We start from the raw sequence: 115,759 nt of genomic DNA on the forward strand, positions 1-115,759 counted from the left end.
AATGAACTTTCCTCTTGCTCTGCTATGCCTGTTTTCCACTGACCCACAGCACTAACTGCAACAACAGCAGTGTCATTACTGGTGTTACTGGGATTATCCCTCTCTGCTCTTGTGAGGCCCCATCTGGAGTTCTGTGTCCAGACCTGGGGCTCCCAGTACAGAATGGACATGGAGCTGTTGGAAGGGATCCAGAGGAGGATCACAAAGATGATTAGAGAGCTGAAGTGAAGAGAGGTGGAGGGAGCTGGGCTTGTTCAGTCTGGAGAAGAGAAGGCTCCAGGGAGATCTCATTGTGGCCTTCCAGTACTAAAAGGGAGCTTATAAACAGGGAAAGAACCAATTTTTTACATAGTCCAACAATGATAGGACAAGGAGCAATGGCTTTAAACTAAAAGAGAGCAGATTTAGGTTAGATGTTAGGAAGAAATTCTTTACTCAGAAGGTGGTGAGGTGCTGGCACAGCTGCCCAGAGAAGCTGTGGTGCCCCATCCCTGGAGGCACTCAAGGCCAGGTTGGATGGGGCCCTGGGCAGCTGAGCTGCTGGGGGGCAGCCCTGCCCATGGCAGGGATTGGGGCTGAGTGGGCTTTAACATCCCCTCCAACCTAAACTATTCTATGATTCTATGACACTGCACAACCACTTCAGACTGGAGAAGGATATGGCAACTTTTCAAGGACAGTCAACAAGTTCCAAAATTATGCCAAAATACGGTTGCAGTAGTTATTTCAGGGAGGATTTCCCTTGACTTTAACTTACTTGACATGCCACTCATTCCATTTCAACTACCTCAAAGAGGAAGATGACATCCCAGACCACTTCATTAAGCTAGTGATTCACTCTCTGCTGTCCTTCTTCCCAGAAGATCTGTCATCTGGAAGCAGCTTATAAAGTTGATGACTTGCTTTGGCAGCTTGCAGGCTATTCATAGCCCCTTCATTCCCAGGAAAGATGCACAGGAAGGCATGCCACAGGCACATGTGTTTGGGTCGAGTCCAGCTGAGGTACAGAGAGCTATCAGGCCTTGCCAGTGAGGCCCCTGGCCTACCTATCCAGAAAGGGCAGGCATAACTGTTATGAAGCGTCTTGAGGTTTAAGAAGAGTATTGCACTTGAAACTTGGCAGAGTTTGTAACAGTTCACAGGCAGGTCTTTTCCCTAGAATGCAGAGATTTGTTCTGTTAGGGTCCAAGGTCATGCTTTCCAGGTAGTTGAGACCATGTTAAAGCAATGTTGGCATTACATAAATGACTTTATGTACCTCTTCGTGATGAATCATATTTAGAATAAAATTATTAGAAGGCAGTGAAAGAGGTGGTATATTTTTGTAATATGATCTTGGAAATTAATTTATTCCAATTTATGTTACAATTATCATAATAAGAATCAGATCTCGAGTACAGGAAGCAGACAGAGTTCTTTCATCCATGTGCTGTTAAATTAGCATAGGTTCCGTAGTTCAAACCATGCCATTGCTTCCATTTTATAAACCCAGTGTCTTAGAAATATGTCTGAGAAAGATCAACGCCGTTTCTTGCAACATTTTCTTAATATAGTAATTCAACAGGTAACTTCAGTGATGTTCAAGCACGAAGAGAATTTACCGATGTCACTTATCTAACACTCATGAACTATCACACCTAAAAGGTCTTAAATAGTTGTGATTGAAGTTTTATCATTAAAAGAAGAAAATGTAGTTCTGCATAGCTGTCAATGGAAAAAGAAAAAACAAAACACATTTTTTACAATGTAGAGTATGACTGCCTTTTAATAGTCACTAGGATGCACAGCCCCATGACTTGCAGATTTGTCTGCAAAATACGTGCAGCCAATGATTTAATAAGTAAATCATGAGACATAGGTGCATTTCAAATGACAGACTAATTGCATAGTGTGCTAGGGCCAGATAACAGTACACTGACACACAGTATGTAAACTTATTGTCCTATGTCCAAAGATCCAAAAAGACATAGTAATGTAATTATTTGAAGTAGGAAAATCCCAATACAGATCAAAATATACTTTTGTTGCATTTCTAGAAGCTTGTCTAATTAACATGCTGGAACAGCTTATTAGTTTTGAAAACAAAGTTGATGGTTAACAGAAATGTGTACGTATCTTTCGTCTTGACTGGGATGTTTCACTGCGTAATGTCAGAATTGTTTCTTTAGTCTGTCACTACTTAATATGCTTATTTAAATGTTTTGCCCTTTGAGAAATCTCATGAGCACGGATATAACTTCCCTGAGGCTCCTGAAAGAAAAATATTTCTCTCCTATAGTTCAAAATACTGTAGTGTGATACAAGCAATGTAATACAAATAAAAATGCAAGTAAACAAAGGAGTAGCCACACTCTCAGTTCACATGAAATAAAACTTCTTTACAGCAAGAAGTTAACAAATATATCCCTAGAGCTTTCCTTCAGTTTACTGGATAGTAGCAATTGGCACCTTAGTATGTTTGGCATATTGTAATATATTTGACCATATAAAGCTTTGCTTGATTATTTTATTTGTAACTCTTTTACAATTTCTTGCTAGGCAAAAAATGGTGGAACGAGATTATGAAGTATTTGGTTAATTAATTATATTTATTTGAATTTTTTGGCAAAGAGTATTAAAATTTAGGAGTGCAAGTTTTCTTTGCAGTGCAAGATAAACTGTTCTCCTCCTTCAATACACATAGGTTTGGAAGCTACTGATATTAAAAAAAAAAATCACAATAATGACTAAGGTTTAAAAATAAGGAATCTGTTGTCAGTCCAATTTCTCAGAGGACTAACCTAGAGGATCCTGGAGAAAAAAAAGAACTCTCTATTTTCTAACCCACACAAATTTTATTTGACTATTTGGGCCCTTCCCCCTACTAAAGAGTTTTGTACTCCAGTTAACAACTATTTGGCACAGAAGCTTGATGAAAGACAGAGAATTTTAGCAGTGGTATCATATGAAGCTAGACAGAACAAGAACTATATATATATATATATATATACACCAGAGCTAGCAATAACTTGGCATTCTCACAGCCAATTCTTACTCTTGTCTTAAACTAAAAATACCTGTAAATCCAATATTTCAGACTCACAAATCTCAACTGCTGTGTCAAAAGAAATATTATTTGAGGTACAGTTTATTCCTCCCAGTTTCCCCTAATCTGCATGTTTCTTAGTACTCAGGGAAATTCATCACTTTGAGTTTCTACTTGTACAGCTCTGCCAATAACAAGATTGTTATTTCAATAATGTTTTGGCATAATACCTGTTTCAATAATGAATGGCATAAAAAAAGCGTGCAAATACGTTTTCTATTATCTAATGGACAGAAAATAAAAAAACATATCTAAATTATCTGGTTTTGTTTCTGTGACGTTTCTGAGCTGCTGAATATCAATTCAGCTCATGCACACTCTCTTTCTTTTCCGCATAGAAGCATGGTGATTATTATCACAGACTATTCCATCAAGAAATAATTAGCCTTGTATTAGAAGATGGTCTCACTAGAGGCTGCCAGTGACCTTGTTCTAAATTTCTGAGTTCCAGCATCTTTTAATAGCTTTGTTAGCATCATCTAAGAAAGTGTATTAAGTTCTAAAAACTGCATTACGAATATAACCCTCACAAATGTTAGAACATTACATCTTCGACCACCGAATTACCCCAAAAGCTATATTCTCCGTTGCTTTTTGTTCTGTAAAATTCGTACATGCTTTGAGTAACTGAAATGTGATGATGACATAAAAATAGCGGATTTGTTTCCATTTTCCTCCTGGGAAATTTCAGCCAGTAAAAGCTGATATCATAATAAAGAGCAGAAGTACTGGCAGATTTTGAGGGCAATATGAATTTTAAGCGACATGCTGATTGTGTAAACATCCTGTTACAGTGACTCAGCATAATTTGGAAATGATACAAAAAGCGTGACATTGAACCATCAGGTTTTGTTCTGGGCATACAATTTGGAATATTAAAGAAAAAAAAAAAGGAAATAAGTGAATCATTAATGAAATTATGGGCAGAGAGCCATCCATCATTTTCACAAATGAGGATAATTCAAATGTGCCTGTAGTATCTAAGAGACTTCTTTGATGAAGTTGATTAAATCATCAGTTGATTACATATGCTCAACAATATTACCTCTCATCTTCAGTGGTCAAATTAAGAAGTCTTACCAGACATACAGAAAGGAATTTTGCCATTCTGTCCAGTTAGTCCAAAGATGAACAAGAGCTAGATACAGATGTATCAAAGGAACTAGGGACTGAGTACCATATAAAGCAATGTACTTGTTTCTAAAGCATGTAATTAAATTTCAGTTTTGAAGGTGTTCAGCTCACATGCAAAGTCCCTGCTCCTGGAGCAAATGACTTGAGTAGGGCACTCAGCAAAGGACTAACAAAGAAAACAAAAACAAAAACAAAAAAGATTCCTCATCTGCATGGCAGCAAAAAAAGGCATGGCTGAGATGTGAAAAATCTCCCTGGCTAGGTAGATGGATCTAGAATGAGGGAGACAAGGCAATGCACTGGAAGCAGAATATCAAGGACATTAAAAAGAAATTAATGCTGTCAGATAAAAAATAACCAAATTCAAGGACAACTTCATCAAGTTGCTGAATCACACATGATTGATCAGTTGCTATATTTGGTTTGTACCTGCTGAACAGAAAATAAAAGCAGAAGATTGATAAACTGTAGGTGTGAAGATTTTTCAAGTTTGAATCAATATAAAAACACTTATCTTAGTTACTATGACTCATAAGAAAAACAAAAAAATCCTGAGCTTCTCATATCTCCAAAGTTTTAAAAAATAAGAATGAATGCTTTCTGTGGTGAAGATATGAATAAATCTACTAGTCATACCTATCTATCCAGCAGTCAAACATGATCTATATCAAACCTTATTTTTATTGAATCAGACTTGATGCAGTAACATTTCCAGTCATTTGCAATCTCCTGCCACACAAACTTTGCAATCATTCAGAGAAAAACTGTCAACAGAAATCAGTGTTGGCACAGGAAGATCACTAAAGTTCTCCAGCTGATAACTTCTAAATGATGCTTTTCAGCACAGTATCAAATCTCAGGTGTTAAAAATAGTATAAACAGTTTCTGTTAGGAAATCGCCCAAAGTATTTTCTATAATGTTCATGTATTACTTTATACCTATATGAAGCAGGGTTGCGGACTGGTATTATCTTCTGTCCAAGGATAGCAAAGACCCTCAAAAAAGAAGCTATAGATATTAAGCTGCTTGATTCACTCACATCAGGCTGCGCAACACAGGGGGTTGCCCTTCAAAGCACAGTTCAATTCTCAAGGGCTGGAGCTAACAGTGGTACTTGAAAATCATTTGTCCTGAATATGACTTTTGAGAACTGCCGGTTGCTCTGTATTTCCTGTGCCCACCAACTGTCAGTGAGGTGCTAGAATATAATATTTGCATTCTGAGTGCTACAGGAAGATGCTCACAGCTTACTTAGAACCAGCTTTCAAACTGATGATTTATCAAGGAAGAGGAAATGTCCTTAGCTCAGGTTCCTAACATAGAATAACTTATGTAAGGCAAAACAGTGGTTTTGTCACAAGCAGTCCCTGTGCACATAGAATGACAAGAGGCAGGGGGATTTGTAGTACTGGGAAATTGCAAAACTCAGTTTATCTGCTGCCTGGGGGCTAAGTGGACATGAAACTAGCTGCTGCTTGCAGCATGATCCTTGAGACAAAACAAAACCAGTGAGTGCTGTGTTGTGCTGAAGTGACTCAGGAGCTACTTCAGCCTTCTGTGCAGGCAAGGCAGACAGTGAAAACCTCATACGTTCCTCCTGTGCAAGACCTTCCTTTAGAACAGCTAAATGCCTTATACGCAGAGGTTAATACAAGCGATTCAAGCAGTATATATGCTCAACAGTGAATCAAAAACAGCTTTGTCTTCTTCAAAGTGTTATCTCACTTTGACTTACACAAGATAGTGCAGTATTTTCCCTAGGGTTCAGGGCTGCCCTGCAGCTTTTGGGATTCAGACTAGATAGGACTAATGCTATCATGTGCGTTTATTTCAGGTTACAGTGAGCATGAAACGATACCCATTAAAAGGAAACTATTTATTCATTGCGCTGCAGTAGAACAGGGATTTGTGTACCTAGGGATTTCACAAGTAATTTAAAGCACAGAAAAGCACAACAGCTGTTTGGCGTTATCTTCCCATGTGTGCTTTCCTCCTTCACTGTCTGAACCCTTTGTTTTCTGCCGTTTAGATAAATCTATTTTCAAGGATGGATGCATAAAATCACAGAAGTATCCCAGCACAAAAGCTAATGCTAAACAGCTACTCTGCAGTAGAAATTCTATGCTTTTCCTCATATGTAAAGTCTTAACAACTGCAGAGAATGTAAAGCCAAACAGTTTAGCAAACAAGACTACCATCTAAAATGAGCAGTGGAAGCCCAAAACTATTATTAATACAGAATTTAATTCTAGATTAACATTCGAGCTACAGATCTCAAGACTCTGTATTTCCTTCAGGGTTTTGATGTTATTTTTTAGTCTTATGCCCATTTCTCCTTGAAGCAACTGCTTTGGAGGACCTTTTTCAATCAATTTCAGTTGTGATGTGCCTGGAAGAATTATGACAGATCAATAAATGCTGAGAACTGATAGCAATTAAGAAAGATCTGTAACTTTTGTTATAGATCAAGAACTAGTAATCAACAATTGATGAAAAAGCATATACAACTACTTTTTTGTAACAGACAAACATAGTAAAGGCATTTTTCTATGAATGTTTGTACTTTTCCTTTATTTAAACTGTCTATATAAACAGTAACCTAAGAACCAATTTCATTTGTTTTAAACATGAAAGTCCCACACTTCCAGGATGTAATTTTGGTACACAGGTTAACAAATGCAAACAAATGGTGCAACTAACAGAATGCTTTGACCTCATTTGTATTTGAATAAAGTAAGATTGTTTTCTATTTTAATTGGAACATAAAATATTAAAAAAAAAAAAAAAGTAAGATATTCTGCTCATTAAGCACAGCATGGGTCAAAAGTTTTTCTTTCCTTGTTTGGGTTCCAGTTTAAAATACCGTGCATTTTACATGACTACAGAACTCTCATTACTGAATTTTTTCCACATTCTGAGATTTTTCGATAACAATTCTAGTAAAGCAACTGAAGAGATGAGTGTTTGTTGTTCAAACACTTATAAGCAACACTCTATATATTTCTCTAGGGTGCCAGTCTCTTTATCTCTTATGCATCAGATTTCTTCTTTTCCCTGATCTTTACATTTCTTCCAGCTGCAACAGCCAATCCTGCATTCATGCTTAATGGATCACCCATTTCATTTTTACCCATTTATTTCTTCTTGTACGCGTCCTTCTCTGTGCTTGAAATTCTGCAAGCATTCATACATTCCATGAAAGCAGTCCAGTCCTTCATTTCAAGTCAAAACAGGAACTTAATGCAGAATCAAGGCCACATTTTGTTCCAGCCTTCCTTTCCTCTGTTTAGCTCATCTCAAAACCCAGCAACTTAGTAACAAATACACCTCAAAACATATCTAAAAGCCCATTTGTAGTCGTCAAGGCTCAAACACATTTCCAACCAGGTCACATTCTGATTGTATTGACCTCAAACCGGCAAAATACACATTTAGCCGATTTTAGGTCTGAGCCAATAATGAACTGTGAGAAGGCACAATTTCCTTGAGGCCCAGCAAGCCTCTGATACATTAGAGCTTGTGAAAGCACTACTAGGACTGTAATTTTATTTTTAGCCTGCAATGTGTCATGTATCCAGCGTGACAAAATCTGAATAATTCTTTATCCACTTCAGTAATATAAATGAAAGTCGAAGAGATTAATTATTAGATATGTTCATAATTATTTTTAGAATAAGATATTTGTTATGTCTATAAAAAGATGTGCATGATATTAATTCACTAACTGCTTTTGATAATATCTTAATTCATGTACTATTAACAAATTTTGTTTGGTATTTACTTGCCTAATTACATTTAATCACTATTGCTATACTATTAATTTTTCCTTTTAAGTTTTTGCATGGACTTAAGATAACATTGCATGATGACTGATGTATACCGTTTTTTAATGTTCTTATATATTCACCCTTTAGAAGTCTACTCATGCCCTCCCATCAGTGCACACCTCAGCTGTAACTTCTAAAACTATGAGAGTTAGTCAGCATTTTGATGACCTACAGACACTACACACTGATCTAACTACTGTATTTTGTTTTTGTCACTACTTTAGTGTAGTATGTGAATGTGAAGAAAAACAAGTGGTAGCAAAAAGCATGTATCAATATTTCTGCTACCTCCTAAATAACTTTAAATTAGAAATCTTTAATCTTGAAAACCTTCATTTTAAAAACACAATATGCAGTTTCTCCTGTAACACTTTACAGTCTACAATGGTTTCATTCTAAGAGAACGAGGGTTAATTTTGCCTGCTAGCCACCAGTAAACTACCACTAAAGTTATGTGAGTAAAAGCAGTGGGGCTAAGAGTGCTCTAGTTCACTCAGTACTTATACATTCCAGAAAATTCTCATTTTTCTTTGATTTATTGTGCTGAACTTTCTATCTATAAAGCACAGACTGTGTATTTTAGTCACATTCCTTTTTAATTGCACTGCCAATTTCAGTGCAAACTCAATAAAACTCAATTCTGTATTCTGTATGGTATACTAAGTGAACATTGAAGAAAAATGTATAATGCAGAAGCTGTTTATTGACTGGATCTTTTAGGGCACTGAGCCCATTTTTGTATGCTTGATTTCATACAGAGACTATATCAACACTCTAAGTACTAATATTCATAACTGTATAAGTGTGAGCGTCCATTATTGCTTCCAAAGACCACAGATAGAATAAATGTTGTATATTTATATTTAATACATGTTGGTCATTTTCATTGCATGTAGGGCTGAGTCCATTCCCCATAATTCTTCTGTTTTTACATTGGAGTGAAAGCCCTTCCACAGTTTTTGAGGCATCAGTCAAAAGATCCTATATAAGCTTAATGGTTTAAGGACAACAGAAAATCTGAAGTGTGTGGGAAAAGCACCTCCAGCTTGAGAGGGAAGACAAATTCAGCAGAACACAAGAGAGGCCAAAAGTCTATTACCAGCTCGCCTTTGACCCTGCAATGGCCAGTCCCTTGTGACTGGTCAGAGCTGGACTCTACCTTACAATAAAATTTGCAAGGTCAGGCTGGATGTGGCTTTGGGCAGTCTGGTGTAGTGGTTGGCGACACACCAAGGGGGTTGAAACTAGATGATCATTGTGGTCCTTTTCAACCCAGGCTGTTCTATGATTCTATGATTCTAAAATCTAGATTTAGTGTTCCCTCGAATGCTTGGCCTACCCATCTCCTGTGTATCAGCTCCCTGACAATGTCACGTTATCAGTAAAAAGAAAGGGAGCAGGAAAGAGCCCAGGGTCTCGGAGCTGAGGTGCTCTTCCTGATGATGGGAGCAAGGAAAACTCTCAGCAGATCGCTTTGGGAAGGACAGAATGAAGCAATACGTGTGCAGAACACAGAAGGAGCTGGAAATTACTGATAAACTGACTGAAAAACAGCATTAAAACGTTTAAACTCTAGCAAAGGGAAGGCTTAGCTTATTGTTGGATTCAAAGCACAGACACTGGTACAGCTCTTGAAAACACAACTGCTGCAAAGCTTTCTGTGTGGAAAATACAGATTGTGATTGACATTATGAACTCCCAGCTGTTCCACAGCTCAGCCTGTGAACCCACAGACCAACACATCAGAGCTGAAGAGCCAAGCGAGTGTTTTTTTTAGTAGATGTGTCCTGAGTGCTGACAGAGGCCAAATATATCTGCTGCACACAGGGAAAGGTGAACTGGAAACCACAAACTGCAAAGGGCTCCCCCAGCACTGGTGTCCTCATTGCTAAAAAGAACTTTTTAGAAATAACGGGATAATTGAGAGCATAACAGTGGTTTTCGTTTATTCAGTTTGGGGGAGGGAGGGAAAGAGGTCAAATGTCACCATTTGTACAGGCTAATAAGCATCACTTTTCCTTACTCTTTGCTTTGTACTTGTTTGCCTTTAGCGCTCAAGGTTTCAATTAAAGACGTGAGTTCTGAAGGCATGACCTCATGGCACACCACGCTCCTGACCATTGCGAAAGAGACACAGACGGAACGCCAGCCCTAAGGCAAGGCATGGCATGCCGGGGTCTCCTTCGGTATTGCCCCTCCCACCCCATCCCGAGCCAATCGCGCAGGTGCGGTCATGCCCGGGTTCAGCAAGCGCGGGACGGACGGACGGCCTCTCGGCGCCTGCGCATCGCTGGGCGGAACAACGTATCCCCGCACTCCCCCAGTGCCGTGACGTCACGGCGTCGCCTGCCCAATCTCGATACGGATCCCGGAAGTGTCCGTGCGGACAATGCAACCGATGGAGAAAGGTTCCGGGGCAGGTTTAGTTCCGAGAGGTTCCTCCTCGTGAGCCGCCGCAACCGCCGGCTGGACTGCCACAATGATCCCGATCCCGGTGGTGGTTTGCGTGTTGGGGGGCTGGTGCGCCATCTACCTGGCGGATACTCTGCTCAAGGTGAGGGCTGTGGGCGCAAAGCCCACCGGGAGCCCTTAGGCGGGTCAGCAGCGCCGCTCCTCTCCTCTCCCCTCCCCCCGCCACCCCTTCTGGGCCGGCGGAATCCGGCACCGCCGCCAGGCAGCGGCCTCCCCGCCTCCCCTCCCTCCTCGGGGGCCGGCCACGGTCCGCGCCTCGCCCGCGAGGGGCCGCCGCTCCCCTGCGCGGGCCCTGCAGACCTGAAGCTACCCGCGCTGTCCCGCCAATCAAAGTTAAGGGCTGCCTCAGGCCGCCGGGCCCACAGCGCTGCCCCGCTGTTCCTACTATGAGGTGCGGTGGCACAAGAAATACGAGGAAAATATAAAACGAAAGGTTCCAATTAGAATTCTCATGCTTTTTGAAATTGATGCTACAGTCCAGGAACTGCTCTGTTTCTACCAAGTACGGATAGGGCCTAGCAGTATCAAAGTAACAGATGTTCGTTTTGTCACTGGTGTGAAACACGGGGAAAAATGTTATAAGGAAAGCTATTTTAGCTGGTGAGGACCCTTGGAAAATTAAGTAGCTCCCCCTGCTGCTAATTGTCGTAAAGCAAACGCAGCAAAGGCTGGATCTTACAAACGCAATCGACGGTGAGAGCCATTAGTTGTCAAACATTAATCTGTACGTTTTAATCTTCAGATTTTAATGCATCGAGGCTATATTATGTCTATGTTAAATATATCAAGGCTATATTTGGTAACAAGCACAACATTGCTTGGAAACACATTAGAGAATTGGCTGAACACAAGAAGAACGTGCTCCTGAGTGAGTGAGACACTTTAAAAACCATCAGGAAGATCAGTCAGCAAGCTGATGTTCTTCTGGTGGCAGCTTTGTGTTTGATGAAAAATCTCGGGCTGCAAAGCAATCACTGAATTCACATAGCAGACTCTTACAGCATGGTGCTGAGACTCATTTGTATATCTGAGATTTGGAAGATTTTCTTTCAGAATTAGAGCTTAAAATTATTCCTTTTTGTAAGTAAAAAAGGGCTAGTTCTTCTCTGAGAAATAGACGCAGCAAAGGAGAAAAAAAAATCTACATTGTTTGGGGGCAACTTAGTATCTACTTCATATTGAGAAAGAAAGGGGAATGCCAGGAATGCTCTTGCAAGCAGGAATGTCCAGGAGTTAAATTGTAACTTTGATGCTTTAGCTACAATTTATCAATCGTCTGGAAGTATGTGGGAGCTGCTGGGTTTCAGTAGATCTTTCTGGTAGATCTGTTAAGTTTCAAGTACCACAGCCAAAATAAATTATGGATTAAATAACCAGATTTATGTAATTAGGAAACTCATGTTTGTTTTATTGCTAGTACTCTAAATCTCCCAACACACTCTTAACTCTGAACTGCTGGCAACTGTAGCCTAGACCTCCAGTCTCTTTCAGTGTAAGTGCATGAAAAGGACATACAGAACATGAGTGAAAAGTACTTCTGGAGTACTTTTCTGTTCATTATGCTGATAGTGTTTTGGGCAAGAGGATATGTGCTGTAACTTGATGTTTATTCTGTAAACATTTTAGATGTGCAATGTCTCTTGCTTAATTTGATCTCTTATTATTTTTGTTCAGATTTCAAGTGTTTCTGTTAGACAGTCTCACTCTTTGGGATTCTGTAATATGAAAGGCAGAGCGATGTGTATAAATGACATTTTGCACAAATAAACTCACCTAATATTGCTTGAACTACAAGGTACATTTGTGTTAGCAAATCAACAATGACTCAAGCTGGGTTCTGGAAAATTCCTCTTGCTGCTCTTCATTTGAACCACTGATAAATAAGAAAGCTTCCTGGTGAAGGCTGAATCTTACAAAAAGGTGTCACTTAGGCAAACCCCTGAATTGCTGCTCCCCAGCATGCTAAGTCATCCCATTTGCCTGAAGGACCAGTGATGTGAAAAGGGTAGAAGGTTGTCCCTCCTTCTGATATCAGAAATAAAAGATGCTTTAGGCCCATTCAGTCGAGGTGAGCCTTCAGCTTTTAAGGTCAGGAAGCTGAAATGGTCTAGGGCTCTTGAACAGCCTTTGTCAGCACAAAAGAATGTTAAGGGCTCCTGCTTGCTGGCAGATATTTATGGAGCTCCTGGAGTATTTAGTAGGCGGTCATTAATTTGAAAGGTTGCATAAATAAAAAGGGTATCGCTTTTATAGTAAAATTAATGTAGCAGAGATCACTTAGAGTTCAAGTTAGAGAAGCTGAACCCAGGTCTGTGGAGGAGGATTGAGATGAAACAAAGGGTAATAACATACCTCATACCAGGGCAAGATGGTGCGTGTCGTAATGTGATCATTGGACTCAGAACAGAAGGAGCAAAGTTTGCGTAGAGCTTTTTAATACGCTTTGAAAAGAATGTAGTAACTTGTTTCAAGGGATGCTGTCATTTAGTGATTATGAATACCATTTACAAGCCAAAGTTGTTTTTTGTGTCTCTTTGCAAATGTATTATTCAAGAATCCTGCATTTCTCATTAAGAGCTGCTAATTTGTTTATGCCTTGCTAGTAGAGAAGGGCTGTGGTTTGGTTAGAATGAATTTGAAGGGATGCATTAGTGGAAATTCTAGGGGAAATGTGGTTGATGTTTTTGTATGTGGTTAAGAGAACAGATATTTTTGAAGTGCCAGATCTCTATTTTTGATTATAATGCTTGTTTATTTGTTTCTTTTTTGGTTGGGTGGTTTTTGTTTGCTTAGGTTTCAGAGTGTTTGGGATTGGGTTTTTTTGTTTGTTTGTTTTTGTTTTATTGTTGTTTTGTTTTGTTTTTTATCCTATGTGAACTGAATGGGTTGCATATGTTTACTGAATTTGCAAAAGATGATTTCTCATGTCAGATGTATTTAATGTCATGCAGATTTTTGTTCTTAATTACCAGATACATTATATGAGAAGGCATTTTTCTTTGTTTCTCTGGCCTAAGTGTTATTTGTAAAAGTGTGATATTCTTTGTCGTCTCTTCTATTAAAAGTAGGCTAGCAAATGCTGATGTGGTTGTGGATAGTAAACTTAGCAGTGTTGTAGGGAATGACTGACCAGTATTGACTAGGGGATACATTACAACAAAAATTTCTGTGGTTGTCCTCAGCTGACTGAACAAAAATATGACTAAAATCAATCAAGTTGTAGATGGAAGTTACACAGAAACATACGAGTAGAAAGAATAACATGGAAGGCTGTTACTTGAACTATTTTTTTAGTTTAGTAAATTTTAGTGTACGTTGTTATTAATTCAACAAAATGAGAAAAGCTGTGAGTATGGTTGTAGAAGATACCCTGCTTGTTTCCTGCCACCACCACAGAAGGCCAGAAGTAGTGCAAGGAACTTGGCAAGTTCTAAATTTGTTTCAAGAACCATGGAAGGCAGCCAGGAACCTGTGAAGATCCATCTAGGGGCGCAGGGGAGTCTCTTGTGAACTGCACATTCCTGACATCTTCAGTAGGTTCTACTTCTCATAGGGAAACTCAGGAGCAATGCTATCGTTCAGACAGCTCTGAAGACTTGTCTGGGTTATGTTAGACACACTTCTGCTCTGATACACTTTTCCTCAGCTACAAATTTCTCTTTTAACCTCTAGGGAAAGCTGTCCTTTGGCTTTCTGATACTATCTTCCAGAAAGCAGGCTGAGGAAGGACTATTGAGAAAACCAGCACCGTATATTATAAAATAGCAGTTGCAAAACTTCTACTGTTCATTCATAATACTGGGTACTAATGCAATAAAGTATTAATTATACAGTCCATAGGTTGCATTCATGACAAAGACAAATATAAGGAGAAGTCTTTGGAACTATTAGGAAGGTGTACCAACAGTATCTTGAAAAGCTTAAAATTATCAGTGAAATTGCAATTGCAGAACAGGTTGGTAATTTTAAAGTCCTTCTGCCTTTTTGGTAGTATGACCATGTATTTCAAGTCTCTTCAGTAGTAGTCTGTGATTGAAAAGTAGACCTCATTTTTACCTTTGCTAAGGATAATCCCACTACTGATCCGCATCTTACCGGTATTAGAAACAAGTTGATGCCAACAGAATGTGTTTTTCTTTACTACAATTTTAAAAGCATTTACTAAAATATACAGAAAAGAAATACCATAAAAGTTCATTTTTGTAGCCTTCTATCCAGACAGTTAAAAAATCACTCAAAGTGATGTAACAGTAATAAAGATAATAAGGATCTTATTTGATAAATACTACTGAATACCCAATCTCTCTCATAATCCTAGAACTGCAGTAATTTACTCAAAGCAGTAGCATACCTTTTTGTACTATATGTCACACCTATGAGTCAAAGAGGGTTTTGACACACTGGAACAGGTTGCCCAAGGAGGCTGTGGATGCCCCATCCCTGGAGGCATTCAAGGCCAGGCTGGATGTGGCTCTGGGCAGCCTGGTCTGGTGGTTGGCAACCCTGCACATAGCAGGGTGTTGAAACTAGGTGATCACTGTGGTCCTTTTCAACCCAGGCCATTCTATGATTCTATGATTTGATTACATGTACCTGAAGTTATATGTTTGTCTTTACATACGAATGGATCTGTTTTACTACTTCGTCAAGTAGCACAAATCTTCCTTACATTTTTAAGTTAACCTAACTTTCCATTGTTTTGCAGTCATCCAGCTCTTTGAAGGCATCTTATGAAGACTGGTTGGTGAATTATGGCTTGAGTGTCTCTCCTTTTCACATGCGATGGCAAACAACGCTCTTCAACCGGCAATTCTACAACTGGGGGAGGTGGAAACCCAGATTTCTGTATTTATGGTATACATTCAGGATATTTTTTTCTGTCGAATGAGTACAGAGGCAGCAACTATCACCATATGTATGTCTTTTATCCATAGCAGTGGAATGGGTAAATCTGGTTATTACTGTAGACTAACAGTAAAATTGAACAAACATGGTAGCCATAAATGTACTGTGTCAGCATAAGTCTATCTCTTCTGCTAAAAATAACATAGCTAAGTTACACATGGATATACTATAAAACTAGAAATCCGTAAACTGTATTTCTACCTGTGAGCCATTCATAGTTCTTAAATACAGAGCTGTTACATATGTTACTGTGTGAAGACGCAGATGTGAAAGCAGCTTCTCATATCCCAGATCTGTCCATTACTGTACATTGAATTTTCCTCTGATCATGCCCCTGTTGCCAATCATTTCCCAGGCATTCAGCAACTATACCTAATCAGAAGCACATTGCTCTCATTCTCTCTTTTGCTTACCTACTATTTTCCCTGCTAAGATTGCACAGATTGCTAGTAATGGGTAAATTAGCAGAGTGGTTAGTATGGATGCTTCTGGACTGGTTTAGGAAATTATTGCTGAACTGCTTTCCTACTGTAAGTCTTTATCCTATCTGAAAAAAAAAGGAGTAGGGCTTGAATTTATTTTCATTTCCTGTATTGCTATCTCCAAAGAGATAGTTGTGAAAGAGAATTCTGCTTCATGTTGGTTTCTCTAGCATGGAGTGATTTTACTTTGATTTTAAATAGTTCAATGTCAATCACAATTTTTACTGTGTATAATTTATTACAGCATAATGTTTATACCACTCTATTTAATTAACGTTATAGGTACATATTGATTAAAATAAATTTGTTAATTTCCAGTGAGCTCTTTTAAGGATGGTAAAAGAACAATTATGCTGTTGTGAAAAGAACAGCTAATGAATTGAAATGCTTTAGCTAGAAAATAAATTTTATCACATCCTTCAAGTATATGATAAAGTATAATAATGATGAATAACAATCAGCCATTAGATGGGCTGATCTAAATTGAAATGTTTTTCAACAGAATGGTTTTAATAAATTAAATGGATGAGAGGAAAAATGTCTTTAAAGTAATTGATTTTAACCTAGCGTTGCATTTGTATCTCCTAATTTTTCTTCTTTAAGGAAGTTTGAATCTCATGTAAATGTTGTTTATTTTTTTTATTGCTGGTGAAGAAGATGCAAGTATGTATGTGTACTACCTCATCACTTGATCCACAGCACTAAATATGTGGTGGTGTGATACAGCATGTTAAATTATACATTGTAAAGTTATGTTTCTGTTCATGGTTAATGACAAGTTACTCATATTGGGTAACTGCATAAAGATTAGAATATATAAGAACAGCATAAAAATATTTGAAAATGAATCGAGATGTGATTTGGATGTCAAACATTTATTAAACAAGGACAGTGTTACACAAGTTTATGTTATTGATATATGCTATTAGCACTGTTAGTTTCCTTTAGCTAATGTTTTTATACTGTATTGTTGATGTGTGAAAAGTAGTAGCACTTGGTAAGTTTTGTCTTACTTGTTTTGTCTGCTAAGTTGTACTAATGTGGTTAAGTGTATTCTAGCACCTATGAATTTCTTAACCATTTGTCTGTTTTGTAGGTTTAGCATGGGAATGGTGTTTGGTATAGCTGCTATGTTTGGCTCTGTGATTCTTCTTGGAAAGACACTGATGCAAACACTGACACAGATGCTGACTGAGGCACCAACAGCCCAGAATGATCGCATGCTGCAAGTTGTGGTAAGTGTTTTCTCCTCAGGTCTTCATTTGAGGGTCGTGAGCTGATACTAACCATCTTCTTAATGAGATATGCAATACTCAAATTCTCCCATGTAAGAATAACCCAGCTGCTGATACTTATTTAAATAAAAAATTTGCTGGTTTATTATCAGCCTTAAAAGTGAGATGGAGGTGGTAAAAAATGAGAGGACAAATAAAGGCAAATATGTGGAAGATCTCATATTAAATACTCTCAGAAGTGAGAAATGGCTAGTGATTTTGAAAAGCTTTAAATTATTATACTAGAATAGAAAACAGCAATTACAGTACTAAGAATACAAAACAGCAGTAAGAGTTTACCTTCTCTGAGCAGTAGAGGCAATAGTGGCCTTGAAGTTTGCAAAACTAATCCATAACTGACAAGAAGAGAGGTAATTTCTTTCATTTGTTACTATAAAAGTATTAGTGGGAAGGGAAAGAATTTTAAAGAGCTTTGTGTTATTGTAGAAGCAAAGATTAGTGAGGAGATGGCGTATTTTTGGATCGTTCAAGGACTTCTGCCTAATTTACAGTATGAAATTGAGGGTCCTGTTTCTGGCAATATCTAGCCAAAGACATGGTAACAATTTATTTTATTGTTTCATGGATTTCTGATGAAGGACAATATAGAATGTTATTTTAGAAAGGAATGTATTTTATAGAATGGGAGAGATTGCAAATATTGTCTTTTTTATGTCTTGCATCAAAATACATAAGGTGGTAATAGAAGAAATGGCATTGAACTTAGAACAGTTTTAACCTTAGTTTTAACCTTATTTCTCCAAGAATTCTCTCTGACTACAATGTGTAGGCAGAGGTTGCTCTACCTTCTATTATATGGCAGTGATACCCAACCATTTTGCTCTATTTTAATATTCGGTCAAGTGAACAGAAATTGGGGATTGCGTGCTCACAGGATAGACCTTCACATTAGCATGTGCTACAAATTCAGTGCAATTGGTATGGTTTGGATTTGTTTCACACGTACAGGGTGAATATAGCAAATGCAGTATGTGCTGGAAAAGGAGACAACCTGGGAAAGAAGTACTGGTACGGCCAATGTGGTCATATGGTCCACAACCTGCACCTGAATTATCTCTAGAGGCAGGCAGGAGCAAGTGGGAAGTCTTGGTGGTTTGCTGTGTGTCCAAGAGAGCACAAATTGAACACGAGACTGAAGATTTCTCATTTACTTGCAAATAGGGTCAATCCTAAGAATGTATATTTATTACATTCCACAATAAGAAAAACATCCTTTACATTTTCTTTTCCCTTCCCTCCCCTCCCCTCCAAGATCATTTCCTGATCTAGTGGGTGGCTACTGAACCTGTGGTAGGGTGGTTGAAACTAGATGATCTTTAAGGTCCCTTCCAACCCAAGCCATTCTGTGATTCAGTGGATCTATCCACTTTTTTGATACCAGAGTAAACTGATCATTTGCAATACTCAGCTTTTCTATGTAAGTGACATAAATAAATAAAAGGAAAGCAAAGTATAAAGATGAGCCCTTGGAAGTAATCTGGCGTGAACTGTAACTATGGAAGCTGAAGTATAGCATAATATTAACAATTTCAGCGTGGAATGGATTCCTCAGTAACTGCATATCAGCAGTATCACTGCGCTCAAACCAAGGACAGATCAGTACTGAAATAGATGGATATTATAGGGATAGTGTTATGCCATATGTATGGGGATGAGATTACTTCTCCTAAGCTGACTTGTGGTTGACTTTCTTTCCTACCTTATTCTTTCATTTCTGAAATGAATTATACTCAGTTGTATAATTCTGCTTTTAAAGAATTCCAGTATTCTGTTTGAGGGGAATGTGGTAGCATAAGTTAATTCTAAAAAGTGACCCAAATGAGGTTGCAAATAATGAAGGAAAAGTGAAGAAAGTCTTCTCCTCATTTAAATTAGTTATCTGTATGTTTCATAATTCATTAATTGCCTTGGAAGAGACAAAGTTAGGTGCTTTCTTTAAAAAATAAATAAATTTGTTAACTATGTTTCAGAGTTTGGCATGGATCTGCTTAGCCTTTAGCCTTCAGTTTTGGGGGAGGGGAAATACAGTTCTGCTTGCATTCCATTGATTAAGTTTTTTTTGCACCTTTTCTCTTATTTTTTTTCAGTCCTGTACTTTATTCAAACTATCCACCAGTAGGTAACTCAGTAGCTGCCCCTTCTTGTGTTGGCTGCCTGTTAACAAAAGCAGCTAAGAAGATCAGCTATTAGGAAAGGATCTTTCAATAAAGGCATTACTGGAAGACCATGAAATATAAGATGGCAATGCCTATTCACACATTACTGCATGAATCCTTCATTATATTTAGCTTACCTTTTAGGTGTATCTTAAACTTGCTTTGACATGTGCACTGAAAAGCATTTCTCATGTGCTACACTCAGGGTGGCACTAAGATGGTGGCTTTTGCTGTTGCTGTCTGTCCTTCTGTATATATAGAGCAGACAGCCACTGAGAACACCACTTTAGTGATCTGTTAGTGCCACCAGCTGATGCTTCAATAGCAGCAATGGATGCTTAACAAGTGAATAGTAGCTATTTTCATACTGTGAGGTAGGACTGTTGTGCCAGTATTCCTTGGTCATGATCACAGTCTGACCAGAATTTGTGAAATGGTCCAGTATAATACTAGTGAATATGGTCCTCTGAAGGATTTATTTTTTTTTTTAAGCAAGTTAGTCTCATCAAGCTGTTGCAGAGTTTTGCATAGGTAGTAAAATGCATATAGTTGAAAAATGAGCTGGACTGAATGGTAGAGTTGACTGGGGTCTGTTCAGTTGAATCTGCTGCTGGAACAGCAGCCAGGAGCTGCAGCTTTTTGTGTAAAACGAGGTCATTTGAAGAGTCTTAGAGGCAGGTGAGGAATTTTTGCCTATAGCATCTCTTTTCTCCCACTGAAGCACAATTCATTTCCCTTCCCTTCCCTTCCCTTCCCTTCCCTTCCCTTCCCTTCCCTTCCCTTCCCTTCCCTTCCCTTCCCTTCCCTTCCCTTTCCTTTCCTTTCCTTATTTGGAGAGTGGATCTCAATAGCTGACTGTCTGCAGCACAATTTAAACCACTTCTCACAGTGCCAAGCCTCTCTCATTATAGCTGAAGGCTGCATATGTGTTTATAAAGTTTTGGAGCTTAATATAAAGTAGGACACACTCTGTCTTGGTTGTGGGGACCGAATAGGAAGAGTGAAGGCTTTTTCTCCTAGAGAGCTTTTCAATCTTTAACATACAAATATATATTCCATGTATTTTAAAATATACTGAGTAAACTGAGGGGAGTTACAAACCAGCAGCACTGTGTGAGTGGCTCTTACTGTGTTGGTGGGCTGAGAAAGCTGAGTGAGAACAGCAAGGCTAGAGACAGAATAATTTGTCTTTGTACCTCTTGGTTTCCTAGTGTGTTTTGTTTTGTTGTCATGCCCACATGAACAGGTGCCTGGTGTAAATTTGCCTGTCAGCCAGCTGACCTATTTCTTCTCTGCAATCCTCATCAGTGGTGTGATACATGAAGTCGGCCATGGGGTGGCAGCTATTCGGTAATACAAACTACTTTTCTCTTACTATGTGCCAACAAAGCCTAATATTCCAGAGTATTTAATTACAAGGGAAATGTTGTTATCATTTTTTCAGCTTTTCTTGACAATCTGTTTATTCTTTATTTCATAGCTTTCTTAGATTTTAAGTTTCTAAAGTACAATAAAGAACAAAGTTTTCATAAAAAGTGTATTCTACTGATTGTGAGAAAGGAATTCTGCTTTGTAAATATACCACACCACATCAGGTTTAAAATAATTCTGCTTTTGAGTGATCCTGTTTTTCACACAGCAGTTGTATTTCTGGAGCTGTGGCATTTGAAGAGGACTTGCATGCTTTTGCATGATGGTACTTTAAAATACTTTCTTTTTTGGTTGTTAAACACAGCTTGCGAAGTAGCATCTAAAAGGACTAAAGCAGCAGTTCAGTCAAATGTGATTTGTCCCTGTTAATCTCAATGATGTGTGAAGTTTTGATCACAGATGAGATTTTTATTATTACTTAACTGTGATGATTACTTCACAAAAAAAGTTATTTGACCTGGTTAATCATTACACTTAAATGGCACTCAGCATAGGATGGTTAAGGGTGCTTCCTGGAACTGATTTTCCAGTGTCCTCCATGTTTCTCCTAATCATCAGAGGCATTAGCTGTCCCATGGGCATGAAATCCTAAATTGTTTCACTGATTTTTCTTGAGCGTAGGAAGACGTGACACATCTAAACCTGTTACTACCTGTTCTATGGTCCTGAATGTTCTCAGTCAAAGGAATGATGTGGGTCCCCATGTATCATATAATCCATTTGTCTGCAAGCTTGGTTTCTCTTGTGTTCAATATTTTTATCGGTGGAAGCAGAAGCTCTTACACTTGTGCATCCCACAACAGGAAGAGATAAGAAAATTTCCTTCAGGTGCTGTTGGTTAACTGCAGAGAATTCAGGAGTAACTGTAGAGCTTTTTCTGACGTTTGTAACCTGGTATGGTATAAGAGCAGTATGATACTTTCACTCAAGATCTGGGGTGATGGCTTTGAATATTCAGCTTCAGTTTATCTTTTTGTTAAAATTTGATTCTCATCTATTTTTAGGAGAAAAAAATGGTATTGTCCAACGTAAAGTTGCTGTTGGTTAAAATCTGGAAGGCTTAAGTTTTTTACTTCTGCTGCTGCTGTTTTTTCCGTTTTCGTTTTGATTTGTTATTTTTCCTCTAGTACAGGTTGGGTGTGTAGTGCTGTTGCAGTCAATCCTCAGGTTTTACTAAATAGTTGTATGTGGAAAAATTCTGTTTATTACTATCATCATCTATGATAATACTGTTTTCAGACAAATCACTTTGACTCTCTGAAATCTATTACACGCTTTTGCCAATTTCAGTTCAAGATAGTATTGGCTGTGAACTACAAAAGCTTAAAGTATTTGAGTCTTAGCTTAGTCAAAGCTTATGCCAAAGAAGTCTTTTCTCTGTCCATCTTCTATCTAAGTAATGAAGTATGGAATGCCTATGAGAGTGCAGATTTCTTATTTGTAGTAAGGGTAGGTATTAAGAGCTGAATGCAGGGAATTCATGTGTTCACTCTGGGTCATTTTGCATAAATTCTATTCATAATTTTCTGTCTTCTCATTCTCAGAGCTGGTGTTGTTTAAAAAAGATTTAAATATAATGCTACATCCACAAAAATAAACAAACAAAAAGAATTAGCTGATTTGTGCCCGGTTTGCAACAACTGTCTTTGAATGTGATTGCCACACCTCTACAAGTCCCTAATAAAATATGTAACTTCAAAGAGCACCAAAAAAGTGCCTTTAATGGTGTACCTGGTAAAGGGAAGACATAGCTTTTCCAAGTAATTTTTCATAGATTACTTTGAAATTGAGTCATAAACGTTATCACTTTTTACTTAAAAGATGTCCCTAATATGAACTTATATGTTAAAGTATCTATTACTTCAAAAAACAAAACAAAACAAAAATGTATTTAATGCATTACTGTTGTGTAGGAGGCAGAAAAGACATTGAATTTGGTGTTTATTTTTTACCAGGCTCATAACTGCTTGTTGCATAAAAGTGGCAGATAGTGCAGAAGGTATCCTCTAGTTTGATTATCTTTCTGTCCTTCATGTTATGAAAAATAAGTTAGCTTTATAATTATAATTTTTGTTCTTCTCATAGGCAAAAATACATATGCCAGGAAGAATCTCACAGTTCTTTGTTTCCTAGTATACAATAACTCCTCATTTTTCTTTCTTTCTTTTTTTTTTTCTTTTTAAGAGAACAAGTACGATTTAATGGATTTGGGATTTTTATCTTCATTGTCTATCCTGGCGCGTTTGTTGATCTCTTCACAACTCACTTGCAACTAATATCACCAGTCCAGCAGCTAAGAATATTTTGTGCAGGTAATATTTTCTGCTCTTTTAGTAAGTCTTTGCTTAGCACAGTTACTTTATAGGCATCATATGTAAATCTTTGGTAGAAAACCAAACATTTAAAATGGAGAAGCATAAAAACTTCTCTTTACCTAAAGATGATCATTCTGTTCTGAACCTAAACTGTGATGTCATTATTTTGTTTTTAATTGCTACTCTCCTTATTATGTTTATTTTCTGAGGCAGAATAGTTCTGTTTCTAGGAATTTAATGAGTACTGTTTTCCTGCCTTGAAAAATATTAAGTTTTATATCTGATTCAGATTGCTCATAGATGTGGCTGGGAATGTAGTTTCTGATCATCCTCTCACACTAGCATAAGCTCTTAGACCAGCTCAGGTACAGAAGCTCCTTTAACTCTTTTTGCATATTGAATGGCCTAAATAGTGAAATGGTGGGGCATGCAAGCTGGAAAATGCTCAAACCAAAGATTGGTGGTATTAAATGTTGTTTGCTGTCACAAGTGAACATTCTTGTGTGACCACAATTGCAATAGGAGCAATGTGATTTTCAACAGTATCTTGAGTGATTTTCAATAAAGTGTGAGTTACATTATTAAATAGTTGACTGGGTTTTGATGCTGCTATCAGAAGGAAATAAAGGCTAAACCACAAACATCTCCAAAGAGAATAGCAGCTAATGGCTCCAAATAAGCTTCCAAATGGTTTTTATTTGATGTCTTTTGTTCTAAAGAGAAATCCCTGGATACTGGGAATTAGAGCACCATTGTTGTGGGAAGTTATACTGAGATGGTGTTATGCTTCAATTGCTTGTATTACTGACTTCTAGAGACAAAGAAGGTTCCCAACATACTGAAGGAAAGGTAGAGAAATTAATGTTATGCTTCAGTTCATCATAAATATAATTTTCTGTTGCAGGGAGCAATAGAAAACAGCCAGCCTGTTGTACTATGAACATACAAACACTGTTTTTTGAATATTGTAACTGTAAATCTTTATAAAGAGGATTTTAGACTAGCACAGGAATACTTAGCAAAGCATACTTGCAAGTTTTTCTGATATTAATCAATTTCCATTTTCAGCTGGTGTAAACAGAACCAAAAGAAGAAGAAATAATTCTTAAAATGAGTTGCTTGCATTTATTTCTGGAAAACCATCTAAAAAAAATTAGTTTATAAACTGCAGTAGAAAAGAATTGCTTGCATAGCTTGAAGAGTGAACGCTTGTAATCATTTTGAGAAAACCTGAAATAGGGTTATACAAGGTAGGAACAAACACCTTGCAAGTCTGCTTAGCATCAGTGGCTTGTTCTCACTTTGTTGTAACAAATATATGCAGGTTTTTTTACAATTAGTTATATGTATATTTCAGCACTAGGATGTTTTATGATGCTAAAATATGATATTCAGTAAATTTGACTCTGTTTTTCTTAATTTTAAAAGCAGTTGAATGAATCTAATATCAAATCTTCAGTATACTGAAGATCTGCATTTACAGATACAACATTTTGGATTTTATATGGCTGCTAAATGTGAGAACTAGTAGAGAATATACTGAATATTCCTTTAGTAGTTCACTTCTACTCTGAGTTCAAGGAATATATTTTTGTACAGCAGATGGCATCATGAGTTCAACAATAACGAACAGGCATTTTTGTGAGACATATTTTTAGCTTTCATTCCCCACTTAGTAATTAAAAAGTACTGCTGTACATCACTTGCTTGTAGTTAGTACAAATCAATGCTTTTGTTTTTGTTTTTTTTTAATTTTGTCTTGTCTTTAACAGAAAAAGAGAGTTAAAAATTTTTTGAAGTATGATTTAAGGTATGTTAAAGGTTGTGTCCAGTGTGCCTCTACAGCTATTCTCATTTTTAGGCTGTTTGTTTTTTCTAAGGATCACTTGGGATGAACTTGTAGCCTTTCTATTTTAGGCTTTTCTGCTGTATTCCACACAGCAAACTGTGTAGATTTTTCTATTAAGGACTATGTTTTGTTGGCTGTTGGAAAGTATTTCTTGTCACCCTCCAACACGTCCATCAACTCTTTTTTTCCCTCCAATTTATGCTCCAATGACCACACTGTTACAAAACAATTTTGTATCTGTCTTAGATGTTTAGAGTTCATTAAGCTGGAAAAAAAATAAAGGTTTTGTTTTGTTTAAAGATAAAAGATCAATTAAAATATTTTCTTAGTACTTCTTTCATTGCATTTGTTTGTGCACATAAGCCTATGTGTGTTTGATAAAAATAACTGAATGCTGAAACACTTCATCTGATTATCCACCAGTGAGATATGATCAAAAACTCTCAGAAGTAGAAATTACTTTAGGAAATAACTACTCCTGAAAATGGGAACAAACTCAGCTGAAGTACTGAAGTACTTTCAATGTTTCCCATTTGTGTAGCATCAGAAACACTGTACAGTAAATATAGAATTTTATCAAACCCTCTTACCAAGTTGAAGAAGAAAGATATACAGAGTCTTCAGCACTGAAAAGTTTTCCTGCATTGATCTGCAAAATGTTTTCCAACAGCGTAAATGAAATGAACAAATTTTCATAGTGCTTAATGCTGAAGGAAGGCAAATGTGACTTACAGAGGTTTGTTTCATCCTATGGAGCACAGCGTTCTGTCAAGAGTGCTGTTACAAATACGTTGCTAAAATAATGTTTGAAAATGCTGGTTAGAATGCTTAATTTCATGGAGTGGTTTTAGGCCCAGATTGTCTTGTAAAAGAAGCCTTTTTTCAAATAAATTTCTAACCTTGTTTGGCACACACAGATGTCATTATTTTTCTTCTTACAGTGGAAATAACCATGAAAAATACTGAACTGCAACTAAATGTTGTACTTTTTGCTGACTAGGACAATGAGTATTTATTCATGTATAAACCTATTTATTAAGAATCTTCATGGGCTTATTGCAGAAAAAGGTGACAAGTAATAGATTTCTTTCCACTATTTTTTAAAATATTTATGATATATGGGTATCTCTGTAGATAGAAACTGTAGTTTAAAAATTGATTCAGAAGCCAGTATTTTTCTTCTGAATGTTCTGCCATGAATTAATTTTTCATCTATTCTTACATTAATAATTTCAGGAAAGCTAATTAAAAGTTTACATTAAAATCTTGCACCTTTTTGTTGTTAGTGTTTACTTAGAAGCAATTTTTTCCTTTCTTTTCAGGAGTGTGGCATAATTTTGTTCTCGGTGTTGTGAGTTTCGTGGTTTTATTTCTGCTGCCAGCCTTTCTTTTCCCTTTCTATTACACGGGTGTTGGGGCACTTGTCACTGAAGTAACAGAGGTAAGAAAAGTTCTTTACTGGTTTCATATTATATGTTTTGTGATCTGAGGTGTACCTGCGTCCCTTATTATTACAATTAAATATGACCAGTGCAATGCTCTTCAGAATCCAATATGTTGTCCTTCTTGTCTGTTTGAAGTTTATTTCTCCATCTCATTTTTTATGTATTAGTAAGTGAACAAAGATGACATGAATAAAGACTACTAAGCATACTCTAAGACTGTTTAGATGAGTTTGCAGCTTATTTCTGTGTGGTTTTGTTTTTGTTTTTGTTTTTTTTATATTGTTATCAGGTTAATCTACTCAGATATCTATTATTACTGTCCTTATTGCTGTCTGGTTTTAATGTTGGACATTAGTTTGATTTTCATGCTTGCATGGTTCAGCTGGAAGCAAAGTGGAGTTTCTGCTGATTTTCTGGAAACAAATTATTTTTTTCTGACTTAATCAAATACAGCACGGTTGAAGAAAAGCAGAGCTGAAAGAATTCAGTCTTTTTTAGATCTAAAAATGAGCAGATATAACTCATGGAGAATGATGTTTATTGTGCTTTATACTTTTAACAGCATAAGAATAACTTGCATTGCTGGAATATTTAGGGTATTAACTGAAGCTTCTTCAACTTAAAATGACAGAAAAAACACAGCATATTAAGTTGGATGAAAATGGCTCCGATTTTAAGGAATCCCTTGAAACACTTGGAGACCTGCCTATTTTCTTTATGCACTAAATATTTTTTTCTTTGTGGAATATATTACTTTTGTATTGCTCTATTACCAGTGAAAATGATGAATTCCAGTGATACCTTAGATTTTCTGTTAGTCTGAAAGTGACACCCTTCCTCAGTGTTCAATGGATATTCAGCATCCATTCAACTGTAAATGGATCCTAGTTGTTTTAACTATAATAAGAAGACTGACTTCAGTGTTTCTTCTCAGGATTCTCCTGCCAATGGACCAAGAGGTCTTTTTGTGGGAGATATCGTCACTAGTCTACAAGACTGCCCAATCTATGGTGTAGAAGACTGGAATTCCTGTCTGCGAGACTTTTCACAGAAATCACAGATTGGCTACTGTATAAATGCAGCCACTCTACAACAACTAAGCTTTCCAGCTAGAGGTATGGTTTTAGATACTCTCTTCAATATTTTATATTGTAGTTTTATCATGTCTTAAAAACTACTTTGTATTTAGGGTTTCTTAGTGGAGACAGGTGTCTCATAAATTGAGCCTGATAAAGATATGTCTTAAGCAGTGACCAATATGACTTTTCTTTTTGTGAAATACAAAAGCAGGGAGGGGATAGATAAAATAATTTTTCTTGTCTTTCAGTCTCTCTGTACAAATGTCCTGTATGATCTGAATAATGAGAGTTGCCTTTTCAGGATATTGTATGACTTGGTTATTAGCAATTTACAATTATCTCCTCCATTTTTGGTTCAGTTATATGATAAACTCAGTGATCTTTTGCATCTGTAAATTCCATACATCACCTTATTGCTTTGATCAGCATGACATTACAAAATGTGTGGCTTAACCCAATGATGTGCTTTATTATGGCCATTTCGTCTGGTGTTTCTCACTAAAGAGGTTTTATGTTTCATTTGCTTCTTCAGCCTCACAGTATCTTTTCCCATGAACTCATATTTGTCTGGACTGCATATATTGCTTTTAGAAGTCAGTCTCTTTTCTTCTGTTTTCATTTATACATTAACAACAAAGAAGAAAAATGTGAACTAAACTAAGTTAAAACAATAAACAAAAATTAAGTAGAACAAAAATGAGCAGTTGAGCTAAATTGGCTGAGTGTCTCAAGACATGCCCTACAGCTCTCCAGTGTTTGATTTATGGATGCATCCACGGAGACTGAATTCTGGAGGTAAGGGGATGCAGCTGGGCAAAACCTGTATGATGATACTCAGAGCTAGAAAATTGTCACTGCCTTTTTTTCATCATAATGGAAGTAAACAGGAGGTTGGACAAGCCAAGTATCCATGCTTTTTGATGCAGTATAATTCTGACGTGAGATTGAAAAAGTATGAATTTTTTAACACGTAAGGAAAGTAATCTTACAGATGAAACAAAGATAAATATTTAATATGGAAACTAGTGGAGTACAGGTAAGATCATGCTTTTTGATATGTAACAGTTTGGATCATCCCTGTGAAAGTGAGGGTATTTCTGGCAAATGTTTTCAGCTGGGCTGGGATGGCAAGTAAGAACCTATCCTCAGATGCCGTAGCTATATATTCTGAGATTCTACTGAATCTCAGAAATGTAATTGCAGAGTCATGGATAAAAAAACTGACTATTTTGCACCAGAATCGGTGCTATTTAGATTAAAATAGTAAGGACTTAATACTAGAGACTTAACATTGCATCCAGCTCGGTTGCTGTGTTGTGTTAGCAGTTCGTCCCATTGCTGCATTCTAATCAGACCAGTCTGTCTGCATTTTCAGAGCCATAAGCCTCCAGCAGTAAGAAATATTCCTCTGAAATTAAATGAACTCCTTTCATTCTGTAGTAGCTGTCATTTGTCAAAACCTTGACAGTTCACAACTAACATAAATACAGAGTATCAATAAAAATGTATATAGCAAATGGACCCTATCTATTTGACAATAAAACAAATGAAGGATAAACTATTTGAGTATGAAGCTACACAAAAAAAACAGTACCTGAGGGACATTCTTGAAATTAAAAAAAAAAAGCAGTGTTTTCAATTTAGTTTATATGGGAACTAATTTCATGGTCATTCACTATTCAAAAATATCTCTGATTGCTTTAGGGTACTTGAAGAAATAATTGTATGGTACAGTGCTCACACCTGTAAGCCCCAGGCAATATGGTCCACGTTAATGGGCTGCTGTTTATGCAGCATTAAATCAGCAACCAACATCTCAGGCATGATCTACCTAAGGAAAGATCTGCAGTGTTGCTGTGACACAGGTTCTTACAGTGACTATTCAATTTTTTTCTTTTTTTTAACTGTTAGATTGAATTACAATTTAAATGGCATAGAATGGAATAGAAAGATCCTGTACCAGGTTTTAAAGCATCATCTTTTCACTGCTGCAGTTTTCAGGGCTCAGAACGCTTTCAGAACCTGAATCTTGTAAAGGGCTTTTACGTTTAAAATAAGACACTTTGAGCTTTGGTTATTTCAGTAGTCTGCCAGTGAAATTGTTAGAATAACTGACATAAATTTCTATGCCAGCCCTTAATACAAGTTGGAGGCAATAGCTAAAATATTTTTTTTTTCATAGAGCTCAGAAGTAATAGATCCCCTAGATCTACTACTAGATCTCAAGAAGATTATTAAGATGAAAAATTCAGCACGTGGGATTATTGAAATCAGACAATATTGTTAAGGTGGTATTTTTAGTTGCAATGAACCATGGCTAGGCTCTGTGGTTTACTTTAGTTCTTGAGGGCTACAAAATGGTTATTTTATTTAGAAACTTTGATTTCTTTTTCGGAATTGTCTATACTATAATACTGATCTTTTTCTCTTATGCTTCTGTTCTTTAGTTTATAGAAGACTTGATGGCACAGTTGAATGTTGTAGTAACAGTAGCCTCACAGACATTTGCTTTTCGTACAACAATAACTTGGACAGCCATCGGGTAAGTTATTTAAAGTGCTTATTCTGCTAGGTAAATTTGAAATTTAAATGAAGTTAGAAATATTCACTAACTTGTATGTAGCATGCTCAAGTGCTTAAGAATACTTCTAGTTTGCATTAAAGGTATATGTGTACATTACTTTCCCCCTGTATGTCTTACGAGTCAAAATACTGTAATTTTTCCCATGATCAGTCAAGCAGCATCTCGAAGAAGCAAAAAAGATCTTTTACCCCTCATTCATTTAGGCAGAAAGACAATTCCCCTATCTTCACCATTTGATGTACAATATTGGTGAGAAAAACAACTTCTGAGAAGAGGGCTACATTTTGTATTTTGGAGCTTCAGTCTTTAAAGGTAGTGAACACTACAGGCAAACCAAAACACCAGACTATCTGTTCTGTTATTTTCTGTGAAGTTGGCAGTGCTGTTTACCATTTAAAATTAAAACCATGTAAGTCAAGATTATGGAGATTAATTTTTTCAACATTGAGGCCTTCATTTGATTCCTTTTTTATCACATTGATTTTCTTTATCTTATGGAAACATCATAAGTTTCCCAGTAGGATTTTGCCTTAGTGTCTTCAAAGTATGGAAATGTTTCTTAAAAAGCATGATCCATATTGACAGTGAAGGAATATTTTTAACAGTTCTGTTTACAATAAGGAAGAGCATGAGTTGCAACTGTGTAAACATTTCTACAGGTGTAAATTTGTTATTGTTGCAACCTGTAGGGATAAATATATCTGCTATATTTTCAGATTCTCTGATTGTAAACTTCCCACTCCAGTGTCCTCTTGTTGTATTTAGGTTCCAAGAGTTGAGCATGGACCAGCAGTTTGCTTGAAATGTGGTAGTGGCTGGGAACATCCTCGAGTTCAGCAGTGTTTGATAAATCATTGTTCTACTGAGCTTTGATGCTCTTATCTGGTACTTAGGAACAGTGACGAAATAAAAGCATCCAAAATCCTGTCTTACATATGTCCTTAGAATGGCTGTGAGTTTTTTACAAAATAAATAGTATTTTCAATGCTACAGAGCAGTGTTTGAAAATGTGCTCCTTCCTCCTAAACAGAAAAGAAAGAGCTTGTATTGAGGTTAATGCAGAGTGTCTGTCTGACATACATGTATCTACAAAGCAATGTAATTGTCAGGCTAAGAAGCAAGAAAATCCTCTTTTTTTCTTTCCCAAGGCAAACAATAGATGAAGAACTTTCCTTGCTTGTGTTTAAGAACAAAAGGAAAATTACCACGGAGCTGTTAGGAGAGACATGTGGGGAAAAACAATTTCCTGTTCCTTTCTACTGTTCTCTGTTTGGCCGGTGGCATGCAAGAAAGATCTGGTCTTTCAGCCTGTGGATGAATGAGTATTACATAGGTAGGACCAGAAACATAGCACTGCATCAGGTGCTGTGTTCATCCAGTAAAAAAGGCCACTTAGCAACGACATGGCTTGGGCGAGGAGGTTTGCTGCTTTCCTGAACATAAGATTTTGTTCAGCCAAATAAGCTTTTAGATCAATGAAGGCTGAAACCTCCTAACTAGGTAAGTCTGTAGTTCATTGATGCAGGCTTTGTTTATTAGGAATCCCTGACTTATGTTCAGATGCCTTGATTTTTGTTGTGCATGTCAGCTTTTATTTGGATGCATGTAGATCCTCTCCACCAGAAGCGGAATGAGAGGTTGAATATGTAACAGGTAAATGTTCTGCGGGATCTGGAAAAAAAAAGCCTAAACAATAATCCCTCAGATTCTAGCTCTTTGTGAGCTGGTAACATATCAATGAGACCTTTGCGTTGATTGAAGAAGGAATATATGTACATATATTACCTTTTTTTTTTTTCTTTTTCTGTTGTGTTGGAAAATACCTTAAATTGTTATATCTGCCCTTTGCAGTATGCCTGTCTGCCAGCACGAAAAGTTATCGAGGCCAGCAAAGTTTGTCGAACCAATGCAGACTGTCAGAAGGACATTGTTTCAAGCTTTTGTGTGACTCCTTCTTTAGAGAATCAAACAAGACTAATCAGGGTAAAACATCCACCCCATATGGACATGCTGTTTGTAGGACACCCCATGCACCTTCAGTACACAGGTTTGTATAACTTACTAAAGCAATCTAACAAGAAAGAGTTCTTGTATGGTTTACTTTTCCTGGCTGCTTGAACAAGGTCTTAGAGCACTTGTCAGTCAACGTGTTTAATGCAGAATCCATTTCTTGTTACAGCCAGTGGAGAGACATGGACTTCTCAGGCCTAAAATGAAATGTGCACAGTGCAATGAGTTACAAAGGTAATAGAAAACATGTGATATGAGATAGCTGTTTATTCAGAAAAGTATGCAAGAGCTATTACTGTTGAAGATCTCATTGAGTTTAGTCATGGGAACTAGGCACCAGCATTTTGCTAACACGTACAATTCTCAAGATGAAGTATTGTGAAATCTCCAGGGCATCTTGCTCCAACACCTTGCTTGGAACGTTAGCATGATTGCCTAAATCACACCCAGTATCCAAGTATCTGTGTCAGATTCCCATGACTACTAAGCCACAAGTGAAATCAGAACATGGCTTTTTCCTGGTTTTTTTTTTTTTTTTTTTTTTTTTTTTTTTAAGTGCCCTAAATTAAGTAGCTATTGCAGTTCTCTATTTTGAAATGGACTGTGGCTCTCCCTTGGACAAGCTTGTATCCTTCTGCCAGGTATACAAAGAAAAGTGAGTTCTGCCACTGGAGCAAGAATGGGAAGAATAAACAGACTGATATACATGCTCAGTAGCTTGAGTGGCAGTTTGAATATAAGCTTCATATACTTAAATACTTTAAAAAGTATTAAGTATTTAAAGTACTGTTCTTTCCTTTAAAGAACTTGTCTGTTCCTCACAAACAGGCTCACAGGGAGAGGTTTTGCTTCAGGCATCTTGAAGTACCTCCTTAGAGAGGCATTATGCTTTTCTGAATAAGCATTAGAATGTGATACAAAAGAGCTTTAGAAACAGTGATGAAATCTGGTTGTGTAAACATATTAGTGTTCTTGCATAAACATATCTTTAGTTAATCTGCTAGTTTTTATCTTTCTGTGCTGGTATTATTTTGATACTCGGTGAAAAATTAATTGACTTCTATTTGTATGCACTGTACCCTCATGTAAGCACAAAATGCGATCTCTCAATTTGTTATTTCTGCCCTCTTGTCACTTAGGAAGAAAAGCATTGTTCAGCTGTGTGACATCAACACACAGTTCTGTATTTGACATCTATTCCACATGCAATCATAATTTGTAAGAATAGTGTTTGATAATTAAGTTCCCTTTCTCAACTCTGGCTTAACAATACGTACTCTAACAATCGATATTGTTCTCTTCGAACATGTTGGAGCAATGGAATTTTAGTCAGTGTTTCCTATTAAGTGATAGTTCTGCTAAACAGTCAAATCTGTTAGTTTTTCAGAAAGGAGAACAGTGTCATTGAATTCATGTAGAGAGGCAGTTCTACTTTAAGTTACAGTGTATTTACAGAAATAGAACGTTAAAATATTTTCTATATCTTGGAATTGCATATCAAATGTGTTAATTTGAAAACTAAACAGTGACTTTAAAACAAACTTTTAAAAACACCAGAGCTAAAGGATCCTGGGCTGGGCTGGGCATCAGGTTGATTAGTGTACCATCACAGGTTTACATGCATTCCAGTGAAACAACATCTAAATATTTCAGGCTTACTTTGCACAGTATTGGATTAGGGCCTGCAATTTTTTGTTTTCTTTTTCTTTGATTTTCTAGAGTTGATGATTGCAATATGGTATGTTCGTTTGATTTTGGGTTTTGTTTTTGTTTTATGGTTACGGAGAACAAATAATTTCTTTCTTTACTGTGCCAACTTTGAAAATAGAAAGAAATTTTAATCATATTCCTCATTTTTTAGTATAATCTTTTTGCTTGCCAAAAATTGTAGATTTTAGAATAATGCTACATTTAACATACAACCAAATATCAAAGTAGCAGAAATGTGTACTTCACTTTTACTTTTTCTAGTAATGCCTCAAAAGTTATGTTTGAAAAATATTAAGATAGTGTGTGTATTGTTTTTTGTTTAGGCTTGCATTGCTGTCATGATAGTCCTGATTTATTGAGGAGCTGTAATTATCTCATACTTTCATTCGAAGCCAGCTTCAGGATCCAATATTTAGAAAAATTTATGTCCTTATTAGCTACTTACAAGAAATAAGCTATCCAGTTAAACCTTCCACTTTCTGTGAAGTAAAATATTATTTAAAAGATATTTTTTGTTAATGCGGATTAACATCTTTATTTAGCTCTTGTTTCTAATATAAAATAACTGTTAACAATCACTTCTAAATTAACTTGTAGTGCAGGAAGTCTGGCTGAAACTGGGGAAAAAAAAAGGAATTATTAGTGTGGACATATTGATTAATCTTTTGAATTGGCATTCTCTCTGTAAAGAGCATCTAATGTTATCTAATTTAAATTTATATGTGGGTTTAATTTGTGTGGTATAACTCAAGACTTTCAGTCTTTGCTTACTGCAGGCATATTATACTCTAGAGGTTCTCCTTCTGTTGGACAGATGATGATATGCAAGGTTGAAATGGAGATCCCCTGTCATTACTGCCATTCAGCTTTGCAATATTTCTTCTTTATTTTGAATGTGTGGGGTTCTTTTATTCCTTCATGTCATTTCTAGTATTTCAAAATCTTGGCTTCCTTCTCTGGTTCTTGTTGTTTGGGCAAAATCTGAAGGCTAACATTCCTGTTTGGAATTCACACTGCTTGAGGGAATGTTACTGTATCTGCATTGCTCATCAGAAGAGGGATCAACAAACTGCAAGGTTTCCTTCATGAAAAGAATGTGGAACTAACCTTCAAGATAGCTTCTCCAAAATGGGACCACTCACCTACTGCTTCATCCAAGCCTTCCCACAAAAGCCACTTTCTAGCTTTTGGAGGCAACAACTGCCATAATCTCTGTCTGGAAGAGTTTGGTTTCACTTGTTTTAACCTTTAACATTTGTTTCCTTATCATTAAGGATGATTATTCTTTGCTTTCTACCCTAATGTGAAGGGCTACATGCATTGTTTTTGTGGACACCATGCAGAAATACCTTATGCTGTAGCGTGTGTTATTTTTCTCCATAAAGAGATTTTTAAAAAATCTTTGATCCACCATTGTTAATACCTTCAATCAGTTTCCCAACCCTTCTAATTAAAAGTATGTCCTCTGTACAGTCTTCTCAGTACTTGCAACACCATCCAGCATTAGCCAACAAAAGGCATTTTAATTCCAGGTCAAAGAGTCGTTCAAACCAAGTGGGGAAAGCAATGACTGTTCTTGCTCACCCAGCTTTGCTACTGTTTTCCTCTTTCCAGCAGTGCCTTTTGAAGACAAGCCTAGGAAATTTCCATAATTTCTATAACTTTTCTTGTCTCCCTTAAAGGAAAGACTTGTCTCCTGCTGTTAGATTTGGTCTACTACATCCCTTACTTCATCTTACAGTGTCTAGAGCTCACTCCAGCAACTTACTGAAGAGTTTCTTACTGTTTTGGAGAGCGAGCTTCAGCAGCAAATTTTGGAGGTTTGATCCATGTTGTCTCAGAGACAACAAGCAGTTTGATGTATCAGTTTGTTGGATCAGTGAACCGTTCTGATGATGATACCATTAGGTGTTTGTCAAGAGGCAGTCAGGTTTTGCAAATACGGTATATTGCAGTGTGTCTCTTTTGAAACTTTTGAATATACTGTATTTTGGCTCATGAACAAGAAATCTGATCAGATGTTCTGATACCAGCCTTCAACTTAATGAACTGTTTGCCTTGGATATCACTCGACTTGGATGCCTCTGGTTTTCTGAGCTGGATGATGTCCAGGATTTTTGTCTGTATGTTCTTCACAAAGTAGTCCAACAGACCTTACCTGCTCTCAGATCCCCTAAATCAAAGGTCTTTCTTCAGCTAAGGTAAGACTGAACGTGATTTTCAAACCATCTTGGTCCAGATGAGACAGTTTTTGTATTGGGAAGTTCTCTGATTGTTGCCACACCAAAATCACTCTATTTTGGGCATCCCATGCTATGAAGGTCTCCCCATCCCACAGTGTGCTTCCCTGTGGTACTCGTTAGCCCTTCTGGCTCATCGGAAGAGCGCTATTAAGAGAAAAAAGCATGCTTATCTGACTGAGCAGACTAATTCTCTGCCTGGTGTTCCTTCGGAACTATACTCTTCCCTTTGTTCTGGTCTCCTGGATTTATTCATTGAACCTGAAGAAATTTGATTTCCCTCTTAGTGAAGATACACTTAGCAGCAGTAATGCTATATTATGTTCTAGCACTGCGATTTCCATTGTTCTCTTAGTCTGTGGTTTTAAAATGTCTAAAAGGATGGGTTCAACTGTTCCTTTCCCAAGGGATGTTTGTTTTAGAGTAGGACTTGAATTTTTCTTCTCGGAACTCTCATTAATCTGTGCTTTGAGCACTTGCTTATTTCTGTGGAGACAGTATTTCTTATGGTGATAATTTTTGCCCACATTGGTAGGGGGAATTCAGGCCACTGGTTTGCCTCAACTCTGTGCAAAATTATTCTTCAGGGACAGAGCAACACTTGCATTTACTGTGGTAAATTCTTAAGACAATTTTCTAATTCTATCTTAATTTATCTGAACTTTTTTGCTCTAGGGATAACTTCACTGTGCTAGGAGTGGAGTTTTATGGTAGGAAGGGAGTCTCTCTTTTAGCTGTCAAAGAACTAAGGCTTTAATACAGTCCCTGAGGCTGAAAGACACAGACAATTGTTTAATTTGAAAGATTCTGTCAAGATTACTTTTGAGAAAACCCAGATGGAGCATCCTGGTACAAGCCGGGTGCACTCTGGGGGACTTCAAGCTACCTTTCTTTGAGGAGAAAGTCTCTCATATGCATTTGACCTGCAGTCAACTGAAACTTCATTTACATCTTTAAAGAAGTTACAGTGCCAAAAGAGTGCTTCAAGGTCATGTGGATCTTGGCACTGCAGTCTTCTGTACTTTATATGAAGGATGCTGAGTATCACACCTGGGTTTTTATGTTGTATTTAGTTACATCTTGGAATCATTTTAAGGTATCATTTGAAGAAGAAGAAGCTGTTTATGCACTGGCTAACTGGTGTTAAGAAGCGCAATGCACTGTGCATCATTTCCCAGCCTTTCCTTTCTCAGAATGACGCTGGATCTGTGCTCCCTGTTTGTTCCCCTTCCATGCAATATGAGCTGAGCTGCAGAACATGAGAATTTTCTGAAAGAAAAATATTTGGGGGGCCTTGAAAGAAAGAGCACATGTGCACCCAACAGTATGAATGTATGTTTATATATATATATGGACTGCATATGTTAAAATTCCTGGTAACTTTAATCTCCTTTTACATGTTTCGTTGTTTTTGAAAAGAGCTTAAATTACACCATATGGTCTTCATGAGTACAGATGTCCTCTTGTCTCTGAAAATACATGTCTTAGATCTACTTTTACTATAATAATGCTGAATGTATTTTGTGGAGTGACTTTACTATGTTAGTATGTTTAAGAGAGAATTAATGGCTGCACTGCCTCTTCTAAAAGCAAAATAGAACAAGCAAAACCATATTTAGATTGGTTCTTTACCCTGGAAGAAATGTCATTTCAAATTGATTGTTCAGCAAAATTATAATCTAGAATTCACAATGTTAAATTTCTGGAATGGCTTTGATTTATTTATTTATTTATTTTTGTCTATCTTCATATTTTCATTTCAGTAAGTCTCAGCAGTTTTGTACCGCGACATAACTTTCTAAGCATTGATCTGCCAGTGGTGATAGAGACATTTTGCAAGTATCCTTTGAAGTATGTTTGTTCTTTAAAGACAAGAAGGAAGCTGTATAGAATTCAGTGACCCTGCAAAATTTCAGTTGGCTATCATTTTAGACAGGATGCTCTGAAACATTTCTGTAGAGTTTTGACATATTTATCCCATCTCTGCATTGATTATTGTCTATGTGCCAAGCCCCAAATGCAATCTCCCACTTCCTTGTGCTTAGCAGGATATTTTTGGTCAGCTTTTTTTTTTTTCTTTATTATTCCTTGACAGTGATTTTTAGCAGTTTTGACAAGAAAGTCAAAGTAATCCTGAATTTATGGCAAGACAAATGTTATTACTAGCTTTGCTATGTGAGAGTTTTATTAAAACCTTTCGTGAGCCATCATGGTCAACTAAGTGATAGAGTATATTTGTTCATTTTTGCTCTTGTTGATAGTGGTGTGTTTTTTTTATCTTCAATAGAAAATTCTTCTGTTTAAAAAGCAGAGTAATAGTGCATTTAAACGTGCTTATTAATGAATGAGATTGTATATATGCACAAATAAAGGCTAATGGGCTTGAATATGACTAATCTAAGAATGCTTAGCCTTAGCAAGGCTTTACCAACCATAGAAATTATCTACCCTTACTCATTTCACATGCACTTGCATGCAGAGAAATTCACTTAACTTTTCTGGCTAACAGTTAAATAGGAGGGAGGCCAGATTTTCAATCATATTTTAGCCGTTTACTTACTCCAGTAAGGGAGTGCTTTGGAAAATATTCCTAATCATTATTTCATACTTAGATCATAGCTCTGTAATACCTTCTTACCTCAGGCATAATGTCAGATCTATAACCTTGCTCCAAAACCACACAAAGCAAGGGAGGAAGATGGGCATATAAAGCATGGTTTTGCTGTCTCCTGCTCCTATCTGAGTTGTGAAAAGGACAGTATTGTTAAAGCATCCAAAGCTAACGCTTGTTTTTCACTTAAAAACATGAACTGATAAGGGCAGTATTCTGAGCCATTGTGTTATGGTGTAAAACTCATTGTGCTTATATAATTTCCGTGAAATAGAATGGCAACTTAGTGTTTCTCCCTGTACACTAGATATAAAAAATGTATTTTTTGTTGATTTTGGTTTTACATTTTCTTGGATTTTATTAATGGACCTTAACTACTGTCAATCAGATACCTAATTTCACTGTCAGGAGCACTGGCAGTTATCAATGCTGTACCCTGCTTCGCTTTGGATGGTCAGTGGATATTAAATTCTTTCCTGGAAGCCACTCTGAGCTCCTTGATTGTAGAAAAACAAAACAGAGAGCTTGTTGGCTTTTTAATTTTGCTTGCTGGGAGTACACTTTTGGCTGCCAATGTTGCACTGGGACTTTGGATGGTTACAGCACGATAAGACACCGGATATTCATCAATCCTTGTATTACATGGACATAATGAATCTAATGCCTTTTAAAACTTGTTCAGTACTCAGATTGAAATAATTCCCTTAAAATGATACTGAAAGAACAATCATTAGAGGCTCCTGATGTAACTTAAATCTGTGCAGTGTTGTGTCTGTGGTCTTGGGAAGAAAAAGAGAAAGAAGAGGAAGAACCTTTTAATGTACCACTTAAGCACTGTATTAATTTCAGAGAAGTTCCATTGTAAAACTTCACTGGAAAAACCTGATTTATTAACTTAAATCTCAGAATAAGGGAATTATTTGGCCTCAGACATTTGTAAAGTGGAAAGAGAAAACACTTCAATCTTATAATTTGAATAATGTAAAAAAAAATGTGGGCTCTGATTGTTTCTCAGTCAGTGTTATCTTGAGTGCCTGTTCTGCTTTTTAATCTGGTGTTCTACCAAATGGGACTCTTAGACACCTTGAAGTCTTCATCTCAAAATGGTGTAAAACTAAGTAAATGGTTGCCATATATTAATGAGAGAGAGGCCATATGGGTTAGTATCTTTCCTTTACAGCTGGCCAAAATGACTGGAAGCATATTGTCCTCAGGATGTAGAGGGGAAATGCCAGTGTCTGTTGAGAATGAGATATGTGGGAGGATAACAAAACCCAGGTGTCTGTGTTACTTAGGCATTTGGTTGCATATTACTCTGCACAGCTGAAGATTTCATAAAGGCAATATTTGTCAACAATAGCTAGACCAGTAACTGAAATTTAATTTTTCAGTGCTATAGAATGCTGTGCGAAATTATTGCTGAGTGATAATATTTGTGTCCTTTTACTCAGAAAATAATACTGCATACAGTTAAAAGTGAAATCTGTTGTTTTTATAGTGTCTGTCTTCTGATGCTATGCATGCTGTATGCCTGGTAACTCACTGACATTTCTCTGTCTTTCAACGGGTTGCTTTTCTGTGCTGTAATTGAAGTGTTGTTGAAGCTGCTCTGGGATCAGGATTGTTTAGAGGAAGAACATGATTCTGAATCTAAGTTTTCTAACACTTGGTTTTGCTTTCTGAAGTTATTGTGGACCATATATTTGTTTTTAAATGAGCAATGGAAGAGGAAACTGTTTTGCTGACTCAAGTATGTCTGACGTATTCTGAAGCCCTTTAAACCTGTAATGTTTGGTATCTCAGTAGGATTGTACACTGACCATTGTGTCCTCCTTTTTTGTATAAATCAGATTTATTGAGACACTTGTCTCAATACAGGCTCATATTTCCAGTAATGCTGCTCTGGTTTGGAAGCCTACATATTTGAAATATGGAAATTTTGGAAAATTATCCGCAGCTTGTATCTCACCCAGTGCTCCCAACAGGAGCTTCTGCAGCTCAGAGTTCCTTTAAGGAGATGGCCTTTCCATTCATGAACTTAAGTGGAAGATAAGTTAATGGGTAACCTGCAGGGGTTGTGAGGCATTCATCATCAGCTAAAATACATTATCTTGGTGCTAGAGCCATAAGGGTAATTTTAACAGCAAGGTTGAGCCCAATTCCTGGTGCTGCTGCATGGATACATAACTCTGTTATTAACATTTGCTTACCGATGTGTTATGGTATTTTTGCGTAGTAGCCTTTGCATAAGCTGGGCCTCCTGAATTCAGCTTTGTGGGATGGCAGGCCTGTACCTCTGATTTTCAGTTGTTTAAGCCTAGGCATCTGAATAAATCCTTCAGCCAATTCAGTGTGAGTTGGTCCTCCTGGGGACTTCAGAAGTCATCAAGTGCAGGAAAGGAAAACAGAACTATTACAAACTGCCAACTGGCTTCTTAGGAGCCACCAGGAAAAGCCTAGATCATTGTCACTTTCAGTAGCTTGCAGAAGATTCAAAGTAGCAGTTTGTGATGTGCCTTTCTTCCCTCTCTCCATAAGCAGCAGTGACATGAGCAGCCTGGTTCTTACAGAGGCTGGAGCTAAAGTTACGTTCTAGAAGGCTGTTCATTCACCTAAGTAGCTGCTTACTAATCTGAGCTCTTCTTTTCAAGCACCATGCCAGTTTCCAAGCACCATGCCAGTTTCCACCGTCTCTGTTTCTTGTCTAATCGATAGTGCACAAAATGAATTTGCTCTCTCATGCAATTTAATAAGACCAGATATATTAGCTTTTCAAAAAAGATACTGTTTATGTATCAGAGTTGTAGAGCTATCTTAATTTCTAGAGGAATAACAAATGCATCTATAGTGATTTCAAAAATATCCAATGAAAAGCATTTCAAGTTTGATTTATATATTCATGCTGACTCTAGCTGCTTGGGATGATCCATTTTGCATAATAACTTCTCCTGGAGATCAAAGAGAAGTTGTTTTTAAATAATACATACATTGCATCTACTATATGGATGCTAGCAGGTTGTTCCTCGTCATCTAATGTGCTACAAAACATGATTTAACAATTGAAAAATCCTATTGATTTCACTTTGTGATCTCTGAAAATCAAACTTGGACTAAGTTGAATTTCAATCTGAAAGTTTTACCTCATAATCAAAATGAGGGTAGAGAAGACTTGTTGATCATGGCTTTACCAAAAGAGACAAGCTAGTACACTGTTAAGGCCATGGATAATTTCTGTGGTAGAGGTCAGTGATGTAAGGGTTTTAAAATAATTCATGGGTCTATTTCTCTGTTCTACTGCATGGGGTTTGATTTAGGTAGGCGTAGGTACTTTGAATCAAGGGTTTAAGCAAACTGAGATCACTTTGGTGACCCAGCATGCACCTTAGATTAACTGTGGAAAAAGGTAATGGCTAAGGTGGACCATCCTGTGAAGAAAAAGTTGTTTAGTGGATCCATTTTATTATCCTATAATCTTAATGTATGGATTGCATTATGTAAAGCAAGTGCCATTTTTTTACCTACATACAGTTATTGGAATGGTTGGTTTTGTTTTATTTTGTTGCTACTCTTTTTTTTGTTTGTTTAGCAAGGGAGAACGCAGAAGGGCACATCATGTTCTGCGTGATGCCTTTTTATTCTGGGTTATTTGCAATGTTTCTTCTATTTATATTTTTATGAAGACTAAAAGGCAATCTTTCTTTAAAATGAAATCTTTTTCATTTCTCATAATTAGCCTCCCAGAATAGAGCTTATTCTGTAATAAAGAATATATAGATATCGTTATAGGGGTTATTTTCTGAAGTGTAAAACAGAACGCTCTTAATGATTGGATGAATGCTAGTATTTATATATATACAATTTTTAAAAATCTGTATCAGATGGAAGAAGTAATGTCAACATTGGGAAGTGTTGTACATAGTTTTTACTTGAAAATTGTCAGAATTCTATAATTGTAATCAATTATTGTTCTGATTTGTTGTTTTTATTTTCAGCAGACGTTTTTTTTTTTTTAATATCAGCAAGGACTTCCATAGCATGGTCTCATAATGCATGGTGTGACAGTGATGACGGGTAACTTCTTAGAACATAGGATGTTCCACGCTCATTGCTAGCTTTGAAGTTAAAACCAGCCTGCTTCCTTGTAAGTTAAATCGAAAAACTTTGCTAGGGAAATTGCAGACAAACCTGCAGATTTTTCAGTCCAAAGTTATGAGCTGGATGAGCTGGAGTGGAAAATGTGTTAACTCGCTCTTTTATTACAATGAAACAACCAACTGTATTAACAATTACATTTTTAAGTGGTCATTCTAATTTTTTGTCTATGTGTGTATATACAGAAATACATATAGTAGATACGTATAGAACCACAGTTTGTATTGCTGCTTTTTCAGAGATAACAGAGCTATCCTCCATATTCCGCAATGCAGGTATTTTTCTTTCCCTTTATGAATTCCCTGACTCTTTCTGGATTTTGAAACTGGAGCTGTGCTCTCCTCCCTTAACTGATCTGTAGGGATTTCTTACTGAAAGACATGTGATGGACATAATGTAACCACAGCTGCTTAAGTTTGATTCAGCTGATGTTCAAAATGCATTTCCTGCTTTATGAGAAGCCTCAGCTATAGGCACAGTAAATAAAGATTTCCAAACTGGTTAAAAGAGGTCAAATTTAGAATCTATCACTCTCTCACTGCTGCTGTTTGTGCTATTCAGAATGATAACTGGTATGAATGAGGCTGTGCAGAATATACAGAAGAAATTTTAGAAGGGCAGACCTTCCTACGGCATCAGACTGTCCCAGGTTTCTTGATTACCTTGCTAAAGGATGTATTTTTGTTCAGTTCAGAGTATCACCAATCCAAATTTGCCATTTCCTACATGTTTTACAGAATGATGCCATACAGCAAGTAGTTGTTTCTAGGTGGTGGTTTGTTCTTTTTTCTTTTTTCTTTTTTTTAATGATTTATCTTTTATCTGAAAGGTATGAATTTGTATCTGGATATCATTTGTGACAGATGAAGAAGAGCTATGAAGGTTTATGTAGCCTAAGCTGCATTCGTTTTAAGAAGTTGTGATTTTAACTCTAGAAATGCATTTTTATTTGGAAAAAAAGCATTCCACACATTTGCATTCACATTAATTCCCACAGGTAGTCCTGTCTCACTTTTTGAGCAAGGAAGCTAAATGTAACTCAGGTAAGATTTGTTATTTTATACCCTTTTATCCTGAAATGTGTGTAACACTACATCCAGTTTTGTTACCTATTGTGGCTGAGTTACCTGTGGTGCATTTGCTGTATTAGTGAAGCATCTGGAAAGCATTGTTGTAGGGTCTGCCACCTACAGTGAACCCAGTGTGAAAGGATAGGAAGAAGAAGCAAGATAAAACACTGCAATTCTGTTCATTGCATTTGCAATGGCATGAAACATGGGAAAAAAAAAAACAAAAACACCCTGAACCTTGTAATTAACATTTCAGAGCATGAAGATACATCTACTAGCCTTTTGTTAAATCATTCAATGAGCGGTGCTCCAACTTCCTTTTTTTATACTTTGTTGATAAGTGTGCACTGAATGAATGGATGAGGTATTTGCAGCTTACTGAGTAGAAATGGTCTTTGATATTTCTCACCTGTAGATGTTCATCTAGGGTTTGTTTTGCAGCGTCATGCTGCAATTGACCTTCACTGACAGTTAGTTCCAAAGTTCAAAGGCTATTTCCAAGTCATCACAAGAGAAATGTAGTTTCTTCCTTTTCCAGTTGTGTGTTAATGTTTTTAATTCCTCTTTTCTGTCCAAAACTCTGGTTTTAGTTTTCATATGCTCTTATCTGAAGTCTGCCAATGGAATAGGTATTGTTCTGAAACCCACTGATGTTTTTTCCTCTGCATAGCCTTATTTCTCATGCTGACTCACAGCTGTGGAATGTTAGATTTCTAGACCCTTTGTTCCCACTATGCATTGTTCATGATCACTTTTACAAAGAAAAAAAAAAAGCTTCATTCTGAAAATGTCAGTTAACAAATACTATGTAGAACTTTGAATAATGTATTGTGTTTTTTTGTTGTGTTTTTTTTCTCTGTTTAATCAACCAAACAATAAGTATTGTTTTCTGTGTGTGATAAATGTATCCTGCAAAGAAATTCATTGTTTGATTGTGAATGTGCTTAAATCTGTTTTTAAAAGTAAGGTAAAGTGACATAATTCTGTATTTATGGCAGTTACTATGTTCTTTCTCCTACATTCTTATGCTCTTCTCATACATAATCTGTATTCTCTATCTGGGTACCAAAAAAGCTTCCCCACTACTCTTCTTAGTACTTGACCCCCTCCTAAAATTAATAATACTGCCAATTTGCTTTTTCTTACTTACCAGTTTATCACAGTAATAGTTAGGTTTATACTAGAAGTGCATCCAGAGGGACATCTGCACACTGTTCCTGAGCAAAGCTAACTTTACTGTAACGTGCCCAAGGTACACAATGACCATCTTCTAGAAGCACAACTCTCAGTCTTGGCTACCTCCTACGTAATTCTTCTCTTCTTGCATTGTGGACTTCTGTTGGCTTGTTTTATACTGAAATATTTGACATGGGATGCCGTCATTGAGGTAAGTGGAACCCCTTCTCTGGGTGTTAAGGCCAGTCTTATGCAAGGAATTTAAATCTCAGCTCTTTGAATGACATTAGGATGATGCTATGTGTCACAACCTTTAAGCTGTATGTACAAACTAGTGCAGAGCAGGGCATATATCCATACATAGCCAGTTCTCGCTGAGTTCCCCTAGGTATCCAGATGCTGTCAGGGGCTGTGCTAGCATGGTGTCCCCAGAGTGTTCAGCCTTATTTGGAGATGAAGCTTTTTCATTCTTTGTCTTGAGCAAACTCATCTAGAGATAGATAGCCAGATTATTTGTACTGACAACTAAATTGTCCTTTGTTGCTTATTGGACAAGCAGTTACTTTATGCAAGCAAAGCTGTTTCAGCAAGCACAGCTTTGTTCCCAGATAACAGATTACTCTGGGAAATAGGCACAAAGCACAAATCACAGACCCATTGGGAGGATTTCCTAGATAGGCTTGTGTGCAGTTTTCTCAATTCTTGCACAAGGAGATGACTTTTTTTTTTTTTTTTCCTTACTGATGTTTAAGTTTCGGGTCAACAGTTCATTTTTTTTCTTCAACATTTAAGCGTCTATGGTCCTGTAATTTTTCAGTTGATTTTGATAATGTTATCTGATTATGTTATTATGTGTGTTCTGTAGTCTTGAATAAAGTCAGTGGTGTATTCATGGCATCACAAGGAATAATGCCTTAATCACTAATATAATTTGAGGATAATATTTAGAAAGGAGTACTCTATCAATGTGTCTCATTTCTAGCTTAATACAGTTCTTTTTAGTGAGCAGAAGCATTCCTAAACATGTTAAATGTGGGGTGTTGAAACTAGATTGTCTTTAAGGTCCCTTCCAGCCTATGACACCAAGTTGTGTGGAAGTGTGGATCTGCCTGGGGGTAGCAAAGCCCTACAGAGGGATCTGGACAGGCTGGAGAGCTGGGCTGAAGCCAATGGGATGAGGTTCAACAAGGCCAAATGCTGGTTCTGCACTTTGGCCATAACAACCCCAGGCAACGCTACAGGCTTGGGGCGGTGTGGCTGGAGGAGTGCATAGAGGAAATGGGCCTGGGGGTATTGATTGATGCTCGGCTGAACATGAGCCGACAGTGTGCCCAGGTGGCCAAGAAGGCCAATGGCAGCCTGGCTTGCATAGAAACAGTGATGCCAGCGGGAACAGGGCAGTGATTGTCCCCCTGTACTCAGCTCTGGTGAGGCCGCACCTCGAGTTCTGTGTCCAGTTTTGGGCCCCTCACTGCAAGAAAGACATTGAGGTCCTGGAGCGGGTTCAAAGAAGGGCGACAAAGAAAATGATATTCACAAAGTATAAGCAGCAGAGCAACTCAGGCTTCTGCTAACTCTTACCCTTTCTCTCTCTCTTTAGCCTCAAACAGATGTGGGTCCGTTGTTTACTCTAGCACTCAGGGCTGCAGTGTTGTTGAGATTGTATTCAATGCTCTTACTAATTCCGCATCTCATTCTCCGTATCTCTAATTATTTTTTGGCATCTACCTTTTTTTAGTCTCTTTTAAATGTAGCAGTGGCTCGATACTGTCTAACCGCCACTTCTGACAGTCTTGGAAACACATGGTTGCACATCTTGTTTCATTTCCCCCAAAAGGAATCATTTAAATGAAAACAAGAAACTCTTCCCCTCCCCCCCCACTCCCCATTTATTATCCTTTTTACTTGTTATTGCACTGGGAAAGTACCTATATCTTTGTCCCTTCGCAGCTCTATGAGGATTTCTATTAAAATATTACCTGATATTTTTTTTAAGTGTATATTCCTCTGAGCCTTTTGCATTTGATGCAGTTACCCACACAGACATCTGGTGTGGTCTGAGATATCCTAAGGTGTTCTTAGGTTAGTAATTTGACTTGGAACAAGGTTCAAGTTTTGATACCCATCCCCTGCTTGTCTCCATTTGTCTTCTGTTGGTTTGGGTTGGGTTCTGTTAGTTTCTTGGTTGGTTTAGGTTAGGTTCTGTTGGTTTCTTCTAAGACCTATGCATGGGGCTGGCAAATGGGGCCCTATAGGAGATCAAAGACATCCTGGACCAGCAGCTGGATACTAGGAGGGCTACCTGAGGGCATTTTGTATCATGCCAGATGGTTACGTGTGGGCAAGGAAAAAAGCCTGACTGATCATTTCCTTGGATTTCTTTCCTTTTTGACTCATTAATTAAATTGGAAAATGGGGCTTGAGTGACTTTTATTTGACATAAAAATATGTCCAAGGTTTTCTAATTTTGCACAGTAATGCTATTCATGGGAGTTAAAAAAAGACATGTATTCTCTTGCTCTGGACCTTAACCCTGGAAGCAGCAAAAAATGAGTACAGCAAGAAAAAGGATACTTTATTTTATAAAGAAAATACTATTTATCTCCAGCTATGCACTAGCAGACATGCACAGACCTACAGAGGGTGAAAGAGACCAGATGGAGACAAGGCTGCCCTGGGAGAATGCTACAGCACTGTGCATGGCTTCTTTTTTCCTTGAAGGATCAAAGAAGTGGAGATTCAGTTAGGAATGGGATAAAATCGGGAAAGGAGTGTTGCAGGGAGAAGTGGTTTGTTCATTTACAGTATTTTTACATCAGAAAAACATGCATATCTCACAAAGCATAATATCAAGCATTTCTAGAGCCAACTTGCAGATAGCACTGATGGATTTCCATTGCTGGCAGCTACATGCCATGCACTAAGGCCAGGGAGATGATGAAAGCCTGTACTTCCCTGGTGGTTTAGGATATCTATCTAGCTCTGAGGGCTGGCGCCCTGCTCGCTGTGTGTGGATTGCACCTGGTCACTCTTTCAGTAGCCTGACTGTAAGATTGGAACTCTTCTCCTCATTCCTTCTCCTGTACAAGTTGACCTCACAGGTGCAATTACTCAGAAAAATTAATCCACTTTTACAATGTTTAGCCCCATGGCTTTATTTTCACTCCTGCAGCTATTTGAATAACTAGCATAAATGAAGCTGAACCACCTGTATCTCTATCATCGCTGCACGATCAGCAGTTAGATTATAAGCACACATTGCAAACCACACATTCCTCAGTACTTACCACTGTTTTTACCAACAAACTTCTTTTTTTTTTTTCTTTTTTTTTTTCTTTTTTTTTTAATAACTATTTGCTATTCTTCATTTTCTTCATTACTTATCTGGATATGAAAATACCAAAAGCAGTTCTGAAGAAAGCAGAGTAACTTAAAAAGGGATTGCTTTTAGCATGTGTAAATGGACTGGATTAAAAAAAAAAACAATCTATATCATTTCAAAATGTGATATTAAGTGTGATCCTAAACGTGATAAATTACTCTGTTTGCCTATAAGTGATTCTTCTGGTTCCTCCCCTGTACTCTACCGATTCAAATGCAAATTACATCTTTTATAGCTGTAGCTGAAGACATTACGGATGCAGCCAGACTGAGTCCAGATTTGGTGAACTGAGCTCATCATAGGAACAGGGAGAAAAACTTGATAGGGAACGTAGCTGACTGAGAAGGGGATCAGGAAACCAAACGTATGGTGCGGTGAAACAATGGAAAGAATCCAGGAAATGAGTGGCCATGAGGATTAAAAAAAAAAACAACAAAAACAACCAACAAAAAAAACCCACCAACTTTTATTATTAATTACAAATGCATAAGAAAGTAGCTTGAAAATCTGCCTTCTTCTAGATCAAAAGCGTGCTTTGAAATGCAAAACATATCTTTTTTCTTCTGCCACAGATCTGTGTGTACACACGGATGCTAATTTGATAAGCATTTGGTTAGCTTCTGCTAGTCTTAATTATTATCAGCTTAGATAAAAAATGATTGCTAGTGGCCTGAGAAGGCTGTGAAATACATGGGCTGTAGCTGCAGGGAAGGAAATGGTTTTGTTAGGTCCATAAATAAGAGCTTGCAATGAAAAGAAGTGCTTGAGCAGCTATGTAGGGCCATCTAGCTGGGCAAGCCACTATGCTACGTGTTCCCTGTGTGACCATCAAATAGGAAGGGCTGAAATCCTAACAGTGAAACTTGCCAGGCCTTATGCAAGGAATCCCAGGTTGGGATTGTACTTGCCCTGAGGCTAATGGGTCTCCAGAACTCTTCAGCCCTGCCTCTACACGTGTCCGGCCTGCTGCAAAGTCTGGGGATGAAGCAGAAAGCATGTCTTTAGTGTGAGGGTGATGGATAGCTTGTGGGGTCATCTTCTAGGAGATACCTGAAAGCCACATGATCATGGTCCTGGGCACCTGCTCTGGGTGTCCCTGCCAGAGGAAACAGCCTATGGAGATCCTTTGCACACTTTGGTCCTAAAGGCTTGCTGAATCTTTTGCTCTAGAGGCTTAACTGACCTGTTCAGTGCAAAAGCATTCCACAAAATGCAGAGTGGTTACATCTGCTGCCTGCACAGGTGAGAATGGGATACAGCAGGTGGAAAACATTCTGGATGTGATCCAAAACCTACTCAGTGACCCACTGTTCAGACTGTTCATATAATGACATTGTCAAAACAACAGGCGCGGCCTAGCTATAATTCATAGGACAGAGCTGTCTTCAGGAATGTTGTAAATTCTGTGTGATTCTTGGTTGCTTGCTTTCTAACCGTGCTATTCACGACCATTACTGCTAATATCATGCAGCAGTGTGAGTGGGATGCTTCCCCTGCAGTAAGGTAGAGACCGCGTGAGAACAAACTTGTTGGAGAGGAAGAACTGACTGATATTGTCAGTTTTGAAAGTTTGGGGAAATGGTTACTATTATTTTAAAGAGCAAAAATGTTTTAATATTTGAGTAACCATTCTGCTTTTCTCCAATATTTATGAAATACCTTTTCTCTATCTAAAAAACTGTAATTCCCTTACCAGCTTAGACCTTGATGTGAGGAGAAACTGTAGCAAACTCAGTCCTGATAAAAGTTTGCTGTTCTCCAGTTGAAAAGAAAGTCATCTCTCTTAAGAGCAGCCTAAATAACCAGGCAGTCAGACATACAAAGCTAGAAATTTCTGCTCGTGCATCCCAGATTTTGGAATGTCATGCTGTGAAGTCTGACACTGCAATCAGACTGATATACCTGGCTCACAGGTCTGAATTAAACCAAACCTGTGTAATAATAAGCCCTTACTATGATGCTCACATGAATATACAGCCAAATCACGCATGAGTAGTAAGGCTGTTATCAAATGCAAAATAAAAAAGACTCCATCTATCCATGCTCACTACATACGCAATCCGGCTACACTGAGGTCAGTGGGAAAGATCTAGTTCCTGCGTGGAGAACAATATTGAGTTTTAAAGTGAAAAGGGAATAATATGACCCGCCAACTGAAGAATGGGATCTGCCACAGAAGAAAAATAGTTTGCTTCCCAATTTCTTTAATTTACAGATTGAAGCAATGATTTTCTCTTGCTTCTCTTGCTACGGTTAATTAGTTTTATAATGACCCTCATCCGTGTGCTGTAAGACAGTGGCCTGTTCTTCAAAGCACATCTTGTAAAAGTTACAAGGTCATGAAGCATGAGGACATGGCAGTCAAATTGAATCACAGTTTTCCCTGCTTTGGACTTTAACAAGTTTTCAGGGCTCTAGGTCTTCTGGACGTGGTGCTCAGAGAAGAGGAATTCAGGGACTTACTCACACCTGGCCAGAGTCACTCACTTTAGTCATCTGGATAACCATCTCCTCCCTCTATAGCCAGTAAAGAGATGTCATCTGATGAGTACTCACATGTAAGTGCTTCTCTCCCAGTGTACTATTAGACACAGCCCAAGTACTGTAGTCTAGTAATAAAATTGCACTTCCTACATATGCATGTATCATTAAAACCACTGAAAAATGGAACCATAGAATTGTTCAAGTTAGAAGAGACCCTTAAAACTGGACCGCCTGGTCCAACTCCCCTGCAATGAACAGGGACTCCTCCAGCTGCATCAAAGTGCTCAGAGCACCACTCAGCTTGACCTTGAGAGTCTCCAGGGATAGGGCATCCATTGCCTCTCTGGACAACCAGTGCCAATGCCTCACCACAACCATTCTAAAAAACCTCTTTCTTACATCCAGTCTAAATCTCCCCTCTTTTAGCTTGAAACCGTTTCCCCTTGTCCTGCCACAAAAGACCCTTTTCTCCATCTTTCTATGAAAATCATAGCTGAGGGTTGGAAAGCCAACATCCCTGCTAGAGCAGGTTACTACTGCCACATTCACTGCAAGCGTAACACTGAATTTACAACTTCCTGCCTTCTGCCTTTGCCAGCAATGTCTCCATCTTGATTTCATCATCTCACTAACAAATCCTGAACCACTTCACAGAGTTACTTGTATCTGCCTTCTTTAGTCAGTAAAAATTCATTTTTTAGATGAAAAAGTAAGAATTTCTCAACAACCTATTTCTACACAGTCTGGGAGGAAAGAAAGAAAAAGAAAAGCATCTGTGTGTTTTATTCCTGATTTTAGGAATAATATTTGTCTACCTTTCTGTTCTTTATATCTTTTTAAAAAATGTGACAGTGAGGGGATGACTAAGAAGGACTGTTCATAGAACTACAAGTCAAGGCCTAATTGCATTCAGTTGGCCAGCTGTGGCATCTATTTGAACAGCTGCACTTCTGGCTCGAGTTTATAAGCTGCTTATATATACCAGTATTTATGCCTTCATACAATACCTTGCTTAATGCTTTATCTCCCTCAAGGGCATTAGGGAAGTTAGGGCAAAACACGGATCCTTGGTGAAAAGCAGTTTGCTTTAAAAGGAAAGAGGTTGGTTTTTTTTTTTTTGCAGTGAATATGCACCATATAAAGATTTTTTAATATTTTGCCAAAGCCTCTTATTGCCTTTATTTGAACTGTAAATTCTCTAGGAGGAAATTCTCTCTTCCACTGTGAGGCTGTAACTCAGTTTGGAGAATATGGCCTCCAGGTAGTGAAATGAGGATGGTTCCAGAGTGGTGTGCACTGGAAAGATTGGCTTCCGGAATAGAGACATTCGCCCTTAAGCATGATCTCTGTCACACAGCCCAAAGCCACATAGCAGTAAGCATTTCAAAAACTGATTCTGACAAGAAGTCAGCAAGAGAACAGGCAAGCAAGAAAAGGAGGTTGCAAACAGCAGAGAAATCAGAAATCATTGGAGTGAAAAAGGACTAGCAGCAGGAGAGGATGTAAATGGCTGGCATCAAACTGCATGAATTATGGCTTGGGAAAAGAAGATGGAAAGCAGAAAGATCTGAAGACAAACAGAAAAGTCTAGCAAATGACTGCAGAGTTTGAATGATAGACCAAGAAAGTTCCATTGATTTCTAAATAGCAGTTCAAGATGTTAAGACGAATGAAAATATTAGGGTGAACTAGGTATCAGAGATATAGACAGAAGGATGGCAAATGAAAAGACAGCCTGGCAGAGGGGAAATAACTGTCAGAGCATTAAAGAGGGAGATCTCCAGTGAGCGAAGATATTAAATGATGATCATGCAAAAGAAAGAAGTGAGAATGGACCTGAGAACACAAAATGTTCAGAGCAGAAATGGGAAAGATTACTGAGGCTTGATAAGGGTTAAAGAAAGGTCAGACAGATTTCCATTGCTTTTCCTCCATGCAGTGGCACCTCATCTTGTTTTGTCTTTTTACCTCCCTGTCTTCCTAGCTTCGATTTGCACCACAGCTGTGTGACTTGTTTCTAGCAGATGCTATTTCAAGCAGTTTGAAATGCGACCTCAGGTTTTATGGCAAACTTTTCCCTACCCACCACCTCTTCTCAAGCCATTTCCAGTTCATTCCTGCCACGACTGAAATGCTGCATGATAGCATCTTTGCAAACCCCACAAGAGCAGCAAGGGGCCAAAACAGAATCTCTGCATCTTATTGCTTCTCAGTTTACATTTTTTAAAGTCAGTTTAATCCCACATACTTAGTCCTGTAAGCAAGCAATTTTAGAAAATTAAATAGGAATTTCCCTGTGTGTTTATGGCATGCTCATGATGATAGATTTGTGTTTGCAGTTAAATATTTCCCTGCAGTGTTTACTGATTAAACATTCAAGGCACACAGGGAACGTGACTGTGGGCTTGACTGCAGGCTTGACTGCAAGCCAGCTGAAGAGAGAAGATTTCATTGAATCAGCTGGTTTTTAGGACAGATAAAACAGTCCAGACACTGGTTTGCAAATAAATGTGTACATCTCTATATTACCTTTTGAAGAGAGAACTCTTTCTTTTATGGACAGGAGCATTTACAAGCCATTTAACTCCTAAATAACTTGTAAACGGAGTATGGAGCAGTTTCACTCTACAGAAGTAAATGGTGTCGGGGTCACCATTAAAACAAGCTGCATGTAATCCAAGCAATGAAATATGCCATATTTGAAGTATTTTGTATGAATAGAAAGAGTCTGCAAACAATGCAAACAATAACATTTATTTCCAGAAACCAGTCCTGTAAAGTCAGGCTCCATTAAGTATTACAAAGGCAGAAAGGAGGTTCACTACTAGAAGTATGCCTAAAGCTAATGCTACTGACAAGGTATAAATTGGCTAGAAATATTGCCTACAAGGAGAAAATGAGGGTCCCTTTGTCATCAAAAAGTACCACTTTTGTTTTGATGAAAACACATATAAACTTTTTTAAATGTAATGTTAGTGTGGCATTATCCATGAATGAGAAAGAAGGATAAAACTCATTCTGTAGTAAAGCCACTTTGTTGCCAAGAGGTCAGTAGTTTAAACAGTCCGATATGCTTACTAATAGAGTTGTCAAGAAACTTTGTTTAACAAGTGAAGATAGTCCCATAAGTTAACCCTGCAAAACTGTAATCGTGTGGTCTCATAACTGGCAGGAGGAACCCTGGAGTAGGAGGGTTCACCACACTGCATTTTTGGAGGTGCAAGACACTTAAAATCAGTCTTAAGGAGTAAGCTTCCTGCCAGTATTTCCTCCTGCCACCTTGGTTCCTGCTGCAACCCTACTGCATCTCCTCCCAGTGTGCTTCTACAGGCTTGTTTCAACACCACTGCCACATGCTGCTGCAGAGAATGCTTCTGCAGATCATAGAGGCACAAGGTGTTCTGACCCAATCATTCCCAGTTTCTTTATGATAAGAAAAGCTCTTCCCACTTAGGCCCAGGTTTTTTTAATGCAGCCAATGCTGGGCAAAATGCAGGAAGGCATTGCACTGATCTGCTGCTGCCGTCCAGCACGGCTGGGCCAGGGGAGGTCTGGCGACACTCAGCTGCCCACAGCACATCAACAATTGGGAACATTAGCCAGGAAAGCCCCAGGCTCCTCCTGTCAGCAGCTCTCAGTGACATGGCATAATGATGTCAGAGAGTGCTGAAATCTGTGGAAAAGATTTCTGAAAGAATGGAGTCAGGCAACTGCACAATTTTGTTACAATGAGCCTGTATAATATATTGGCCAGAGTTATGGCTTTGCTTGACATAGTCAAGCATGGCTATTACAAAGAGAATGCATCTTGTCTTTTCCTAAACTAGTTTTATTGCAAAATCTGTTATTCATCGTACATTTGGTCAAAAAATGAAATAATGCTTTTTCAGATTTGCTCTCAAACACTTCCTAAGCAAATAGTAAAAGTTAAAGGCTGGCAATTCAAGACTGTTTATTGTTGCATGGGGCTATGTTAATCTGAGTATGTGATGAAGAGAAACACAAAAGCATACGCTTTAAAAAAGGCATTGAGAAGGAAATATAATTCAGAAGTTTCATTTCAGCCTTCTTGGATGTCTTTTTGAATCAGTGTCTTCTGGCACAGTGTGGACTTGGCGAGACACCAATCTGAGCACAGTGGGACTCAGTATTGTAGACCATGACAGACACAGTTTCTGAAAACTGGGAAAAACAGAAAACAAAGTAAGGAAAAAGTGAGCATGCAGAACAGAGCAGCTTGCTGCTTGAATTCATCTGAGTGCAAACAATGCCGCCGTATTGCTGCTTCCATCAGAAGACAAAAGGAACCACAGTTTCTAATACCCCACAGGTGTGAACCAAGAACATTCTTTTTGTCTTACAACTGAAACCCGGCACAGTAACAATTCCAACAAAACAGGGAAAGCACAGGAGCCACACCACTCACTTATTTCTGGTACCCACCATATGCTTTAGGGCATAAAGGCAACTCATTGTCAAATTAAGATGTTTCCACACCAGAAATTCTAAGGAGATCATCTGGTCATGGAGAAAAAAAAATAGATGAAATATGTTGCATGCAAACTCTGCATATGGTAAGTATTCCAATCTGGTTAATTTTCTGATCTTCTTGTTTTCCATCATTGGCACGGTATTTGTTACATAAGTGTTGCAGTAAAAACCTCAAAGCAAACTTGTTAATCCTTAACAACAGCTACACATACCATTCTGTATTCATCAGAAGCTCTGTCAGTTCAAAATCAACCATCAGAGTAATGAAGAAGAGCTAAAAAAAAAAAAAAAAAAAAAAAGGGGGGTTTAAGATAGTGGCTGACAGGAGAATATAACAAAGAAAGTCTGAGGAAGGAATGGTTCAGATAATGTAAAGCAAGTAATAAAGAAGCATTAAGGAAAATTCAGGGGGACTATCAAATACAATCATCCCAAGTGAAACTTATAGTTAGCTGTTGAATTAGTATTTTTAAAAATTCACAGCTGAAACAGTTTGTGTCCTCACGGGTTTACAAACTGTTAAAGGAAGAAAGTAGTTTCTGCCACATTTCAGACAGACTCTAACTTATCCAAGGTAGAATAATCTGTAGCAGTTTAAAAATTAAGCATTCATCTCCTGACTCAGCCTACTTCTCTAATCAGAAGACAGAATCATTCTTTGAAATTGTCAACTGAGACATTTTATTAGATGTCTGAGCTAGCAACAATGGGGTCCAAACTCCACAATCAAATACATGTTATTTGGCAGCTTTCAGGTTGCAAGGCCATGTAAGCTTTCTGCTGTTGAAGGCAACAGGCTGCTTTAGGTTGAATATTTTTATGTTAATTCCAAAAGTCATTTTCCTGTGGTTAGTGGAAAATATTGTTCTATGGGGTTCTGATGAAGTTTTGATATCAGACTAAAAAAGACCTTCTACATTAATCTTTTAGTGTCATTAGGTTTAGTATCGTGTAATGTACATTTTGGAAGATTAAGTACATTTCTGTTTCTCCAAGCCTGGTCTATTCATTGTAACTCCGATTGTGAAACTATTTAGGTGAGATACAGATCATTCACTTTCGATCATATTGCTGACTCTATCTTTTGATTTAATTACATTGCATTTAAAAACCCATTTATAATTAGATGCTACCTGGCAACATCTTAGAGGACCTGCCTGTGAATAACCACGAAGTCCTTCCAACTTCTTTCTGTGTTGCCTTTCATAAACTCAAATGTGGTCTAGCAGCCAACAGACAGATCACAGCCTGCTGAGTGGATCAGTATTATCTTGCCGTATTGTTTTTCCCTTGGAAAAGTCATCTCTTTTTCCTAAGCATAAGCTGTTTCTTATAAAATGAATGAAGAAGTTTGTGCAAAACTTTCTGCTAAGGAGAAAAGTCATTGCTGTAGCCTCTCACACGGCAATGCTGACTTCATGTTAAGAGCAGCTCTGAGTAGAAGAAATCAATCTGTGCAGAGCACTGTCAGGATGTGGAATGCCAGACAGGCATTCACCTGAACTGTTCAGAGTCAATGGAGAGAAACAAAGAACAATTTGATCTGTTTTAGGCATCTTCAGTAGGGTGAGATGAATTGCATCTTAAAAATGGCTCTGTTGAATGGTAAGGCCACTGAGACAACCAGGTCCAATATAGGTATCTGCACTGTAGACATCCGAAAATCTCTGCAATGATGAGCTAATTGACTGGGCTCACAGGAGAGCCCAATGCAAAACAGCCTTTCTACACCACCACTTCAGCCTTTTAGACTGGCAGCTTTATTTATTCTGGAGATCCTTTTAAGGAAGAGACCATCTTTTTACTTGGAATTAGCTTTGCACTTGCAGCCAGAAATGTAAGAGGCAAGATGGTAAAGCATCTGCTAACAACGGAGACTTCATCAAGTGAACATACACTAACATCCCTCACAGAGCTACAGCATGTGTGTGATGTAAGTGCAGTCAGTATGATTTATCAACATGTACTTGAGCATTTTGGATTTTTTTTTTTGTTTTAAATGGAGTTACATATACTTCTGCCTAGAGTGTCAGATGGCCAAGTAACAGAACTAAATCTATCCCTGCCTGTAGGACAGCAGGCAAAGACTAAAATTCTGTCTCCTTTAAAGTCAGCAGTAAATCTGTCTTCGGCCTTGATGGCAACAGCCTTTAAAACAAGGAGTCCAGAACATAACACACATAAGATAAAAAAAAAAAAAAAAAAAAAAAAGCCATCATGTTATTATTTACCAGGACTTCTCACACTGTATGTTGAGGCATCATCACTCAGAAAAGAGAACATCTTTATAAGAAACGGTATTTCACAACACATATATAAAGTAAACTAAGTGTTACTGGTCTCTGCTGCAGGTGAAACATCTTTTCCACTTTCTGTTTTTTTACACTATTTATTTCATGCATTCTACCACCTTTTTATGCTAACTGTCAATGAACTAATAATTTCTATTTTCACCAATTTGTCATCCATTCTTCTCCATGCAGGACTTCCTTCCTTGTAAACATTTTGATCATAAAGAATAGTATTTCCTTCATATTATGCAAAGCTTGGGTTACAAATTACCAACCTGTGCATGTTTGCCCCTTATTTACATAGTTTTCAATGGAATAAAAGCTGTCAAAAAACTTGCTCTCTCTGACCTTTATTTTCCTTCTTTTTTTTTCTTCTTATTTTTTTAAGATTTCATTGATCTGATTTCACTTTTACTGTATTTCAGCTGTAACTGTTAATCTAAATCAAAATAATGGAGGCTGCTGTCTACTGGATACTGTGTCAGTGATGAAAGATAGCAAATCTGCCTACTCAGAGGGGTTCTTTGCTGTCCAGGGGCTAGTCTGTCACTGAAATCACCTGCATAACATGGGAAATGATAAAATCATAGATGGTAGACAAGATGTGACTTGGCTGGGTTGGGAAAACAGCATTACTCGTTTTGTAATTATTAGGAAATACAAACTGGAACAGAAGAACAGAACAGAAAGAACTGTAGAAAAACTATTTATCATCGATAAAAACTTTGAGAGGGCTGTCCTGAAGCTGCAGCCACAGAACCCTGAGCCACCCGTAGCACTGGTTATCTGAGCTCCTGTGGGCTTACCAGGGCTATGCTTTACATACAAGGAATACATATATATTTTCTGTTATGTTCTTTTTGCCTGTGGACCACAGGTCCTGTCCTGTAGCTGTGTATGCAAGTCACCAACTGGGAGAGGTTAAGATATTTTAACTAGCTGGTGCAGCTATTAAATGTTATGATTTATGTCATAAAGGAAGATTAGCACTGGCAAGCCCTCCTGATATCTGAAGAGCTGTGTCTGAACTATGTGGCAGGCAGGAGAAAGAAAGTAGACAAGCCAAGAAAGCCCTTTTTTTGCTGTTGCAGATAACGATCAAATGATGTGGGATTGAGATCACTTGATGATGATGAGCAGACCATGGGATCAGATGATGACTGTGGACTCAGAAGGAGTGGTGGATATCATCTGATGGAAGTTATAAAAAGGTTTCTCTCAGAGGCTATTTTCAAATAACAAAAAGCACTGCTTACAGCATATAGTAGTTTAAGAGATGATCAAGATGTTAAGGAAAACCTTAGCCCCATTTTTGCTTGCCACGTGATGGGTTCAGGGACAAAATTGTGCTGGGATTCACAAATCAATGTTTATCTAATCTTTTTCTGCATTTGGTTTGGGGAGGGAGGAGATACTAGTTGGGATTTGAGGGAATTTTGTTCCATGGTCAAATATCTGTAGAAAAACATGGAAAGGAGCAGTGTCAGGACTTCACATTTTGGAAGTTAAGAAAAAAAACCACCAAAACCACAAAACCAGGATGTGTGGGTCAGAGGCAGGACCCTGGGCTAAGGTAGGACACATCAGCAAGGATATTGGTGAAGAGGTGAAGGTAAGGAATGGTCTCTCAGTGGTTTCCATGGGTGTTTCTTGGTATTATCAAAAGAATCTATGAGTATGTCAGGCTTGAAACTCAACCAAAAGCAGTGTGTTCCACAAGGAGGAGGTGTACAGGACAATCAAGATTTTTGGGCCATTGGGCATCAGGTCTCCCTTTCACAGTAAACAGGGGAACAGTTTCTCTAGAAGACTGCTTACCTGTTTGGATCAAAGGAAATCCCATCATAAGGGTTCAAATACAGCACTCTGGCCTTTATCCAGGAGAAGGCTTTCAAAAAGCAGAGTATAATAGCTGCTATAATTTATAGTAGCATTTACTTAAGCAATTATCTCTTATCTGAGTTTCCTAAAACTTCCTGAAATTGTTCTCCTGTTCTGTGAGGTGCCTTACATCCTGTGATATAATTTGACTCTCTAGGGTCCTTGTTTGCAGACCTTAAAAAAAAGAAAAAAATTAAATCTTCACTCATCCCTGTAATCGGTTTGAATCTGTTGCCTTGCTTAACTCAACACACTTGTTTTTCAAGTTAGATTTTTTTTACGGTTTCCAATAAGATGTAGACTCTGCAGTAGCTAGCATTTAATTTGAGACAGCTTCCTGCCTCTTTTTTCCTTTAAAGATTAGAGCAGTGCCCAAGGAAGTCTATGTATTTGATTGTGAGCATCCAAGAAAAGGGAGATAAAGTTTGTTTTAGTAAACAATAACGTGCTCAGACACAGAAGCAGAAGTAGGAATTAAAGAAGTGAATTCATTAGACTACTACGTTCTAGTTTTCTTAGTCATCAATGTGTCTTTTATAAGATACGCTATTTTGCTAAGATGTGAACTTCATCATTGGTCAAAATTATAGTACCACATCCTTATCTCAGGTTATTTTCTTCTAAGTCAGAAGCTTACAATGTTCTTTTTTCCTTATTACAGCTTTCTGAAAGGATGTATCTGTCTAGATACTACCTTCCCTCTCCTACAAATATACTACAACCTCTATCAATTACAACCTCTATCGATTACAAGCAAATAGTAAAGTAGATCTTTGGGGGTAGGGTTTTTTGTTGGTTTGTTTCTCAGTGTGTTTTTGTCGTTAACATTCTAGGGTAAAAACTGACCCAATATGATACATAAACACTGAAGTTGATGAAACAATTTCTAGGTATTTGCATCAAACTCTAAGCCTCTTTTGTTTCTAGCACCTGCTTTTCCCATTTTGTTACTATCTTCTAACTTCAGCATAGGCTGTTACCACGTTGTGCTGTTTACTTAATTGTACTGTACAAATGCCTCTGTTTAGGAGAAATTATTAATTAATTATATAAAGAATCAGATGTGAAAGATTTTGTGTGTATGCACACCTGTTAAACATGCATGTTTGACTTCAAGGCTTCATTTAGTATTACAAGATGACCACCTTATTCAAAGGTGACAAAGCTGTGAGGTATACGGGTGGTCCTAAAAGACTGCTAACGAATCTTCTGTGAACTATCTAAAATAACCCAAGGATAAAGGTATTCCTGTAAGATATTTCTTTGCTGTCTGTGAGGAACATGTTGTTTTCAACTTTAATTCCTGAGGCGAATTTCACGCTGTGACACCTGTAGGTGAAATATTTACAGATCAGTTAACATAGATGGATGCAGTCAGAGAAGATGAACTGTGAGATCGTGATTAAAAATACTGTTATGTTTGGTATTTCAGCTGGCTATGGGTGTGTATGGAAAAACAGGGGATGCAGGCTAAAATGGGCCTCTAGTGCAAGTTGTTGCATACAACTGGAGGCCTTTATCCTGACTTTTACATAGAATCATAGAATCATAGAATGACCTAAGTTGAAAAGGACCACAATGATCATCCAGTTTCAACCCCCTGCTATGTGCAGGGTCACCAACCACCAGACCAGGCTGCCCAGAGCCACATCCAGCCTGGCCTTGAATGCCTCCAGGGATGGGGCATCCACAGCCTCCTTGGGCAACCTGTTCCAGTGTGTCACCACCCCCTGTGAGATTGTTCCCTTCAGCCTGTGTATCTTATCTAATCTGTCAAATCTCCCCATAGAGAGTAGGGCCTCTGTCACTGCGTTTCAGAATAAAGCATTCCATAACTGGGCAAACACTGGTGCACAAATGTGTTTTTTGCTCTTTTTACCTGTTGCATCCACTTTAGCAATCTCTACTGGCTTCAAAATATGCATGTAATCCTATACTGAATAAACTCTTTTCATATAGCCTGTGCTAATCTTAACACTATGATGTCATCTGAAATCCACAGTATTGGTGAAACATGTTTTAATATTCAAGCTCTTTTGATCATGCCTCGTAAATCAATCCCTCAATCTCTTTAATTATTTTAATTGCTCTTCTTTAAATTTCCCTTGCGTGTAATTTTCTAATAGGAAGATTCCCCAAAATATCCCAGGCATGACCTAGTTAAGTAGTAGGCAAAGAGTAGTCAATGCCAAAGGAACGGAAGAGAAAAATCTGTTAGTTTCTCCCTCGGTGATGGGATCCATCACTTGAAGGCATCTGTGGGCTTTCTGATGTTTCTGCTCTGTAAGACTACACATAATTTACTGTCTGCTTTCACTCCTACAGGTCAATACTGCAGATTTCTTCCTCTTGTTGGATACTTTCCTGCGGCTATATCAACATTTCCACTGTGAACCTTTTATTTTCCCACCCATATTCCTTTTTTGAATTTGTTCAAGCTGTTTCGCCAGCTTTCCCATCTCCACCTAACTTAATGAGCAGCTGTGAAAACCATTTATATCTAATTATTGTCCTTTACATTGAAATCTAAGAAAGATTTGATATCGTTCTCTGGAATAATTAATTTAGCCTTTCCAGCTCTTCAGATGAAGTCCAGTGATGATCCATAAAATTCCCAAGCATATAAAAAAGAATAGGGTAAGATGATTGTTCTGTTTCTTTCTTTCCATAGCAAGTTTAATTAAAAAGATAATGCTCCACCCATCTTCCAGTACTAGTCTAGAATGGTCGGCCTTAAGTAGCAAAATTAATGCCAGGAAAAGACCTGCTCTACTTTTTCCCCTGTAAATTGATGAAGTTGTTCATGTGTATATAAGGGCATAATTGAGCTAGGCTCCTGGCACGTATGAACAAATACTTGAAGGTATATTTAGGTGACAACATCACCATTACTTTCTTCTGACTATTCCTCAATGGAAAGATAATGTAATTGCTTCAGCTAAACAAAAGGCATTGGTTATTTCCTTGTTGCACTGAAGTCTAAGACAGTAAGCTCCTGTACGTAATAACTGAAATGACTGCTACTGTTGCAAAGGTGAGAGACATCAGAGATCATAAAATACGGGAATTTTCCGGGCTGTCCTGTGGCAGCTTTATACCTGAAAAAAAAAAAAAAAAAAAAAAAAAAAAGTAGAGAGACCAGAGATAGTGGCAAGGAAGCAATGAATTTTCATTTATTTATTTATTTATTTACTTATTTCTTTGGTTAGTTATTTATTTATTTTCTCTCTGAGGGCACAGCACTAAGAAAAAGCAAAACTCTTGGTGAAACAGCAACTTGCACGCCCAATTCCTTGCATTTGGGGAATCAGGACTGGTGAAGTCCCCTGTATAACATGCAGGACTGGATCAAATACGTTCAACAGGAATTTGCACAACCCCATACTTTGGCTAACTAGTTTTTCTTAACAGGTCTCTCATGGATTGGCAGAGTCAAATCAACACCAGCTGACAAAAATGAATTTGCTGCAAACCTGCAGACATCTCTGGCTTTTTTGATACATTTCTCCAGGGAACGTTTTTGCTTTACTCCAGATCTGTGGAATTGCAGAGCTTAAAACGCAGGCAATGAAAGCTTGCAACAAAAAAAAATGTTACCACAACTTACAGAAATAATGATTGTGATACATTAGCTTATGTAAAAGTGATTTCTTGTAAATCCTTTTTATTTCTTGTAAAACTTTTTATTCTTTAAGCTGCAGAATGCCAGGAAATCACTGATACTGTCGTACTGTTCACATTTAGATCTCGTTTTTGCAGATTTCTGCAAGAAAGGAGTGCAAAGCTGTAACATTCGCAGTGCCTGACAACATTAATCATTGATCCTATTACTAACCGCTTCTGGGTGGGACGTTGCTGGGTTTGTAATTACATATGGCTCCTATCATTTGTGGTTTCCGCAAGCAATTCTAGTTATCCTTCGTTAAAGACTTTAAATAAAAGGTTTGTGAGATTCTCCAGCGCTAGCGAAGCTATGGGAAGGTAGCAACCTCTCTGTTCGGTGAGGGCAGGGGTGAGGAGCAGATCGGTGGCCCCAACGCTGGGGCTGCCCTTGCTGCTGGAGGCTGCTCCGTGGCCCCGGCGCTAGGAGACCGTCCAGGAATTTCGTTACGGGGGACTGAATCTTAAAAGAAACGGGTTGTTTTTCTTTATTTTAGCCGCACGGTGCGGGCGGGAGCCGCCTGAGGGAGCACCCTCCGCCGCCATCTCCCGCCTTTTTCTTCTCCTCCCTCCCCCCCCCTCCCCGGCTCCCCAGCGGCGGCCGCCATCTCGCCGCCCCCACGCCACCCTCCCCCTCCACCAACCCCCCGCCCCGTCCCTGAGCCGAGGGGTCGCCAACCGCCGCTCCGCCATCGCGGCCCCGCCCCGCCGCCATTACAGCCCCGCCCGGCCCGGCTCGCTCCCACCCCCGCGGCGCCGCCGCAGCCCCGCGCACATATAGGCTGCCCGCCGCACTCTGCGCGCCGCCGCCGCCTTCTCCAGGCATGGCACAGGGCTCTACCTCACTATGGCAGCAGCGCGGCACAGCACCCTGGACTTCATGCTCGGCGCCACAGGTAACGGCGCGGCGAGGCCTCTCCCCGAGCTTCAGCCTTTCCCCCCGCCCTTCACCCCTGCGGGTCGGGTCCCCTCCTTGGCGCTCGGCCCCGTGCGAGCACTCTGCGGCCTTATCTCGCAGTGGGCTCAGCGCGGCCTCCTCCTGCCCCAGCGGGCCTGCGGTAGGGCCGCGTGCGGTGCAGGTGCCCTCGGGCCGCCTGCTCGCTGCGCGTAGGGCCCGCTGGAGGGAGGCGGAGGTGGCGAGGCGAAGCGGGCCCCTCTGGAGCCGCTGCGAAGCCGTAGGGTGAAGGAATTGGTAATAAAACGCGGCTTGAGGTGAGCTCTCGGGTTCTACGAAGCCCTGCTCCGGAGCTATCTGTAGAGGGCACGTTCGAGCCGACAAACGGAGGGGAGCCACCACGTTTCTCTATGGCCAAAATGGATAAAATGTGGGGGAGAGCTGAGATGGGTGACCGAGCACCGGGTGCCGAGCCGGGCCTGCCGCACTGCGCGTGGCCCTTCCTCGTAACTCCCGCAGGGAGGCGGGAACGAGGGCAGTTATCCGCATCTACACGAGGGATGTATCAGTATCTTGGGGGAGGAGGGAGATTTCCTCTCATCCCCAGGGCTTTGCAGCATTTGTGCTTCGGTGAGATACTGAGAGCCGAGAGCAGGGAAGGGATGAGATTCTAATGGCGTTGTTGTCGGAGCAGTTTGTTTTAGAATGCTCTGATGTATTTCGTGGCAGAAGTCTTTCAGTCTGTTTCATAGTGAGATTTTATAGTGTGGTTTCAGCTCTGATAGTGACCTGACACCGAAAAAGATACAGTATATAGTCCTGCTGTTGTCCTTGCATCTTGCCCTTGCTTGATTTCGACAAAACCAAGAAACTAAGTAGCTCTAAAACCTGCTTTTGTGGACCCTCCTGCTCCCTTTTTCTCCTGCCCTTGACTCAATGACCTCTTTGCCTTTATGGTTTCCTGAACTTCAATGCATAGTATCAGTGCTGGAATCTGCATAACAGTCAGGAGTGGTGGTGGGGGGAGCAGGACTAGGTGTGTGGAAAATAAGCTAGAGGTAAATTTCCCTGCTCTGTGGTATGGAAGCTGCAATATTAGTTAAAACCACTATCACAGTGTCTTCTTAAACTTATCTGAAAACAGACAATGCTTTCTCTTTCATTTCCATTTATCTTTGAAGACAATGTTTGCATCTCTCTCCAGTTAAGATGGATCACAGAAACAACCAAAGTTGTAAAAGACCCACAAGATCATCAAGTCCAACCATCCACCTATCACCAATAGTTCTCACTCAACCATATTCCTCTCCACAGCATCCAAATGTTCCTAAATGTGCCTGAATGGGAGTGGAGGATGGACCAACTGCAGAAGAACTGCTGTATGGTCCAAAGGAGGGGAGAATCTTTTTTTCCCTCTCTTGTGCTTGTTTAAGCATGGTAGACACCTTGAGTGAGAAGTGAAGAGCTTCACCCATAACTGCTCTGAAGCTTATTGTCCTGTGCTCATGTGACATTTTTCTCTCATCTATTGCTTGTGGCCCAGAGCATAAAGAATTGTCCATAAAGAAAAAGTGATGAAGGTAAACTTGGTGGTGTTGAAGGAGTTAAACTTCAAAGCCCAATCATAGATCACCAACTGATTACTTTTTTCTGTGTAAATTACATGGACAATAAAACTTGGAAGTGTTCTGTTATTATTTAGGAAACTCACTCATCCATTTTTTTTTCTTGCTCCTCTGAGGCTTATATGTTATCATTACATTTCAGCTGAACTATTGCGGAGTCTGACCTTCTTGGTAAGCGCATGCTCTTTACACCTCAAAATGTTACCTGTCCTCAATTCGACAGATTACTTTTAGTGGCTCTTATAGCTTTCAATTTCATAGCCTATAGAAACACAAAGATTTTGGGCTATGAGAATAAGTATTCTTCAGTAGTAAGTTTGTATTATAATGAATCTTGCAGTGAGTGTACGTGGTCATGGTGTCTACTTCTTCAGTGTGTGTTGGAGTTGTTATATATGATGATTGAAGCCATTTGAATATGCTTTTCAGCGCAACTTGTTTTAATCCTCAGTCTTTTGAGGGCCCTGAGGGAATAAAGGAGGGAGTGTATGGTTGGATGTCAGTGAGAGGATCTGCAGTACGTGGCTGTGTATGGATTTTAAGTAGGATTTTGATATGTGAATGCTTACGCAGCCATGCCAAGAAGGACCTGGTGGTCCTGCTGGACACGAACTAGCAATGTGCCCTTGCACCCAGAAACCAGCAGTATCCTGGGCTGCATCAAAGGAAGTGTGGCCAGCAGGGCGAGGGAGGTAATCCTGCCTCTTAACTGTCTGCTGATGCCTTAGCTGGAGGAATGTTTCCAAATGTGGAATCCTCTGTACAGGAGAGACATGGACCAGCGTCCTCATCTAGCTGTAGTGTCCCTGTTCACTTACTCTGTTATTTGCTGCGAAATTGTATAGATTCTGATGGTGATCTCTGCTGACTTTTTTTTGTTGTTGTATGCTAAAACCCTTTAGAAAATCTTCCTCAGGTAGCTTAGTCTCTCCAGGTATTGGGCAGTAGCTCATACTACACGTATGCTTTTGTTCTGAAGAATGAATGCTGTATATTGTGTAGTAGGCACTTTTTTTTTTTTAAGTGTAAGATTGATAGTTGTTGGGGATATTGAGTGATATCAGAATGAAAACACGGTGGTAGGGAAGTTCAAAAAGGAGAACATGGTATTTCTCTTGGTTTCAGATGGGAGTGGGGGAAGTGCAGGAGAAGAAAGAGCACTGCCTTGGGAATGGGGTTGCTTGGGTCACATGAACTTAAGCATGCCAATTTCCTGTAAAGTTGAAAGAAAACTACAAATGTCTGTTAATGTAGTACAGAACTAGTAAAAGAGTCAGAAGAAAAGGGCCTCTTTTATTCTGTCTTAATAAAAATATTTCTAATAATGAATCTTCATGAGATTTTAATAGGCTGTTTGATAGAAGCAGGTCTGAACTTTTGAGTAAGGCAACCTGGCTTTGAGGTGGTCTCCTCAAGAGGTGTTTAAAGTAGCAATTATAGAGCAGAAGTATCTTGCCTACCTGTGGCTCCTTGAGCTGGTAAGTGGACGACTTCTGCAGGCAGGCAGTGTGGTGTTCCTAACCCTAAAATATAATTATGAGTAGTGTTTTAATGAAACCCTTGTTTGTGAAAAAGGAGCGGTTTGTTTTCCTTTTATAATTAGGGTGGTGGGGGCCTTAGTCATGCTTCTGACTCTTGGGCTGTTAGCATTCCTATCCCATTGATTGGTTAGTTCTTCAGAAGCAAGGAATTTCAGATTTGAGACTCCATTCAGACTTGTTCTTGGCTATCCCTTCAGAAAGTTGCTTTGAAAAGGTAAAAGCTCATTGGAAAAATAACTTGAAATGTGTTACTGTTTAGGGTTGTTGGGGGAACTGCACAGTTTGCAGCTGCACAGATGTGCTGGTAAAATTCAGTGTGGGACATAGGTGTGTGCTGGTGTGAGGGGGAAAGCAGAGATTATTTGAGCTCATGTATTTAATGAAAAAAGTTCTTATAAAACTGTTGCGTGAATTCACTCTGGGAATTCCAGGGCTGTAGTGCAGGTAAGGCAGAATTTGTGTTTCTAAGGAAAAGGGGAAGTGAATGTGTGTGCATGTGGAGGGAAACAGAACAAGTGTTTTCATGGAGATGGAAAAAGGAGAGTATGACCTCTTGTAGGCTGAGCTTCCTTTTTTAGGCTCTCTGGCAGTGGCTTTTTTCCTGTCCATGGTGTCTGAAGCTCAATTCTGTAATTGCATGTGGGGGGAAAAATGTGAGAAATCTGTCAGCAATAGGAGGGCACATAAAAATAACAGCTGCAGCATTTCATGTCTGAAATGTTAATAGATACGGCCAATATACTGAAAAGTAAGTTCTTTGCTTATCTTGTCTTTTTCCACATACCTTAACTGGTGCTGTGTGTATTGGATTTGACTTATGAAACTTCTCTGTATTCTTTGATCTGTGTTTTGCTGGGGAATTGTACCGCGTGCAGATAAAGCACAAACAAAAAGAGGAGTTGTGTATGTGTTTTAGTTCTGAGGGATTTTTTTAAACAGGATGTGGTGAGGGCACTAACTGCTTTACAAGTTACATGAAGTAAGTGAACTTGTCCTGGCTGAAGCATCCCTTAAAATGTAAGAAGGTGCTGGCTGTGCTACAACTTACGGACTTGTGATGTGCTGCTTAACAATTAAGAAATGCTTTCAGGTGATGCTTCAGTATATGCTTAGGGGTGTCAAGATTTAAAATGTCCTCACAATGTATTTACAGCTGGGATGTAGAATCATAGAATCACTGAAGACTGACTTGAATTTATTAAAAAAAGTGTATTTTGGGGAAGCAAGATGCCCTTCCCCTCCCTCCCCCCCGGCCCCCTTCAAAAAGGAGTAGCAAGCTCCTCTGCCTGTGCTGAATTGTGTGGTGTCTGCTATAGGAAGATACCTTGATATAGCTGCTGGTTGGTTGCCTGCTGAACCAAACAATTCCAGTGCTTATTCATGGCTGATCCCAAGGAAGAGATGGTAATTTGGAAACTCTTGCAGAGTTGTTGTTGGTTTTTTTTCCACGGTGCTTCAGAGCCTTGTGTATGAAGAAGGAAGGGTTAAATGTTTGCTTACAGTTTCTATGCTTATATGTGAAAATCTCATCAGCGAATCTTTTGTGAGTGCTTGGCTATATATAGTTACTTTAATATCATTTCTAATGTTGATGTTGTTTGATATACTAGGGATGCTAGGGCTCTGTTTCATTAATGAGGCAGGTGCCTGCTTCTATGATCCCGGACTGGCTGCAGTTAGCTAGAAGGAAATGTTTGAGCATACTGTGGGGGAAGCAGCATCTCTTGGCTCTGTAGCTCATCTTGACCAGTTCTGGCAAGAACAGGGTTGTCTGAAGTGCCAAAACATTTGACTGCTGTGATAACATGCAAGTGATACACTTATCTCTTTACTTTGTTGGTTTATGTTATGTTATCAGAACTTGCTGACTCCTAGCTGATGGTGCATGTGTGAATGAAGATCACACAGATCAAGGTTAAACAAGACCCGAGTAAATGCCTTCTGGGGCTTGCAACTACATTATTGACCTTGGTTAAAGGTGTATTTGCAGCCAGCTTACAGCTCCAGGTCAGGAATGAGCCCATGTGTGTTGTGCTGCTCCAAGCAGTGCCCCGCAGGCCTGCAGGCTCTTGTTCTTACAGGCTGGAGGCAGGGACGGGCCTGCCCTGCCTAGCAGTGTGAGGCTGCTCTATCAGGAAGCCTTTTCATAAGAATGGAAGCTTCCTATTTTTAGCAGCATGGTTGCTGTAAACCCATTCCCTGCTTTTGTTGGTTTCCAGTGCTGAAGAGTAAAACGCTCTCTGAGAGTAATTCTGAAAATAGTTATCTGAATCTCCCACGTGATGTAAAGAATTTAATGGCTGCTTGTTGGGGCACGAAGCATCTCTCCCATGTGAAGGTGAAAGATACAGCATGAGAGATGTTCTCCTGAGGGCTTGATTTGAGGCCGTGGAACAAATTCACGCAGGAAATGAGGGCTGCTTTTGACGTGAATATTTCTATTTGAGGTAAGCTTCTGTGCCTTTTAAATAACAAATGCATTATGCATAGCAGCCATGCGGTGAAGTTTTTTTCCCTTCTTGTAATTCTCATTCTTGGAATAGGAAGATGCTCAGGACAAGTAGTTACTGTCACCTTGCTTCATGTATTTCTGGAAAATGGTCGGGTTCCAGGTGATTGATAATAAGCTGGAGAGATTGAGCATGTAGAATTCCCATTATGAAGTACACTTCCTTTTTTTTTTTTCTTTTGCTTATTTTTTTTAGATGGAAGGGCTACAGATGTTTCAACAAATGATAATATTGTTTAAAATGCAAACATCAGTGGTGAGTTTTTAGATGTTGGTGAATCTGCAAGTGGGAATCCCAAGCTGGTGTAGTGAATAAGCCAGGAAAGGTTTGTTTGCAATGCCTGACTTGCTGAGTAACTCCTTTCTGTCATCGGAGATGATAATCAAATGCTTATGCAAAGATGATCAAGGGAGGTTCTGGAAAGTGGTTATTCTTTGTCTTCCTTCTTTCCCCCTCAGGTTGTTTCAGATTCAGACATGCTACAAATATTTTAACCTTGACTTTGCTGGCTCTGCTGTACTCAGCCATTGTTATAGTAAAGCATTACTTTTACTTTCTGTTTTATTTACGATGACCATAATAAATAAGTTCTGCTATAGACCAGTGTCTGCTGTGCTTGAGTGCTTTTGTTTTTGCATGGGTGTGCATTTTCTGGGATGCTTTTGTGGAGGATGATTACCTTCTCCTGGAGAGGAAGATGTGTGTACATGGTGTTACTTCCAACTTTGTCAGATTTACATCATGTAAGCGAGTGCGTAGGGATAGGTGCAAGGCTCAATTGCTTCATGTAAGTGATATGTTTTAAGCCTTCTTTCAGTGGTTCTCCATGGTTTAGTAAGACAACCTCTACTCAAGTGTGTGGCTGTACTTGTAGCAATCCATGACTGAGATAGCTGCATCCTCAGCTGGTTGATAGGAGTTATCCTTCCTTACCACTGAGTGCCTCTAAAAAGCAGAATGCCTTCAGTGAGGCTCTAATCTTCTGAATGTCACAGTTATGTCACTTGGGGAAGTACTCCTGTGGGTTGACTCAGTAGGAATTAATATGCAGCCCAGTGTAAAATAAATAAATAAATTAAAAAAGTGCTCCTGTCTACAGCTAATTTTAAATTAGTCATCAAGTGTGAGCCAGCTCTAAGTTGATAGCAAGTATTTTATTTTGGTTGTTTCAGTATGCATCTTGCAGCAACTGACTCTTTGTGCTTGAAGAGATTTGCCTGTACAGCTAGCAACCTCATGTATCCAAGTGCTTGCTTACTCAAACACAAAAATGAATTCAGTTATCATACTGGTTTAGTGGCTAGCTTTGCATTAAAGTGTTCTGTCATTGCTGTGATCAGATTATTACAGAAGAACTGATAGTATGTATGTAGAACTCTTCTCTCATCTCCCTCTCGTGTCACTATGGCACTGGCAAGAGCTTCTAGTGGAGTTCTGACCTTTGACTGTCTCAGATTTGTTTATAGCTAGGTAGATCACTGGCAAGTAGTTTTGTACAACAGTTGCTCCATAAGCAGCTGCTGACAGAAGAATGTAAGGATACATTAAATCTGACTTTGTTACAAGCTAAAAGGCTGCATAGACTTACTTGAATAGCATTAAGATGCTATAATGTGGATGTGAGAGTTCTCTGGAATTACTGCTACTCTTCAGTGTAATTGAATTAAGTTATTCCACATCTGAGAGCTTTGGATTCATTTAATTGAGATTCTTATATTCAGTTCTCAGGTAACTAGCTGGACTGGCTGTGCCACAGAGGGGTGCATGCACAACTGTGGGTTTGGTTTTTGGTGGAAAAGTCAGACCTCAAGTGACATACAGTCTTGCCCCAAGGGTTTGTGGTTACATCACTAGTTAGGTACTAATTCACCCTTCTTGCTTGCTCCTTTTTGCATTAACGTTACCTCTTAAAATATGTCTCTGGAGCATGAGATGACACTGCTAAAGTAATGGAACAGGCAAGAATATAGAAATGAGGAAAAATAGGAGTGCTCTGTTTGGCACTGCAGTCCTAGGTTGGCATTCGTCAACAGGAGGAGAACATCTAGAGTTGAGCCCCTAATCGATAGGATGCTTTAGGGAAAAGGTGTTAAGTGACTGGATTGTATGTGGCAAAGGAAGAGAGAGCTTGCTTTTAACTTCTACAGAAATCTAGCAGATAGGAGAGTTGAGTATTGCAGGAGGAATATGTTCAGCTAAGTAAAGAGGGAGAAAAATGCGATCCAGGAAAAATCAACAAATGGCATTAAAAGCTTCTGGTATCTCACAGAGAGATTTAGAATCTCATGGGAGGGGTTTGCGTGTATTTCTCTTGGCAATCTGAACTGATGGAATGATATCTTGTGAGGAAGGGTAAGGGGCGAATTTTGCTAGGAGCCTTCAGTACTTTAAGAGCTTCTCTTTATTTCTGATAGACTTGATGAACAATTCCCAAAGGGACACTTGGATGCACTTGATTTATATCAACTGTGGTCCTTACGTAAAGGTACTGGCAAGTTCATGCATTGCTTTGTAGCACGGTATAGCTTGACTTGCCTGTAGTCACTATTTATAGCATGAAGCACTCGGGGTTGTGTTGTGGGGCACAGGATCCTTAAAAATTTGCTAGGAAAAAGCCACCTTCTATTCTGAACCTACTGTACTGCAGAATAACGAAATCAAACAAGTGCATAGAGAAAGCTGAAACTGATCTTTCTTTTGTAGAAGTGTGAATAGCAGATGACTGCTTACATCTAATTGCCTTTTTAAAACCTCATCCAGTGCTGTGCATGGCTTTGTTGACTTCTGTGTATAAATTCTTATGGTGTGGTTGATTCCCACAGGTGCAAATTAATTGAAGAGGGGGATTGTAATCTAGCTTTCTGCTACCTGGTGTGCTCTGCTCTCACAAAGCTGGTGAATGTGAAACAAAGGATTTTTCCTGTGAAGGTGTTCCTGACAGGGGACTCCCAGACATGCTTGTTGGTAAAGCACATTGCTTTTCATTTGTATCTGTTAAAGTGTTTTTAATCTCAAGAATGAGGACGTAAAGGAATACTTTAGGCAACTGCTGTTAATTTGAGCTCTAGCTAAAGCTTTCGCTGGATAGTGTGTTTCATTAGTGTGAAACATTTAAAGAGAAAATACCCTACCAAAGGATGGTGACTAATAGCTAGCTGTCTGCAAGTAACATACTGCTCTGTATTCTCATGCTGAGGGTGGAGGAGCCCTGGTAGTGTGAGGCTAGGATGAGAAATAAGGGAAAGGTTGTCACTGACAAGTTTTATTTCTGTGTTTTGGTCTAAAGCAAATCCATGGCCTTTTGAAATACAAGCACTGGAACCTAAAGTTCCTTTTGAGTTCTGGATTTTAAAACCTGAGTATTTTGTTCGCTGTAGTTACCCTTTAATTCTTTGAGTTCTGTACTCAACTTCGAGTGAAGGAACATAACTGAGGTACAATTGGCATTGAAAAAATGCCTTGGATCCTGTATGGGAATGAGAAGAACTTTAAACCTGGTGCCTGGGCTTCCAGTGAGTGGTGGTGGCCTTGCTCCTCTGTGGTGCACTTGGCTGGTCTGCTGCTGCTGTCCTCTTCAGCTGATGTTGGGACCTGACCAGGCTAAAAGCTGCACGCTTCTCTCAGTGCTGTACTCATCGTTCTCCTACCTTGCTTCTGTTCATTTGCTTGGCCAATGAATTTTTTTATAGAGCTGGAATTTTCAGGTAGAGTGCCCACATGTGGACTTCAGGCTTGCATAGTGCGATGATGTAATATATCAAATGATGAGTTTGCATGGCTCTGAACAAGTAGCAAGGTTCCAACCATTGAGGCTGCTATCTTATGTAGAACATGCAGGATATGCTAATAGTATGCTAACTCTCAGTGCATTCTTAATTAAGGCATTGCATTTCATTTCATTTGATTTCTTTTCATCTCTCTGTTAAGAGTTTAGCTACCAAGGGAAAAATACAGAAGCATGTGAGAGTGCTTTAACATGATTTATTGTTTCACTGACGTTATGTTCTTGTTCCCTACAGGAAAGGGTTCAAAATCAGGATTATGAGGTGAATATTCTTAAACAAGATATAATCTGCTCCCATAACTTGTGAAGACTTTAAGTCCACTGGTATGAGGAGATCTTAAAACAATATTTTTTTTAACTGGTCTGGTCCTATAGCAGATCACAGAGATTGGTGTTAGAGTATCTGGTTGAAACTGGCTGGCATTACACATGAGGGACAGCCTGGATGCTTACAGTTTTGTGGGGCCTTTGAGCTGCCCTCATGTTTGCAGATGACTGTTAATTCCTGTCTGATAAAACTCCAGAGGAATGTCTGTGATTGTTCCAAAATCTCTTGAAGTGTGTTGTGTTGCCAAAACCATCTGGCTTTAACTGTTTGGTCACTAACTCTTCTGAGAACTATGCATCTCCCAGATCTTCTATGCAGTATTCTTGTTTCTGTTCTGTAGAGTTGAAATACTGGGTCTTCTCATTCCTTCTGGCAAATATCAACTATTTAAAACAGTATTTCATACTTGGTAACCTGAATTTGCCTCCTTTGTTGCTGAGTAGTACGCACATTTGCAAAAAAGGCAACCTACTTGGAATCGGCATTGAGATGTTAATTTAGTCTCTTAGTGGTTTTATCACCATTGTCCTTTTTTCATTTAACACTTGTTAGAGCATATCTCAGTTTGGAGTGAGGTGGTGGCAAGTGGGAGAGAGATCTTGAGATTCCTGAAGCTTTGTGATGCCTTCAAACAACCGCTGATGCCTTAAAAGGAGTCTCCCAACTTTGGTGGATTAATTAATTAGGCCTCCGAGGCAAACCTTGTGTGGTACGACCAAAAGGAGACCTGATGAAAGAGCATGTTATTTTAACTTCATGAAGTTAATCGCATAATAGGAAGAAGTTATGCCTGGCTGCTTAGCAAAGAAATCTGCTGTAGAATGATGAGCAGCTTGTGAGGGATTAGTATCTTCATGGAGCAGAAAAATGTGATGACTTATTTTTGTGGTCTCTGCCAAAGCATGTCCAACAGGAATCCTTGGGGTTGCTGAAAGATGAATGGGGTTTGAACACAAGTTCTTCCAGAGGATCTCTTTTTCAGCGTATTAAGTGTCTTGCAGGAGTTGCAGAAGTGAAGTGGTGTAGGAGTCAGTTACATACTAGTTCTATGTGAGGTTTCGTGCTAATTTGCTGACCTGGAAGGGTATGGCATGATATTGAAGTTACTGTCTGTGTCATACTGGAACAGCATTAGAGAACATGGATTTTGTAAATGATAAAGGAGTACAGAAGGCAAAACAAATGGTGAACAAGGAGGAAAAAAAAGAGATCAAGGGGAGAGAAACATCTCTCTCCTTCCCAATGCAAAGCTGCAAAAACTAGGATCAGTTTAGGAACTCTAATTATGATTGTTTCTTTTGTGGTTATGTTCTAAAATATGTTGGCTTGACTGTCTCATCTATTATTGCTGGAAGCACAGTTATTTAACAGACACTTTGCTTGTTGTGTTCTTGTGATTTTTACCTGACTGATGCTGAATATTAAGTACAAAAATGTAATGGTACAAATCATGTGCATTTCACAGTAGGGTAGGGAAGAAAAAGCTTCATAATGATAGCAGATCTTGTAGATGTTCCCTCAGTGAGGATACAAATCATCAGTGGGTCTGCTTACTGACTGACAGAGGGTTACAGTTGTGCTAGTAGTTAAATTATTCATTGCTCTCTAATGATACTTGTTTTATGTTAATTAGAATTAACAATTAATGGGGAGTTAATGTGTGAGACATTAAAGACAAGAGGTAAATATCTCAGAATATAAATTAAAGGTCAGGCAATATGAGCAGTAAGAAGCAGAGCCTTCTTGCTTCTCATAAGTGTTCTTGGCAAGGTATTGGGAATTGGCTTGCTCTAAACTTAATGCGGATGGAAAGTTAAAGGTGCTTTTTGCCTCTGTTTCTGTCTGATGAAAAGTGGAATTAACAGTGTAGTCTTCATGGATAACAGATGCATAGGTTGCAGTAATCTGATTTCAATTTGTCTGGTTGCTTGCTTATGCTAGATCAAACAAACTTTGTGCAATTTATTTGGTATAGTTTTCTTCATTTGCTTGAAACATGCATGCATCAGGAACATGCTGGAAGCTATTGCTGGTTGGTTTTTGGAGGTGACACTTGTTTCCAAGGTATCCAAAAGTAATTCCTCTCATTGTGTGGCCTTGGCCCGTGATGTCAGAAGCAAATGTTTGTGGCTTGTAAGCACTGAACCTTCTCATCAATATCCCATTACATTTTGTGGCTGTGAGGCAGCAGAGGAGCAATCTGACACATTGGCTTCTCACAGAAGTGTAATGGAGGCAAAGGTGTGTCTTTGAATTTCTCTGTGCAGAAAAAAAATGGCACCCATTGATACTCACCGATGCTTGCTGAATGTTTATGGAGATCAGTCAGTGAAGGTGAGCACACTGAGGTGGGACAGTAGGTCACCTCTGTGGCTACAGGTTGTTACGAGCATAGCATGGAAGCTCTTGTTCATCACTGGCAAAAATGCATAGCAAAAGGTCGTGGCTAGGTTGAAAAACAGTGTTTTGTAGCTGAGAATTCCATCTGTTGAACAGTGCTGTTGTGCTCTTTGAATCTGTAGTTTTCATAGAAATAAATAGGAAGCGCTAGTTTTTGAGCAGCCTGCATGTATGCAGTTGAGGGCTGTGAATAAAACCAAATTGTCTTAGAATAGTTCTTTAATTGGGGCTGGGTGGGACAATGTCAGGGCTAGAAGCAATGAGTTATAAACAGTCTGCAAGAAGCTAAGCCAGTTATTTCTCAGTTATTTTAGATCTTTGTGATATTTGCATTTTGTATGGCTATAATGGCTGAGTCTTTTGCACACATGAAGCAAAATGATTATACTCCCCTCACTGCAGCTGTCTGTGGCTTCTTACTGACACAGTTACTGGTGTCACAGTCTCACTAGCTTGGTTTCAGTTCTGATAGGTGTAGCTTTATCATTGACCATTGATTAACTTCTGTAGTCAACTCCAAACAGCTGGTGGATCTCAGCTTGTTTTTGGGAAATCTGTTTGAATGGAGTGCTTAAATAGTAGTTATAGCAAGTATTCCTATGCACTTCCAAAAAGAAAAAAAAAAAAAAAAGACTTAAGAAAAAAAAAATCTTATGCATGCACCAAACTCATTACTTCTAACATCAGCATCTTCTAACTGAAGAAATACTTATATGTATAAAGCATTGGCTTGCTTTTGAAAAAGTCCTCATTTACTTCCAAGTGGATTTATTTTCATAGCGTCTTGAATATTGTGCATGAAAGTCTGTGTTGCCCTAGGTGTTGGAGAAAATGACATTTCTCCCTGGGTTCTTAATCTGCTTGTGGGATGGAATGCAGATGGAAAATTAAAGGTGCTTTTGCCTGTTTCTGTCTGTCTGATGAAAAATGGAATTAACAGTGTAGTCTTCATGGATAACAGATGCGTAGGTTGCAGTAATCTGACTTCAGTTTGTTTGGTTGCTCGCTTATGCTAGATGAGACAAATCTGTCAGAGTAGCCTGACCATTCCTGTGAGAACACCTCACAATACCAATTCTGTCAATCAGTTACTAAGTGGAAGGCTGGTATGAGTTGTGGAATTATGTTTTTCATGATTTTTTTTTCATTCTATAACTCCTCTAAGTCACTGATGTAAGCTAAATACACTTTAAAGGACATATCTCAAATACTTTAATTTAGCAAGCATTGAATATCAAGTAAATTCTGAAATTTGTCATACTCATCCTACTGTTCCCAGACTAACATGCATTCAGAAATCTTATCAATCACTCTTCAGGAAGGAAATTGTATGTTTTGACACATGTCAAGGTGGAAGCAAATGCATCTTTGCTTCTATTTTAATTTGTATTAGCATTAATTTAACATTACTGTGTGCTGACAGTCAGTTGTGTGGTGCATTGAAAATATCTTTCTCCTTTGCTTCTGTTGGTTCAAGGAGTGGAAGAGAAAATGATCACTATTTAGGTAGGACAGCTTGCTCTATCTACTTTTATTGCCTTAAGCCAGGGTAAGTTAACTACCAGGCTTCTTCTCAGTGCTGCTGTTTATTTGTGGGATTGTGGGTTGTGGAGGTTGTTGTGGTTGTTGTTGGGCTTTTTAAGTAATAAAACTAATTACATGAATAAGACTTGGATTGCCTTAGCATACAGGAGTTGACCAGTAATAATAGACATGGGAAAACCACTCATTCTGGGAATTGTAAATTAAGACTTTTTTTGTGCAGGGATAAAGACTGATTTAAAAAAAAAAAAAAAAAAAAAAAAAAAAAAAAACTTTGGAATCTCCATGAACTAGAAAATATCTGTATGGATTGGGAAATGCATGATAGTAGTTTTGTGCTGTTTTTCCTCTGTCTTTGTGAGATCAACTATGAACTTGAAAGCAGTTGCTCAGGCAGAGCTCAAGGGAATAGCTGTGTACCGTGTTGCTAGCAAAAACTTTTCAGTGTCAATACAAAGAAAAGAAACAAAACAACAAAAAAAACTGATTTAACCGGAAAATTCTCAATGATTATTTCCATGTCTGTTCTACCTTGCAGCTGATTGTAATGCCGTTCTTAAAGCTCTACAGCCCGTTTTTCAAGAGCAGGGAATGACAGAAACAGTTCATAACTGGGAAGATCATGGCTATTTGGCAACCTACATCAAAAAAAATGGCAGGTGAGTGGATTTTCCTTTTTATTTCCCATCTGTCTACACTTAGAAATATTTTTCTTCCTTTATTAGATGTTACAGGGTGCAGGTAGAGGAGACTTCTTTCACCCATTTTGTGTGTGAAATTACTCTAAAACAATGCAGAATACTGTGGAGAACATTGTGCCACCTTCTAACATGGTTATGAGAGCAGTTGAACTAGTCCATTGTCTGCTTGTGCAGGGTACACAGGACCACATCCTGGTTGCTTCTGCTGATCTCCAAGCAGGAGACTCCACAGCCTCTCATGGCAGCCTGTGCCAGTGCTCTGTGGTGCCTGTACAACACAGAAGTGCTCCCTAGTGTTCAGAGGGAACCTCCTTTAGTCCAGTTTGTGCCTGTTGCCTCCTCTCCTGGCACTGAGCACCGTTGTAAAGGTCAGGGCTTCATCTTCACTGCACCCTCCCTTCAGGTGTTTATAGATATTGAGATCTCCCTAAGCCTCTTCTCTGTTGGAATTAACAGTCCTAACTCCCTCAACTTCTTCTCATGGGAGAGAGACTCCAATTTCTTCATCTTTGTTCCCTCTATCAAGCTCTTTCCAGTAATTGTCTTCTACTGAGGAGCCCAAGAGCTGGATCCTGCACTGCAGGTGTTGCCTCACCAGTCACAGTGGAATACTGGGAGACGTTTGAACTTGAACTGAAGCTCTTGAACTGCTGGTGGTGTTTTCCCTACTGCAGCCAAGGATACTGTTACCCTTTCTGACTGCAAGGGTATACTCAAATTGGTCGTCCATTATGCCTCCTAAGTCCTTTTCTGAGGAGCACTTGGGTGTCTCCCAGTATGTGCTGGTGTCTGAGGTTATTCCTACTCAGGTCAGGACTTTACACTTCTCCTTGTTGAATTTTTGAGATTTTTTTATAAGCCCACATGTCCAGCCTGTTCAGCACTCTATGGATAGCTGTGCAGCCAGCAGCAGTACATTTTCAGTCATTCAGCTTTTAATTGTGCTGCCAAACACATCTTCTAATATTTTTGCACTGGAGGATAGTTGTCAGTATTCCTACTGCTGTGATAAGATGAAGGATAGGGTGCTGGGCCTAGTGGCCTTCCAGCAGGGGAAAAAGTGGTCTGTTATGCTGTATCTTAGTTGTGGATATCTTGGTATTGTTTACTGTGTTAAGTAACAGATTTGGGTGGTAGTGCAGTGTCTCAGACATCCATGTCCATGAGCTGCATGTGCCTGAATTTATTCTCTTGGGTTAGACCAATAGTTTGTCTGTGAAAGAGCTGGCAGGGTTCTTTATTTCAGAGACTACTCCCAAAAGACAGCATCACTGAAGCTTTGTGGTTTGAGCTGCTTTTGCTGTCATGTAGTTGTAGCAAGTAGCCTTACTTCTCCCTCATGCCTTGCTCCAGGGTATGCAGTACATGCAGTCAGCCTAATGATAACAAAATTCTTCCCCAGTGACTTGTAGTGCCTCTGGTGCTTTGGATGCTTTGAGGAGGCAGTTAGTGAGATGGAGGAGAAACCTCACTCAAAAGGAGAGAAGTGGAGTTAAGTGTAAGCATGGATGGGGGCCTACCTATTCTCAGAAGAGTTCATCTCCTTGAGCCTTCCAGGCTGAATGCAACTAGTTGATTATTGGTTCTATTCAGTAGTGTAACACAACAGGCATCTCTTTGACTAGCAGCATTAATCTTTTCAACTCACTATGAGAAATACCAGAGAACACTGATGTTTTGGAAGACAAATGGGGACCTGAACATCTTGATATTTAGAGCATCCTTAAGACGTAAGAAGTTTTTCTTGTACAGCATTACTTTTTGTCATTCTTGATTTGCATGGGCCGACTTGCTCTACCACTTAATTCAGCATATTGGTTTTAGCAGTAAATGTAGCATTTGTCCCTTCTCCCTATTCTGTAACAGAAATGTGGTTAACTGTCAATGTTTTTGATCTTGATCTGTATGTAAACCACTGTAGCGACGTTAATGCTAAACCGCATACAAATGTTGTCAGCTTAGAGTTACACTGGCAAGTGACCTTGTAATTATAATCAACCCTGTAATTATTAAATAAATGCTCAAATGAAAATTCTAATATGGCACGGATGCTGCTCTTCTAAGAGGAGCAGTTCAGGAGGTCATCATAAGTACAGTAAAATGAAAGAAGGAAGAATGCCACGATGGAAGAGTTAAATATTAAGAAGAGACTGTTCACATTTCAAGTGGTTCTTAGTGCAATTCTATTTATAAATCAGTAAATAATGGTTATTGCTTTCTTATAACTGCAGTCTGAAATTACTGTCTTTGGCTATTTAACTCATTGTAGTAGTGTGAGTGAAATACATTTTTCTGTACTTTGCCAGCCACACTGAATAAACACTGACTTGAGTACAGCAGAAGTTTCTGTAAGTCTAGGGTCCTCAGCATTTTGTTTTCCTTGAGTTGTGGTATTTTAGATCCCTCACAGAAGTTGTATATACTTCATCTGAGACAGCCTTAAACAGCATGTTTTCCATTAACGTACTGTGATATATTTTCAGTTAGCTGAAACAAACCTGTTGTAAACAACAGGAGGCTGGACAGGTCAAAAACAAAACAAACAAACAAACAACAAAACCAAAACAAAACAAAAAACAAAAACAAAAACAAACCAGCAGAGCCGAAGCAAATAATGAATGGCAAAATGAACTGGTTATACATGCAGAGGATTTGATGGCAACCACATGGGCTCTATTTTAATGCTAGCAATTTTGTCTGCTTTTTGAAGACTTTAAAATATTGCAAGTTTTTAATGCTACTCAAAATGAACTAAAATAGAAAAATGCTGTCTGATACAATTAGTGTGAAAGTAGCCTGGGAATGCAGACTTCTTTCCCTTCAAAGTGAGGGCCTTCTTGAAATTAAGTAGTATATAGTGGAAAAGCAGAACAAAAACTGATGAAGGGCAGATAATGTGACCGAAGCTGCGGTTTTTGCATATGACTTCCTGTAAGGATGCAGGGTACAAAATTTCCCTGGCAAGTGGCAGGGATCTGACTAGCTTGCTCAAGCATGAAAGATGCATGACCATACTGTGAGGAAGTGATGTGAGGGTGTGCATGCACATGCATTTTCTAATCATCCATAGATGACTGAGCAAGTCAAATGTGCAACCAATGTAAGCTGGGTATTAACCCCAAGAAAAGTGTATGTTTGATATTGGATAGTACTATTTTGTTCAGGAATGCCTACAGTCCAATACCTGTGCTGATAGCATGCACCATGCCCTGTTACAGATTGTTGAGATGCAGGCACTGCTGTTGGCAAAACAGCTCCGTGAAGGGCTACTACTGTTAAATGAATTAGAGCTTATTTGAGGATTATGCCTTGCTTTCCTATTGGCATCACTGAAGCAACAGAACCTCCTTCGTTGAAGTTTAGCAAGCCAGAGTCGGTCCTACCTGGTCCGTTAGCATTGTGAGTTACTCTTAGCCAGAGGGGCAGGGCATAACAAACCTCAAAATAAACTAACTGAGGGAAGCTCATTTGAAAACATTTTACTAATCGGTTTGTCAGATGAAACCGTGAGTGAAATACCCATTCACACTCTGGCGTTGTTCAGGAAATCGTTCTCTTTAACCAGTCAGGTCAGTGTTTACAGTGACGTGAATGTTTTTCTGTTCTTGGCCAGCCCTTTATGGAAATGCTGCACTGGGAAATAGTAATGTGCCAGCTACAGTTCTGGGAGGTTTTGGGATCTCAGCAGTTTTGTTTTCCTGAGGTATATTTTTGCATTGCTTGTGGAAACTGCATATTTTTGGGAGCCCTGTAATTAGCTTGATTTCATTTAAGTTTCTTTCATTGATGTGTCACTCTGCTTTAGACTAGAAAGTTTTTTTCAAGATATGAATGTGAAGTCTTTATCTTGCTGAATATATATGGTACTTCCTACGGCCCGTTACTTCTTAAGATGTAAAAATAATAATAAAATAAAACCAGGGTAAGAAGATCATTGAAGAGCCAATACTGTATTTTGATATCATCACTACTTGTACACACACTCAGAATAGTACTCACAGCTGTAGTATTTCTTGTCCTTTAGTCTTCCTTACCCACATCAGCTACTCAAATACTTCCCTGATCCCTCTTTTTGTCCCTTTGCACCTGAAAGCTCTTTTAAAAGCCCACAAAACCTGTAATTCTGAGCCGGTGTTTCTACAAGACTCTCTTTTACAAAGGCAGTGACTTTCCCCTATTCATGCATCCATCTTAAGCTTCTCTGTTCTGAGTTCTTTTTTTGGAGAAAGGTAATCCTCGGGGTATTTGAGTTCATTGTCACAACAGTGCAAGATTTAACCAGTTGAAGCTTTGTTTGTCACTGAGACGATTGTGATGAATATGTTAACACTGAGAAGGGAGGGTTAGGTATTTCTATGCTTTTTCCTGACCATATTGTTTAGCTAACTACTGTGGCAGTCAGCACCTTTTAAAGGAGCAAGATGGGCATTTCTCAACTCTGTGCCAGATGAGAATGTTGCTTTTTATTCAGTTAACCTAGGGTGTGAAAATGGACTGAAGAACAGTTGGAAGCAACTGCTAGGAATCGGCTGCGCTTCAGAACTATGATAGTTTTCATTGTTTTAATTTCCTTCTTTTGTTTAAAAAAGAAAAAAAGAGAACAAAAACAATCATACAGTGAAAAAGACTGTGGTTGCTTAATTCATTAATGTTTCCAAAGTAATTTGTAGTTAAGATAAGTAGTATTTTAAAAAAGTGTTCTCCTGTGTGTTGTTGTCTTGGTAGTATTTTTGCTGTTGATGATATATTTTGGGATTTTCTATTATAAGTAAGTTCCTCCCCTCATGGGTAATTTTACAGGTGGCAATTTCTTTGGGAAGGTATTCTTCATATACTTTACTATTATGTCCAGGCTCAAGGTCAGTCATTCAGCAGATTAAAGCTTTGATGGAGTGAAGAGGGCTGCTGTCTGTCTATCCAGTTTTTATCTGTAGGGAAAAAAAAAAAAAAAAGGTTGAATATGCAGGATTGCAGTATTTCTTATTCTTCAATCATGTCACTGAGGCAGGGTAAACATATTGGTTTAGAATATGTTGATCTCTCCTGCTGGTTCTTTTTAAGTTCAGTTGTTCATCCAAAACCTTTTCTGGTTTCGAACAATTATTTGTTAACATCTGATGTTCCCTGTTCTGAAAAATAAAACTCAGGCAAGAGGCAGTATTTGGAAGGCTCAATAAAAGTATTTCTGTGATCATAATCCATTTCCTTGCAAGGACAAAAAGCCTGGGTACTGCTGTACAAGATATGTGCAGGTGGGATGCTAGGACCTTGTTATAACAAGGGCTGCATTTCGTATGTTTTGTGCCCTAATGGAAAGGAGAGGATCCTTATTTTTGAGTTTTTTCCTCGTTCGTTTTATGGAAGTGCTAGCAAGCTTTGAAAACTAGGATTATTTTTTTTTTCTGTAAGACAGGAAGGAAAGAGGATTCTTGTGATAAAACCTTAATTTTGGGAGCTATTTTGTCAGATTGTAAAGTAATCTTTGCTGTAATTTCAGAGAGATGATACTGAAACTGTATTATTGTTGTTCCATAACACCCTGTCCTCTACTGTTATCATAAGAGCTGCTGCTGAAAACCTTTGTTCACATGTGGTCATTAGACAAGTGAAAGAAAGAAGAAGCAAAGTACCCTTTGCTATATCCTTGTTTCACCTTAGTCTGTGAGTTCAGTCTTGGTCTTGCTATAGCCCTTGGATCATCTTTGTGACCCTCCTCTGGACCCTCTCCAAAAGCTCCACATCTTTCCTACACTGGGGGCTCCAGACGTGGATGCAGTAGTCCAGCAGAGGCTTCAGATGGGCAGAATAGTGAGAGACAATCACCTCCTTTGTCCTACTGGTCACCCCTTGCCTGATGGAGCCCAACATATCATTGGCCTTCTGGGCTGAAATTGCACTCTGCTAATCATGTTAAGTTTTTCATCAGCTGGAACCCTGATGTCCTTCTCAGCAATTTCTTTGAAAGTTTTTTCAGTTTAACATATGTTTTCTGTTTGAGAGCAGTATTACCAGCTAGACCCTCAGTACGTGAATTACTGGCCCACTGCACTACTCCAATCTGTCATCTAACTTGGAAGAGGCGTCCCCGTGAGGTGTCAGTACTCTGTTGTCCTAGTGAGAATAATTCACTGTTAGACCCAGTGAATGGTGGCTTTGCAGTATCACTACCTCACTCTGCTCACACCACCCACCACCTCACTGTGCTCACATCCACTGTTTTATCTCCATCGGTGTTCAGCAAGTGTTGATGAATGTCAATGGGTGCCATTTTTTCTACACAGAGGAACGTGACACTCCTTTCTTAAATCCACACTTTCAATTAGATGCAGTTTTGTCAAACTGCAGAAAAAAAACAACATGAAGAACAAGATGATGTGTTATTCCTTGGTTACTTTCTGTACATCCTTTCATCAGGACCAACTGGGATCATTTATGCAGGCATAATTTCCTGGTGACTGTGTCAGGAGAGTACATACTTAATGGCTTTTCACTGATTTAGTTTAGTGATCACTGTAGTGTATGCGTTTTCTAGTCTCTAATCTAAAATACTTGTAGGGAAGACATCTAGTGGACAATCGGTGAAATGTAGGGAAGATCATTAATTTGGTGCAAAGGTGCAGATAATTGGGCAGGTGTGCTGTATAAAAACATCTTTCTTTAGGCAAGACCTATTCATGAAGTCTTGAGGAAAATCAGACGCTTCTCAGGGTCATCTTTTCTAAGAAGTGTGTGGCACATAATTTCCTTGTAGTAGCCATTCCATTCTTTTTGTCTTCTTCCCTCCCCAGTACAGGAAGGGTGTAGCATTTGCTTCTCTCTTTCTGTTTTTTTTTGTTTTGGTTTGGTTTTTTTTGTGTTGTTTGTGTGTCCTTCTCCATAGTGCTTATCTTCTGTTTGTTACAAGCTGGAAGTCCTCCTCCATTTGTTCTCCCTGCTCTTATGAAGCCTTGTTCTTGGTTGCTGTAATAAACCAGTGTACAGCATACTCTTGCATTTGCATTCATCACCGAGGTTTTGCTGCTGCAATTTCTTGTTCATTGTGTGTAAATGTTTATTTTTTCCAATGTGTAAATTTTTATAAGGCTTGAATCTGAACATTGTCTCTTTGAGAAATTACCATACATTTAAGAAAAAGGAAAAGGCAAAAAGTAAGAAGTAGGAGGAGAAGAAACATCTCATTGTGTTCTTCAGGCTTGATTTCATTATAAAGAAAACCCCACCTATCCAAGCAGGCCTTACTGAGGGCTGAACAGCTGAGAGTAGACAGTGTAATTCCCCAAGTAAAATGGTGGCTCTGGCTTAAACATCTTCATTAACTTGCTGCCTGCTGGTTTTATTAGTTATGCAGTGTTTGGCATACCATTGCAGCTTTCCATTTACTGCTGAGTGACGTCTTGAGGAATAATGGATCTGGAACTATCAGCAACTGACAGGCTCCTGGAAAAAGCAAAAAAAACCTGGCCATTCTGAATTTACCTATGAATTTCAGGCTTTCTTTCCTCTCATTTTTATTAACAAAGCCGTCATCACTGTCTGTCTTTATTTTGTAGTTTTGCCAATTTGAGAATTCACCCTCATGGATTAGTGTTGGTGGACCTGCAGAGCTACAATGATCATACAAAAGGAAGAGAGGAAACTGATCAGGTAGTAGGGATGCTTTTCTTATGCTTAGTGAACTGCATGGGGAACCCCTTCTTTTCTTCACATCTATTAAAGCATAACTTGGTAAAATATTTTTAAATAACTGTGTTCATTCTATCTTAGTGCTCACAGATGTGGAGTAGTAGTGGCTGTTGTAATCACATTTGTGTACAAATGCACACACATACTTGCATGGATGTAGTGGGCTTCACATTCTTTGCTATACAAGTTTCAAAAATGTTGCAGCCTTCTTTTAGCCTTCCTATACACAGGGCAGAGAGAGAAGGGATGTTCAACCCACCACACGGTGTACTAGAGTATCATTTTCTTCTCTGATATGGGAGACTGAGAACCTTTGTTCTAAAACTTTTCTTTCCCAGGAAGAAGAATAGTTGCTGCTTCTCTGATGTGAAATTCAGAGTTGGGATTTTGGGGGGGACTAAAACTTTCCAGGATTCTTCTGCTCCCTCTTTAAGTTGGGTCTGAGTGTTGTGGCGGTTAACCCAGACAGTTAAATGCAGTGACAGCTGTTAGCAGTATGTGTTTGCTTGCTACTAATGTAGCCAGGGCAGATAATTATTCATGGACTTCTAATGTTATGTTGCAAGTCTTTCACTACTGATGCTTCTTATTATTGCCTTCTAACTAGTCTAATTTAAAAGATGTTATACATCAAGTGATCCCTTCTATAATTTCCACCTCTTTTGTTTGCTGTTTTTTCAGCTTCTAAACAAAGTAGAAGAAAGAATGAAAGAATTTTTTCATGGCAATCTGAAAAGGGTAAAGCGGTAAGTTCATATATATAGACTTCCACATTTGTCTGGGTTGCTAAAGACAATAAATTATGCTTTGCTATGCTGCTGTGAATAAGTAGTCTGGAGTATGAATTCTTGTGTATGTTTTTCCCTGAATATTTTGAAACTGTTTTATAGCAGAATTAAAGACACTGATTTTTCTCATGTGAAGCTTGACCTTCAGTGTTGTTACTTGGGCAAGAATTACTTCTTTTATTGTTTTCTGCAACAGTTGCATGAATTGGTGGGAGAAAATGCAAACAGAAGGCAAGAGGCGTTCTGCTGTGGAAGAACTAGGGAGCCAAGGGTGGCAGCAGGCCAGTCCAGAGCATGAACTTTACCTACAAGATCCAGTCCCACGGCTCCTGATGGGGCAAGCAGGGCTGGAGTGGGTTGCTGATAGTGCCAGACAAGGCCTTATACTTCCAGGCTGGGTGTCAGGAGTGGCAAAAGATGTGGGCAGGCACAGCTGTAGCTTAGCTCAGGCAAAAGCATAAGCCAGAGCCAAGGTGGGCATCCTTTCCCACCACTGTCTCATGTGGCTTGGTCCCAGCAACCAGAGCAGGATTATCCAGATTTATCTGATGGAGCTGGGTTTGAGAATGGGCAGCAAGCAGTGGAAGTACTGTCTTTTGTAGAACACTTTTTAATATTGACATACTATTCTGGGTGTCTGTAGAATCCCTATTATGTGAACTTGTTTAACATAGATCAGGAAAAAGTCTATCTGAAGTGATCTAGATTAGTTTTGTTTCCTGAGTATAGGAAGATGAATTTCTTTGGACAGTGCTTCTGGATTGGATCTTGTAACATGCTCCTCAACTTTTAAAAATTTGTTTTGCATCCTTCTGAATCATACATGATCCCTAACAAAACTAGTGCTGCTGGAAATTGTTCTTTCTACCTTTTTCCTTGATCTTGTGAATAGATGCTCTTGCTTTTTCAACATGTGCTGCCATCGCGTGGTTTACTGAGAGCAGAAATACTTTGTACAGTGTTTGCTGAGAATCCCTGGTGAATTTGCAAGAAGCTTGTCTGTCTGATTTTTCTCCTGCACCTTCTCCTGAAAAAGACTTAGTTATCTAGAGTGTACGGAAATTTGATGAACTCTGTGCCTGCGCAATTTGCATGAAATGGAATTCAATCATTTTAATTATTTATTACCATTTCAAATACATTTTGTCTTTTCAGATCTAACACTGATTTCAACCATAGTTGTGTTGGACTTAAAAGAAAAAGGAAAAGAAAGAAAAGATTTAAGCACAAAGCAACCTGTTTGTCTAGGTGGCTTTGAAATGTATTTTAAAAATAAAACAAGCTGGCAGCTGAGATGTCACATATGTGGATATCAAGAATTGTGCTTAAACATTGCAGACCTGGCTCAGCTTAAAGCGCTGTCATAGCTCGCTTTTGTGTTTCCGTATATGTTTAAAATGTCTCAGTACAACTTTAGAAGGGTGAGACTCACTAATCTCAAAGAAATTGCGTTCTTAGCTGAGCTAAACACGGGAAGAGGTTTTGTCATTTTTGTTTTTGTTGTTGTTGTTGTGTTGTTTTTTTTTTGTTCACATTCTGATTTTTGTATTGTGGCAATTTCTGGTCATAAACTGCTTCTTTTGCAGAGGCGGTGTTACATAAGTCTTTTCTCTTAGAGGTGTATTCGTGCACTTTGTAGAACTTAGTTGTACATGAAGAGCGGTCACTGCTACACCACTGGTACCTTAGCAAATTTTGTGTATTTAACATATGGCTCATGGGTTTGTTAAATGCCTTCAGCATTAAATCTTGCGAATTTTCTTGTTTACTCTTGTAAATGCTATTTATTTATTATATTTATTATGCAGAAGCCAGTGATTGTTAAAAGAAAATATACAAAATCATTCTCACAGGTTTGGTGATCTTTTTCTCTCTTCTCTCTTTCTAGATTGCCAGCCATTTTGAGAGGAGGTGTCATCGATAGATACTGGCCCACAGCTGATGGGCGCTTGGTAGAGTATGACATAGATGAAGTTGTTTATGATGAAGATTCACCTTTTCAGAACATTAAAATTTTGCATTCGAAACAGTTTGGGAATATTCTTATTCTCAGTGGGGATGTCAGTAAGTATTGTCTCAGTGAGGATCTTCTGGGTGAAATTGTAAGAAGTGTTTTCTCTTACTGTGTCAGTTTTGATGGGTTACTGAAGGTTGTGGTTCTGATACAGGAAGCTAAGTCTTGTATATGTATGTGTACGTACACATCTGTTCCTATATATAAAATATTTAAATCAGAAAGGGTGACCAGGTGTAAAAGCTGGAGTATGAGCAAGGTATATGCTCTTTCAAAAGTGTTTTTCTTGCTGTGGAAAATACCACAGGAGAAGTGAAGTTAGCGTTCTCTACCACAGCTCATTGAATCACTTTGTTCATTTTATCTTTTACTGTTTGTTGTGATAGCAACCTCTTGAGGGCTTCTCTTTGACAGTAAAACAAAGTATCAATCTTCAAAACAGAAGATTGGAATTATCAGGGAGTATCCAGAGGAAGAAAAGGTGGTGTGTGGGGGGTGGTAATCTGCTGCCCTATTTTTTGTGATGCTGAAATTATTTCCTCAGTGAGATCAGCCAGAACAGCTGTATCCCATTTAGCTGCTGTGTTGTTGAACTTATTTTGCCTCTTTCTTCTCCAGAATGCTAAGTTGAACTTCAAGTTAGTAGGAAGAGTGACCCAGATTTTATGAGAGGTTCTATCTATGGACTACCTCTGCCTGTTGTTCTCTGTGTTTTTGAAAGTGAATCTGAGAGAAGATGGGTTACTGTTCTTTTAAGCCACATAAGGATGCTATTTGCAATGAAGACTAGACATATCAAGGAATATGCTTTGTGAAGTCCCTTTGTATTTATGTTTAAATGCACTGACTGAAGTAAATGAGGGATGTTCCTGTCTAGGGTTAGGATAGCTAATTTGAGGCTGAGTAATTAAGACTTTTGAATATAGCTTTTGAAATCACCAGAAATACCTCTAACCATTCAATGTAGCTATCACCATCTGTCAAGGGGACTTAAAGAATTCTGTGCAGATGGCAGCTGTGAGTGTTGTTAATACTGAATTCATCAGCTGAGTATTCTTTAATTCTGTTAGAGTTGTATTTGAATTGCCAAATTAAGTATTCCACACTTCTGGCCAGAAATTTTCATTTTGATTTTTCATATGGAAATGAGGTTTTCTTTGAATGTTGTCACAGCATGCCACATAGAAAGAGAAGTATGCCATTACTTATTTACCTTCCACAGAATTTTAAAACAATGGTCTGTAATTCTGTTATTGTGCCATTATAAACTAAGTGCTGATTGGCAGGCACAGTATTAGAATGTGCTTGGTATAGCAGCACATCATTGGTTTGCTCTTGTAACTTAGATCTGATATTAGAGCCAGGAAAGTTATTGCCTGTTTTGAAGGTACCAGATATTAATGGTCATGCTTATTCTTCTGTGCAGGGATCTGCAGGGTGCAACTAGGTTGATCTTTTTAGTTGGGGTTCTGAGAGTGCTTGCGAAAGTCTCCTGATTGTCTTTTGCTGCATTAATTTGAGGTAAAAACCCACTGAAGTGTGTCAAGTGTGGACGTCAAGTCCTAAGTACTGCCTCTTTTGCGCTGCAGATGTGGTTGTCTTGGCATACAGTGCTTGGTAATGTTGATGCAGCCACTGTTGAGTTTGCTTTGAGGAATGCAGAAGTCCTGTACGAGATTCAGAGGAGGATTTCATTAGCTCTGGTAAATCACCAGTCTGCTTCTACCTGACGTGTCTCAGCTAGGTTCTTTCTATATCTACTCTTACATTGATCTGTATTGTATCTCCTGGGGATTAATCAAAAGAACTAAAGATGTTTCTGTCCAACTCTTTCTCTTCCTTCCATTCAGATCTGGCAGAAAGTGACTTGGCATATACTCGAGCCATAATGGGCAGCGGAAAGGAAGACTACACTGGCAAAGAAGTGCTGATCCTTGGAGGTGGTGATGGGGGTATTCTGTATGAGATAGTCAAACTGAAGCCAAAGATGGTTACTATGGTAGAGATATCCTTTGACAAATGACTGGTCATTTCAGTGTTGTGCAGTCTGCATGTTTTAGCATTAAGTACAACTACCAGACTCTAATTTGCATGAGGAGATAGTCTGAATTGAAATTTCTTTCTTGTGAGCATGAAGCTTTAACATTAATGGTAACCTAATGTGCCATAAACAGTGGTTGAAAACAAAAGTAAGTGCTTTTTGACCCTCTGTCTGAATTTGGGGTCAAAGATGTAAGCTTGGCTATTGTGATACATAACTACACCTTATTATTCCTTTGTGAATTTCACCTTTTTGACAATTTTTTTCTTGAAGAAAATGAAATTCTCATAACCTGTATTATTTCTGGGGTGCTGAATGCCTTAACTGTCTTCAAACATTGACCAAATGGTGATCGACGGGTGTAAAAAGTACATGCGTAAAACATGCGGAGATGTCTTAGACAATCTGAAAGGAGAGTGCTATCAGGTATTTTTTATTTTGCTTTTGTTGAGAGTAACATTTCAAATGTGACATTGAGGCTGGGAGATTGCTGTGGGAAAGTTTGGTAGAAGAGCCTTCTGATCTTTCTTAATTTTGGGAAGAATTTTTTTTCCTCATGAAATTCCTAAATGCTAATAGCTGCCAGTGGAACTTGTATTGAAAGTATGCATTATTTTAATTCTTCACTTTTGAATTATTTTAAAAATAACTACGTATACCCAGAAGGAATGTGAAATATGAAAGTTGCCTATTGCCACAACTTATAAATGAAGAGGAAATAGTTATAGGGATGCAGTGTTAAATACAATTCCCTAAATTGTTATGAAGATCTGAAAAGAAATGTATGTTTAAGTTAGGTCATTCTTCACTATTGAGAATATCTGTTAAAAAAAACTGCACTTTTTAAAAAAATTTTCAGAGAAAATCTTACCACTGCACTCTCAGTGTTTAAAGGCATGCAGTCTTCTGTGCCGCATCTGACATCTTTTTACTGATATGATCTGATATCTTGTTCTGTTTTCATTCCTGCTCCTTAACGTTCTCATAAATACTAGTTTGAAGGTGTGTGTTAAAAAAATGCACATTAAAAATTAACTGAGAAGTTGCATGCTAGTTTACATGAGTCAGTGGCCCTTCATACAAATACCTTATTTTACTACTGTGTTAGGAGGCTGCAAGTGTTACCATTTGACAGAACAGAGGCTACCTAGAAGTCTGAGCTAGGAAACTGAGTCTTGTGGTGCCTTGCACTTCTTATTATTCCTGCTTTATAATGACATAAAAATATGAAAATATAACTCGAAGTTAAATCCATTTTTAATTTTGCACTTCATTCCTTGCTTAGTTCCTGTGAATCCAAGTTTGTTCCTTTTTCCAGGTCAGTTCTAGGGTATTTTGAAGATTAATTACAGTATTTCATTCTTTTAGGTTCTAATTGAAGACTGTATTCCTGTACTGAAGAGGTATGCCAAAGAAGGAAGGATGTTTGATTATGTAATTAATGATCTGACAGCTGTTCCAATCTCCACATCTCCAGAAGAAGGTTAATCTTCTAATTTATTTTCCTCCACTTCTGTGTAACTTCTCAATCTCAGTCCCTACTGCATAACAATTGGCAATTTGAATAAAAAACACTTTGATTCTTACCTTTCTTTTAGTGGGAGCTTTATTGAAGCGCAGAAAATGATAGCATATCTTTCAAATTTCTCTTAAGCATTAGATAAAAGTAGGTGTATTGAACTTCTTTGAAAACTGTGCTCATACTCCAGAATAATGTGAGCTCAAGTAACTCTTGAGAAAAGTGTTCAGTGAGTTCACATTCCAGTATTGTATGCACTCGCACCCATGCTGACACATATCCTCTCCCTACCCAAAGTAATGAAAACATTATTAAAAACAAACGAAAGAAAACATACAGAATATTACAGTAAAGAAAACTAGAGATATTCACTTCTTTGTTGCTATTGTGTGAGGGTTTTATAGAGGCTTTGTGTCAACGGTCCCACCAAGAATGTCGCTGGTTTACGGGCTGGTTCGGCCCGGTTCCGTGATGAGTAGGGCAGAGGGATCCGCAGATCCGTGCCTCTGGAAAAAAGGAAACAGGGGATCCCAAAATGATTGAAAACAAATGATTGAAAACAGTGGCAATGATCTGAGAAGAAACAAACTAATTTACTAAATACATTATCGGAATGCAAGGTAACACACTATAATACGATATAATCAGAATTGAAGCTAATAAATCAAATATAATGAGGGAGAGAATGTCTGAAAGGTGGTCAGGCCTCACCACAACGCTGAGGTGAGATGCGCAGTCCAGTTGAGCAGCAGGGAGACGGGACCAGTGCCCACGATGAAGGGCAGGCGAAAAAGAGGACATCAGGTGACCTGGCCAGGAGTTAAATCTCCTCTCCCTGACCACAAAGTCCTCTGGGGAATGTAGTTCTTCTCTTCTTCTGGGCAGGTACCCAGGACTTGAGCATTGACAGTTAAACTCCCAGTGCCCCACGTGATGTTATGATGTGGAATACCTAAAACCAAAAATCACAAAACCATGACACTTTGATTTATTTTTCTTGTTTGTTTCTTTGTTGTTTTCTTTCAAGCTGAAAGATAGCTGCTTTCTAGATGGTAGGCATGCTGTAGGTCATGACTATATAAAGCCAATGATATTTGTTTATTGATCATACTCTGTAGATTCTACGTGGGAATTTCTGCGATTGATTCTTGACCTCTCAATGAAAGTCCTGAAGCAAGATGGAAAGTATTTCACACAGGTATGGTATCTAGATGTAAAGAAGTACTGCTGTTGTAAGTATTGTAATCTATATTTTTCAGATACATCTTTCTCACAAACAAAAACAGACAAACAAAAAAACCCAGCAAAACTAACAAAATATAGTAGCAGGCTGTTTTCTTTCCTTATAGTACTTTGTTTGGATTTTTGCATGAAATCTGGGCTTTCCAAACTGACTTGTCTCTTTCCATTTTCAGCTGAAATTGTTTGTGCCTTTGAACTTACAAACATAATTTCAATAATCAGGAAGGCATACTGCAAAATACTTCAGCTGCAAGCAGTTCTTGGAAAAGCAGAATAGGTGTACTTTACAAAGATGGACATGGTTTCTAAGCTAATGTCTTCAGTAATACAGTGTAAGACATGAAAATTTGTGTTATCCATAAAGATGTAAGAATTTGACATAGGTGCAATGTGACAAGAAAACTAGTCAGTTGGAAGTAAATGTTCTTTTTGCTTTTTTTATCAATTCCTAATGGAAATTACTGGTTTTGCTTTGTGGAAAATAGATTTTATACATTTTAATCTATTTGTTATAATGCTTGGCATTTTATGAAATGCCTTATGCAGTTCTTATAAGACTTTGTTCTTGTATCAAGTTTCTAATCCAATTCCATTTAAAAATAATTAAAAATTGATATGCTTGCTACAGTATGGCTACTTCAGGTATAATGCAACTGTGGTAAAGCTTCCATCTGAAGATACTTCTTTATTCCAAACTTAGAATACCACGAAGCTCTATGCAATTGTAACAAGAAAAAACCTGATGAGAGCGAGCAGACAGATGAGTGAAGTGTCTCTGAAGTTGTATTTTGTGCTGTGCCCATACTTCAACTAGTTTTCTAATGTGTGTAGCATCGAAGTACAGCATTTTGAAGTACTTCACTGAACTCCGTAATAACTCTGCTAAAATTATGCATTTGAACACTATTCCCATCAGAACTAGCTTTCTGAGGTGCACAAAGGAATGAATTTGCTCTTAAATTGGACAAGCTTTTAAAGAAATGCAAGATTCACAGAATGACTTTTTTTTCTTTTTTTGTAACAACCTTAATGTGCTGCTTTTCTTTGAAATGCAGCAGTTGTATGAACAAGATAAATACATTATCCTGTGGTTGAAATGCAGGATACAACTAATGCAGTCACACTGCACTAAATCTTCCTGGCTTTTTATTTTGTTAACAGTGGAAATATTCCTTACAGGTTTTGGTATTGAAAGGGAGGCAATGTCTTTTGGACAGAGCAAGCATCCATGTTGCAATTTTCCTACCTGTTAACATACACAATGAGTCTAGTGGACTTTAATAGTGGATATGTAAATGTCTGTGCAATCTGTCAGATTTTCTGGAAAGACTCTGGGAAGAAGACAAGCATAAAGCTGGTTTGATGGCCATGCTGCAGCCAATGTGCATGGAGAAGTGGTTGTACATCAAGCTGCAATCAGTGCATGTTGGGGCTGGTGCAGCCCTGGTTCAGCTTGACAGGTAGACTGTGGACTGAAATTCAGATGTGAACTACTGCTGATTTGAGTAACTGATCTTAGTCACACACTGAGGACGTGCAAGATTTTGAATGCTCTGATATATATTGATTGTTAAATGACAGAGTATTTTAGCTCTGTGTAAAATGTTGTCTATTTAAGTTACTTTTGTTCCAGCTGTCAACTTCTAAGATGCAAATCTTAGGTAATAGGCTGCATTTTACCTGCTGAAGGAAATGGTTTTTTTTTTTTTTTTTTTTTTTTTTTTTTTTTTTTTTTTTTAACAAAAAAAGCAATACTTTGTGTGTTGTTCCCCCTGGCCTCTTTCATACCAACTTTCTTGAGGTGCTTTTTTTGTTCTCTAAAATATAGACATTAAATAATCTCAAGACAACTGACTGGGGGAATTTCCATTTAATTGCTATGGCCTGAGCCTCACTATGATGAAGGAATGCATCAGAGGGAAGATGCTGCAGAAGTGTCACCCTGTTGGCTACAGGCCAGTAGCTGTAGTTGCTTTCTCTGTGTTGGCATTGTGTTGTACTGGCATTTGAAACTTGTCTTCTAACAGAAAAGTGTATTATGCTATCAGAAGGAGCAAACTACTGCAGGTATTGCTTAGGAGCACCATCAGCAAGCAGAGTCGGGTTTTGTCTCACTGCAGTGCTGTAGAGTCCAAAAACACTGGTGAAAAACAGTCTTTGAAAAAGCTAGGGATGTTCTGGAAATGCTGAAAAGCAATTGCTTATTGCTAGTAGTTTGGAAACATGGAAACAATGCAGCTAATACTGGCAGTCAGTGCAGTACTAAAAGAAAATAGGCACAACCTCCTGTTCCCATTCAGTTATACTTCCATGCATACTGTTTGCAGTGTAACTGAGAATTAAGTGTCTTGTAGCACTGTGATGTAGCTCTGAACTTTGAGAATTTTTTAGATGTTTGATAATTTCATGTGCATTAACTAGGATAAAGTCCTAGTATCCACCTAGTTACATATTGTATTTTTGATTAACTTAAAACCCAAAGTTTCAGTGCATAGAAATATCTGTTTTTTACATAATTACATTGTGTAAGTGATGTGATGGCTCCTCTTCATCTGTGGATGACAAAATGGATGGAGCCATTGCTGTAGCTGGCTGAGAGTTTGTCTGCTTCTGCAGAATTGATTCCATAAAAAATTTGGCAGGCCAATTTGAATTTTTTTTTTTTTAACTAAACCTTGCAGGTCTTAATGCAGATACTGTACTTTTAGGTTATATGCAATACCACCATCAACAAAAGTTGAGTAAATCTAACTGCATTAACAATGGAACACTGACCCTGACACTAAACATTCTGAGAGATGCTCTAATAGCTTCAGGATTATGTGAGATTTCACTTTTTTTTTAAACTGACAAAAGTTGATCTTAACTGTACGGAGGAGAAGTGGGAGAGTTTAGGAAGTTGAGATGTTGCTTTTTTACTATTGACAGTGAAGCGTAGAAGTATAATATGCACACTTACTGAAAATCTTTAATTGTAGCTTTCTTTCATGTGCTGTTCTAACACATACCATGATTGTTCCCTTGGGGTACCACTGTGATCCTCGAAGCTATCTCCAAATGCTTATGCAGATGATCTTTTCGCCACAAGGTGGAGACTGACAACTAACATTGTGCATTAACATTCATTAACATTAGAGAGCCTGTCGGTGAAAGGCTTTTCAGACTATTTGTATTCCTAGGGGATGCAAGAACAGATGTGCCCAATTTTAGGATGAAGGAATGACATTTTTGGTTGTTTCAGTTCTGGTGAGATAGAAAGGACAATTTATGGATCTCATTCTCTGTTGCTGTAAGTCTGTACTTAAGTATGTTGGAAAAAAAAAAAAGCCTCTGCAATTGCTCTATATATCCACCAATCTTAATAATTCTTAAGAGCAAAAACTTATTTGCACAAATAGTAACCTTGCAATTCATGTCCTTGATATTTTTAACCACATCATTTATCTTGAGAGTCTTGCAACCTTCATAGGACCTGGGTTTCCAGTGTATGAAGAGAAGTGAGTTTCAAGGACCTTTACCTTCATGTTTCACATCCTTGTGTCTGCATACAAACGTAATCCCAGGTCCTGGTTTCAGCTGAGACAGTGTTAATAGAGTCTGGATGTTTGGTTGTTGCTGAGTGATAGGAGTGTACCTTGGGCCAGGCTGGACCACTCAGTGGGGAAGAGCCACAGCCTTCATGAGGAGGCAGCAAAGGGCAGAGAGGAGCCAGGGCAGCTGGCCTGAATTTGGCACTGGAGGACTATGAAGCTACAGGGAGTTGTCTGAGGGAAGGCCACTGCTCAGGGGTTGCTGGGTATTGGTTGGCAGGTGGTGAGACATTGCCTTGCTGTGTGTTGGTCAGAGGTTGACGAGTGATTGCACTGCAGATGTGTATGTAGGTTGCTCCATAAGTAATGCCTCTTATTTACATGGAAGCAACAGCAGTACAAAGAGTGCGATAACACTATTTCATAAAGCAAATTCTCAGCTACAAAGCACTAGTTTTCAGCAGTCACTAGCATTAGCTGTGTATTTTCACTAGCAATTAACAAGAGTCTACAAACCTCACGTACAAATCTGTGTTAAAATCTGTACCAGTGGGAGTGACCCACTGTTCCACAACTGCTATGATGGCACTGTTGCTAGGAAAATGTTCCCGATGCAGTCCCATCTTTTATTGGCCTGGACAGATGGAAATCCAGACTATATGATGGATGTGGTGGGACAGTCCAGCCAAAACTGGCAGTGCACTCCACGGTTTTCAAACAGATATGGAGTCAGGCATTATTGCGCTGCAATAGACTATCACCTTTAGCCTTGTATTAGTTGAGTAGGTCCTGATAAAATTGTATACGATGTTCTTTGTGTTCTTATGTGAGCATTTGCTGGACCCACATGGAGTAAGCTTTATGATATTCTAATGTTGCCACATCAATTTATAACACACTGAAGCTGACTTTCCCCGATCATAATCCACTGATTTATGCAGATGGACTGATTGAGATGCTTTTCATTTAATAGTGTGATAGCTGTCCATGGCTGTCTAGAACGTGGCTTATCTTTCACTTTGCTGTTGCCACTGTTGAGACACACCACTCACCACCTCACTGTGCTCATATCCACTGTTTGGTCTCCATAAGCAAATGTCTGTGAAGTCAGTAGGTGCCATTTTTTCTGCATGGAGGATTTGGTGATGCCCCTTTGCTTCATCCATGCTTCCATGTCAGACATCATTTTGTCTGACTGTCCATTTGCTGTCATCTGTTGCATTGCAACGAAATGTAATGGAATATTGGTGGGAAGGTTCAACCTCTACTGCCATACCACCAACATCTGCTTCTGTCATCATGGGCCAAAATAAAACAGGAGGCTTTCGTTTTGGACCCAGTATTTTTATCATTGCATGTTTTGTTTCTGTTTTTCCTTTTCTGTCTTAGTAAATATATATTTTTTTAATCACAGCCCACAAGTCCTATTTTTTTTTCCAATTCTCTTTCTCTTCTCATTGAGGGGGCATGGAAATGCCTTTTTCAATGCTAAGCTTTTGCTCTGCTGATTTAATCCTTTGAGGTTGAACAGGCCGTAATTTTCAGCCTGTTGAAGAAGTGGAACCTTTAAAAATACCTCCCTGCAGGAATGTACTAGTTCCTAGCCTAACCCAGGCGAGATGGAGACTTTTTCAGACCACTCACACAGGTTTCATTCCAGTAAACAGCAGTAACCACCAGTGTGAGGATCAGATTTCTCCCACACACATGGCCATTCACGAGGCCATCCCATCCTGACCGCCTACTCATACAATGTGGCCATACCCTCTAAGTGTCCAGACCATCACGATGTTGCTCCAAAGTTGAAATCCTTTTTTTGGCCGTTGTGTGGGCTTTCTAATTATCGCTTCCAAAGAAGGACCAGTGTTCTCCTTGTCTAGAAGGAGGCTAGAACAATGTCTGTGCATCTCTGTGATTTCTAGGCTGTCTAGAAGTTTTTCAGGAGAAGGCATTTCCTTGAGTTACTAAGAGTTTAGCTTTAAATTAATTGATCATTTGGACATTGGAGATGTCTGCAGTAGGATTTGCCTCTGTTAGTTTCTCAAAAGCTGTCCATGTCATTGAAGACTTGGACCTTGGTTGATGCTGTGTGATGACGTTGATGCTCTGTGTATCTCCTTGCTTGTTAGTCACTCTGGAGTGAGGAAGGAAGGAAACCCAGGCTGCGTTCAACTTCTCCTTTTGTTATTACAAAATAAAATAGAAAACTGTTAAAAGCAGAAATTAATCTTCTCTAGTATATTGTGACAGACAAGATATCCAGAAGCAATGACATTTAGAGTAAGTTGTGTAAAAATGATATGTAGGAAATGGGCAGGTATTCCATATCCTTCCAAACCATTAGTTTACTCTCTGAAGTCAGAGGAAGCATAGTGACTTAAATTTAGCCAAACTAGTTGATGAACTCATCTGCTTTATAGGAGAGGTAAAGTTGACTGGAAATACCAGTGCTAATTTAAACAGTTTTCATATTTTTTTGCTACTTTATTTTAGGGGGTTGTTTTTTTATCGTCTGCCCAGCACTGTATTTGTTATTTAAATCATTGTGCAATACTTTGTAGAAGCCTAAAAACTGACATTCTTTGCCTGTCACATCTCATGGGATGTCACTTGCGTTGTGCACAAGAATCATAGACTTTGTCCTGAGACAGAAGGGACCCATGGGGTCATTGAGTGCAGTTCCAGTCTCAACACAGGAATGTGTGGAAAAAATGGCATAAAAAAAGCCAGCAAAACAGGTGGGCAATTTTAAGAGCTGGACTCAGTGATCCGTGTGGGTCCCTTCAAACTCAGCATATTCTATGATTCTTCTACAGAATTTGTCTTCAGAATGCTAAGAATAATTGGTGTTTGGAGATGGGCATGGGCTGTCAAGATGTGTCCAAGCAGGCTCTGAATGCAAAAAGAGTGAAGCCATTCAGGAATTGTCAGTCATAAGCAAGGTAACGAGATTGGGTAATCGCTAAGCTTTAAACTGCCTTCTGTGTCAAAGGGATGCTTGTTAAGGGTGAAAAACTAGCATTCCTCCATTTCTTGGTTGTCAAATTGTTTGGAATGGAATCAGGGCTTCAGGGAGAGGAATGTGGTGAGATTTTTGTGAGATACTGACGATTAACCACATGAGGGGAAAATGGCTGCTTTTGCCATTTCCTTTATAAAAAATGTTAAGGTCATAATTTTAAACTTTATTAAACACTCTGGTCAGTACTAGCTGAGTAATTAGTGGCTATTTAGAAGACCAAGTATGTTGCTCTACCATTTAACTATTTTCGTTATGTGGAAGACTACATGTTATCTGATTGATCCCTGTATTGTATTCTGGGCATAGTTCCCTTCATCATATTTTAATGATGCCAGACCATCTAAGTGCAGTTGGGATTATTATTAGCACAGTAGTCTTAGTCAATACAGCTATTCATATGTTAAAGAAAGGTGTGAATAATAGTGATTTTTTTTTTTAATACCTTTTCTTATTACTGATATGAGTCCATACAAGTTTTGTCGACTTAATGTTCAACTGTTTCTTGAGTGAAGCGGAATAATTACCAAAAAAATCGTAATTCTATGGTGCTATAAAACCTGCTGCGTGTGTCCTGAAGGTGAGGTTGAAGTATATAGCCATTAAGTAAGATCTCAGTGTGTAGACTGCAAAGCCATGGATTGGAAAAGTAAAATTGTGTATTGCCACATTTCATTGTTCCAGTAATTTGTTTGTCATGCTGTTTGCAATGATTTCAGTTGATGAAAAAGGGAGGAAGTATAAATACTGAAACAGCAGGCTGGGAAACTGTCTATAAGAACTTTAGATCTCATTGTGTATCCTATTAAACTTCCTCCATAGTACTGGCATACTTTGTAAATTACCTAGCAGTATTTTCTATTTATGACTCAAATTACACACACAGGTTGTTTTTTAGGTAAGTGGCTTCTTTCTTTTGCATTCAGTCTGATGTTGAAACAAAATTATATGCTTGGTAAAGGATGGCTGAGCCAAGTAACTGCTGCAGTGCCCTAGATAATAATAGGTTACTAAACAAGTGCTACAGTAGTCTGTTGTGCTTTGTGCAGTTGTGCTGAGTTAGTACTCATATCTTAACTTTGCATTAAAGCTTTATTTCTGTTTATTGCCTGATGTTATATGCAAAAATGATGTTGATGGGAGATGTGCTGTAGGCATATTGGTTTTCGTAAGAGCTCAGGTTGTTTCAGCCTCTGCCCTATTTGTAAGAGCATCTGTGCATTTATTCATTGAACTCATATGAGTTCCTCACTGTGTGAGAATTAACTTTCAGTTGCTTTTGTGTGCACTTAATTATTTTAAGGCCATTTTTAAGCATCTGGGAGATCTACGAAACAAGTTAATCAGTGAAGTGCAAATTTGTTGAATAAAAACTGATCTCTGGGAGTTACGTTTTGCAACATTTTAGCAGAGGGACTTACAAATGAGAAGTACAGGTAAAGCGGGTATTCAGAATGAGCCCTTTGTTCCTGGAGTTCTAATGGAACTTGTCCTTCATTTTGAATTAGAAGTATTGAATTTGATATGCCTAAGAGAGACCTGTAGTATTTAATTAAATCTAGTTCCTTCTTAGTTGAACTATCTGCATTCTCTCAGTCAGATACAAGTTACTTGTGTTATCTGAGGGCAGGAGGGGGCAAGATATCTTGTTCTATAATGGAAAAAAAATGTGCAAACATTACCAGAAGTTGTTCAGAGCAATTGTGCTATGCTATGGGCAGAATCTGTTGCCTTGGGCCTTCTTGTTCTGTACATGCTCTGAACTTCACAAGAAAAAGAAATCAAAAGCAGAACTCTTGTACAGAGTACTTTTGCTGGAAGCCTTTTGGCCTGTCCAGTCATGAAGAAAAAGGGTCATTCTGGAAATAAGCAGCTGTTGGTATTAGCAATTTTTTTTTTTTTTTTATAAGATCATTTTCTTTCTAATGCATGTACAAGGGTTTCTCTGGAAAAATGCCTCCTGTTTTATTATGTTGGCTCAGAATGACAGAGGCAGATGGTGGTGGTATGGCAGAAGAGGATGAACCTTCCCACCAATATTCCATCAAATTTTGTTTCCATGTCACAAATGGCAGTGAAGAGGCAGTCTGACAAAATGGTGTTTCACATGGAAGTGCAGATGAAGCACTGTATGGAATTGAATTCCTTCATGCAGAAAAAATGGCACCCACTGACATTCATTGATGCTTGCTGAGCATTTGTCTAGGCATGTATAGGTATGTTGTAGTATTTTTTTCTGATACATTCAACCAGTGTATGTAAGCACAGTGAGGCAGCGAGTGGTACGTTTCAGCAGTGGTGACTGGATCAACTTGACTGGTACAGATTGTTATGAGCATGCAGGCTGTTGTTCATTGTTGGTGAAAATGCATAGCTAATGGTGGTGATTGGAAAAAAATGTTTTGTGACTGAGAATTTGTTCTATCAAGTAGCTTTCTTGTGCTGTTTGTATCTGACATAGTTTCCATGGAAATATTTAGAGGAGGTGTTATTTTCAGAGCAACCTACATATTTCTGTCATTGAAATTAGTATTATGAGCTGAGATAAACAATAGTCTTCTGTGCCATGGGTCTCCTGTCGTCATTTTGTGGTACTGTGGCTCGTATGCTAGGTTACTAGGAACTATGTATGCGCTAACATGACATGCAAGTTTGTTTGTTTTTTTTGTCTTTTTGTGTCTTCTGTAGTAATAGAACTACTTCTTCCACTAGAAGTGATAAAATGTATGCAAAGCTGAGGGTTTTTTTACACTGCAAATACTCCTGAAGAAATCCTACTTAGTGCTTCTGTTTTGACTGATCAGAAATCTGAAGAAGAAAGACTTTGTAACTAGGTAACAAGCATTCATACCGTAAGCTGGTAAACCCAACCATTTGGGAAGGGTGGGGATACATGTCTCCTGAAGATGTCTCATTCTGACTGATATAAGTGTTCACATATGGGTAGATTTCATGGTTTGTGTGGCTGTATGTCTGCAGCATGTGGCACAGTTAGACTACATATTAGGAGCCTGCTGTTAAGCTGCACATTCCTTATGAGGAGGTTGGAGGGAGAAGACCACGAATAAGCTGACTGTCAGCAGCTAAGTACCACTGATGTTTTCTTCCCCTTGACCAGAATTGGAGATTTTCATCTCTGTGCTGTGCTGCAGCAGTAGTAGGTTCACATTGGACAGGTCTGTATTACTTACCTCATACCTGAGACACTGAGTCATCTGTAGACTGTGCTGACTATATATAACTTCTTTTTAAATTATTGTTCAAATAACTTGTTTGCTATGTACCTCTAAAGTCACTGGTTAAAGTATCATGTCCACTCATTTGTGTAGAAGAAAAAGAGGCAAGTAACTACACTGTTTTTGGGGGCAGGTGGTAGTTCTGTTACTTTTCAGTGGGCCCGAGTGACTGAAGTAGTAGATCCAGCAATGGAGGTAGAAGCCCAGAAGAATAGATGTGCAGAGCCAGGTGGAAAATGTGCCTTGATCCTCTAAAGAGAAGGAAGAAATACTTCGTGTATGAGCCGAACTTCAGTCCTAGAACAAGGAAAATTAGAAAGTGTAGAAAAGAATGAAGGTAGGAGGAGGAAGGAGGATAGCAGAAATTCACAGCTGAAGTGTTGTAACTGAAGAGAAACTCCTACAGTGAAATCTTATTGTTGACTTTCTTGCTGAATGATTTAGATCCTCCTGGAAATTCATTTAACCAGTCAAATGATTTAGGTATATGCTTTGTTTCAGTTTGAAACTTGTAGTAAGTGCCTCATCAGGGGAGAGTTCATAGCCAAATGACAAATGCAAAATGTCATTTTAGTACAGTATGCCAACTATTACGTGGATTTTTGTGTGCATGTTTTTGTTGTTACTTCTTTTTAAAATAAAAATAGAAAGCAATCTGTGCGAGTACGAGGAAGACAGAGTTAAACATTTTCTTGCTAGACTTTTTATTGGTACATGGAGAACATTGTCTTAGGCTAAGTGGTCTTTTTGTTATTGATGCCCAGCTCACTTTGTCAGTTAATATGTTAACTTTTCATAGGTGGTGGTTTTGTTAAGAAAAAAGCTAGCACTTCACTGAATTGAGAAGACAAAGACATATATATGTGTGATTATATATGTTATTATATATTACTATTCTTAGGTGTAATACATAGAACCAAGAAAAACTAAAATCAAAGGAATCACTACTTTTCCAGAAGAATGCACAGCACTTTAAGACTGTGGCCTACAGCTATGGAACTTGTGTGATTTGTTTTATCGTATTGTTTTATGGAAGAATTGATTTAAAATGAACAGATTATGGAGTTTTTTTATACCGCATTTTAATGTTTGAAGATCTAGGCAATGTTAAATAATAGAGAAAATCTGGATATTGTAATGCTGTTTGCTGATACGTTCAAGCAATCATAAAGCAAATGGTTATTGAGTAAATGTTACAGATAAATAACACACGGTGATCTGTTCTAACTGGAAGCTGTACTGTAATAGTTACTTCTGTTAATGAGAAGATAGATAATTCCCCCGTACTTATTCTTTCTTGAAAATACACAAATTGTTTTTGCTGTAGGCAGGATGAAGGCAAGCTGTTCAATATTTGCCTTGTAAATATTAAATGTTAAGAATTGCTTCTGTCTGGTTTTAAAGTATATGGAAGCCTTTCATTAGTGTATATATACTCATCTGCGGTTTTGCTTCTTTGCTTGATTATAACCAGGACTTTTTCTTTTCTTCTTCAGGGAAACTGTATCAATCTGACCGATGCCTTGACTCTGTATGAAGAACAACTTAGTAGGCTTTACTGTCCTGTGGAGTTTTCAAAAGAAATTGTGTGCGTTCCCTCCTACATGGAATTGTATCCTTTAAGACTGAGGAAGTGTAGAGAATGTGTATTAATCAAGCAAGCCTAGATGGCTTGGAGGTAATGAACTTGAATGCAAAAAGGCATTTCTACCTTCAAAAATATGAATATAATTCATTCACTATGAAAAAAAACTGCGATTTTATTTTGAATATAATTGTAGGAATTATTTTCTAATGTGCTATAAATTCACAGGTAGTGAAATGATCAGCATCTTTCAATATCAGGCTATGTTTTTCTTCATGTTTTCAAGTATTGTCAGATGTATTATTTATACAGTGTAGAATGTCACACCTAAAGTATGTAAGTATGTAAGGTGCTTTTTTTTTTTTTTCCTTTAAGGTATTTTTTTTTAGTTTACTTTTTCTGACTAAATTAAGAACCTGATTTTATAGCAGTATAGGTACAAGAATACTAAGATAGTGATCTTGATGAGTTCAGATTAGCCCAAAGTAAGATATGTATTATAACTATTTTCAATTCTGACTTTTGATTTGATTTTGGACCTTTGGTATCCTTTTGTCTGTACTTTTATCACCTTTCTTGAAACTTAGATTTCCATGCAGAAGGTGGCATTTGTCCAGATTATATTTATGTACTTTTTCACAGATGACTGAGATGTAGAAATTTACATTACACTTGTGACAGTAATTAAAAAATACAGATTTTGTATCTTTCTTCAGAAAATGACCATGTGATGTTCATTTACATTCATGAAACCTGTTGAGCAATTGAATGAATCTTCTGACTTAATACAAATGCTTATTTTTGTAATCTGACAGAAAATTAGCTGTATGAGTACCTGAATGCAGCCAAAATGCTAAGCAAGTTTATCACATTTTACAGTTACATTTTCTTTGTCTACTTCCAGAATAGTTGTGTGTAATTGCTGCTTGAAATTCTGGTACTTACCAGTGTTGCTGTGCGGCTCATCTGAAAATGAAGTAGCTATTGACATAAAAGCAGGTTCTGTTTCAAGGAAAGCGTATGTGTCCATGAGGTCTTTACCATGACCCTGTAATGAACATGCAGGCTCCCATCTGGAGAGCGTGTGACCTCGCTGTGTGAACAGGAGAACATATGCCTTCATATGAGTTTACTTTGGTTATGTTTTAAATTCCAGAAATCTGTGACTTAACTCGGCTGCTGTTGCTGTTGTTTTAAAAAAGGGCGATGTCCATGTCTCATGCTTTCATCTGCTCATTTGGAAGCTGGTAGAATTACGTAACTCTGATTTCTCATGTTCTTAGCATGGCAAGAAGGTTCCTGAAGATCAGTTTTCCTTGTTGACAGGAGCATCTTCAGAGAATCATGGCTTGAGCATACCTACTGAATGTCTATGTTGAAGCTGGGTCTTTCTCCCACCAGCGGAGCAGCAGAGATTACTGACACAGATCGTAGTTGCTACAAAGCTCAGTCTAGGTGATAGAAAGTTCTGCTTTTTGAAAAGTACGAGGCCAACATCACAGAAGCTTATAGAGAAAAGCCTAGGCAAAATCTAGATGTATCTATTCAAATGAGCATTCAGCAGAGCCCTAGTTGGGGCATTCAAGATGCAGTAGGCAGTTAAATGTTTGCCCAGTAAGATATTTGGACACTTAGTGTTCAGCTTCTGAGCATTTTGTTATTAATTGTGTCTGGTCATGTCTGCGATAGGAATTCACAAATTAGTTAGCTGGATGTTACCTTCTTATTGGAGCTTCTTACTTAGCTATCAAGGTGAGTGATAGGGATCCCAATTTGGTGATCAGAGATCTGAAGTTTTAGTTGCACTTCCTGATGTACTTCTGTAGTTTGTTCGGCAGTTGCAGTGCATAGTGCACAGCCTGAAAATCTGCAGCAAGGATTAGAAAATGGTTTGCAGAGGATTTCACTTTCAGGGGGACTGGAGTATGAACTGCTGAGCAAAAAAAAAAAAAAAAAAAAAAGAATCCAGAGAGATTTCACTTTCAGAGTTATCTACCCTGTCAGTTTTCTGTGAACTGTGAGTTTTCAGAATTGAAAGATAAATGAAAAGTGCTACTTTCATTTTAACTTTATACTACATCATTTTGTTGTTGTTTTTTTCTTTTTCCTTGACTGCTTATTTTCTCCAGGTGGGTATTCTACACTATTTGGAAGAAACAAACTGAAGTCTGAACATCAAGATTATTCTAAATGTACTTGCTACATGAAGCATATAGGCCTGCCACATGGTGCATATTGGCATCTGAAACCTTTAAATTATATGCTGTAGATGATCCTGAAACTTAGTCATGCTATTGATTGTGAATTCTTTTAAATGTTTTTTTTTTTTTAATTGTTATTTTAATTTAAAAGCAAATGAAAAATGTATATTTTGATGAGCTAGGGTGTTATTTTTGAAAGTCAACTTAAAGATGAGTAAGCAGCAAAACTGTGTAGCTGCTGAATGCACTGAACCTTTAGAATGTGATCCTCTTTAGTTTTTGTAGATCTTCACAAACTTATTGATTAAAAAAAGACATCTTGAGCATTTCATCCCTGAGGGTGGTCCATGGAGCTTGCTTTTTTTTGTTTATTTTCGACCAGATTATTTTTTTTTAATCTGTAGTGCTTTTGATGACGGAGGGCTTTTTTTTGGTAGTTCAAATTTGATACTGCAGTGTTTCTGCTTAGAGAAGACAGGCATAACAAAAAAAAGAAAAAGGGGTGGGAGAGTGGAATGGGACCTCCTGAAAGAATACCCCCACATTCTTCATTGGAAAGGGAATAAAGTCAGAAAGCTGATTTTAAACTTTATTTCCTGTAGTTTCATTCATTCATCATATTGCTGTCATCTCTTCTGCAGGAGAAGAGTCCTTAACCTTTCACCTCATGGACATCTTTAGCTGCTGCCCTACTGATTATTTAGATTTTGATATGGATGTGAAAGTAGTTTATAGAAGTACGCTGTCAGCATGAAAATTAAGGCTGATATCTCACTACAGTGCAAGAAATTAAGTGTATTAAGGTTCTTGTGATCGTACGTTCCTCAGCCTTATGGGAAACACCAGCTTCTTGAAGAAGGAAAGCTGACTTAACAAAAAAGAAATGGGGGTGTGATCTAAATTCATGTGCACCAGTATTTCTTAAAAGTTTTGGAGCAAATAGATATACTTCAGTAGGGTAAGTCCAGCTTGTATTTCTCTAGCCTGACCACACTGTGTGGGGCTCTTGCTGAATTGTTCACTTGCAATTTAAAAATCTGGAAGTTAGGTTGCATTGTAGTTTTGTTCTGAAAGAGAAAACATTTTTCTTAAATTGTTTATCATGTTGTCATAAAAGTTATATTTTTATAAGAATGTTCTTATGTACTAAAAGTTTGCTTTCAATGTTTAAAAGATTCCACATCAGAGGAGATAGGAAGGACGTAAACATTCTGTACATTTCTGTACATTGCCAAGACAGAATATAAAATACACTATCCCAAAACACATAATTGTTTTCCTTCAATACCTAGTATTCATATTTTCTTATTTTTGTTGGAGGGAGTTGATTTTCCCCCTCCCCCCATAACCAAGATGATACTGTTCATGGAAAAAAAAAAATGCACTCTTAGGATCTGTACTTATAAACTATAAATAAGGAAGAGTTTTGCTGCATTCCATATGCATAAACTGAATTGATGAAATTGAGGTGATCCATGTGGAATTTCAGAGGAATACTGGAAAAGCTGGTAAAAATTTGCCCTTTATTTCATATGTACAGTTGTACTGTTACACTGCTTTCAGTTTGGAGAGCTAAGGAGAAGTGCTCTACTAGTCTTATTGTTTCAAGCAATTCTAGCTGATGCTGATTCTTAGATAAATGTGGGTCACAGCTGGCCTACAACCTGTGTATCCCAAAGGACCCCCAAAGAGAGCAGATCCTCCTTTGGAACAGGAGGAGAGAAAAGTGCTGAATGTTTTAGCTCTATTTTAGCCATCCCCTGTTAGTGCCTATGACCTAGTAGTAACTCTTCATTTATGATACAGGACCACAGTCAGTTTATTGTGCAGATACAAACAAATGCAGATGTCTTATAAGCAGTCACATGTACCCTTAACATGACACACATGAATATTCCCAATGATCCTTAGTGATGTAGGTGGTATTAAGCACACTAAGACAGGGCTTACAGCATGTTTTCCAGAGTGAGCTTGGTAGATCTAGAAGTCAGTCACAACAAGTAGGGCTGGGTTATTGTTTTTGTTTTTGTTTTTTAGCAAAGACACTTGCAAACTGGAAGATGACTTAGTATGCTTGCTGTATCAAGGCTAGCAGAGATGTTTCCTGAACACAGAACTGCTGTGTGTGCAGGGGTGTTCTGTAATCCCTTGTCATGACCAGGGGACTTGAATTAGGTGTTCATAGGTAAGAGTCAGCAGTGCTTTCAACTGATAACAGCAAAGAAATTTGGGGGATTTTTTTTTTTAACTTTCTAATGTAGGATTTTTAAAGTGATAGATGTAGTGCGAAGCAATTCGGCGAACACTGAATATTACCTTTTATTTTTAAGTTGCTGAATTGATTCTGAGCAAGTATATATACACTGTCAGTTCTTATTTATTTGTTGCTGTAGTATAGGGTTGTTGTTTTTTTTTTTTTTTTTGTTTGTGTTGTTCTTTAAGAGAAGGAAAATAAACTGCTTTTTGTTAGAATTTTCAAAAGCAAACTGCAACAGCTGTTTGGTTTTCCATGTTTAAGGCCAGTTAGGAATAGCTATCATTGCTGCATTATGTATGCAAACATTTCCCAACATACAGTTAATATTAGGGCTTTCTGAATTATTCTTTGCACAAAATGCTGCTTCCACCTAGAAATGTGACTTAGATACTTAAAAACTTGATGATAATTTGTGCAAAGAACAGACTTCTGGCTTTGTATCTACTGCATCAGTGCAGTGCATGTGTTGAAATAAAGGTACGCTATTACTGCTTGTGTGTGTATTTTTAAATGCATTGTGGATTCAGGGCTAAAGTGGCAGAATTAATGGGTATGGTGGTTACCATTGTACCTTTTTCATTTGTCACCTAACAAATATAAAGGGACAGAGTGGTCATTTTACTATCTTTTTTTAATAGTGATAGAATGGTTTGGGTTGGAAGGGGCCTTAATGATTATTAAGCTCTAACCCCTGCCATGGGCAGTGCTGCCCCCCCACCAGCTCAGCTGCCCAGGGCCTCATCCAACTTTGCCTTGAGTGCCTCCGGGGATGGGGCACCACAGCTTCTCTGGGCAGCTGTGCCAGTGCCTCACCACCTCTGGGGAAGAATTTATTCCTAACATCTTAAAACTGTCTGTCTCTCAGAGATGATTCAGCTCAATTATTTTCCACGTAATACATGCTTGGGTAAAGTGTGGTGTGGTGTGGAACAGCACAGTGATGTTTGCAGTGCGGGGGATCACTTCAAGGTTCAGTGATTTTTCTGTAGAAAAAAATTAATTTGCTGGGGAGCTCTGTAGATGTTAATTTTTTGGAGATCTGTAATCTGTTTCTTAGCTTTTCTGCTGAAGTGGCAAGTTGGCTTTGGGTGGTATTGTGACTCATTGCATAGCAGAGAAAGTACAGAAATGAGACATTAGGAAAGATGCAAGATTTGGAACAAGTTTAGGAAGAGAAAGAAGAGCTTGAACAGGATGGGCAAATTGAAGTTGTTAGTTTGGGCTGTGATTCAGAAAGATTATTAATGTCATACAGTGAAAGAAAAATGTGATTTCAGAGGAAGAGATTTACATAAATTCCAGCTAACTGGGAGGGGCATGTGCATTTGTCCCAAGTACGAAAGAAGCAAATGACTTGATAGTTAGGGAAAAGAAAGGGGAAGGTTGTAACTTCTTAAGAAAAAGTGTTGTGTTCAGACACTGAGGGAAGGAAATGCAGTCATTTTAGGTGCCCACATGCACAACAGGGAAGATGGTTAGATGTCTCTTGCATTTTTATTTTTACCATTTGGGGTTTGAGGTGTTGACAACTTGCTGGAAGGAGTAAGGCGCTGGGACAAGTGAGAGGGAGAAGAGTGCTCTGTTTCTTAGTCTAAATTAGAAATAGATCTCTGATAATGTTGCCTGAGGGCAACAGGAGGAAATAGATAAAACCCACAGAGAGAAAAGGAGTGTTTGGAATCTTTGAAATGCTGAAGGAGCAAGGGAGAGAAGTAGCAGTAAAGGAGCAGAGTGCAGGGGTGATTAATAGCACAGAAAAGCATAGGGCTGCCTTTTGGGAATGTGAGCAGTTAATCCTTGCTATAGGAACCGAGTGAAGAAATTCATATGGTGTTGATACATTTGAGTCTATGTAAGCTGCAATGGTAGAAATTGGAAGTAGGAAGGAAGGAAAAGAGTGAAACGTGCTTTGTGATTGGAAGCATGATGAGAAGTACATCTGTGCTGTGTTGCAAAAAGGGTTATGGCAAGCGAAGAAAGGACACAGGAGCAACAATAATTAAGATGGGAAATGTTTGGGGGGTAATGAGCCAAGAGAATGAACTAGCAGCAGGACAGCACAACAAATATCATGGAAAGGAAGAGCACATGTGTGCTGGTTGCACTGCCTCGTCTATGCTCTGTAGGTACTGGAGGAAGAGAGAAAGATGTGTGATGCAGTGTGGGGCTTGTACTCTATTCTTTTTTAAGGAAAAATGACAAAATGACTTCTAAGTACTCTGCGAGAAAGAGAACGATGGTACTGGAAATGAAATAGTGATTAAAAAGAAACTGCTCAGAATAAGATAGTATTCAATGCAGACAAATTACCCAAGCAAATAAATAGAAAATTAATAGGATGTGTAGCATGTGTGAGCATGGAATGATCGAAGGCAGGAGCTCTGCAGTGGCATCTTTGCTGTCTTCAGCTTAAGGAATTGGGAAAATGAATCTGAAATAGTAGGGGTATGAAAACAAAACAATATCCAACACCGGAAGTGCTGCTAAGATTTCTACAGGGTTTTTCTTTTGACTTCAAAGTAGAGTGACAAATTAATTGCATGTAATTTTTTGAAAGATTTTGGAGTTTCATGATGTCAGTGAGCACTGCACAACACGTGCCATATTGCCTGTGGAGCACTGTTAGTATGATTCACTTTAACCAAAAGATACAAACAGTATATTGATGTATAATGGAAGCATTTTAATATCTGAATAACATTTGTATATACAAAGATGAGCGTCAGTGGCATTGTAAAGCAAGAGTCTTAGAGCTGAGATTAGCAAAGCAAAGCCATGTGAAGCCTTTGCTGGTTTTGGTAGCTGCTAATGTTATCTAACACTTCCCTATTTGACTTTATTCTTTAGTTAATTATCAAAACTGATGCTTCCGTTTGTTTAAATGAAAGTATTTTATTCCATGCCTTGTCCAAATTCTGCTTACACTTCATACTGGGACATCCTGGGAAGTTACTTCTTAATGATTAGTTTCTCTTGAAGCACTTTTATGTATTTTTTGACTTTTTGCAACCACTGGTTAGTTATTTGGAATGAAAGGATGACTGCAAATGAATTTTTCAGGCAACAAGTTCTTGGCAGTTCATCATTTAAAAACGCCAGTGAAGAGTAACAGAATAATAAGTGGAATGAACATTAACTTCTGTTTTTTAATAAGATAACATCCTTTTTGAAGATTTTACCTGTCATGTTAAAAAAAAAAAAAAAAAAAAAAGTAGTTTCTTCTGACTTTATGACATTCTTACTGTATGTATAACAGTTAAATACTGGGAAGTACAGGGAAGGTATCTGTAGTTGGATTTGTGGCAGTCATGTGTCTTAAGTTAAATTTAAAATGTACCTCAAGTCTACTTTGCATTCTTGTGCTAGTTAGTGAAGTCGTATGTGCCTTTACCTATGGGTGGCTGGTAACACCTCTGCCTGTGTGAAAGGAAGAACTGAGTATGCTTAAGACTGCAATAGATATTAGGCAGTGCTAAGGAAAGCAGAGACAATCTCTCCAGCTCCCACATGCTGACCTGTAAGCAGATTGAGTTATATGAAAAACAATGGGTAGCCTGTGGTCATACAGATGGTGTGCACCTGCAGCTGGCGGATGCTGTTGCATCCAGCACCAACAGTTGCTTGTAGCCCTGGGTTTTGGGCATGCTTATTATACTTGCCACTTGTCTCATCTGGTTCTTTGCAGGTACAAAGTGAGCTCGGGAAGGCTTCTACATTACTGGGAGAGCTAATGGTCTTGATGGGCAGCAAGGCCCTGCACGTCCATTATGTGTGTTTTTGTGTTGTTTGAGATGCTTTGTGGAGTGTAAGGTAGGAACTGGTGAAGGTACCCCAAGAGCTGAAGGCTGACCCAAGCTAGTCCAGACCTCCAGTGCACAGGAGGTGGGGATGGTGCATGGAGGAATGCAGTGTGCTTACAAGGTACCAAGCAACTTGCTCCTCCTCTCACATACTCTGAGTGTCAAAACTCCAGGCTGTCACTTGCATATCCAGTAATGCACAATGTCAGGTGGCAGGATCACAATCCAGCACTCACTTTGATGATCTTTACCATGTCTTAACAAAAATGAGTCCTAGCATAGAGGTGTCTTGCTGCTGGCTTAGGGCCTCGATGATCTGTTAGATGTGGAAATTGAGTATGATCCCAAACCACCAGTGTGTAGAAGGGGAAGTTGCTGTGCTTGTGTGCTTCTTTTGCACACGAGCACTGACTGCACACTCTGCCTCTCGCTCCATCATGGGGCAATGCTGTTGTGCCCTTTGCATGAGCCATTTGTTTCTCTGCTGGTGGTGTGGTGCAATGGGCACCGTTCACTTGGGTTGGTTTGGAGCCACTTTGGTGCAAGTTGTGGGTGGTGTACCTTGAGTGTAAGGATAGGGTGATACTTCAAGCGACTGGGAAAACAGCAAGGGTGAGAGACGGTGCTCATCAAGGTAAGTAGTGGAAGAGACAGTGTCACTAATTCTGAAGAGTCCCAACCATTTTCAAGCTGCTGTCCACTCAGCCTGGACATGTGAAAATATAGATTTTGGAAGTTTCATCTGTAAATCATTAAATCAGATCTCGTTAAAGACAACCGTCAAAGACTTGAACTGCTGCTAATTCCTTTTATATATAGTGTATTTTTATTCTATGGTCAGGCTGTAACGCTGGTAAGAACTTGCTTGTGAAATGGAGGTCACTGAGTTTGTTGAGTCTTTGTTATTTGAGTTTCTACTTCTAGATGTGCCACAAATGCACATGAATATGCAGAGACGTTTGAAAATTTAATTAACCCGAACTTCTCAAAGATGAAGAATATTTCAGACTTCTTGACTGATTTGGGTGTTATATAAAATTTACTCAACCTGAGGCTGCAGCTCATGTGAAGGGATTGCTGTGTCAGCATTTCTCCTGCTAGTTGTGCCATGGGGCCATATGGTCCCAGCCATCTTCTCTACGATCCGGCTTCTTCCTTCTCATCAGCTCCTCTGCTGTGTGACTCACAGCTCTTCTCTAAATTAGAAAATAAGCCAGAAGAACCATGAAAGGGGATGGGGAATTGATCTCACTGCAGCTGCACTGCTGAAATGAATGGATGAGAAAGCAATCTGTGTTGAAAGTGAGCCCGTGGTTCACTGTGTTGCCAGACAAACAGTTGCACGACAGATTTCTGTGCTGTGCAGGTGTGGGAAATGGTGAGGGCAAGGGGAAAATGCTCAGATGAAGGCTGTAGCATGGCAGTGTGTCCCTGCTTTAGAAATCCAAGGGAGGATCTGCTAAGGGAGTTGCTCCTTGATTTTCTTATTCTTCTTTTCCTCTGTAATCAGATCTACTGAATCACTTCAGTCATCCAGAAATCTTTGAATAGTGCAGATTTTTGGGAGTAGCTAAAAGTGATCCTGCAGGAACCACGTGCTACTCTGAGATACAGAGAGCTTTATCTGCAGTTCGTGTGGATGCTCTGCACGTAGCTTTTGGGGTTTTGGTGTGCACTGTTTTTGATTGCTTGTTAACCTTCTCACCTTCAAAACTTTCAAATAGCGTTCCATTTATGGCAGCCATTTAGCTCTCCCAGTTCATTTCAGGTAAATGGACTGATCTTGGAGGTTAGGTTAAACATGGTAAGTGCAGCCCCCCCCAGATCTACAAGCATTTCCTTGTCGGGTGCTGGTTTCAAGAACACATAGCCAACACCTGTTTCTTGCAATGTGAACTCCCTTGCTATTGCTTTACTTTACTACATTCTTTAAAAGAAATGAATACAAAGGCTGTTATTTCCTTTTTCCTTTTTTCTTTTCCTGTAGTGAAAATAAAATAGCCATGTGGTTTTCAGATCCATATCCAAAAGCAGTACTGCTGTGTGCTGGATGGCTGTTGCACAGGGAGCACCTTTGTGCTGCGCAGAGAACTGCAGCTGGAAGGAAGGTGGTGCGGCATGCCAAGCTGACACTCTTTGTCCAGCAGGAGTGCAGCCCTGTACCCAGCATGTGTTACTTGTGAGAGTGAAGGAATGTGGGCTATGGGTGATGCTTGCGGTCTGTATGCTCAGCCCCTGCTTGGCTGTCTAGTGACAGCAAGTGAATTACTTCTTCCAACCAGTGGCAGAAACCTGGCCTT

The 115,759-nt window shown here is 38.7% G+C and overlaps 2 protein-coding genes across 3 annotated transcripts; both read left to right on the forward strand.

Moving 5' to 3' along the window:
• The first annotated feature begins 10,364 nt into the window (after positions 1–10,364).
• Positions 10,365–44,083, forward strand: MBTPS2 (membrane bound transcription factor peptidase, site 2). 2 transcript variants are annotated; one of them, XR_008204341.1, is made up of 12 exons: positions 10,365–10,601; positions 15,225–15,373; positions 17,003–17,141; positions 20,604–20,707; positions 22,973–23,100; positions 26,275–26,393; positions 27,332–27,512; positions 29,924–30,018; positions 31,912–32,107; positions 32,240–32,304; positions 37,784–37,859; positions 39,020–39,049. XR_008204341.1 is itself a non-coding variant. In XM_052673767.1 (11 exons), exons 1-11 carry the CDS (start codon positions 10,527–10,529, stop codon positions 39,240–39,242), a joined length of 1,485 nt encoding a protein of 494 aa, XP_052529727.1. In that variant the 5' UTR covers positions 10,368–10,526; the 3' UTR covers positions 39,243–44,083. The 2 variants fall into 2 exon arrangements, 1 of the variants encoding a protein (XP_052529727.1); XM_052673767.1 differs by lacking the exon at positions 32,240–32,304 and having other exon boundaries at positions 10,368–10,601; positions 39,020–44,083.
• Positions 44,084–63,955: 19,872 nt separating this feature from the next.
• Positions 63,956–110,147, forward strand: SMS (spermine synthase). Its single transcript, XM_052673777.1, has 11 exons — positions 63,956–64,114; positions 78,382–78,502; positions 86,095–86,188; positions 86,909–86,973; positions 88,904–89,079; positions 90,880–91,034; positions 91,407–91,496; positions 92,439–92,553; positions 93,708–93,787; positions 105,113–105,228; positions 107,331–110,147. The coding sequence occupies exons 1-11, from the start codon at positions 64,066–64,068 to the stop codon at positions 107,371–107,373; spliced, it is 1,104 nt and encodes a 367-aa protein (XP_052529737.1). The 5' UTR covers positions 63,956–64,065; the 3' UTR covers positions 107,374–110,147.
• Positions 110,148–115,759: the final 5,612 nt, after the last annotated feature.

Source organism: Tympanuchus pallidicinctus, unplaced genomic scaffold (genome assembly GCF_026119805.1).
Source record: "Tympanuchus pallidicinctus isolate F22 unplaced genomic scaffold, pur_lepc_1.0 scaffold14, whole genome shotgun sequence".
Taxonomy (NCBI): Eukaryota; Metazoa; Chordata; class Aves; order Galliformes; family Phasianidae; genus Tympanuchus; species Tympanuchus pallidicinctus.

Bases quoted from the DNA above. Each gene is read 5' to 3' on its own strand.
- MBTPS2 (XM_052673767.1), top strand. From the start codon at position 10,527: ATGATCCCGATCCCGGTGGTGGTTTGCGTGTTGGGGGGCTGGTGCGCC. The intron at 23,101-26,274 runs GTAATATTTTCT...CTTTCTTTTCAG, and splicing joins GCTAAGAATATTTTGTGCAG to GAGTGTGGCATAATTTTGTT. The intron at 30,019-31,911 runs GTAAGTTATTTA...TGCCCTTTGCAG, and splicing joins ATAACTTGGACAGCCATCGG to TATGCCTGTCTGCCAGCACG.
- SMS (XM_052673777.1), top strand. From the start codon at position 64,066: ATGGCAGCAGCGCGGCACAGCACCCTGGACTTCATGCTCGGCGCCACA. The intron at 64,115-78,381 runs GTAACGGCGCGG...TCTACCTTGCAG, and splicing joins CTTCATGCTCGGCGCCACAG to CTGATTGTAATGCCGTTCTT. The intron at 86,189-86,908 runs GTAGTAGGGATG...CTGTTTTTTCAG, and splicing joins GAAGAGAGGAAACTGATCAG to CTTCTAAACAAAGTAGAAGA.